Source organism: Echeneis naucrates, chromosome 3 (assembly GCF_900963305.1).
Source record: "Echeneis naucrates chromosome 3, fEcheNa1.1, whole genome shotgun sequence".
In the NCBI taxonomy this organism is placed as follows: domain Eukaryota; kingdom Metazoa; phylum Chordata; class Actinopteri; order Carangiformes; family Echeneidae; genus Echeneis; species Echeneis naucrates.
The window spans coordinates 21822404-21962082 of record NC_042513.1 but is presented as its reverse complement, the minus strand read 5'-3'; the positions used below and the strand labels follow the sequence as shown (position 1 = coordinate 21962082).

The following is a 139679-nucleotide window of genomic DNA, read 5'->3' as shown; positions in this document are numbered from 1 at the left end:
ACCAACGCCATTAGGCCTGCGATGACAATCGGCACCTTTGAGTAATCATAAAGTTACACATGATTGCATGTTTGGATTTTACTTCTACTTCCAACCAGTGATATAGAATAATAATCAATCTGTAAATTTCGTCTTCTGCTGCCGGCTTGCTGGGAGCAGATGGTGATTGATGGTGATTGATCCTGAACTTGCAATGTTATTTGTAGATTTGGTAAGTAAACTGTCTTCAATGCTAAATCTGGCTATCCAGCAATAGCAAAACTAAAAAAAAAAACAGCATAGGTGTGCTGGAGACCCTTTCTGCTATTTGGGCATAATTTGACTAAAAGTGCAAATAAAAAACATTTTTACGGATTCAGCATCCAAAGAAGTAGAAGTGAAAAACAAATCTGAAACAGATATTTAAAAAATTATTACTCCGTGGTGTTTTTGTATCCATCTGCAAATTTTATATTTATTGGGGTTGCTGTAAAACTGTGCTGTCTGTCCAGCTGATTAGTACGACTTTGCAAGGGAACAGCTTGTAGTTTCAAATGAATAATTCAAGTACATTTTAAAATCTCTAAAAATGGTCTCTCCATTAGAAATCCTCACCTTCACAGGTCTGTGGAGCTCCTTCCTTGTAAAACGCATGACTATGAGAGCCACTGATGCCAAACCATAAAATGCCCATTGAGCCAGGCTGAAGTAGTTAATGAGGGTGCCTAAGTCTGCTTGTAGCATGTAACAAAAAGCCAAGAAACCCTAAAAACAACAAGAGAAAGAAAACTGAGACATACAGAAATAAGAACACAGATAAGGTTATGTAATTTCCTTTCTAAGTAAAGAAGAATATCTCATAACATAGATATTTTATTCTCTGGAATTTGTCTGAACAAATAACTAACTGTTCCAAGGATAAATTACCAAGCAAGGAAATTAATGTTCAATAAGTGTGAAACCAAAATGAAGAACACTGAATGTACAACATCAAGTCATTAAATATGCAGGACTCACATTGAATAGGAGAGCTGGCATTGGGCTGTAGCGCTTTAGACTAATATATGATAAGATTTTCACCATGTGACCCTCTCTGCCAGATACATAGGCCAGTCTGTGAGAGGGCAAAGACAGAAATGTGTTTAGTGATGTTCTGTGTTCATCAGTTTTTTTTCCCCATTTCTACTTCTATCCTTTTGTTTTAAAACACCTAAATATTTTCATTTTCACCTTCATTGTTTGTTTATGTTTTAGCTTCAAATAAATCCAAATATCATTAAAGCAATCTGCGCTTTAACAGTCTGTACTTAATCTATAATCCAACAGTTGTTTCTTTTACCTTCCAGCAGTGAAGCAGCTTCCATTAGCAGAACCAAAAGTGGAGAAGACAACAAAGAGAGGGATAATCCAAGACATCGGGTAAAACACTCTGTTTCCAAAAGTCTAAGGATGCACAAACAAAAGACTTCAGACAAATGAACAGATTTGGAACTGTTTAAACTGAAATTCTTTGGAATAAACAGCAGATTTACACATATGTGAAACTATGACTGCCTCTAGCTGAGGCAGATCTCTTTAAAGTCTATTAACAAGTAATTTAAGACCAGACTGAGAAGTCAGTATGAACTCTGCAGCTATCCATGGCTCCAAACTTCGTGGCTACCATTGCTCCCATTTATGCTCCTTACCATGGCCACAGCTGGAGACAGCAGCAGCTCCGTGGTGGTCATAACGGTGAAGTAAGCGACATTGACCAACACATAGCACAGAGAAACCAATGGGATCCCAATGAGTATGGCCAGTGGCAAGTTCCTGAAAATAATTAAAAAGAACAATTGGAAATTTTCACAGGATTTATCCTCTGCTCTATATAGTCTTGTGAAGTTCACTGCATTGAGCTGTTTATTATTTTTTCTCGGACTTTGTGTATAATTACCTTCATATATTTTGAATGAATTAAAAACATATTATTACAATTCAAGTTCAAGACTAACTAGATGAAACACCAGTGAAAGGAGGTTCCCACCTGATGACCCCAAAGACATGTTGGCTTTCACTACTCACTGGCCAAGTTAGATATTATCTTTAGGGCATATAGGGTAGGGCGAAAGTTTGTTGTTAGGGAGTTAGTGACTGAGTCTGGTCCATTTTTTGTAGCACAAGTACTACTGACTGCTACTTAAAAACTGCAACCTTTCAAAGATGAATTATAGTTTGTCTCACCTGTGTGGGTCTCTCAGTTCCTCTGTGATAAAATTCAGCTGATTCCTGCAAAAACAATGTGTTTTAAAGATAAACATGCGTGTACTCTGAATGTGGCATCTTGATAATTAACGCTCTGCCAAGCTATAGTAAATAAATAAATAAAAAATATCTACAAACTCTCCTATGGAGAAAAAGTATCTGGCTGTACATGCTCTGACACATGTGGAAGGGATTACTGTAACCCCCAAGCAGATGTTTGGGTGGTATTTAACACAGATTTTGCCCTCTCATTAACCGTGTCTACATAAAGGCTTAGGACCTGACATTAGCACCCAGTGTTATCATAACAGAGCTAAAAATGAAAATGCATCAGTCAAATAAGATAAAGTAGAAAGGGGTGCGAACATGCCTCTCAAAACTGACCATTAACAGTACAAAGAAAATGTCAGTCAGGCAGCCATGGGGATAATACAGGGCGGCTAAACAAAAAGTCTCTGATGGTTTACAGCACAAGAGACTTAGGTATTATCATGGAAAAAGGCATTACACACCAAAGAAATGTTTCAATGGACAATCAGTGTTCAAGTTGGTTAAACTAACACAGACTTTTAAATATTTTACTGTGCAAACACAAAGTCAACAAGGATAAAGGAAACATCTTTTCAGGATACCTCACATGTATAAGACTCTGGAAAGCAACTGAGAGAACCATCAAATGCTACTAAATCTGAAAATGACTTGTGTATCTGGTCTGAGGGGGTTTACTGATACTGGCCTATTGTGGAGATAACAATAAAAATTGTCTGAGGATTTGAGCAGAATCACTGAAGGGCCAAGAGAGCAACTAAAAGGCAGCATTGTGTGTTGTATGTATTGTTGTGTCCATGGAAAACACAAAAGCCACTGCTACATGAAAAGAGTTTAGATAGCTTCTGAGTTGGGTTGCAGCTAATATCGAGTCAGCACAGCAGGAAAAGACAGCCCAGTTTGTTACCATTTGGAGGAGAGCGTTAAAATTAAGACTAGTATGACTGTTACCATCCGTCATAAGCCCAAAGCCCGTTATAAAATGCAAGACCGATTGATCCAGCTGACGACGATGCGCCCTCAAATGCATTTGAGAAAGTCTCCGTCTTTCCTGGAGAGGAAAACAACAATGCAGGAACATATTGCTCCAGGTAAATATTTAATCTAAGGGAAAACGTTCAAAGACTTTAACATCAGGACAACAAATCACCTTGAGCCAAGAGAACAATGCCGGCTGCCACTATGATGAGGATGATGAAGAGTTTGGCTGCAGTGAAGATGTTCTGCACATAGCGGGCCAATCTGACACTTAAACAGTTGACTGAGACGATAATAACTGAGAAAGAAAAAACAGGAATGTAATAATAAGCCTGACATCATTTTTTTCATTAAATCCCTGGCCACTGTCAAAGACGACCGTTATTTAGGAAAATGTCCTTGGCAATTCTTGCTTAACGTGGATGTTAAAATGTGCCACTTGTTCAAGGCAAACCTTGTAAACAAGCTTCAAAGCCTTTAAAGCCACATTTATTTGCCTCATGGTGCCCTGGTTATCATATTTTCTGTATATATCAACCAGGTGATTGAGAAACTTAGTTTTTGAGCTTATTGAGGAAAGAATTCTGCAGTTAGTCCAGTTTTCATACCAGAATAAAATAAATAAATCGACATATTGTACCATGACTTCTTGTTCTTCTTGTTGCTTACTGAGTTGCTGTGCTCACTCACAAGGATTAAAGTATAGCTTACTTATACCAGCCGCTGCCAGACTCTTGGTAACAATAGGAGGAGGAGGACAGCCAGGGTAGAAAGGAGCGGAGGCGTACTCTGCAAAGCTCAGTGTTATGATGGCAAAGGAGGATGGTTTCAAGACCATGACTGTGGTCCAGGAGTAGAGGTAGGCCACAATCGGACCAAAAGCCTCCATCAAATATGGATACTCTCCTCCTGATTTGGTGATCATGGTGCCGAGCTCAGCATAGCACAGAGCTCCTGTAAGACAGAAAGATGAAAAACATTTTCATTCATTTCATTTCTTCTTGTGGGAAGTTCAGGGAAAGTTAGGGAAGTTAGGGAAACTTTATTTTCCCCAAGGAGCGTTTGGCCAAGCAGCCTGAAAGTCAAAGCCAGTCATTTTTATATTCTAAATCCTTATTAATACCTTTATCCCCAAGCAAAATAATGCATTGCCAATAACAAACCACAGACCATATAAGACTAAAGCTTATTATGGTGAGAGTTTGTAGTGAATATCATTTAAGATTTCAATTTTAATTATTATTATTTCTCCTAGACCTTAGAAATCTATAGATTAATCAATTTCTTATGAAATGAAGTATGTCAAACAGAACGTGCAATTTCCTATTTTACATACTGATGTCATAATCTTTAACTAAGCTAGAATTTGAAAGCGTGTAACCAAATGGCTGGTTAATTTTTACCACATGAAAGCCACCTTAATGATCATGAATAGGAAAAAAGTTGGCATAAAAAGAATCTTGGCCAATTTACTGCAGCAAACATGCTTTACTGCTGTAACTTTATTGAGGCAATTTCTCTGCACAACACTTTAAATGATGTTTTGCAGCATGTGTCCAAAGACAGAACACCATCATAACATTGTCATAACACTAGCTGGTTCATTTTACTGATATGTTTAGCTTTTGATCACGCGTGTTAGAATTTGATTCTTTACTTTATAATACTGTGGAGTTTGATTTAGTTTCCAGCTGTTTATCTCAGAACAGGAATATCTTATGGAGCAATTTCATCTGTTTGTCTGTGTCATTTAATGTTGCTCATGAAGTCCTTCCTAACTTAGGACTTTGTTCACCCTTATATAAGGGGAAAACAATAAATTGAATAAATTGGAGCACGAAAATTGAAGGTGTACTCACCCAGAGCAGCTAACACGCCACAGGCAGTCCAGACGAGCAGGCAGGGTCCCACAGCTCCTGAGTAAAGAAGAACGCCCTTCGGAGAAATGAAGATGCCCGAGCCGATCATCGTCCCTATGATCAGACAGATCCCACTCAGGAGACCAACCTGAGCAAGCACACGTTAACAAAAAAGGTCACATCTGAAGTTTCTTCAATGCCATTTTCACCGCAGTTCAGCTTGCAAGTGTTTGCATGAAACTTTCAGAATTCTACCACTGAACCACCAATAAAAGTTTTTTCAACTAACACGACTTTGCAGAAATATTCATTAATCATAGTTTAATCATTATTTTAAACAGCAACATCAAGCAAACAAACTCTTTATCTGGTTTAATTTCAAAAGACTGAAATATTTGAACAGCTATTGGAGGGATTGACACGAAGACATTTATGGACCCAAGACCTTAAATCTTAACGAAGATTCATTCAGACTTGTTCTCTATCAATAGCAGCTCAACACTTGACATTGGTGGACGACTAAATTTGTGTAAAATTAACTAACAACCGACTTTTTTCACACGTCAACTTAAATTCATCTTCAGTGGAATGAAGGTGAAATTTGGAAATGTAAAATTTATCAGTTGCTCAGAAAAAATGACATAGTAATCCAATTTAATCCCGTGAAACCTTCTGAGTCCCCATAAATTCACTTTAATGCTTATGGAGCTTAGGGGGCTGGACGGCACCACGGCGTGGATCACTGCGGAGCTAATGTGTGGACAGAGTTGGAGTGGCACCGCCTGGTACTCCGACTCCGCCACCGTTGGGATCCTACTGTGTGAACATCTAATGAAGTGCACTCTCAGGAACACCCAAATGGGACAGATGGCTCTGACACACACACACACACACACACACACTCACATCTTTTTGAAGCACAGTAGCCTTCAAAGGCTGCTTATCTTTGTCATGAGGATCCAGACTCTGGGCAGTGCAGCGATTTTGCAAGTCACTCCTTCTCTTACAACTGCCTTTGTCCATTCTGGTGTTTGCTAGTGCAAAAAAAAAAAAAAAAAAAAAAGAAAAGAAAAAAGAAAGAGAGGAAAAACAACAAATATAAAAAAACTAACTTCTACAAGACATGATCCACAATGTTTAATAATTAACTTATCTTATGTAGTTTGCTATTCTTATCAATATGTCATGAGATAGCACACAAGGAAAAAAAGATAATCTTTACAGTCATCTTATCAAATTGACTTTATCAGTGTTAAATATGACACTGACATTCTGTCTTATTCACATCATTTCACCAAGTTGTGCTATGAAAAGCTGAATTATATTTGCCAATTACTCTGTCCATGCACTGATTGACACATTGTAACAAACTAAAATAAATATATGTATTTATTTTTGTTTGCTGCTTGAGCCTGTAAACACGCCACTTCCACCAGTCTTAGCTGTTATCCATACACAGGTAGCCAGCAAAAGTCACACATATTATAAACACCTTATATACAGCTGTGAAGGCAGGTTAGAGTTAAAAAAAAAAACATTTTAGAAATCAATCACAATGTCCAACAATCGCAATTTATCATTGACTGTTGTGGTATGAAGGAGCTTAAGTCCATTAAGATACTGCTCACAAAGTAAAATATAACATATTTGAAACATTTCATTGTTTTGTTTCTGAGACAAAGTTTTGAAACCAGTTCCTCCTCTCTGTGCTTACATAGCATAACTTCTTTCACAAAGGCTCTTTGATACGGATATATGACACCACTGGATGTGTGTGTGTGATTATGTTTGTGTGCTACATTCCCTCTTTGTCCTGCATCCCCTTCTCCCCCGTTTACCTCCACTACTTAGAAGCTGCTTTCTGTGCTGCTTTTTTTTTTCTGCCTATTTCCATATAATGATCAGACTACTCATGTCTTGATATCAGCATCAATTGTCTTGAAAACTGAAACTTCTGTTGTATTAATCCATGTTGGACTAATGATGATGATGGAGCTCAATTTTAGAAGAATATTTCCATTTGGTTTAGTTGAATTCCCCTAGATGTTGAATAACTTCAGTAACTTGGCTTTTAAAAGTCAAACATGGTGATGAAAATGCAGTGTAGTATGACAGAGATAAATTCGGTTTACTTCCTTACTCTACATTTACATTCAACAGTTCGATTAAAATTGAATGTCTATGCTTAGGACAACACCCTTAACTAGAAAAGAAGAACAGAAAAACAAAATAACATGAATTGTATTTTACCTTTCAAACTTACCACTGATTTCTGCAATGATGTCCTTTGGTGACTGCTGTTCCCTGGGATACTTTCTGAAAAACGTTCGAAGCCAGTCAAACAATTCGAATTGTCTCCCCTAACCCAGTTGTACCAAAAAAGTCTTGCCCACTCCTGGTAATCTGCTAAAATGGTGGCACATTTCCATATGAACTCATTAACCCAGAAGATAAGAATTTATGACCATTAGAATGAAGAATGTAGAATGAAGGTTTCAGACACATTTTATGGGGGCTTAGGGTCTGAAGTGTATTTAAAGCAACATACTCAGGCTTCTAAAACTGTGAGCTTTCATGACTGCAGATTAACCAATTTAGGTAAAATATTTCCTTCAAAAGTCCTGCTTTGTCAGGATACAAGAATTAGTGATGGTGGTATTAATTAATATCCACGTTGATATCTCTGTTGAACAGATATGTGAAAACCGCGTTAAAGTGTTGGATTAATGTCAATATGTACTTTATTCAAAAGAAAGACTGTAATTGTTTCAGTCCTGGTAGCTTTTTTTTCCACCTGGTTGAGTTCACAGAAAAGACTAAACACCTCTTAGTGGGTAAATGATAATTTTACAAGTCAACACTAACAATGAGTTAATTTCTTATTTTTTCATCTATTATGTGGTTTATCAAAAACATTTTCGAACAAATATAGCATAATTAGTCAGTCTGAGCTTATTCTTTGTTGAACACAACGGATAACACAGTTTAGATTCCCGGAGATTTCCACCATGATACTACATATACACACACACACACACACACACACACACACCTTACAAATACTAGTACTCAATACAGCATAAAAATCGGTAACATACAAGCATCACAAATTTGTACAATATCAAAACTGGGAACTGGGAAATTATCATAATAAATTATAAACCTAATACAATGTGACTATGGGGATTATAAAACAAATGAAAGAAACGCTCGAAACAAATCAAAATAAGTGATTGAAATAATTGTGCAACAGAGCAGAACAAACCCCCAGAATAAGAGAAAAACGGTTGGAGGACCTTACCATGTGGACTCTCTAAGTGTAGACCTTCGCTGTTCAACTCTGAAGTGTGGCATAACATCCTCCTCCAGCGATGGTGAGAGGCTTTTTTTTTTTTTTTCTAACAATAAAAAGTATCCGGCGTCTTTCAGGTGAGGTAAAGACTAACGATGCGCGTCGCCGCACGCGCTCCCCCTGTAAAATGGCCCAATTAAATTTCATGAATGAAATAAGAATAAAATCCATACCCCTGAGGTATGACTGACGCGTCTCAGAGTAGATGACACGTCCTATGACAGGTTTCTCTTTGTGTCTCTGTGTGCACGTGTGTGTGTGTGTGTGTATACACACGGGGGGCTGCAGCTGCAGGTCTACAAACGCCCCTGACTATATCTTCAGTTTGGTGAGTCGTAATTGGCATATCAAGGTTTTGGGGTCTATAGTTAAATTACACATATATAAAAAACGTTTTAAATATCTCCGTCCAACAATGGAGGCAATCTGGAGCAAGAGCAGAAAGGTCGCGGATTTTGGTTCCGCCAGGAGGGGTCTACAGCTGGATATAGTTTGGCCAGTGTGTCCGTAGATAGGTGCAGTCTATTCAAAATTTTAAACCGTACCAACCCCTGTCGAAAGCATTTTGAAGAAGAGTTCATCAATAAATTGCTGAATTCCAAGTTTGGGAACGAGTTAAAAAAAAAAAAAAAAAACTAAACTTTTAAACCAACTGTGTCGCAGTCAGGCACCGCACTTCAAATTACCGTAGATTTGCGAATGTGTGCTCTCTCGGAGACACGCTGGCAGTTTCCGAAAACTGAAAAGTTGCGCTTCACAATTTCTATATGATCATTACGGTAATCCCACTCGTAATACCGGAAATTTCCGAACCCGCTCCTTCGGTGTTAACCGTTAAGATGTCATTTCGTCATACGGGACACTTCCGGATGTCGGAGTGTTCTGGAAAAATGTCCGACAGCATTTACAGACAGGACACTTTCTGGACCGTTTATGGTTAAAATAGGCAAAAAGTTCAGGTGGACAGATGGCATTAGACTTTGTCCCACAGAAGAAACAGTGCCGAAGAGGAGAGCTGCGGGTCCTCCGGCTTGTAGGGGGCACACCGGCGGGATTTAACCCGGAAGTGCGTCACTTCCGCCTGCCCCAGCGCTGTCGGACGCTTTTAACTTTGACCGGATTCGAGAGTAAATTGAAGGAAACGCAGTGTGTTTGGGCATGAACACCACTCTGAAACACTGGAGGGAGGCGGCCACGCTCATCTTAGCCGCCGGTCACAAACTGCCACGGCCGCGGGCAGCCCCGGTGTCCGCCCCGGCGTCCGCCCCGGCGTCCGCCCCCGGCTCCGGCCACAGACCGCCCGGCCTGCCGCTCCGGTCCGCCTTTGACTACGACGTGCTGCTGCTGAAGCGGAGCGGAAAAAGCGGATTCATGCCCAATGCCTATGTGTTTCCGGGCGGGATGGTGGACGCCTCGGACTTCTCCAGCGAGTGGCTGGACGTTTTCCAGCCCGTCAGGGAGTCGCCTAATTTCGGCCTGAGACCCACCAAGCAAGCAGCGGAGACCAGACCTCCGATCTTCGCCACGGACCGGCTCAAACTGGGCTCCCCCGTCCCCGGAGAGGTGGCCTTTAGGATCTGCGCCCTGAGGGAGACCTTCGAGGAGTCCGGAGTCCTGCTGGTGGTGTCCAAGCCCGAACTGAACCGCCTGCTCAGAGACACGAAGGAACAACGGGACCCTGGTCCGGCGGTATGTTATGAAGCCGGATACCTGGACAAGTGGAGGACTCTGGTCAACCAGAACCCCTCCAACTTCATCCGGATGTGCAGAGAGCTGCAGGTGCTGCCCAACATCTGGGCTCTGCACGAGTGGGGCAACTGGCTGACCCCGACCGGCCGGTACGGAGCGGCCAGGTTCGATACCGCGTTCTTCATATGCTGCCTGCAGGACACCCCGCACACAGTCCAGGACCAGAAGGAGATAGTCCACGTTCAGGTGATGCAGGAATCATTTGGGTTGAATTTAATGTGCCTTTTTAAAGAAAAAGTGCACGAAGCAATAAGCCGTAGTAATGAAGTTGGAAAGGTTCACTGCTGCTGCTTAGGTTGTTTTGTTTTTGTGTGATGCAACCGGATGAGACAGATCAGACTGATTTTCTGTTTTAGTTTCTGTCTTTAAAATTAACATTAACATACAATCGTTTTCATAAATCACCAAAAAGAGTACAGTGTTGGGGGGAAAAAGAAAACTCTCCTGCTTCAAGAGGAGGAAATATTTCAGAAGTTATGATCTTAGCTGTGTTGATGTTGTGGCTCAGTGCCAAAACAATAGTGCAACATTATCACAATTTACAGCAGATGATTAGTTTTATTCAGTCAATGTTATGAAGTGTCACTTGCTCAATCAAAGACCTTTGCACAGTTATAAAACACTGTGTGTGTGTGTGTTTCAGTGGTCCACACCTTCAGAGATCCTGCAGAGCTACCAGGCCCAGGAGATGTGGATTGCCCCCCCGCAGTTCTACGAGCTCAGCCGAATGTGCCGCTTCCCAGCACTGAGGGACCTCCACAACTTTGCTAGCCAGCGTGCCACAGAGGGCTGCGAGCAGTGGCTGCCTGTTATTTGCCAAAAGGATGAACATTACTTATTGCTGCTTCCAGGTGCTGACCATTATCTGTTTCATCCATATTTGCTAGGGATCTCAAAGAGTTCCTTCAGAGACCCTCGGGGGTCTATAACAAAGAGAGAATCATTTATTTTCAATATATTTCCAGTGTGTAATTCAGTTACAGTTAAAATGTAGGACTCTTTTGCTCTTTTTCTTCACTTAATGGAATAAAACATTTAAAATTCTGTAGATATAAGAAAAATTGGAATAATATATAATGTGACTTTATACATTACCTCCTGTGAGGTGCTTTTATGAATGTTAACATTACTCAGCATTTGTTTTATGAGCTGGTCACTCTCCTTCGGCCTCATCATTCCCATCATCTCTTTCTGCTGTTTTTTAATGCTTCTCTCTCTGCAGGTGACAAACTTTACCCGTTGGACACCTCAGGAAAGACTCAAATTGATAAAATCGCGGACTCTCAGTCTGAGGATGATTCGGCTCTGCACCGCATGGTGATGTTGAATCCATATAATAGACCTCTACAGATCACCATCACTCCCAGGTACAATCATCTGCTGCCAGTAGTCGAGCCAGCCTCATCAAATTATTAAAAAAAGTCAGCTTGTCTACTATATACATTTTAATTTATGGATAAGATTTTCTGGGTAATTCCTCTGGTCCTCATCTGATTTATGACTATGGCTTGTTTGATTTTTCCTTCCATGGGGTTTCCCCCTTAAATCAGTTTTAATCTCTACCGCCCGATATCACAAAGAACAAATTTACTCAGACAGAAATTAAACTGAAAAAACACGAGGACCATAAAATGGATACTGAGCACAACCTGCACAACCTGGACTGAAAACGAACAACACAAAACACTAAATCCAAACACATGAGCCACATCAGTCGAGGAGAAGGAAAGGGGAGGACAGAGTGACAAGGAGGAAACTAGGATTCTTGGAGGACACAAAGGATCCTGATCCTACACAACTGGAATGAAGCACTGACAGCTGGAAGAAGGAGGCAGGTCCCAGGATGGCTGATCGTCCAGCACAGAGTGTGACTGGACAGAGAGGACACACCTGGACACTGATGTGCTTGAAGTAAAGTAAATCTGTAATTGACGTACTGTACACGGCACACTCTAGTCCAGTTTTAGTTTTCACCCATATTCTGGGCACAGTCACTTCCAGTTAAACTATGTTGTTGTTGTTTATTGTGTCAATAAACAATAACACCCCCTACTGGGTGGCACCTTCGGTGAAACGCTCAGATTCAAGTGTTTTACATGGAAATTAAAACTAAATGGTGTCTAGTCAGAATTTTTCGACACACTGGAGGACTTTAGAGGGCTTTAGAGACCATACCTGCAGCTAAAGTGTGCTTGTCTCTGTATGTGTGTGGTGGAGACTGCGGGTCTTCCACCACCTTCCTGGGTGCCTTCCCTGCTCACAGCAGTGTCCATTGTGAATTTAATTACTCTTAAGAAATTATCTCTGTTCAATGGGTTGCACCATGTGTCTGCAATTGATAAAGTATTTTTGTATTGTACACACAAATACATTTATTATTAATTTGATCTATTTACTGATGTCTCAAAATGATTTTAGACAAGTTGTGCTGCATGTTGCGGTTGTTTGTGATTTACATGTGAAAAGCACATCAGCATGAAATGAATGGAAACGGTCAACTAATGAGTCTAATGGGCACTTGATAGTCATCACATCAACCATCGCAAAGCAGGTTAGTAACCCTGTAAATTACGTTGTTTTTTGTTTTTTTTTTTTCAGTTCATTCCATTGTGGTTCTAATGAATGAAGGATTTGTGCTGATCTTCATTTTTTTAAAAGCTATTTGTCTTTGTGCAGATTTTATGTTATTTTAAGGGCTGCTGAGAGGGAGGCAGCAGCAGAAGTATCTCTATACTGTGTTGGTTGAATCAGGTTTCTAAAACAGATCATATCCATATTGCATTCTGGCCTGGTTGAAACAGCTTCTGAAACGATGAGACACTTTGACCTGTTTTGTTTGGCTGAATGTGAAAGCATGAGCTGTTGTCCCCCGTCCTTCTCTCTCTGTGTCGTGTGTGTGTGTGTGCGCGCGCGGGTCGTCAGTGTCAGCAAGGGTGAGTTCAAATAACACGGTTCAATCCTTTGTGCCGTTTGCGACGGAGAGTCCATTGAGGGTTTCCATGGCAACCCACAGCCTTGGAAACCCTCTAACTTCGTCCAGATGAGGTGATGATGCAGTGGTCTGTTTCTGCCAAGTGTGCAGCTTGCCTCTCAGTGAACCAGTCTGCTCGGTTTGTTTCCAGGCGACAGAATGAAGCAAATAAATAGCTCTCTCTCATGCATGAAAATGCCTGCAAACAACTCGTGACAAAAGGGATTTACTCACCTGTAAAGGCAAAATTTTATACTTATTGAAGCCCCTACTCTAAAACTTTAATGCTGTGGCTATTTTGAGTAGCTTACATAACAGATAGCGACAAAATCATTTCAGCATGCCAGAAACAGTCTGAAAGTTGCATTAAATTAGTACTTTTGCTTGAGCAAATGCGAGGGACAGATTTTAAAGGGCACTGTTTCAGTCTCCTCCCTTTCTTCCCCATGTTTAATTTATCACCCTTTATATTTTTGGCTCTCCACATGACAATGTAAGTCTGAGTCTGTTGTGAATTTCAAGAGGTCCATGACTCAGTGTTAGCAGAGTTCAGTGCCCCTGTGAAATGACGACAAGGACAAACAAGATGTCAGAGAGCTTGCGGTGAATCGTGACTGTAGCATGCCACTGATTTTCATGTATCACAGCCAAGAAATCCTCTCGGCTCAGTTTCCACTTCAATCAGTCAAGTTAATTTTTTTTTTTTTCCTCCACAATGTTCTACGAATGTTTTTCCACAGACTTCAAAACCTCAAAGGGCTGAGAGGAGAAAGATGGTGATGAATGAGGGATGGAACAGATAAAAGGACGTCTAAGTATTGTGGAGATTTAAAAAATCTGTCATGTGAAATGATTACAGGCTCAGTCTGTATCAGGATGTATCTCAGTATTTCACATGGCAGGTTTTTTTTTCCCCTCGATGATGCAGTTAGTCCTACAAGAAGTCAGGCCTCTGTGTCGACGAGGTGGGTAGCTGTATCTGCTGAGATTTCTGTGTACTTTCACAGCTTTCACGCTTTTTTTTTTTTCCTACATCCTGAGGTCACAGGTTTCGAATAATCCTTACAGATAGCTCCACAGTAAAATCTCAATACCATTTGCATTTGTTTTTGACAACTCACTCTGCGACATTTAAATGTATTGCTGTTTTTTTTCCCACACACATACTCTAAAAAGCCTTTTACCTCGGCCAAAGTGATGCGGTATGGAGTTGCACTGTTTACAGTAACATGCCATACAGCCCATCATTTATAGTATAATTGGAAACCATTATTTTTTATTTTTTAATTTGTCCTATTTTGGTGTTGAATTTAAAACCTATAAATAGAACTTTTCTTCAAATTAATATCAGTATCAAAATTTATTGGACTCAGTATCTTAAGTGTTTCTTGGAGTTCACTCGTCTGTCACCCCCACCTACTGGACCTATGTGTTTGTCCATGGTCCAGAACAATTACTGCCCCCACCCCTCCCAGCAGCCACATAGGCTTTGGCTCACTTAGGTGCTATTCCAGAAATACCTGCAAAGACTCTTACAACTATAAAACCATTAGGGAGTTAAAGTATCTGTTGGTCTCGTTTCCATTTTAAATCAACCACTATTTAAACCAAGGGTGGCTATGGGCAAGATTGTAATCCTCTTCTTAAAATACCTCAGTGCACATCTGATATTTGCAGTCAAACTGTGCTGAAACTATAAGCTCAAACTGAAAACAGATATGCCATAACGTTGTCCTTCATTTCTTGCGCAGTCATGAGCTAAACGCTCCTTTTGGCATATTGCAGCAACTATTTTGTAAAACTCCCTGGATGTCTTTTGAGAGTGTTTCAAAAATTTTATTATCATAAATATACTGGTACTTGTATGTCCATTATCTGTCACAGCAGAAGACTGTATGTTCAAACCCTCTGTTCACATGCTGTAATGTTTACATTCAACACTGTTTGGAAAAAAAAAAAAAAAAGAAGAAGAAAATCCTGTAAAGAAACATGAACAGGCTTCCAGTGAAAGAGTGCATTATTAAAAGACTGTGAAAGTCTCTTCGGTCCAAAGGCCCTCATGTAGCACTCAGTGAAGTCAGATGTTGGCCTGTGCAGATTTTCTGATGTATTAAAATTGTGCTAAGTGTGGAGAACAGTGCAGAGTTGTTCACATCCAGCCTGTGTGGTGTGAACAGCATAGGTTAACTGGTTTAACGAGACCCTACCTCTCTGACTAGATGCCCTAGATGTCTCCTTTGAACGCATCTGATGTTGCTGGATTGAAGTCATAAATTTAAAGCATCAATCTGCAGCACATCAGGGGAAATACTTAACAGTAGGCTACATTTATGCTTGAGCTTTTCCACTAATCCACTTGGATTACGTGTTGTTTATATCATCCTGATGGCCAGACACTGTCACGTAATTTTATGTCTTTTTATCTCTCCCTGCTGCTCCAAAAATCCCCGACCACTTGGCCCCTCACCAGACTTATTTTGCATCGCCCCCCTCTGCACTATATTGTTCTACATTTAATCTAGTGCAACTCTCAACTCCACCGAATACATTCACCAAAAAAAAAAAAAAAAATCCCAGACAGATTAATAACTTGTCCAAAGCTTGTTCGTTGTGATGTGGAGCTGCTGGCTCTGACCCCTCGGCGGGCGGGTGGGTGGTGGGGGGGGGGGGGTGGAGAGGAGAGTCTGGGGGCACACTGTTCATCGGGGTGACGCTTCAGGACATGTTGATGACCAAATATCCGAGAACCACGGCGACAGCAACGATGACTACGAACACAAACACGGCGCACGTCGACGCGAACCCGGCGCCGCTGCCGCCTCCGCCGTCCTCCTCCTTCGGCTCCTCCTCGCAGATGGAGATGACTCCCACGGAGGAGTTTCCCACGCTCATGCTGGACTTGAGCTCGGCTCCCGCCTCCTGCTTCGCCTCGACGGCCCACGGCGCCACCTGCACCTTCATCTCCATCTCCTCCATCATGGTGCTCACCTGGCAGATCTCGGACTGCAGGTCCCTGAGGTCCGCGGTGTCGATGTTGCTGTCCGCCTCGTACTTCATGTTCTGGACGCTCATGGCCCGGGCCGCCACGGTGGTGGTGCTGCCGGTCATCCCCGTCTGGATCAGGTGTCTCGTCGGCACCTTGAGGGGGAAATCCTGCCCTATCTCCAGAGACCTTTTCATGTCCACCTCCAGGATCTCCATGCTGCTGGAGAACAGCACCCATAGTCGCTCGTACTCGGCCCGGTCCTCCTTGCTGATGGTCTTGTCTTTGAGCAGAGAAGTCAGTTTAGTCCTGTTGGCCACGGCCAGCTCCTGGGCCTTTTTGCGGGTCCTCTTCAGCTCCTCCCGCAGGTTCTGTGAGTCTGAGGTGCTGCCCAGAGCGATGACCAAATGCCTGTAGCAGGCGGTCACTTTGTTCAAAGCGTCCAGCATTGTTTTGCACTCCTCTTTCCCCATGACCGCTTAAAAAAGCATCTAAGTCCAGCTGAAAACGACGATAATGGCCAGCTAAAAGAGGCTTGAGGGGGGAAAAGGCCAGCTGTCAAGTAACGGTGCTTTAGATGTTCTCCCTAGTTTAGTTTCCGCGGGATCACACCCCCAGCACTACAAATCCCCTCAACGCACTAGTCAGAGCAAATGTCTCTCTCTCCATGCTCTTCCCTGTCTGCAAGCAGCCACAGAGAGCGGCTTAGAAATTAATGCGTCCGTTATGGCTTTAGCCTGCCTTTGGGCTTCACTACTGGAGATCAAGCAGCGCCGGAGGACTCTCTCCTGCAGGACGGACGGAGGCAGATGGAGGTGAAGCAATCCGGACCTGCCACCCCCGCTTTTTTTTTTTTTTTTTTTTTTTTAATGAGATTGCGATTCAGCCACAGGTGTCAAAGCAGTTCTTGCAGTTAAAACGGCGCCTTTTCTATCACCAGCAGCCTTAAAAATAACTCCGTGGATGTATATAAATATATATATTTAAAAATTAAAAGAAAAAAAAAAATCTTCCCTCTGGTTTTCATTCAGAGTCAAACAGAGAAACCGGCTTTGGGGATCCGGATCCGGATGTCGGACCGGCCATCGTGATTCGGTTGTTAACGTCTGTGAGCGGAGCTGTCCACTTCAGCACCACACCGATGACGGTTAAATAGCGGAGAGCGCCTCCCGCGGTCACCGTTCGGCGTCAGGACGGAGAGGCTCCGCTCCCATTGGCCCGGTGGGACGGCAAATCCACCCCCGTCACCGCCTGCGACGTCTCCGGAACCACAAAGCCCGCTGCCATCTGCCGTTTGTCATCAGGATTCCTACATGTGTTGACAAGTGCAGCGATGGCTAAGTGAATTTTATAATCAGATCTGCGGGGTCAAGGAGCTAAGGTTCAAAACAAGGAACCGCTGCAGCCTCTTGTCTTTTCTATTGTGATGTGCCTGATTTTATTTTATTTTATTTTATTATTTTTTTGTTTTCTTTATAATTTTTGCGGGAAATCGGTCATAACTGTCTCCGGTGTGTACAACGCACATATTCACGTCTTCTCTGTTTGTGTAGCTGCATTAAGTTCAAGGCAATCAGACTCACTTGGCAGCTGTGGATGCCAGCTGTTGAACAATGTGTCCTTTACCTGGTTGAATCCTGGTGTGTTGAGAGGTGAGAGGCAGATGAGGCTGTCAGGTGCTCTTGTTGCATTAGTGAAGCGGATGGAGCCTAATGACTAATGGACTGGAGTGCAGAGGATGCCCAAGGAACTGTTTGTTTTGCGTAAATGGGCATCATGCAGACTTATTTCTTTCATTTCAACCATTCCTAGATTGAAAAAGAGCAGTTTCACCAACTCACTGAAACACTCTATAAATTTCCATTTTTTTTTTTTTTTTTTTTTTTTAAAGCTGATTTATGCGTCCGTGCTCTGTTTTGACCATAAATTCTACATATTTAAACCGCTGGTGAAGATGACAGTGATGGCTGAGTGTTAACAAATATCCGGGCTGAGTCAGATGTTTTGTCAAGATCTTGGCAAATTGATTTTCTTTCCTTTGAATATGTTTCCATGACAACCTCTCACCTCTTGGCAAGCACTCCTCAGTTATTTCTCTACAAGGTATTCAGTCACTGATGGTGCAGTAAATCATCAAGTCATTCTCAGCCTCTCTGGTGTCGGTATATTTAGTCTGTCAGATCAGCTGCTGTTAACAGAGAAATCAATGAAGCAGAACATGAATCATTACATTTTTTTGAGAGCTAATATCTAGTTTTATATTTAAAGTGAAGATCGCTCTTATGGAACCATAGGATTCAAATTTTATGTATCTTTCCGAAATATATATGTTTGTTTTTTTTTTTATTGAACCATGAGTTCACTCAGGGTTTCTAATGTTACATAGTCCACGTGTTTCCTCATTACAATCTTTATGAATGAAATATTTTCAAAACAATTAGTTTCTAAGCTCACCGTAATGTGAAAGTGCTGACGGCATTGAGGCACAATTGTTGGATTACTCTGTAAAACTGGCTCCGGTCTCTGTCTGTCTGTGGTCCTATAATAAGATTGCTGATAAGCTGGTCTGTGCAGATGAGTCTGATTGCTCTCAGAGTGAGTACATCATGGAAAACTCAATGTGATTTTTCTGCAGTTAGCTGTTACACAAAGCAGAGTAACAAGCTCTTGGAAAGGATCCAGATGTTATTATTCTCTTTACAATGGAGAAAATAAATAAAATTGAGCTGTCTATGGGTGATTTGAAATTCAAACTATGGTTTACCCAACCGCCTGGAGGTAAACACCTACTTTTCCTCAGTGCCAAAATACAAAGCAAAACATCAGATAAATTCCTTTGCAAGCACAGCAGGAACCATTTTTTTTCTTGGTGCTATTAGAACTGTATCAGAAGATCTCAGGTGTATTTCAAACGATGAATTATTCTGAATGATTTTAAAAGATTAATTAAAAATGTTTTTTTTTAAAAGCATTTTCTAGCATTATTCCGTCCCATTCAATCAATTCTGAAACCCAGAGAAATATCTGGTTTTAATCACAGTGATGGTGCTTTTCATTTGGTCACTATGTTGCGGCAGGTCATCATGGCACATATACCTCAAACTGGGATGATCCGCAGTACAACCTACACATCAGTGAGCCTTGACAGCCCACGACTCTGTCACCTTCCCTGGAACACTTTTTGTAGGTCCTGACCACTGCAGACATCCTACAGAGCTGCAGTTTTACAGACACTCTGACTCAACGGCCTCACCATCACGATTTGACCAAAGTCAAACTCATTCCTTTTGTTATACTTGCCCGTTTTTCCAACACAACTCTGAGAACAACATTTTCACTTGTTGCCTGACATTTCCCACCCACTGCCAAGTTCCACTGTAACAAGATAATCAACATTTCCAATTGACCTGTCAGTCATCTTTATATTACGGCTAATCAGTGGACACGTTCTTGTCTGAGGGATGTCATGACAACCCAAAAGCTTGGAATTAAAATAAAAGATGAGCAGTGAGAAGCCCTGGGATTCCAGAGGTTAAGATGAATAGGAATCTGAACGAGAGGAAAATAGCTTGGTATCTGGGTGAGGGTTGACAACTGATGCTATAAAATGATCTATAAACTATAATCCAGATTAGAAGGTTCCTAAATGTCCTTGGATTAGCAGTATGATGCCCATTAATGCTTCTTTTAATGGAGGCTATCGCCATCTCCCAGCCATTTCCATCATATGGAATCAATGGTTATGGGCAGGAAATGGAGCTCGCTTGCACTTGCCACTGTGAGATAGCGGTCAAAAGGGGTCAGACATAAAGATATTTTCCCCTCAAAACACAATAATGCCCTGAGCAAACACATTAGAGGAATCTTGAATAACCTCCTGATAATCCCGGTAAAAAGCTCCTGCACTGACTGCACTTTCCTCTAACATTAACGTATGCTTTCCAGATAAGGCACATACCAGGTTTGGACTAACGACAGTGATTGACTGCTACTAGCAAAGATACAGAAATGTATCTGTTCACAGTATTTAACAAAGGGCGTGGTGGATTTGTTCCAGAAATGTGTCCTCCCGAGTAAACCCGAGTAGTAAAAGGCTACTCCTAAAAATAAATGCTTTTAGTTTAAACACCCTTTGTTCTGATGTTTCATTATACTGGCAGCATACAAGTCTTTTCGCATGTTTTCTATTTTCTTGGCATTTGCTTGAGATGGTCACATGGAACATCATACCGGTTCAACAGATAATGAGACTTCACTGGTGTCAAACCAAACATGCATGTTTTTACTCCAGGACTTTCTTGTAGTGAACCATTTGTATGATAAACCACTGAGCTACTGTGTGGCCAAAATATCATCTCCTACAATCACCACTTATTGAACTAATCCATGTGAGGATCCACTGAGAAGGTGTCCAGACGGTATCAACATCTCTGGTGTCTGTGTAATCACACGCGATCGGAAAAAAAAAAAAAAAAAAACGTCTTGTCTTGTTACTAGTGCAGCAAAAAATCTGCTAAAAGCCCAAGATTACTTTGCTGGACTTCAGACTTCGATTCAGAGGCATGTTGCAGCTTGTTTTAAGTGGTTTGGGGCTGTTAACAGAGAGGCAGTGGGGTGAGGGAGCCCAGAGGTGGAGGCTGTTTGTGGAAGTATGAGGAAGATTCAGTCAGTTAGAAACAGAGACAGAGCACAAGGGAGAGAGCGAGAAACACAGAGAACCAGGGGAAGAGGAAGTCTCTCTTTGTTGAATTATTGATTTATCTCATCCACGCTGTGGTCTCTTACATAGCACAGCACACAGCAGGGGTGAACAGTGAGTCACGCCTCAACTCAACCAAGGTCCAGACTGAAGAGGATCTGCACCCAGCCTTCACTTCAGTTCACACACACACACACACACACACACACACACAAAATGCTTCCATCTCAACTTCATGTGAAAAGGAAAGCTAAGCTTACCATAAAAGCCTTTGTATTGATTGTGGAGAATGTGATGCAGCACTTAAGAAGGATGGTATGTGTGTCTGTGTGAGTGTATGAGAGCAAACTGAACCTCAGCCATTTTATTTCTGTCCAACAGATATGAAGTCAAAATCATTCATCTTGCACTTCTGTAACTCAGCATTTGTAGTACATGAATCTAAATTTGAGGAATCATATTTTACTAGTTCTGTTTGGAAATATTGTCGCTCTGAGGAACCAGAACATTTAAATAGATGAAGTTATAATCTATATTTAATTTAATTCACTTAAGACCGTTTTAATATCACAGTTATCATCAATCCCTGCATATTGCAATACTTCCTGACTCTCAGACATAGTCAGTGATCATTTAGCTGGAATTCAGATTTCAGATTGTTTGTATTTGACCAGTTTTCTGTTTCCGCTTCTCCTCAGTCAGTATTTGTAATGAATGGGCTGGGATTAAAGGAACGATGGCTTCTTTTTTTTTTTTTTTTTTTAAGTAGAGTGGAGTAAGCCTCTAGTGTGTTGCAGTATATAGTAAACTCTCCATGCTAGACGCCGGTGAGCCAAAAGGATCCCTGGCCCTCGTTGGGTGGAGGCTTAGCTCTAATCCTGTTACATCGAGGTAAACTCCAGAGAATCCACTGGCTGTTTGACAGAAATGAATATGGTTGGGGAATAACAGGCTAAGACCCATGCCATTCTCACTCTTCGCGCTTCCTGTCTCCCTCCACTTCACAGTCTCAAAAAAAAAACACATTAAAGCAAACAGCCTGGCAGCTTGTCATTGTGTGTGTGTGTGTGAAGGAGGTACTTGTTTGTCAGTTGGCTCCTCTTTGGCCTTAATGTATTCCATTGTAGCTGCCTCTTTCTGGACAAAACAGACTACAGTGAAAGGAGGGAATAGTGCTGAATGAAAACGTCCTTCACCAGCCTTTAAAAAAAAAAAAAAAACTCTTCATGTCTGTCACAACAATATACTATGAGAGTTATAGGGACATTTAGCAATCTTGAGCTGCCCTCTGTTACATTGTTGTAATGCTTATTATACTCTATCCAGACACGTTGTTAGATTCACCCTGAGAGCAACTATAACTGAGGGTAAAAGGTCTCAACCTTTGTCTGCTTTGCTCCGGCACGTTTAGAAAGCCAACAGATTGCCTTCCTTGGAAAATCCCCTCTAAAAGGCTTCTGGGTTGGATTTGTGGGTCGACAAGGCGAAGGTGGATGCGGTGGAGATAAGCTTTAGCAGGATAGACACCATTTCAATCATGGCCAGGATCTGTGTGGTCCTTGATGCCACTGTGGATCAGTGTCCAAAAGGTCCAAACTTAAGTACTCAGTGATTTTTTTCTGCCAGTTCAACAACTCTCAGTTTATGTTAATAGACCTGAAAGGGAATGCATACATTTCTCTTGGCTCTTCACAGAGTAAAGACAGATGGCTGAGTGCAGTCACCCCACTGCCTTAACAGAATTAAAGCCATGAGGTCATGTAATGTTTGAACTCAATGACATTGACAAGTGTATATTATGCAGATTCATAAATGCTGTATAATGCAATCTGTATTTGTATAAATAGAAGATGAAGATGACAACAATTAATCTTCATGCTCAAACTGATGGTTTTATTCCAGTTATCCTGATTCATCTGACACATTAATGGATTCACTTGCACCTACAATGAACAGCTTTTGTTCAGGAACTGTCAGAAATCATGTGTGCTATCTACTCACTATTGGAATTTCCTTTAACTCTGCACATACATCTTATGGCTCCATGCACTAATCATATTTGTCACCCAACTGCAACAATTCCCATCTCTTTTCATCTTCCTCCTCTCCATCTCTTCCTCTCTAAGGCAGATAAAACAATGCAAAATATCAGGGCCGTTTCTCCCGAGGTACCTCTCTATTTAAGAATGATTAAAGCCTTTTCCATTTTCTTTAATGAAACATTTCATTAAGTAATACGTCTCAAAACACTGCTCCTAATGGCTCAACGCTGCCCTGGCCTGGTTGACAGTTTGACATTTTATTCACCTTTAATCTGAATCTATCTGCTAATTTAATAATAAAGCTATAGCCAGGCAGCTTTAGTACAAAGGGGGAACGGGGAAACAGTTTTCCTGACGATAACAAAATCTGCCAAACAGCAACATCCTCAAAAGCTCACTAATTAACACACTGTATCAAGACTACAGGGTCCCTTGACCTTCTCCCACTCAAGATATAATCTCGCACTCAATGTAACACCACATTGTGTTGTTTTTACACTTCTCCTTGAGAATTAAAGAATTAAAGATCCAGTGTGTTCATTTGTTACATTTTTTGGTTTAAACTAAACTAACTGGATGCAGGTGGTGTTTTATGTTCACAGACGCAGTCATTGAAGTGATATCAACCTTCTTTCTTAACCTTTACCAAGAAAGCAAATAAGCAGATTTATCAAAACCTTGATCATTTTCCTTCAGCAGTGTTCATTTATCTTCTGCAAGTTATTCGTGTCCAGGGGCTGCTGGAGCCAATCCCAACTCACAGCACACAGAAAGACCCCAAGCCTGGGAATCGAACCCATGACCTTCTTGTTGTTGGGAAACAGCGCTAGCCGCCATGTTACCCCTTTGGTTATAATTTACTTTACTTATATGTATCAGCCAACTTTTAATTGCTTTCACTTTGACTATCCTGCATGAATCACATGAATGCCACACAATACACAATGTTCATTCACAATCATGTGAAGATTAAATGGATTTCTGAGGAGTTAATATCTGATGCTAAGCTGACACGTTCTTTAAACACCCACAACATCTAAATGCATCATTTATCTTTATCTGAGGATGCTCGGCGGTGGCTTTGCTTCCAGGCCAAACAAATGAAGCAGCTTCCATCACCAGATAGGTTTAAAAATGCAAACGCTGGTCACAGGTTGAATCATCGTGCTATAGACTTTCCATATTTTCACATTTCTTTGCTTGTGTTTTTCTTTCTCATTCTCCAAATCTATTTTCTCTCATCCCCTCTGATTTAGGCAAAGCCCTGCGTCTTTCTTACCATTTCTTTTTCATTCCTGCACCAACATGTACACAGACACACTCTGACAAGGGGGCCTGTTAGAGTCGCATCACATATTCGCTCCAAACCACTCTGCTCTCCACTCCACATTGCTTCAATTCATTTCACTCAAAAACCCAGCATGTCAACAAAGACTGGTGCGTGGAGGGGGGGGGTAATAATGCACATGGGAACCAAGGCCCCTTGGTCTGAGATTTTATTTGTTACATGAGCACTTGGCATTCATTATTTAATCGGATACAGGACTCCTGATTACATCAAGAGTTAAAATCAAGTAACCTGCGATACTATGTGATACTATTTCCAGCCTTTGCTGCCTATTCTGGTTCATCCAAACAGAAAATGTTTAGGGGGGTGTGGATGTCTTGGACCTGGCCTTTAGGAGCATACAGCAGAGTTTGCATGGTGGTTGCTCTGTTGGCAGTGAATCAGATGTTCATCTAGCTATAATGGAGAGAGAGAGAGAGAGAGAGAAGAGGATCTGGAAATGGAAAAGGCTTCAGTCCCCTGATTCAGCCTTTAAGCTGCTTTAGAGGATTTCTGGGTATTTTTTCCCTCCCTCCATCTAAAACAGATCGCTGATATTGGCTCTGAACCAGAAAAGGAGAGGGGAGAAGCCCTGAGCTTTCACTGCGCAGCTGCAGACACAGGGCATGGAAGGGTCAAGCTGCTTTGTCTTGGCCTTATAATCCACTCTTGGGAGACATGTGAGGGCAGAGACAGCCACTAGGAGGGTCCTGCTGCTCCCTGCTGGGGACATGCTGCTTGCTACAAGTGGGGATCTGCCTCAAAGTGACAACAAGAATCCATACTCTGGTCGAGCTTGGTATTGTGCTGAGTCAGACTGTGTTTGCCTTGTTTTTTGTTTTTTTCAGCTGTCGTGACATCATTCAGTGGGTCTCACTTGAAAGCCTCATGGAGAGGAAAATAGCAGCCTCTCTGCTTTACTAAATTTAGCACGCATGGATTTTTTGGGAAGTTCACAGTTATGCTTTTGAGAGAGACTGGGTTCAGGTCAGGCAAACCAAAGGACTGTTAAATATGCATTCACTTTCTTTACCTGACTCTCAAGGTTGTGGCAAGAACAAACTGATATGAAATTAACCCAATAACAATCATTACCTGCAAGTAATTAAAATCATTGTATTCTTCGTATTATTCATCGTAAAAGGAACGTTGTTGAAAAAGAAAATAGAACATAGAAAAATATATACAGAAACTTTAACATAGGGATAAATTTAACATTTTCTGTAGAAATTATTCTAAATGATTCATTCAATGATGTTGGGGACAGTTACGATGGATTTGTGACTTTTAGGATAAGTAGACATCCATTCACGTGTATACACAGTAGACTCCTGCCTGCATATAATCTACAAACCTCTGTAGATTTACAGATACAGTCCCATAACATTCCCACCAAAATGCACCAGTGAGCACCACAGGAAGTCATTCCTGTTATTGGTACCCACTGCACTATTTATATTTTAATATTTCCACTTAATCTTGCTTACTCATAAGCCCATCAATTTAAATTGATCTTTTATGTTGTACTTCAGCAATTATTTTATCTATATAATAAATCTTAAGTATGTACATATTTCTATTACAATGTTGGAGCACCTGAAACAAACCTGTGGACTGATGAAGTATTTCTGATTCTGATGTATGTAACTGCTCTTTTAGACAAATGCCATCTTTTCCTCTTCTTTGTCAATATCGACTCTCTAACAACGTTTTGGGCATGTATTGTTTTTAAGTAAGACAAATAGACAGAGAGGTGCCGTTTTTACCAATGTGGCTTCAGAAATTGTGATGTCAATCACACCGATTCAAAATTAGGTGCTGCATTAATTGCATTAATTATCAACTTTGACATCAAACTGCAGCCTTTCAATACAGAACAGTTCCCCGAAGACACCTGAGTGTCATTCACTGAATTTTTTGTCTTTGTGTGTGTGTGCGTGTTTGTGTCTGTGTCTGTAAAACTACAATAATCCACCAGGTGGAGCTGTTTAACCGAGTCGTGCTTCGTCGGCTAACGGAAGTTGCCGAAGACACCCGAAGCGGACCCCGGAAGCTCCTTCGTTACTGGAGGCTGACTGTTGGAGCGATGTGTTGCTGGCTCCGCTGCTGCGGGTACGGCTGCGTTGGAGCAGGACCTTGAGCCTAAAGGGGACATTACAATGTTTTACGAAGACGGCCCCAAGATAAAGGATTGGAAATATTAAGGTCAGTGCTTCGGCTGTCGCTCTGGAGGTTCCCGCTTTTTCCAGCCACCGCTCGCGCACACCGTTTAGCAGGCTGGCTAGCTGGCGTTAGCTTCCGTCGGCTGGTTAGCAAGCGCGCTCCGGCAGCCCGTCCAGCTGCGTGTGAAGTGTCCGGTTAGCCCCTCGGTTTCAGTCACGACCTTTACGGCCAGGCGGGGAGACCCGGGTCGGTGCTCACACAGCGGGGCCGGACAGAGAACAACAGCGGTTTCCACCGATGGCGGATGATGGATGAGGAGCTGGTGATTTACAGGCGGTGTGAGGATGGGCTCTAATCTCGGTCACACCTCGATAACTAATCTTTCTAGGTGCTTCAGTTTGTGATCCGTCCGTCTGGATTCAAGGTTAGACCGCTTTTGAACTTTATAATCTCAGTAATAAAATTGTCAGTATGATTTCCAGGCTTGTCACATTAGTCTGCCAGGATTTTGACGTTGACCGGTGTGATTGTTTGTTGGAACATAATATCTCAATGCTCCTTACATGTCAAGGGTTACTGTCGTAGTTAGGTGGTTAGCAAACACACACCTTCAACACCAAAGTGATCACAACAACAAACACTAATGTAAGGACTGATTCAGCACCTCCGGAGTTAAGTCAGTCACGGTCGGGTGTGTGTGTGTGGGGGGGGTCCATGATTACACCACAAACTATTGGCAGAAGTTGCATTGTCACCACATTACTATGAATAGAGGACATGATGGGTGTGTTTCTTTGGAGTGAAAAAGCACCAAAATCCTGATCACCACACAGTCATTCAGTCCTTCACCCAGCCAGAAACCAGGTGCATACAGTCTGTAACACCATCTGGTCAGTGCTGCTGTTCAACTGTGTAGTTTATGAGGGGGTCAAATATTTATTGTTTTTTGTGGTCACTGATGTTTCATTCAAGTGAAGTTTTATTTAGCAGAAATGTTTTTGTATGTTTTTCCTCAAGTGGCGCACCCACATATGTATTTCTTCCTTAATCCTGATCCAGGAGGTATACATCACAGCATGCTATTGTGAAGAGGAAACCTATTAGTAGGATTCACCTGACTTTGTGTTTGTTTCCACGTTGTTGATAGAGCAAAGAGAGAAGGCAGCTTTCCTTGTTTAACTTCTCATGCAAAAGCTGGAAAAGCAGCATTCCTGTTTTAACATTCTGCCAACAATGATCCTATTTGAAAAGTCATTTACAGTCCAATTAATGAATTAATGACATTACACTGAATTTCTTGAAAAATTTTTTTTTTTTTTTGGTCGTCTAAAAACACACATACAATCTTAAATGCTAAATTATGTTTTCTCAAGTCTCAGGCTCTCATTAGTGACCAGAAATGTGAAACAATTCAGGAATAGCAGAAATCAGAGTTTAATGTCTTGAGTGTGAGACAAATGCCTCTTTCATTTGGGAGCTGGAGGAGCTTTGCCTGTGGTATTTAATTTTTATTAAAGATTTTTATTTGGTTCAGGACATTGTGGTTGAATTCTTTTTGCAGGATATTAGAAGGTCTTACATGTGTCAAGATAAATCATAAAAGTAACGGACCATGTTTTTTTTCTGCTTGTAACATATTTTCCCACTAGCTTCCATCATGATTTATTAAGTTGTGTCAATATTCCAACCCACAGCTGGTTTTATTTATGATTCCTTCTGATTTCAGGAAGAATTAAACTCTGTTGGCTATGAACCTCAGTGACAAGTTGAAGATGTAATAGTTAAACATAAAACTCCTTGATAAATCAAAACCCAATTCTTTCAGTAGGTATTTTTTACCTATAGTGTCCTCTAAGTTTAATACATGCAAGCCCTTTGTATTACTTTGCATGTGCTTTCTCATGACCCAGCAGTGATTTATGCAGCATGACACTGAGGTGATGGCTGGTTGCTTATGTCAGAGAGTTGGGGGAGAGAGGGAGCAGTGTCTTCTGTGATGTGCCCTCTGACTGGGAAGGGCAGACAGCTGGACAAGCAGCTGGTGTGGCTTTAATGGACCTCCTTTTTATTGACCTTAGAGAAATCAATATGCCTTAAACTAGCCAAGGGCATTTTTTTTGTTTTGTTATGCTTAACAGAAAAGCATGATATGAATCACTGCTGATGTTAATCACAACTGTTTATAAGTCAAATGTACACTGGTGTATACATTGACAATTCCGCATGAAGCTTCTTGAAAATTCATTGTGCCATTTAGGTCACATTTCTCTTCACAGTACTAAAGTAACTCTTGCCATTTTATGTAATAGTCATGTTTCATCATAATAGTCATAAGGCAATGGGCTTTTGTACTTGTCAAAAAATGCTTGCTAGCCTTTTTCAGAATTTCTCCTCAGCGTCTACGGTTCCACTGGCATCAGCTTTGCAAATATTAAACGTCAACATTACTTCATCTTGACACATGTAAAACTGTCTGTGTGCTCATGCATGTGCCAGGAGCTATTTATCACACAACTCGAGTAGATTTTACTGATTGAGCTTGAACCTCTTGTCTCCAATATTTCCCATTGTCACTGTCATTACAACATGCTTTAACACTAGCCCTCCAGCATTGATTTTAAGATGTAGACAAATGTAAAACTTTCTCGTTTTTTTCTAAGGAAGTTGACTGTGCTCATTAATGCATACTATAATGCACATCTTGTGTCTAAGTTCATGTCAGAGTGTGTTCGGATATGTGACAGGATGTAACTGACTAATAAACCAATAGTCAAGTTGAACTATGGTATAATTTAAGCCATGCCACCAGCGCTGTATATGCAATGTAGCACTTTTAAATAAAAATGTTTGAATGGAATTAGATTTAGCCTTTTGGGGAAAATATACAGTCCAAGTACCTTTCAGCTCATCTGTAGTATTATAGAACTGTCCCAGTATTACGCATGTAATGAGAATTTTATTGGAAGAAAAGAAATATTTAGAGATATTTATTATAAAAATATTTATTATCAAATATTGTGAATCACATTTGCTATCTGCTATTTAGATGAACATATGTTGTAAATTAACTTTTATATTTGTTGAATGTTTGGTGCAAATTTAAACCAAATTCAGTCAAAAATAAGCAATTGATATTACTTACTATTTGAAAAAAAAAGAATTGCTCTTTGTATTTCTTGTAGGCTATTGTTACTCATCTCTATTTCACTTCATGTAAGTTCAAAGGCATTTTCCTGTCTCATATCATTTATGTTACCAATTTAAAGTCAGTATTATAGGTTGAAAAATACAAAAATGACATTTCTTTGGACAGTTTCCACTGATGTGACATCTACCACCACAATCATATTGTGGTTTTCTGCATGCTTCTCTGAGTTGACAATTGCATAACCAGACTCATATGTTTATTGAGCAGGGGACCTTTTTTGTAGAGTCCATTACTGTAAACCAGTTACCATGAAATCAAGATGCAGCAAGACATCTTCTCTGGTTTGGGGTTTCAGCTAAACAGTCCAGAACCAATCTCGACCCCTCTGGCATTTCAGTATTGTAAGCAATTTCAGTGACACTCACTGACATGGAAAGTCTTTAGATGTAAGCTGAGACAAACAGCAATGTGGTGTTTAGAAAGCAGTGTGTTCGGCTTGTCGTGCAAAGACTGACAGCTTTAACTGGCACCACCCATTCACTGGAGATGTCTCATTTGATTTAAATGCTGACCAAAACAAAGCAATTAGCTTCAAAGCACCACATCAGTCTACTAGAACACCACATCGAGAAATCCAATGGGAACCTCTATCACGGGTCAGCTTTGTTCCTTTCTAATGATTACGCAGTGTAACGCTGATAAAGTGTAAACTGAGTTCAACATGACTTTTCAACAACTCTTTTCTGTATAAGGTGACAGGAATAAAGATACGCCCATCCATTATCTATATGGCTTATACATCAGGGTCGTCAGGGTGCTGGAGCCAATTCAAGCCCACAATGGGCAAGGGCTACAGGTCAGCAGGCTATCGCAGGGCTAACATGCGTACAAAGACAAACCACTTGCACTCAAGCAATTACATTTTCACAAGTCATCTATTCACTTAAATGCTTGAAAAAAATGGACATCTTAAATTTGTAGATGTACTGAACTGTAGTAAAGTTGAATATCATTTTTGTAGTCTTGAAGGATAAATGTTTTGCATACATAAGCAAGGATGGCATTTAAAATACTCCTTCACTTTTCTTACATGAAAGAAAGATAAAATCACAGATTATTCAGTGTGTTGAGCCTTGTTTTATGGGTTTCCTTTCCCTCAGCATCACAGTAAAGCCCACCATCGGCAGGTAACTGGGTCTACAGGTTATTATTAGCCTGTATTCCTCCTACACATGTACCGCAGCTGCAGGATCAGTTTCCTAAAGAGACGGGGCGGTCATCGATTTATCTTGAAGCTGCAGACATCGTCTCTTGAGCCGGTCCTGAAGGTTCTCTTGTGACCTTGATATGAAACCTCCAATGACTCATGTTGCCTACAATAAAAGTTGCATGAGTCAAAGGGTGCTGAAAATATAAGATTTGTGTCCAAGGTTGAACCATCTTTGTTTGTCTTTGCTCCACTAGTTGTGGGGGAATGCAAGGAAGGCCATTTTCCGATGGATTTGTTCTGAAAAGTTTAGAATCCATCCTTGTTTTAATTTTATGTGATTTAATATTTGCAATCTTTTCTATCTCAGTTGCAAATTTTATTTCAGGCCATTTTACAATAATTCTGTGCTTTGTACAAAATGCTGCTTCTTATTTGCGTGTATTTATTTATTTATTTATTCATACATTGTTAAATTTGTGTACTTTTGGAGAAATGTTCTGCATGTACAGTAGGAGAGAGAAACCCTAAACTCAGTTTGTCAACTCCCCCTCCCTTCCCAATGGCAGGATGCAGTCTTCAAATCACCGACTGCGAGACATGGAGCAGCACCACCCGCTGCTGTCGGCAGGTCCAGATGTTGAGACAGGGAGCCTGGCAGCTGGAGTGATGGTTGGAAGTTCCCATGCGGGCCACACTGCGGGAAATCGCACACTGTGGTTCATCCAGGACAGTTGTGGTATGGTGTGTGCAACCATGACCTGGTTCCTGGTGCTGTATGCTGAATTTGTGGTGAACTTTGTCATGTTGCTGCCTGCCAAGAGCTTCTGGTACTCTCTACTGAATGGGGCCACCTTCAATTCTCTTGCTGTGCTTGCACTGGCCTCACATCTGCGCACCATGTTGACTGACCCGGTAAGGATCTTAAACAGAGTAAGACTGGGTAAACTTGAGGGCACAGCTCTTGTGTTTTCAAAACAATAACCTCAATAGAGTGAGAAGCTACTTTATTTATTGATATCTATTTTTGGACTTATTAGCAGCGCTTGTTGCAGCACAATAAGGATCCACAGAAAACTGGAAGTCAGTCACTAATGTAATCTGGACCACCAAGCTGAGGGACAAAAGTAAGAGGGCACACTGTGTAGAACAGTCAACAAAAACGCAATAATTTCATTTGGTAACCTGTTCACCGTATTTAAAAATTTCTCCCAATTATTCCCCTTAAAACTTCCAGAAGAAAGCCATTGGCCTTCTAAATAAGGGTCAGAAATATTTTTATACTTAACAACTCTAAGGTTTTTACTTGTGTGATAAGTCAAAAGTGTTATTCTGTGTTGTTACTGATAGTTTGTGACTTGTCTTGGTGCATTTAGTCAGTTCAAGCTACAGGCAGTTGTAGGTTGAATTCTGTTAGTGCTGCTGCTGCAAGATTTAGTCAGGGAAATTAGATGTCTGCCGACAGCTCCGCTGGTGCTTTGTAGCCCAACAGCCCAGCGTTGACAATTGTTCCATTTAACACCTCAAAATAGAACACACAAGGTTGTGTAGTAGTCTGTCAAACTAGGGTTTCAAGTGAACTTCTAAAGTCTTACGTTTAACTCTGTTTCATTTAAGAGGCAGTTTTGGCTATTTTGATTTTCTTAGGGAAGAGCAATGCTTTAGTTAAGACATATCATCTGCTGCATTGTGACAAGCTACAAAAAATACCAGTAGTGTCAGTGTGTTTTGCAATTATAGTTAAAATCAAACGTGTAGTCCTACTTCATTCCTAAAGGCCTGTGGTTATTGTTGAGAGTGTGTGTCTTTTGAGTGTCACAAACCTAGAAGAAATAAAGACTTGTTAAACTGCTACGCACACAAAGACGCAGCTTGACTTTTCTAAGCTGAGGGTGCAATGCATTATTTGTAACCGACGTTTGTCTTTGACGTTCTGTCTCAGGGTGCAGTTCCAAAGGGCAACGCAACCAAGGAGTACATGGAAAGCTTGCAGCTTAAGCCCGGTGAGGTCATCTACAAGTGCCCAAAGTGCTGCAGTATCAAGCCTGAGAGGGCACACCACTGCAGGTCTGTAAAACTGTCCAATTTTGCATAAAATTAAACTGTGAAATGTCATCCAACAGCTACAGCGTGTGTGAAAAAATAAATCCTCAAAGCTTTTAATATTCTTGTTTGAACCAGGGTGGTTTAGTAGATGACAGCATGATCAACATCTCTCTTGTCTGCAGTATTTGTAAAAGATGCATCCGGAAGATGGATCACCACTGTCCTTGGGTCAATAACTGTGTAGGAGAAAAGAATCAGAGATACTTTGTTCTTTTCACCGTAAGTACAGAGTCACCAAAGTCCAATTTAAAATAATTTCACTCACTTCTTTTCCATGATAAAATATCCAAGTGAGTTTCTTAGCAGAAATGTTTTGCACAGCACTCTTGGGTCTGCATGAAATAGCCATCTGTGACTCTCCTGACGACGTCAGCACTTTTTTCGTAGACTCATGTGCTGACTGCAACTTTTTTCCAGCAGAAACATAAAGCTGTACAAGATCACTTATGTGATTACATTTAGTTTGCCCACTTTTCAGGCTCCCAGACGTATAATAAGTCACCAATGGAAGAAAAACAAGCATCTATTACCTAAAACTAAAAGGCTGCAACAACACAGTATATGAAATCAAAACCCAGTGGCTTTTTTCTCCTTTGTCCTTTTTTCCTCTTTACAGATGTACATAGCCTTGATTTCTGCCCACGCCCTGGGCCTCAGTGGAATGCACTTCTTCACCTGTATTAAAGTCCAGTGGAACGGTGAGGCCAGTCTGTCTCGTGACATTTAGTTTGTGTTAACAGATAGTGAGTAGTGCTACAAACACAATTATTTTTAACTAAATGAAGCTGTTAAGAGATTTGAAGAGACAGTCAGAGCTGATTGTGGGGGTAGAAATAAATCGTTGTCTAGTTGTGTGAAGAGCTGCTCACCACAGGTCATTGGGGTGATGCAGCAAACTCACAGCAGAGCTGCTAATGATCTTTTCTCCTCCCCATTTTGGTCTCAATTGGGATGAACCAGAAAACAGAGATAATATTTCAATTTCTCGACATCAACTTCTTCTACCCTCTACAGGACATACTGACTAAATGCCCTGCTGAAAGAGTTTTTTTTCCCATTGATTTGTTCACCAAGATCTGAAGGAATTGTGACCAGGGTGCCAAGTAGCGTTAAGATCACTCACAGAGCTCATTCCTTTTTCTGTACGTAGGGCAGTTTTCCTGCTTTTCAGAATTGATCAGTTTTTGTTCGAACACATCACAGATGCTGTTCACATCTGGTCCTATGTTTGTGTCAGGTACAGGATTCCAGCATCAGTAAGAGAAAAATGGAGGATATACTCAGGATTATCAGCTCACTTTATTGAGCTCAAACTCAACATGGGACAACAATAGCCTTTCTTAGAAGTATGCAACCTGTGTACTTTTGAGAAACTGAAAGGGAAGGAATGTGAACCTTTGGAAAACGTCCTCTTGTTCTTGATGCACTGTTCATTTATCCAATGTTTCATGTAATATTCCAGTTCAGCAAAAATAAACCAAAACTTTCTTCCTCCCTTGACCAGAGTGCAGTGACTTTTCGCCAGGGGTGTCTGTGCTGCTGCTGATCTTTCTCTGTCTTGAGGCCATCCTCTTTCTCACGTTCACAGCTGTAATGTTTGGTACGCAGATCCACTCCATCTGCAATGATGAGACGGTGAGTAACCGCAACCCAGAAGCTTGGTTCCATTTGTGTTTGTGAGCCAAGATCAATCTATCTAACATGAGGGTTTCTAGGAAGGAATGGAAGAGAGAACCTCTGCCATAGTTAATGTTTTTGAGCTTGTTGAGAAATTTCTTTCAAATATTTATCAATATGATAAAAATTTGTATTTTTGGTCAGATTTGTCACTCAGATTTTTCAGATTTTAATCTACTTGTGTGTCTTACCTAGCTAATCATTCAAAGCATTCAGGTAGCTTAATGAAGAATCTTTCATTTACAGAGGGGTTTAAATATCTTGCAGGAGATCGAACGTCTTAAAAATGAGAAGCCCACATGGGAGCGTCGGATGAGATGGGATGGAATGAAAGCTGTTTTTGGGGGTCCTCCCTCGCTGCTATGGTGCAATCCATTCACGGGCCTGCGTCTGCGTCGCCTGTTGCTGTTAACCCAAGGTCGCCGTGGTGGATCTGAGTTTTCTGTCTGAGAACAGGGAAGACGGTTGCAGTTCACCAACGCTTGACCAACTCTAAAGCAAGATTTCTTGTATGATCACCTCGGCCGGGGATGATGCACCTCTGCTCCCTGAGCCTGTCTTTCATGTATGAGTGACGAGGAGACTGGCTGTTCCAGTGGGACCCCAGTGCATCAATCAACCACCAATGAAAGTTTGTATTGTCACTCTAAACGTAGACCCAATACCTTTGGTCTGCACGAGTATGCTGAACATCGGGAATATTGTTTTCAACATGAGCAGCTTTTTGGTTTGTTTGTGTTTTCAGGCAAAGCATGCAGTATGTAACTCAGATGAGTTGTTAATTCGTTGAGATCATCTTGGGTGCTGTTTAAACTCAATTTACGCACCTTCAATACACAACTTCAGCAGTTTGTTTTTTCGGTTACACACGTGAGATTCAAGATTGGCATTTAATTTTTTTTTTAAGGGAGCTCAGCAAATATATCTTTATCTAACCGCTGGACCCAGAGTCGTGAGTCTAAATGGGGAAATGCTTGAAACTGTTCTGCTGGATGAAGAGGTAATCGCAGTCAAGGACAAGAACTACTTACTACTTACATGGCAGTTGACAAAAAGTGTGTACGGAGCACAGTGGACATCAGAAATGGAACTGTGCTGCCTTGATTTGCATGCATGACGGTTCAATCAGCCAGCATCTCAGCCAGATAATGAGCATTTCACCATGTTTAAATGAATGAAAAGGCCACTGTGAACACAACTCTCATTCTTATTGAAGAGGACTGAGTGGCTTTTCCTTTCTGTTCATCTCTGTCGTGTTTTCCTGCCTTGGGCTGAAGTTGTTCCCTCTTTAGGTTACTCAAGCCAGTATGAAATTTTATTTCTTTTTGAAGAAAATTGCTGAATCTTCTTAAATTTTCATCACAGTAATCACTCCTCAATAATTGACCATGATGACTCAAGGGAGATTACTGCTTTTATGCTCCATCATCATTTGGGGAAAACATTTTTCTAATTGTCTATGTATGTATTCATAAATTTGCTGTTTCAACATTCCTACATACTGCTCCAGAGCTCATTCTTTACAACCAACCAGTGACCCACCACTGATAAGCCTCCCTGTGTTTTTATGAAGGCATTCAGGTTGAGCAACTAAAGCTGCTGAGAAGATGGAATGATATTAATTTTGAATTTTACTGGACATATTTTTTTTCTACATGGAAAACCAGTGGCTACTTCAGAGTCTAGGAGGAATCCATGTGCAAGACCAGTTGGATAAGAATTCATATCATTTAAACCCTGCAAAACAACCTTAGAAAAACCCCCTGACAGAGAACCAAGTCTCAGCCATAGTGGCTTTGCATGTTACTTGGCCACCGAGTGGTGCAACTTGGTATCTGCTTTGAAAGGAGAATTTAAAATACCAGTGCAACCTCCTCTGGCTCATTGTGAGCTCATTGTGATCTGCAGAACCAAGCTCTGTTGTGCAGCCAGCCTTTAGACTTACAAAGAAACTGCTTTGCTGAAAAGAGGCTGAGGTACTGCACTCATTATACAAGCTTTAATACTGAACAAAGTCTCGGGGAGCTCAGCAGATGCTTGTGAGGCCTTACCCTACTTCACTCCCAATATATCAGGCCTGTAATATCCAGTGGCAGCACAGTAGCAGATACCTTCCTGGTGTTATTAGAACACTTATCCATGCCTTTAAAATCATTCCGTCAAGTGAATTTATCTGAAAGACAATTGCCATATTTATGAAAGTGTTATCTCACTTTGTGACAATTATGTCTCTTTTTTTAATCTCCATTGGTAATGGGCCTGTTTGCACTGAAAGAATGGGCTTTTTGAATCTAGATATCAAGATTTAAAGTCAAGTCCTGACTGACAGGCTAGTATTGTCGAAGTGTCGTCAAATCTAGATTCTCAAAGTCTCATTTTTGTGGCGTGTTTGACAATATAATGCTGTTTGTTCTCATCTGTGGTTGTCAGGAGAAGGAACTCCACTGTTTACACTACACAATATTTGACACTCTGTGGTTATGATATTTTAAGACACATGCTGTCAATAGAATGTAAAACCTGTCTATTTTGGAATTAAGGGACACAGTGATGAAGGCTAACTGATATCAGGGGATTTTTATTAATGCTGGTCTCATATTTGTCATTTTATTCTGCTCAACTGCATCACCTCAGCAACAGTTTTCTGGTTAAGTGTTGGGGTTAAAATTACTCTCATTCTGACAATGACCTACATTCTCTTTATTTATGGTTGATTGTTGGTTCATTCAGCAAGTCTCTTATCCCAACATGCTCAATGTACCATTTAATGAATGAGTAGTGAAGTGAAAGTAAGTCAAATTTAGCCAAACACAGGGCATGTTCATAAAAATCAATGACATATGACATACGAATATGATTGTATTGTAAGGCAACAGGGACATTCATACAGTTTAGTTTTGCAGACGCACAAGTAGTAGGAGTTATTAAAAATAGTTGCAAGGCCTTGAATCTATCAAATATAAATTTAGAAGGTAAGTAATTATCAGAAACAAGACTTGAGATAATGTTGTATTAATATACTGCTAAACCTGATGAATTGCATTTGTAGGAAGTAGAAGTACATCAGAGCTAATTGTGGATTGACAAATATTCTGTGTTGGACGGTTAATAGATACTTGACGAAGATCAGTTGATGTCACGATAGAATTGTTCTGTTTCATAACCAAATTCAGATGCATATTGTCATGAACTGGGAATCTGTCACAGAGTATGTGGTTTTATGTTCAGCAATAGAATTGAACAATGATTTTTATTTTTATATTTTTTTTTCCCCATCTATGTCTGCAAATGTATTTCGAGCCTTTCTCCACTTTCTGCTGTATTATCAAGAAAAACAAAACAATCACTATTGGGAGGAAAGTGTATGATGTTCAAAACAGTAAACAAACATGACACTACTCTGTCAGAGAGGTTTTTCTCACACTAGTTAGGGATTTGTGCAGAAGTTCTAGGATAAAAAACATTTTGTGATGTATAATACTGATTCTAAACAGGAAGAATATTTATTTGGTCACAGATTGACCATTAACATTGTCATGAAAAGTTGAGAAAGATTTCTATTTACTACTCTTCCAATGTTTCAACACAACAGAAGTCCTTCAGCTTTATAAACAAAGTATAAAAATTACTATTAACAATATATAAATGGAATGTTTTACTCAAGTTTTTTTTAATGTGTCATTATCTTATAATGTCTTCTACCTTTAATGTCATTCTTTTGCATAATAAACTTGATTAAATTAAAGTAATTAATTATGTTTGATGGTTTGTACCACACAATTACTATTACTACTATATTATTTATGTTGACAGGGTTGTTGCTAACATGCTGCACAACTGCTCGAAGCCAGTCAGGAAAGATGTCAGTTTCATAAATCCTTATCATAAATGGTTTCACCCTTTTCCTTGAAATTGTGATAGCCCCAATTGGACATTAATTGAAATTGGTAAACTGGAGAAATTTGCAGCTATGGCATAGAGTAAAAAAAAAATTAGATTAAATGCGATGTGCGCAGAATCAGTGGGTTACCACCTTTTTTGGAAAAGTCTAATTGTCAGTCAAATGACAGGAGACAGCAGGAAATCAATCAGAAACTCATAAACGGGTAACAAATTTAACACTGACACATTATAGTAGTGTAGTATTTGTTGCTTGACTGATTCATGGATTTACTTTATTAACCACAAACTGGGATCGTCAGCAGCGAGTTAATGAGCATAAAAGACACACTGCAACACACAATAGAATACAAAAATATTTACACTGTACAATTCAGCTGTGTATATAAACCGGATAATAATAATTTAGAAACACAAACACACACACACACATACACCGTCCTACTGGAGGGGGGGGGCTGCTGCCAAACAGTGATGGTGTGTAATTATTATCCCCTAAGTTTGGGCTCGCAGGAAACTTGGTATCTTTTACACAAAAAAAAAAAAGTCAGGAGTTTCTTATATCAAACTTTTTTTTTTCAGTATCTGTCGTATATGTCTCAGTTTTGATCAGCATGAGGAGTCACTCGTCTCCTTATGTGAAGCTCTGCCTGACAGACCAAACTCAGAGCATAAACGCCCACGCCGTCCCCGCTCACAACGTCTGAATATGGCGGCAAGGAAGGCTGCTAGCGAACAGGCTACTGTGACCGAGAGCATCGTCAGCCGATGGCTGGTCGATTACTACGTCTTTCTGGCTTTAGAGTCGTTTAAAAATGACCACTATAAAAACTTTTGTGCCATAAGAAATGTCCTCAACGGTGAGTAGACAAGCACTTCCGTCCGGCAGCTTCTTCCCCGCCGAGCCGTTTGGTTGGTTTAGCTAGCTCGTTTGTTGGCGGATTGTTTTATTTATTTATTCATTTATTCGTGCTTCCTGTCGAGGTTTATGTTCACCGACAGCCAAACTCATGAAGGGAGAAGGACCCTGTATTGTTCAACAAACAATTGCTCCGTTTTTTAGTTAAGTTATCGAACTAAAGAAGTTTTTTGTCTGTTTGTTTTTGTTTTTTTTTTTAACTGGAATAACAACCAGATTAACATCCAACTCGATATTAAAAGACTCTGAAAATGTAAAATGTACTTAAAACCTTGCAGTATGTAGTTACAGTTGTTATATTGATATGTATGTTCATATTTTGAATCCAATATTTATTTTGCGCTTGCCTGATTGTTGTGATGCATTCAGGAGTACATGTTTCATGTAGGTTTTTCAAACACTTGAACATTCATAACTGTAAAATGTACTTTTTGCTAAATCCTGTGATTTGTAAAGCATTTTATGTGGATTACTAAATATTTTCACATAAACAGAGAATGGGCATGATAGACATTTTGTACATAATTCTTTTGTGAGAGCTTGTCTTATTGTCTTATTAATAAGATAAGATGAGAGGACTTTATTTCTTCCACGTATGAGAAAATTTCTTGTTACAGCAGCAACCATAGTTATAGAAGAAGATATAAGAATATATATAGTGGCAGTGGTAAAGATAAGGTGAGATGTACACATTTTTTTATTGCAGTGACAGAGAGGTCTCATAAAGTCAGATTCCTTTTGGGATGAATGGCCTGCCGTAGTGCTCCCTCTTGCACTGCGGATGTACATCTATTATTGAAGAAATTAAGTCCACACAGCGTAGGATTAGAATAGAGTGTTATTCAGTTATTTACTTATATATGTGTTTTGGTAAGAAATGATAGGTTTATTCACTGTCTTTTTACAGGTGTCTTGGCGAGGCCTTTGGAGTCAACCGATACCATGCCGGCCAAAATACAAGTACTGCAGTTCCTATCACGCATTATAGAGGGGGAACGACTGGGTACGATCAGTGTCAATGCAGTCACTTTGTCGCTTTGTGAACCATGTATATTTTTGGAAATTCAATTTGTGTAGCCTTTACAATCTATGCACATATTAAGATGAGATATAATCAATATTTGGCTTCCTATCAAAAAAATTATCTATTGCATTAAGCAATTCATAGCAAGCACAGATTTAATCCAACATACCACAATAATGTGACATTTTCCATTGTGTTAACAAAAAGGAGATGTCACTTCTGCATTCTGTTATCTTAAAAGTGTAAGTAAAATTGCAAAACCAATTCCAGCAGTTTTCTTTTGAATGTAAATTCAGTCCTACTAACACATAAGCTTGACACTCCAATGAATATTATTTTGTGTCTGCCTACAGATCTGTCATTTGATTATGATCCATCTATAACCCCTCTGGAGTCGGCTCTTCTCTTACTTCAGGAAATTAACCAGGAATGCAATATACCACAGCAGGACTTTGAAAATATATGCACTTCAGTTAAAGAGATGGTAAGGACTTTTTTTTTTTTTTTCCTCCCAAGCATTTTTTTAAGCACAGAGTCACATATTACCACCATTAACACAAAGATATACAAACAGTTATGTTTATGTGCTCTCCACTGCATGTGTGCTAACTTTCAAAATGCAGTTTTTAATTTAATGCAGCTTTGTTTAAAAAATTGTGTTGGGTTTTTTTTTTCTGCATTTAGATGGTGGGGATCTTAATTAAAAATAATGAATTTGAGAAGGCAAAGGAAGTGCTGAAGAAACACTTTCCCAAAACTATGGGAGGCAAAGTAAGTTCAGTAACACAAATGACTACATTGTCATCAACAGCTCTGTCAACCCTGACTCAAATCAACATTTAACTTCCGCTTTTATTGTTACTACATTCATATGTTTTTCACCCTCAGGTTAGTACCTGAGGGTAATGAACCTGCTGTCTAGTTGACCTTCCTCGCCTAGTGATGGTCAGGGTGTCTTATGATGAGGGTCCTGTAGTGAAATGAACAATAGTGAATAAGCTTCCATCCTTCATACTTTTTGTGGTAGCAAAAATAGATGAATGTTGTGTATGACCAGTTAGTACTGTGTTTGTATAGATGACACAGTTAGATTTTGTTGATTGATGTGCTATACAATGCTACCTTCAAACAGCAGATGAAGCAGCTGTTTTTAAATCATATGTTCAGTTATAGAGTGCAAATTATGAACAATACTTTGGACTAGGAAGTTGTTTTTTCTGTCTCAGAAAGCTGTATTTTTGAGTCTCATCAGCAAGCAGAGTAAAATGCACGAAGTTATTGAGCTAATGGACTTCCGCCAGTTCAAGGCAGAGATGTTGGCCTTTTGCCAGACGCTCTGCTCATTCAGTGTTCCTTTTCTGCACAAGGTATGTTAACTGTCATTTTGAAGGACAGATATAACAATTGTTGTTTATTGGTAAATGTCTTTTTATATTTATTTTATATTTTTGTTTTGTATATGTCTCTAAGGCGGCAAAACAGCTAATTGATAAAAGGCTTAGTGAACAAGATGCCAAAGCAACTGGAATTGATGAGCAAGATGAGCCGTGCCAATCCTCAGCGCCTCAAATGTCTACCCCATTGCTGCCATGGTAGATGTTTTCTCTCTCTTGGTTGACTTCCCTTCGTTTTATAGAAGCTTATCATTACTGTTAAGTTTTTAAATTCCCCACTGCATTATAGCTTACTTCCTTAATATAATGCAGAAGGCAACACTGTCTCTACCCATGTCATCAATGTGATGTAAATATATCCTGTTGAAGCACGTTCTTGTCTCTTTCTTATTTTCCAGTAAACGTACAACTATCCAGAGGACAAAGCTGGAGGAAGCCTACAAGGCTTTGGCAAGTTTTGGTATGAAAACGTTCGCACAGCTGGAGGAAGAATTGGAGAAAGAGGAGTGGGAAAGAACAGAAGACATTTCCCTCCGCCTGTCACCTATACCCAAGAAGGCCACCAATCAGGACAGAGGGTTCCAGAGAGACTCTGGCAGCCCAATAGAAGCTTCCCCAGCAGACCAAACAGCAAAAACACACACAACTCCTCAAACACCGGCAGGTTCACTCTCAAAGTTGTCATCAGCAATGAGGAAGACGCTCCTTTACACTGTAGCGCAGCTTGTGGTGGAGCCAGACAGCCAGCCGAGTTCACAGTGTTCAACAGCCTCACCAGAGGTAGAGACTAATGTCAGAACAGAAGACTTGCCCCAGTCGCTGTCTGAATCCATTGAAAAAAACCCACAGAGCTTACTAACAGACACAAAGATTACCAAACCCTCACGGAAGCTCCCCAGACGAGTAAACAGAAGGTTTACCAGGTAAATATATATATTAAAAAAAAAAAAAATGCACTAGTCATCTGAGCATAATGCAAACACCTGGGCGATGTGCATGAAAGTACAACCAGATATTTCATCATGGCAAAATAATTAAATACAGCCATCATAATAATACTAGTTCTGAAATAATTAGTATGATTAATTAATTTATATGTATATTTATTTATTTGTTTGTAAGTCATAAAAGGTGTACACAAACCAGACCTAACCAAAGCACAAGTACTGAATTACACAGCAACTTTTCAAAAGTCTATATCATCTGCATCACAATACTTTATTCTCATGATACTACAACAAATGTATATGTACTTTATGCCTATTGAATGGTAAATAATAATTTTGCACAGGCTTTGATGAGATGGGTTTTTAACACCTGTTCGTCTATAGTGCAGCTCATTAGTAGGTTGCTTGTTGTCCTGTCAGTGTATTGCTCTAAAAAAATATTTTGTTGTGCAGAGCTTCAGCTAGTAAGGCAGAATTGGCAACAGACAGTGATGAGGACACCACTAGTTCACGGGCCAAGAATGAAATTCATGTGAGAAAACGCCTTAACCAGTCCAGCAGTCCACACACATGCAGGTAAGTACATGTTCTTAAACCAAGCTTGAACTAAGAAGCTCAAACCATCAGTAGACTTGTTTGTTTAGGTTTCACGTCTGATGCTACTTAAAACTTAGAGTACTGAATTTGAGAAAATGTCAGTTTTAGCCAAAGCACCTCTTTTCTTCCATCCTTCTGGATAATGCTTGACTCAGCTCATCTTACCACGCAGTGTCAGTTTGTGATTGAAAGGTTGATAACATTTGTCAAACTTTTATACAGCAGTTCGGTTACTTCAGATGGGATTTGTGTTGTGGATACTTCATTGGACAGCTCATCCAACTTGTCATCATCTCATCCGGTCCCTCAGACAAGCTCCACTCCACAGAAAGGACCTGCTGAAGAAAAAGATCCCTCCATTTCAAAATGGTTGGTGAACTGCAGCTTTTGCTAAGAATGGACTGGCTCAGCTGTAGTGAATGGATTCAGTCAATACAAAAACTATAAAGGAATTGGCAAGCTTGTTTCTAGAGGATACTTTTTTATTTCTAATTAATGTGGTTTAGATATAAATTTGACGGTCTCCATATTTTGGCATCTTACAGTCAAATATAAAGTACATAATTTGATGACAGAACTTTAAAAATGTGATAATCAAAAAGGGATGAAGATATTTAAGAGATTTCATAACAAACAGGCCAAAATTACTTTCATTACAGTTAACTAACAGCATTAAAATGATTTAACACGTAGCTATGTTGTCTTTCATAGGTCGTAATAAATTTGCATTATGGCTCAGAGTGCCAAACAATAAAACAAACTTTGCTCTTGTATACAGGAAACAACTGTACAAAAATGCAAAGGAGGGTAAAGAAATCTGGAGCGATGAAGAGTCATATTTCAACTCCAAAGACAATAAAGGTGACATTTCGCATATATACTTATGTTCAAAGCTTGTTAAGAAAATTATTCATGTCTGGGATGTTTTGTTTTTTTTTTCCTACAGGAGACACCACCATTTCAGGTCACAGGAAGAGGGTAAGGATTTCTCATTTTCAAGATTTAAAGAGAAAAAACTAAAATGGTAATTGATGGGGAAAAAGTCTAAGATTGACTCGATCAACTTCACAGCAAAAATAACGTTGCTCTGTTTTGGACTCATGTTTATAGTAGCAAAATGTAAACCACGTCTTTCTGATCTTTTGCAGAAATGGACTGAGAGTGAGACACAGCAGTTAAGAGAAGGAGTCAAAAAATTTGGTGAGGGGAACTGGGGTAAAATAAAGGCATATTACAACTTCAATGGCCGAACAAACGTCAACCTAAAGGACAGATGGAGAACAATGATTAAGCTGAAAATGGTGTGAGAGGGTCAATATTTCAAATAACCAAACTTTAAATTCATTGGAGTTCAATATATTTTCAGCAAAGCAATTTTCAAGATTATGCATCTCTTAATGTTCATTGGATTGAGTTCAGTACACTTTCAGTGATCCAACTTGTCAAATGTCTTTCAAGTGTATTGGATTAGTGAGTTCAATATATTTTAAGCAATCCAACTTGTAACATTTTGCATCACTCAAAGTTTACCAGAATAGTGTGTTTTATACATTTTCAGTGATTCAGTTTATAAGTTGATGTCTTTCTTCAGATTTATTGGGTTAGTGAGTTCAATAAATTTTCCAGCAATTCAACTTGTCAGATGTTTCTTTCTTTCTTTTTTTTTTTTTTCCTAAAAAGTGAAATTGTGTCAAGTGTATTTCTACTGGTAACATGAGTTTTTATTGCAGCTGCCTCTGAAGTAGCAAGCAAACTAAAAATGAAATGGTACTTAGTACATACAAAGACATGGATTTATTTGAAAGTTGACATTTACAAAAGATAATCAGAAAAGAAAAATCCGGCATAATTTTGAGAAGATTTAACTTAGCTGAAGTGACTTTCTTCATACCCAGTGTTTATATCCTACCACCGCTCTGCGTGTGAATTTCGCTGATTGGTGCTGGGATAATAAAAAAATTGAATTTGACAGTCCTTTTAAACGATGCAGCTTTATGTTAATGTGTCTTCGTTCCTGATGAACTCTCCCACATCAGCTTGGTGGAACACCACAATGGACATGGGGTCCATTCGCCGGCACTCCTGCGTAGACTTGGCTGCCACTCCAAATCCCTGAAGAATCAACACAACTTTAACAAACTACAAGCGTTGAACTGTCTAAAACTACTTAACTAATGAACACCGGAGTTACAAGACTTACCAGAGGCATGTCAGCCATGGAGTAGACCACAACTCCCTGGTACTGCATTGTATTCTCAGTTATTCTCCCAAGTCCAGATTTCAGCACGTGATTTCCATAAAGGAAGGACTGCTCTGCTCCAGGTTTCACCCACACCTTGAACTGAAGGCATGATGGGGATGCAGCATGTCAATCATACATACTTACTAACAGCAGTGATTAAAAGATGACAAGACAGAATGGAACCAGGAAAAAATGTGCACAAACATTAGCTGCATGTTCCACATAAATCTTTGAAGACAGGTGCCCAGAGGAGCCCAACGGAGTAGGCATGGCTAAATTACAGCTTTCAGTAAAACGTGAACCAGCTCTTTATACTGAAGTCAGTGACATGGTGCTTCTGGGTTTAATTCAAAGTTAAACCTGGTTTACCTAATTAATCCCGTCTGCCTGTCTTATTGACCAAGTTCCAACAAACTATTACTATTTAAAAATAATATATATTTTAATGGAGAAAATGTTCTCATATGGTGGAAGAACAGGTGTATAAAATGATTCCTCCGCTGTTCTCACATTTCTCTCAAAGTTGCTATCTTCTCAGGAAAACTAACGCACGGGTTGACAAAATGAGTGTTTCTGGACTTGTGGACTGATTGTTGACGGCCAACTCTTCAGGATCTGATGAGCAATTTTATCTGCGTCATTTCATCGTTAGATGCAAACACAGCAGCCATGTCGCTCTTCATTTGGCATTAATTCAAACTGAGGGCGCACCCTCTTTCTCTGTTTTCTCCTGGCCCCTTTTGAGAGGACGAAAATGTGCAAATAAACAAATCCTGAATGGGATGCTCCAATGTCCACCTCACCTTTGCATAGGGAGCCAGAAAGTCCAAAGCTGTGATATGAAGCCGGAACTTGTTGGTCTTTGTGAACTTTCCAAAACACGTTCCCACCGATACGAGCTTGTCCCGGGAAACGTTTGTGGCCAATTTAAGAATTTTCTCACTGTGGAAAATGAAGAACACGGCATGATGCATGAACTACCAAATGTAACATTGTAAATATTGTGTAGTAATTAAGGCACCATCTATGCCCAGTTACACCAGATTACCTCATGTAGTACACACGATCATTGTGGAGCCTAAAGCAGTAGGTACCGTCAGGTCGGTCCACCAGTAGTTTTATGTTTTCGCCGATGCTGTTTTAGAGAAATCAGAGAAGTTACACACAAGCTAACAAGCAAGCATGCGATGCATTATTATTAAAACTAACTGGAGCTCAACAAGAGAAGCAACAACGTCTTCCCGCATTCACTCACTATTTTGACAGCTTTTCGAACATTATTTTCGTCTCTTCATCCGTTAGCGGCCTCATCTTGACAATTTAAAACAACTTTAGCAACGATTAGCTGCGTCTCCTGTACCCAGCACGAAAACGTGGGTCAACACGGAAGTCGTCATGCCATCAGAACGGAAGTCGAGTGACGTAATCGGCGAGCGCATTTCCTGGCTTTTTTTTTTTTACGTTCTTTAGCTTTCCAGTCGATCGTACGCTTCTATTCCGGCTAGCCGGCTGCCATCCGGTAGGTCCATCCTCTCTAAATTACAATTACTACCTGAAATATGTGTGTTATATCAGTGTTAAACAGCAAACGGCAGCAAAAGTGTGTTTCACGTTCCGTTTTTTGTTGAACATTGAAGCCCCTCTCTCGGAAACGAGCACGGTTAGCTTGGTTAGCTAGCTGTCAGTGGGGGAAAAAAAAAAACAAAAAAAAAAACACTGAGCTGCAGCCGTTAGCGCGCTGGCCAAACTAGCCGGCGGAGCTAACTCTGCTAGCGGCTGATAAGTGCCGAACACTGGTTCGAGTTGAATTATTCCCGTTGAAATCCGCTCGGAGGCGCCGGGTTGGGTGCGGAGGGAGCGGCGCCGTCTGTAGCCACACCGACCCGCTCCCGGCCGTAACTTGAGCGTTTGCCGCAGCGCTGCGAAGTTACATAACTGCCGTTTGTTTGTAAATACCGACCGCTTCCGTTCAAATCGGCGATCGGGGTGAAGAGTGAGTGATCCTTTTACGGGCTTCAGCTGTCGGTAAGGTCAGGACACAGCCCTGTGTGCTGCTCCTCTAATGCTCATTGACAGTTCAATGTCACAGTTCAGATTAGGAAGTCTACTTTGGCAGCCAGCTCGCAGTATTTGGCACATCCTAATGCCTGACAGCAAGGATTGGCTCCTCATGTGTTTTCATTAAAGCATTGGATTCCCTGATGATGTGTACTGAAATTATAAATGCAACTGCAACACTTCTGCAGCTTACACTGTGCAGCTGAGCTCAGAGCATGCCAACAGATGGATACACCCTTCAAACATGCAGTAAATGTGTCAGTTTAGGCCTGCGACATTACTCAGGCTGGAGTTATGAAGTAACAGCACAGATCTTAACTGTAGTTTCGCCGTATAATGCTTCAGGTTGCTTTATGTGCTGTTAATGGCCAAATCTTAGACCTCATCAAGGTATAAACAATCGTGTCCAAGGTCACAATCAAATACTCATTTGTTTACCTCAAGAGACAAGCGTTAAAAGGAAAAGTGAAACACACCAATCACTCTTAACTGCTCGACCAAACCTTAACCTTAAAAACCAGGATCCAGTACCCAAATACATAATGACCTGGTTCTCTATTTTGAGACCTGTACCATATCACAAAATACATAAATGTTTGCATTTATACAACAGCTTTCTTATCCGTTTTTTAAAAGAATCATTTAAAAACAGTCTCGGGGAAAAAAAACCTATGGCAAAACACTTTAAGTAAAAGTTTTTATCCATTAAGAGGAATGTATGTACGCAACTGTCCCTGACTAGAGAAATATTTTTGACGTAATTATGTGTGGGCCAATGCTGCCTAATAGAAAAAAACAAAACAAAAGTGTACATGTAGGTTATAACTGTGATTGTAATGGCTGATAATATGTCAGCCGTTTATTAATATGCTTTTGTTTGTTTGTTTGTTTGTTTGTTTTTTGGTATGTCTTGGCAAGACTGTGCTGCCCTGTACTGAGAGAACAGTTCGTGTGCCAACGGAGAACCCCACAGAAACCAGTGGCGTGTGACTGTCATCAGTTTCCTGTGTGTCTGTGGTTCTGGCTGCACTGAACAGGAAGACGGGCAGAGAGACGTCTGAACTGAGAGAGGAAACTGCTGTGGCTTCTTCGTCATCCTCAGAATGACTGAGTTCTGGGTTTGCTTCAGCTGCTGCATTGCAGAGCAGCCACAACCGGTAAGTACAAAATTCACATGGAAGACAACCTGGTTTACTCAGTTGTTTTTTGTGATGTGGACGCCTTTAAAAAAAAAAAAATTCCATGGGTTGTCTATTTAAACAGAGTTGGCCCAAAACAGCTTACATTTGCTCAAATAATAAAGAAATAAACGATATGTTAATGTTAATATTGTGGTTCTTTTTGCTTTACAAAATACAGACTACAGCCTCTTTTTCTGAACGATTCATTTTTTGAGTGACCGTGTTCTCCGCACACTTCTTAGATTCAATAAGGTTAATTATCGTGACAGTCAGCAATTAGTTGTCACGCCTTGTTGTAGGCAGCCTGTCTGGCTACTGTCAGATAAGATAAAGGTACATACAATGACCTCTGTCCTAATTTGTGCTCCACAGCACAGGTCAACTCTTTTTGTGTCTTGTTTAAAAAGTAAACATGAATAGTTTCTGTTTTAAAAATGTTTTTGCTTCTTTCTATGTTATAAAATACTAATGAATGATTTTTATTTTCAGAAACGGCGGCGGCGAATTGATCGCTCCATGATCGGAGAGCCAACAAACTTTGTTCACACCACGCATGTAGGCTCAGGGGACATGGGCCTCGGACTGGCATCAGTAGGTTTATGGTCTTCTCTTCAGAGTACTTCAGCCCACATGGAAGAGCAGTTACAAGTTTTCAGTCAACTAACTTTTCTACCTTAATGTCTCTAGGTGGACCTTGTTCAGGCCCAGATGAAATCTAAAGGGGGCTACGCTCACGGAGGATCTGAAGGTTCACAGTTGTAACAAGGTGAGAGTTGCTTTTTCATCCCTTTTGTGGAACTGATATTTCACCACAGTGTTTTCATTACCTAAAATGATCTCATCCCAGTTATGTTTTATTCGACCCATTGTGTTGTTAAAGGTTGTAAACACTGAAACAACCAGCAGTGAGGTTGGCTTGTGTGGCTTAAAAAGAAAACTTGTGGAATGCCCCAAAGCACATATTTATGCATTGCCATATATAGTCAAGTGTCATCGATGGAATTAATTCCTGCATGACAGAATTCATGTCCTTCTTCCTCTTGAATAGCTTTAATAACTTCCCATATTTAACCTACAGCTGTCAGTGAAATGAGTATGAAATGAAAGCTTTTTTAAATTAGTTAGTTTTTTTTTTTTTTTCCGTTTTGTTTCAACACTGGCCTTTAGCATGGCTTTCAACGCTGCTCCAGGTGATTGGTTAACCATTAAAAATGCACCATGTCATTGTTTTGACACTCCCACTGGATGTTGCCATGGTTGCATTCACCCATCAACTTTGGATCCTGTCACTCTACAATCCCCTGAACTCATTTAGTCCAACAATAATAAACACAAAAAATGACTTTTTTTGTATTATTTTCTCACCAAACTTTGATCAGTCAGGTTCAGATTTAGATTTGATGGTGAAATTGTGTGAATTGTGACACCTCTCAGTGGCATCTTAACATGTCTTCCCCTTCTTTCCTGCCCACAGCCCTACAGTCTTGTGGAAACTACTGTTGTTGATATGAGGAACCGTTTTCAAAAAGCAGTTCTGTCTGTAATGGACATAGGACCAAAAGATGAAACTACTGCTTTTCCATAATGTTGTATATATTTTTATTTTCCATTCCTTTTGTTTTTGTTTAGTTTTTTGTTTGTTTGTTTTTTTTTTTTTTTTATGAAAGCACTGCTATCCATTTGCTGCCATACTGTTGCACTGTTAAGATTAGATAAAAGGGTTTAGAAAGCTCATAAATCTCAGTCAGATGTATGCTTGTGTGTATGCATGAGGAAAATATTTTCAAAAATATTTGCTGTTGTAGCCCATTGGATGCCTGTATTTATTATCTGATTTCTAAACGGACCTCATGGTGGCTGGGCCACACTGGAGATTTGAAAAATTCAGTTTCCTTCTTTATTCTCAGAGGTTTATCAAAGGACAGGTAGCAGGTAGCAAAAAGGCAAAAAGCGATACGCTCAATGTTTTATTCTGAAAAATACTCATCATTCTCTGAGTTGCTTTCAGGGTTGGCGATTGCTGTTTTGTAATAAACTTGAAACGAGTAGAGTACACTGGACCATACATTGTACACTCACGCTTAAGAATTTTTGCATTGATTTCAACTTTTTTTTTTTATATATTCATTTAGATTGAACCATATAGAATTTTAATAAACTATGAACTTCCTAATCTGCCTTCTGAAGTCATGTTCATTATTTGTTTTAAAAGAGTGATTTGTAGCTTAGTGCTTTCAAAAAGATTCATATTTTTATATGCATCATTTTTTTTGGTGTTTTTTTTTTTTTGTTTTGTTTTTTTTTTTTTGCTTTTCAAGGGTGTACATCAAGAAGTAAACTTCAGTCACCCAACTAGCACTGCAAACACTGCCGCAAACGTGGGTCATCTTTGGAATTTACTTACAATTGTGCCGTCCTCCCTGTTGGTTCATTGTAGCTGCTGTTCCTTTTTTCGGGGAAGATTTGTCTTTCTCACTGTGTCTTGTGCCAGTTTCTCTCATCTCCCGTTTTGGCAGACCCCTCTAAGAGGCCTAAATAGCCACATGTTTTACGGAAAGCTCAAATATTTGTTCCCTGAAAGTGGATTAGGCTTCTCATAATGCATTCATCATAACATGACTCGCCTTTGCTGTGGTGTTTGCAGTTACATTGCTTCAGTGTTAAATGATGTTCTCATGTGATGTCACCCTTATTTTTGTCAAATCCACTTAACACGAAACATATGTGGACTTTCACTTAAGAGTTGAATACTTTGTGTAATTTCTTTTACACACCTTTTGCAAGCCGATTCTGATCATTTTTTGATACTTGTGTTAGGGATAAGTAAACGCAGCTTTTCATGCTTGCTTATGTTGATTGTCAGTTGTATTAGTGGTCAGGCTAAAGTTAGTGTTCTCTTTTCATCGAGTGCCTGGTACAGCCGTCATCCCCTCGTATCGTCATATGTAGTCCAAATTTCTGCACCAGGCTTCAGAGGTGTGGAGAAAACCAGCAGACCTTGATTTGTTAATACACACGAATGTTTGTCCTTCATGTACACTCAATGATTCAACAACAGAATGTGATGTATTATTAAGTCAAAGAAAAGTCTGTGTAGATTGATGTTAAATGAGTGCTATTGTTAACTATTCATGAATTAAATATTTGGTGTTGGTACCAGGCAAGAGAAAAAGTACCAGATTATTTTTCCCAGCCTTAAACAGTCACTGACAGATTTAACAATGTGGTTGATCAGGATGAAGTATTGTCACAGTTTCTGTTTAAATGTTCTCTGTAGTAAAATTGCTTTGTAACAAGAGCTCCACATATCTGCAGACCAAGTTTTGTTTTTGTTTTCCTGCTCTGGGTTTAAATGCTGTAGTACTCGATGTGCAGGTGCAGCCATAATGGGATTGCAGTATATTACATGACCAGCAGGCTGTGTTGGTGGACTGGTTGAATGTGACTTCAAGTTTTGTTTTTTTAAATTTTGGAATTTCTGTCACAGGAAATATTTTGATTTTTTTTTTTTATCATAATACTGTAAATACATAACATAAAAGGACTGGCTCTACGGTTTGTTTGTATTCAGGTTCACATATTTTGGGTTACTTTCCTGTATATCATTACAGGGAAGGTAAGGTTGAAACAGTGTTTAATTTGGATTTTTTATTTTTTTCCCCCTCTGAGGATCTGCCTGACATGTAGTTCCCACTTTGAGGGAAGTTCATCTATCTGCATTTTTCAGAGTAAATAATGAGAAATAAATGTTATCTGTTGATGTTTCACCAACTGTGTGCTCCATATTTTCACCTTTGGGCAGAATCCACTTAATTGAAAGTAGCAGCGCATAAATACGAGAACAATCCTCCCACAAAATCACACCTAAAGTAGAAAGTACAGCTTGTCATTGTCAATGCAGGAAAATATTTCTATTATTATTAAACTAGACAATACCATCCTGTCTGTTATTGTGCAAACGTTTTATTGTTGCACCTCTTGACATGGGTGGAGTCATGAGCAGATTATGAAGGAGGCATAGTTAAAGTTTGCCTGATATTGAGGCGTGCCCGTGTAACTGGGATGACATTGTGAAACTTGTCACCCCCCCTCTGAGGCCAGAGGGATCTGATCTCATGAGATCACATCCCAGGGAGCCTGGGATCGACACTTCAATATATTTGTGGCTGCATTTATTTATTATGTTGCATATTTTTTTATTGTTATACTCACTGACTAATTATCTACCTATCGGACAGATTTCGTGACCAGTGACACTTTATCTTATTACCTCTAATGCCACCGTTTGAAACATACATGCACATAAACACATCCAAACAGATGAGTGACTTTTAATTTTTTTTTTTTTTTTCATCTGTTAAAACTGAGCAAGTTCACACATAATATTACATATTACATATTCATGCCTTTGGAGATAATCGTCTTCACTGGCTTTTACATTTTGCTCATGCAGGATTCTATACAGAACAACTTATACATTATCACACATACAATACAAATTGCACTCAGTTTTCTTATTAACTGAAAATACAGTATGCAATTGTTAAAATCTTCAAAAAGCTATGAGAATAACACACTAACACGTATATATGGACAAAAATAACAAAACAAAATACATTTTTAACTCCAATCATAAATACAAAAAAAACTATCTGTGAAAGCAACTTCTACTGGCTCCAGGTTCTGTACTTTATTTTACTGCATGTTGGCTAAAACACTGAAATGAAACGATATCTGTTTACACTGAAGCCGTGATGTGAGCTTGGTGTCAGTTCAGGGTGTTGAAGGCAGTGAACCCAAGTGACGATGACAGAGGTGAAGCTTGGCTTGGAACAGGATCTTCATCAGCAAACTCAGCGGAGAGGAAGACCGGCCGACTGACTGACAGAGCAATATATCTGTCCACTCACCTTCTCCTGTTTCTGTCAGTCACTGGCCAGCTAAGCAGAGAAACAGCTGAAGAAAGCTTTGAGAGAAAGTAGGCGAACACAAACTGGTGCGCAGCTATGACATCTGTGACGGCTGGTTGGCGGTCCAATCAGAGAGTTCCTTGGTGTAGCTTGGACCAAAAAGGTCAGTGTAGCCCTCAGGGTGCGGAGATGACGGGAAAGCATCGCCAGCACCTGCACGGCAGAAGACAACCGAAAAAGTCACACATTCACCACATAGATAAAGATTTTGGCTGCTTTCTGGAGCAACTAAAACTAGATTTTTCTGTTGTCTGCATACCTATTCATTGCTGAACATATAGTTATAAGCTACTTCATGCATGTTTACGTTTACAGTAATTGTGCCCTACAGTGCCAGTGATCCCATAGTGTGTGTGCTCGCCATCTTCTCTGCTCCCCAGTTTGGTTCCAGAGGTCGGCATTGCCTAAATGGTCCACTAGCTACGGCAGAAGAAAACAGGGCAAACCACACGACGTTCAGCCAGAAAAGATTCACTGCATCTGGTCAGTGTGTCAGGAAGTTAAGGGTGCGGTACCTTAAACACGGCCTCATTTTGTTCCTGGTCCTCAGGTTTGGCCTCCCACATCCCTGCACACAAACAGCAACAGTCATCCTCTAACAGGGAAGACGCAGCACATTTTAGAATAAATCTCCACAATGACCACTCACCATATGCTTGTGTGTTGCTATATATGTCATTGGCAGGGGTTTCCACCCTCTGCGGTGTGTCTGAAGCAGTTCTTGTTGTTGTGGGTTGCCAAGTGTGCACAGTGCACGTGTTGTCATCTAAGCTTGTTTGTCTTTGTTTGGGCCTACTCAAACGTAGCCCTGGGGGAGGGGGGGGGGGGGGGGGGGGGACAGCACTGTGAAAATATTGTATCTAAAAATATGTTTGTCTTTGAAATGATAAATAGGAGGTACCTCTCCTGCGCCTGTGTGTCTGTGTGCTGGGCAGCATCCTGTACACTCTGTAGGCATTGCTGCCTCTCTTCCTGCTGTGCTCCTGCAGCTCACAGATGTCCGGCAGGGAATTCAAGGCGCAGCGGAAATTCGCTTTCCATGTCTTGGGATCTGGTTTGTCTTTGCCCGGACGGTACCGTCCTGAGGTGGACAAGAGCAGCCAAACGTCGTTATGAATTATACCTCCATCAAAAAACGACATTCTTCTCTCCAAGACCGAACGTCAGCAGTAGTTCATGAATTGAGATAGTAACTGGGTTAGATATGAATGCTGATAACGACACACAAAAAAAAGTTGGAGTTTGTTTAGTTATTGCATCAGATGAGTAAATATTTCAGGGCTGAATGATGACGTAAGTTAAAGTGTCTGTATTAGGTGGCAACGATTCTGAACGCCTAACGCTGGCTAGCTTGGTTTGAGTTTCAAGCCAATTTCACCTCTGACCACACCCAGCGTGACTGATGGCTGTGCTTGGCTGTGGTCAGAGGTGTCTTCTGTGGCATCTGTGGTTACACACAACTATATTCTTCACTGCAACAAAGTGAGAAGTCAATTCACTCGAGTTCAGAAAAAACAGGACATTATTGTAAATGTCAGAATATTTAATTCTTCTTTTTCCATTCCAACAAAAGGGCCTAAATTGGGGGCAAGCCTGAATTTTTCAGATAAGCATAACTTCTGCATGTAGCAGTCTGAAAGTAAAAACCGAAAGTCCACAGGAAAACGATTTCCTTGTCTAAAAACAAAAGAATCACTTGATGACACATATCGCTAATTGGTTTATAAAGCTTTATACGTAACTGCTAATAACTGTCTGTTCAAATGTATAACTGGTTTAAAAAAAGTTTCTGCGTGAGTTGAAGGTATATGATTGTAAATGAATACGATTATGTCATTCAGGGAAATTATGCATTAACTGTGTACACAAGTTTTGAATTTTCCCAAAAAGACACTAGCATAAAATCTTTTTTACAGCTACGCGATTGGCCGCTCATACGCTGTATGCTTTGGACCCCTTTCAACACTTTCATCAGCCTTCGCTGTCATAAATCATTAAAACAATCCATTAAAGATCAGCAGGCCGGGCCATTAGTTTAGGTTTGTGTCAAAGATGATTTGAATTCCTCAAACCTTCACTTTTAAATAATTCTGCTCACTATTCTTCTGTTTGTCATAATAATAATGATGATATTACTTTGAACTTGATGACTTTTGAGCTGTCCTGTTGAACTTTGACTGCAACATGATCTGCCTGCTACATTCAAAGCAACTGGACTGAAACTTTCCCATGTGATGTGATGCAGCTACAGTCACAAACCGTGACTTTCCCAAGATAGAAATATGTCATCGGTTATACGTGTGTGATTTTATGTGAATGTGCATTTGAGGGCGTGTGTGTGCGCGCACCCATGTAAACAGAAGCAACAGCATCAGGAGAACACACTGCTTACAAGCAATAATTAGATTCAAGATATCTTCATTACTGTCTTGATTTGTGCTTGATGGTGAGTTTTAATCTCGTGAACATTTATAAAACAGACATTTTGGCTACAACCGGGTCAGAAAGGTCCTACAAATGAGCTGAGTGTTTTTTTCCCACTGTTCTCAGCTTTCGTCCTTTTATGCTCAGTTTGGGATGAACTGCCATTACAGGGAGATGCATGTATTGGTTTTACACATAAATCTGTTTTCGTCTGCTAGCTATCCTCCCTGATAATGTTTAGATTTATTTGGCATCCACTGCGGATTTTATCCGGGTTTGTAGTTCTGAGGAATGCTGTAAATCCAGAAAGTCAATTACTGAACAGAACAACCACATCTGCTCTTCTTGTAGGAGGTGTGTGGTCGAGTTTCATTGAGGATGGTTGATGCTTGATTTATTTCCAAAATGGACATTTTGATTTTAGGTAACATCTATAAATCTTTTTTTTTTTTTTAAGTGTGTAAATTCAATAAATGATACACTTTTCTGACCATGATTATTCAACCAGTATTGTAATTAATTTAACAATGATCCAGTAAAACCTGTTTTAACTGACACCAGGTCTAAAGTATTTGTTTTCTTTTTGTAGTTTGACATGTCTCTCAAAGCATGAAAAGTATCAGGCAAAGATTTGTACATAAAGAGCAGCGGATGGAGCAGACAAGTCACAAACGTATACATGTGGGGCTCCTACCAGTGTATATCGCCCAGCTTCTGAAAAGTGTAGCATCTCGGTCGATACTCCAGCCATGACGAGCAGCATGTGTCCACGGGATTTGGAAGACTTGTGCTGACTGGAACAAAGTACAGGAAAATAGCATTCAGCTGGTTACATTACTGACTCGCTCTCGACAGGAAAAGTGTTTTGCACACAAAGGTATCTGTATGTGTGTTTGGGTTGAAGAGTGAGATGGAGACGTCTACCTGATCCAGCCAGCTGACTCCTGGATACTTTCCAGACTGAATCTGCTCCTCCAGCCACGGCCTCAGCCTCAGCCGGCCTGGTTCCTGCATGCTGAGGTCCAAGTGTCAGATTTGCACAGAGGTGTCTGCTATAGATTGGTAAGAAACAACAGTTTCGGTAGCAGCAACATAAGAATTATTATAAGCTCAAATTAAATCAAAGGTTACTCTGGGACCTTTGCTCCTCCCTTAGATTCTTCCAATCAAAGGCCTCACAGTTGGGACAATCCCTTAAGTGGTTCCTCCAGTTACAGGAAGCACCGTAAATACTATACTCCTCATAAGTGAGATAAAGAAAGTTCCCTCAGTGTGACTGAAGATATTCTCTCACACAGAGCGTCTTTGCACAGGTTTTTAATCGTAAGCTGAGTTTATAAAGCTGCACACACCAGTGAATCACAGTCATTAGAGCTGTGGTTTGTTGCATCTAATCCTGGCACATGCGCGTCACCCTGATGGAAAGCAGCATTAAAATATGTGATGATATCTTTCTTGGCTTTGTGCGAGCACTGAGGCGTTTTCACACAAAACCAGCAGATGGTAGCAGAGTTGATACTGCATGTGAGATGTCCACTGCGCCACATAAACCTCATCTCACGTAAGTCTTAGTGAAAGAACTATCATCTCTGTGAGCCTCCGTTAACAGAGCTAACTGTTTTTAATTGTTATATTAGAAAGAATTAAGATTGCTACTGATTAAGTTGTCTTTGTTTTGAACTTCTCACTTGGGATGACAGGCTCGTCTGCTGGGTGACAGTAGTGTGTCTTTCTGCGGAAGTACCTCAGCGGTTCCAGCGAAGAGCTATGAGGAAGTAATTTCAAAACTCAGAGCTGCATCATTGTTGCTTCAGACAGAGTTCAGCCAGTTTCAACACAACTTTTAAAGATTTGTAACCAATGAAAAGAAATTACAACATTTTGTTTCTGTAATGACTCCCCAGATCAGCTTAAGATAAGGAAGAGCTTTAATTAATCTTTCAGACAGGTTGTTAAAATTAACTTGAAAATCACAGAACGTCTTATGTCTTTTGAAAAACACATGTATTCATCATGATTTATGGAGACTTGAATCTGAAAGGCAAGGCCCATTTATTCACATTGCGTCATTTGAAATACAGAAACATGAATTGCCTCATTGTTTTGTCTTGTTAGGAAGCACACATTAAAAAAAGTCTGTTCTCACTTCATGCCATCTCAAAACTGTACACCATCCTGAAGTACTGATTTCTTCGACTCAACAGCAAAAAAGAGAAAGAACAGCATTCTTAGAAAAACGCAATAAGACAAGTCAGAAAGAGTTAACTCAGTTCAGTCGTATAATATTTACATCATCAGGAGCATTTGGATCTGCTTTAATTCAAAAGGGCCATAAAAAATGCCCATTTGTTACAAATTTGAAAATTATTATCCTTCTTTCACATTTTCACAAACATACCATTACTCTCTTCAGCCATGCTTCTTAAAAATAAAAAAAGAAAACTCATTATTAAATACTTTGATAGCCACTCTCTGTGATTACCATCGTAGGCGGGTCAGGAGAGATCAGAGAGCCAAAAGGGAAACCTTGGCCACCCTGCGCATTGCTCATGAACCCTGAAGTGACTGAAGGATTTTTTGTGGATGAATCCAGTGGCCCATTGTCCAAATGTTCCTCCTTCTCACCACATTTCTCGGGGTTAAGAGAATCAGGCTGTTCCACCAAACTTTGAAATGCCTGATAATCGTCAGTCACTTGGGGGAGTTCGAATGAGCCACCAGGCATACAGTTGTAGAAGGGATTATCATCACATACAACGGCCATGTCACGTTTTCCATGTAACTGACCCCTGACCCTTGAATCGAAGCTTTCAGTCCAAGGCTCAACTTCGGAGGCGGCGTCACCGGATGTTTTGCTGATGCCACTTGAGCAGGAGGACAAACTACACTCTTCTGCGCTCAACAATCGGCCAGAATCTGCGTTGCACGGCTGATATGACATGTTTGATGGCATTAGAGACGAAACTATCTGCGGCAGACAAGGTGGGACTTGTTGGTTGGGATTAGTCCCTGAGTCACCCTCACTAGCATGGTAATCAGAATCACAAACCAGAGAAACCTGTGTTCTGACTTCGGAGCTGTCTGCCGCAGTCTGGCGCGGGCAGTTGGGAATGAGAATGGAGTAGGTTTTATTGTCTAAGCCTGTTGATTGAGAACTCGTGTCATCATCAGCTCTTATACCACCAAAATTGTCAGGGATTGAGAACAAAGCTCTCTGATGGTTGGGTCCTGTGGGCAGGATGGCGGGAGGATGTGGTCCTGGGTTGATGTTGGGGAAAGCTTTAAGAAGGGCTTCCTGAACTCCGGCTTTGATATCAATGGATGCCGTGTTAGCATAACTGAGGGAAGAGGACTCAGTGCTATTTCCACTATTCTCTTGAGTGCTTCCACTGCTGCTGTCTGTGAGCAACTCCTTCATCCTGAACAGAGAAATGAGCCACATAAAATACTGATTTAATCACGCAGCGATCCTTAAGGAAATGAGTTGTGATGCTGGAGCACAATGCAGCCGCACTCACCATGGTTTGTTGTCATCTGGCACAAGACGCTCGACACAGGCAGGGGAGAAGATGGCTGACTCCGGCATCAACAGCTGAAACAGGAATGAACGCCATTAAAACAGCACTTCTGAGACATCTCGGTTAAATCTAATGGATTCAATGCCAACTATTTTTTTTACTTGTTTCCTTCATGTTTTTGAAAGGTTTAAAGCTGCAGTCCTTAAAGTGCACTGACTCATTAAACTCACTGAGCTGGCTTCCTGCTTTTGTCTGTTTGTTTGGTCTGCAGCCAAACAAGGCTGTGATGTTTTGATTGTAAGTAATGCAAATGCAATATAATTGCTTGCAATGAGCAACTTTCTCTCTCCTCTGAATTCCTCAGTAACAATGAAAACAAACAGCTAAAGAAGTAACTGAATAATGGTGCAGTGAATCTGTGAGTCTATTGCTGGAAAAAAAATTGTGTGATTACGTAAAATAAAAACTAAAAACTGGTCAGAATTCTTTGGTCCCATTTTATATCACTATGTCTCTCACCTGTTTGTTACAGTGAAGCATTGTATGAAGATTTGGATTTGGACCTTTGGAAATTATGTCCCACCATTGTGTCTTCAACCTAAGATCACATGTACACAAAAACAAAACAAAACAGTGAAATGACAAACGATGCACAGAAAATGAACGATGAACAGAGAGAAGAGGTTGTCAGTCTTTTATCTGTGTCACTTACTTTACATAACAGACGAATATACCGCTGCTGATTAGGACTGCAGCAATACTGAGGACGATGATGAGAGCCAAGAGTAAGATCTTAGAGGAAGCAACTGTGAATAAACGTTTGGTGTGAGCGAGAAAATCACTCAAGTTTTGTACAGAGGTCACAACACAGAGAGATAATTAACAGAGAATAATATAATGTAGTAATTTTTAAAGGAACTATAACTGATTCAGCAATAATGTCCATTAAAGACATTCTTTCCTTTTCTTGTTTAAAATGTGTTTTTTAAAAATAGCTTTGACACAAATGCAGCCTTTTGGCTGTGTAACTAGCACAGTGACAGCTGATTGATGATCTTTGATTATTTCAGAAAAGTCATAGTCGGTTGTGGTCCTTAAAATTACAAACTACATTTAAATTACAGTAAATAGTGTATCAAAAATATATGTTTTGTTATATTTTAATATTCTTATTCAGCTGACGCATACATATGTACACTGTACTGTAAAAGTAGATAGACTGTAGAGGTGATACTTACGGGTTGTGAACTCCATTTCCTCACTACTGTCGCTGTACCTGTTACTCTCAGAACAGAGCATTTTCACGCTGACCACATATGTTGTACTTGGCTCCAATTCTCGGCCGTCTATTGTATAGATACTCAGTTTTCCACGGAGAGATGGTGGGACAGCTTTAGTGTGCACCTATGGAAAAAAAAATGTAGAAATAAAAAAAAAAAATGAAATGCTTCCAATACGTCCACACCTCTGGGACAATGTCCTCGCAGTGCAGAATTTACTCCTACCATTGTTGTGTCTCCCTTTTTGTGGTACAACACATAAGTCTGGAACATCGGCTGGTAATATTCCACATTGTTTGTTTTCCATAGGACTTCAAAATTCCCATTGACTTCTTCTACTGACTTGAGCGTTGGGGCTTTGGGCTTAACTGCAGAGCAAAGTGAGAGAAGGTTATTTTATCTAATTTCTTTTTGTTTTGCTGGATCCTTCTGTGTCTTGCAACTGCAGATTTATAGTCAATTTCTAAAATAAATAAATGAAAAGAATGAACTTACTGCTCTGGTTGATGCCGATAAGTTTGGACTCCACGCTCTCTCCTTCTTTCCAAATAGTTGCTATATGATACTCCAAAATAACAATGATCATTTTGATTTTGCAACAACACTTTGTGCTTTCACACGTTTGGGGAATGCACCGCTCCATCCTGTGGGAACACAAGACATTATACAACATGCTTAGATTATACTGAACATTGACAGAGGCTCCTTCATCTTTTTATTTTAATATCGCCTATAAGATGGTGACTCAACTAAATTGTACGTGTTAGTGTAAAAACTCAGCTCAGGGATACGTTATTTTGTTTCAAAGACTGGGCTCTAACTGGAAACAACAACTCACCTTGTCTTATCGTCCTCCACCACCAAAGTCAAATTATATTCCGAGCAGTTTTGCGCTTCAAACTGGCAAAACATGTGGTCATCCAGGTCGTTGGTGCAGTCCAGGTTCAGGCTGGTTTCATTTCGATCTCCTACACCCAAACAACAATCACCTCAGATTTAGTGAGATCAAATTGTGAGCCATTAAACAAAAAATGTAAAACACGTCCACTTACCAAGCACAGCCGCCGCAGTTGCAACACTCCCAACAACGAGCAGAATAAGAAACATCTTTTCGACAGCTGACCTGAAAACAAACACAATTCAATTTGTTTTTAATTATCGTTATCTCTAACGCGACAATGGAAGCGTCCACGACTCCAGATTTTTAACCTGTTAAAACGGTGAAATGGTCGGGTTCCTTGGGAAAGAAGTTGTGAGCCGAGCTACGCCCAAGCTGTCGGAGCTGCCGGAGTTTGTTGCGTGAGCAGAATGTAATGCCAGATTCTTCCTGATCTGGGAAGCTGTTACTGGAAATACTGCGCCAGTAGATCGGGGGAAGTGCGTCTCAGTCCTGCCACTCCAGGGAAAACAGCAGGCAGCAAAAGTGTTTACATTAAAAACAAACAAACAGATAACAAAAAAATAAAAAAAATAAAAAATCTCCACACAATTTCAGTTCAGAGAATTCACCAAATTTTTTTTTTTTTTTTAAAGAGTGCTGTTTCAGTCTTTGGTTTGGTGGATGATGCGCATAAACGCACAATTGTGGCGCAGTCCTGAAGGTCAAGCTCTGTTAGTTTTCATGCTCTTCAGCTGTCGACCGGACAGATATGACTGCATATTTGCATTTGCATTCGCTTGTATGACTTTGTCCAACACGGAGTGACGCAAGAACACAGAAACTCAGAAATATTTGGAAAGCCATGAGCCGGATGTGGCAGGGGGGAAAAAAACAACATCTGGCTCTGACGTTTAGAGATGGAGAGATTAATCTAATCAATAAGTCCAGTGTGTGGATAGTGAAAGTATAAAATCCAGTGTGGAATAAGTTTCCTGAGTAAATGGACTTGGTGCTGACGTCACGCATTGTTTTCTGCTCAGTCATAGTTATACAGAATATAACTGATATGTGAACATCTTCTGTGGCTCAGAAACACGTTGCAGAACAGGTGCATTTCGCAAATGAACTTCATGTTCTGCCTTTTGTGCATCTAAAGAGGAAACTATATATGGATATTTTTCCGTTCTCGTATTACCTCCCTGCTCCAAGAGCTAAGCATGGGAATCTGCAGAAAGGAGGGCAATCACTGAAACGTTCAAGTCCAAAACCTTTCAGATAAGTGGGCCAAATCGAAAGATTTCCAAAATGAGTTTTATCCTTTTCATGATGCACTTAAGGCCTAATGACTAAATAATGTTCTGATGTCAGTGGCCTTGAGTGACACACATCGTACTTTTGGGTTTTAAAGTGAGCCCAAAGTAATTTATTAGTATTAATCTGAGATCTGAGCGGGCATAATGGCACCGATAGAATAAAGTACACTGGCTTCAAGATTACTTTAAAGGTTTTATAATTGCTATTTCTTGTTTCGTTTTGTTTTGTTTTGTTTTTTGTATTTAAATATAATTTTTTTTCCTACACTATATTGGTCATTTCATATTGCTCCTGATTTGAGTAGGATAACTTTCTAAAGTCTTACTTTGGAAGTCTCAGGCCGGATGTAGCAGGTGGTTTCCGGTCTGTTCGTGGCGGCTCAGCGGGAATGAAGATGTCTAACTCAGATTTTAATAAATCATCTAAAGCTTGGATCGCGCTGAGACGGCTTGACAAAAACGGTTAGTAGTTTTCTGTCATTTTCTTACTTTTTATTCATCTATTATTATTTTTTTTTTTTTTTACTTTACAATCAGTGATGAGGTTTTTTCAGCCACTGATAAGCCTGAGTCTCGTATCCAAGGCAACCAGCCCTCTCATCCAGCCCATTGATGAAAATGGGGGATGCTGTTCTCTCTCTCTTTTTTTTTTTTTCCTCACATTACGGTGTAAATCAAAGTTATTCTGAGTTTAGCGTTTTAGTCTTTACCACAGTGAATGAGCAGGTGCAGCTGATAAAGATCTCATCCATAAATAGAAATGAGGAACAGCTGCATTTGACTGTTGAGTGTTATGAGCTTATTTTCACACCTCTGAAGGCAAACCAAAGAGAGTATGGCGTGAACTACTGATGGTTTGCCAGTAAAATACTTCCGCTTCTTTACTAAAATGTTAAGGTTAATAATTAAAGCTCATATGTATGGATGTTTGTGTTAATAAGGCATTCATAATGTGTAAGAGAGTCAGTTCTGCACCTGTACATGCTGATAAAGGATAAAGCATTCATGGGTTCATGGTGGAAAATGTGAACTGTTAAGGGGCTGATAAAGTTTATTTTTGTTTTATAATAACCCATTAAAATGGCAGCTATATGCCTGACATGTCTAACAACATATAAAATACTGATTAATGATATTTACATTGGCTGGTCTTGCCACAAAATTCGCAGATCACAGGTCAGCCAGTTCCTTTCTTGGTGTATCTGCTCCGGAGGTTTAGAGTTTCCACATCTTAAGTTTCATATTGGACCGTGACTGGCCTCTAAACTACTTTAATAAATGAATCATTGTCATGATGTCTTACAGCACTTTTCCAAAGGCCATAAGGTCAAATGTTTAATCGTGTGTCATCCTGGCATTATATGTGTTGTAGATGGCAGAGTGGTGGCTCTTCGAGAAGTGTCCATTCCTCCAGCGGCTGATGTCAGCGTCACTACAAAGGTCTGAAAGTGGTCCTCCTGTTGTTTTACACAGAAACAGAATGTAATACGTTTAAATGTATAGACCTTGAACAAACAATGTACAAATGTAGAGGTAAATTTGCTGTTAACTCTAATATGCTCAGTCATTCAATTATTCGTGTTCAATCTTTAAAAAGAAAACAATGAGAACGTGTTTAAAAAGTGTTTGACTTTTTGCACTGTTTCTTTCACACATCATTTTATATTGTCTCTCTCTCCAGATCATCATTACCACCTTTGGGCTGAACTCTTCTGATATAATTTTCAAGGTTTAGTTACTAATTTCCCCCTCTGGCAACAGTGTCCTCAGAGAATACAGCTTTTGTTTTAAAATGAAACTACCACTATGACGTTAGAGTTGTCAGAAGCACAGTGATTTGAATACCTTTGGCTTTTATCTGTGTGCAGATAAGGAACCACCGTGGCTTTCTGATCACTGTGAACAGCTTACTCCCCGCCAACAACAAACACATGTGAGGATTATTACATTTGGATGTTTTGTTATATATCGATTGAATACATTTATTAGCACTAACTGATGCTAACTGGTAACATATATTTTTCACCGCAGGCCTTATGTCCTCGAGGTAGCAAAGACATTTCAGCATGGTAAGAATGACGTCAATAATGTCTATGAAAGGTTAGGGTTAGGGTTAGGGTTTCTTCAAGATCTAGAGAGGAGCCTGTTCTCTTGGCTTCAATAACAAGCCATTTAATCACACACTTTAGATACAAACAAAAACTATTCCAAAACTGCTATAGTACATATGACAGCTGCTTCAGAAATATAGTATTATCATTTCAGTTTTTTGTATATTATAATATAACCTGGGGAAAAGCCTTTTGACTGTGACCAACTCTTATTTTCATTGTCCCTAGTGTGTCCCAAGCCCAGAACCATTCCCATGACTATGATCAACAAGAGCATGAAGACCCGACTGCAAACTATTGACAGGAGGGTAGGGCGCAGAATAAGTAACTACCAGTGGTTTGGTAATGGCAGAGTTTACAGGATTGCTGGGAGGCAGTAAAATTTGTTTGTGTGAATAGATGTGAATAGAACAGTTAACACTTAAGACTTAACTATGAATAGTTACGTGTTTTGTAACAATCATGGTTGTGTTTGCCTGCTTTGTTATGAATACTATAATTTCTGCTCGACCCTTAAGTTAGTTTAAAGCCTTGTTATTACTTGTCAGAAGATGACTTCTACTGTTTTACTACAGATTCAGAGATTGGAGGAGCTTCTGCCTCAGATCAAACTGAGACGCACTGAAAAACTAAGCCAGGTATTTTGACTTTTAGACCTTCCCGAACAGAGGACACGATGCTAAGCAGAGCCGTGTTTACAGTACGATTGTAACCCTCGCTACTTACTCCTGATAGCATTCACTGTGGTTAAATGAATTGTATTGTTTGAATTACCGTAGTTAAATATATGTTTTCACAGATATATGTTTATGGTTCTATACATCCAGTTCCTCATGGCCTGTCTGTCTTATTTTAGGAGATTGAATGTCTCAACCAGAAGTTGAGGTTTCTTCAAAAAAGAATGCAGGTGAGACAGTTGAACATAATAAGAAATGGCAGAGCCATTATTTTAAGTGACTTCTTATTCCAGCCGTTTGTGTGGTATCTGCATCCATCAATCTAACTGTATTACGTTTTCATTTTGTCCTCCTGCTCTGTTACAGGTTGCTGACTCTCATAGTTGGAAGGGGGTGCTATCCAGGGCCCCCTTGTGGTAACCTGGTGGACAACATTTCCAGCTGTTTCTCTACTACATGAATTATTTACAGTAGACATGATCAACACTAGATCAGGGTGGATTATAATGTCACTGACAATTTGGTGTACGTTGTAATAAAGCGTATCTCACCCACTGATCAGCGTGTCTGAACTTCAAATATGTTGAACAGTGAACAGTAGTTGTCACAGAAAATGACAGAATCCATTCAAATTATGCAGTTAATAAGTCAATAAATAATTGACTGTGTATGGGTGGGGGAATTTCCTGTCAACGGTTTTACAGACATCTAATTTAGTATTGAGATCTGTGAAAAAAAATGCCTTTTGGGCTTTAGGGAATTTTCTGCTTCAATTTCACAAGTGGTCCCTGGTGTAAAATGGCAGCCAGGCCCAGAGGTCAAATAACACACCCATGGTATGTTCAAGATGAGCCATTTCTATTAAAATGACAGGAATTTTTCTTTTTTTCCCCCATTATTGTAAAAATCAATTATTAGACACAAAATGAGCACAAAGGGGGTGACTCAAAGGTGCAAAGGAGAAATGAAACTACACACTGCATTAGATTTTTAATACAGCATGTTACACAATCAAATACAACTGAAGATGGTATTATAAAAAGATTCATATAAATAAAGATTATATATATATCTCACAACAGATGGTGGAAAAGGATGCCCTAACCATTTCTGTTGGAAGCCATTAAAAAAAAAACAAATCTTTAAGAGTCACAACGATATTAAAGGGAAATTACTGGCAGGTAAAAAATGTATGCTCCCAATACATTACTATTCCTAATCCGACTTTCTCTTTGAAACACACATCCCTAATGTTTTTTAGAAAATAGAAATCATGAGTCCTTGCCAGCTGCTCAAACATCCAGCAGGTGGCGGTAGCTGCCGGAGACTCTCCGTCGGCCGGAAGCTCAAACAAAAGAAGAAGAAGTTCCGTCGCCTAGTGAAGAAGTAGATTCAGAAAATGAAGTCAAACTTACATTTAAGATTGTTTCTGTAGTCTGACTGGCAGTCATTGTTTTTTACATTTGCACTTTGGCATATTTGGTTATATCTTTATTAGACTATTATTATTACTATTATTATTATTATTGACACATTTAGCTTTCAAACCGCGCGCTCTGTGAGATGTTAGCCTGTTAGCATGTTAGCTCGGCTTCAGGCCCAGACCGGACAAAGATGAGCAAAAGGTGAATTTCTTCGGCTGGTCGCAGGCTAAATGTCTGTGAGACGGGCTCTGGTGGACTGTGCCGTGTTGTCTGTACAGGACAGCTGTTTGTTTTATCCCTGCTGCAAAGGCTGCTTCTCAAGGATTGATGTGGAGCAGCAGGACAGGACGAGGTAAGAGCACAAACATCCAGCCCGTCAAAAGTCTTCTGCTGTTCTGACTTTGGAAAATATCTACAAACTCAAAATCCAACGTAGTGAGAACTTCACCCATCTTTGACACTTTACCCCCCAAATATATCTTACAAATTAATAGATCAAAGCATGTATATAAGTCATTTTTTAAGAAAAAAAAAACAGTATGTAATGTTACATTACAGTTTAAAATGCCTTGTTTTTAGAACATTTATTGTTGAACTGAGCATTAATAAAGAAAAAAAAATACTATTTTTCTAAAAAACAAACACAAAAAAACCTTTACCCAGAGTCCATCCCATGTAAACTTGAAAATGATTAAATATTTGTGCTTTACTAACCTGAGATCAGATGTAGCTTAAAAGAAATAGATGAAAATCGTTGATGCACAATATGACACGTGGTCTGTCCACTACAGATGCAGATGTGCCAGATGTGGTTACAGCTGTGTACGGGAGCAGGTCGACTACAGGTATCGTCTGTCACTGACGGTGGCCCACCACACATGTATCTTTGGAGTAACAGTATTTGGGACCTGCCTCAACCCATTCTTTGGTATCCATGCAAGTGGATTACGGAGGTGAGCTGAGAATATTTTGAAATAACTACTTGTTCTGTTGACTGGTTAATTTAGTATTTTGATTTTGAAGCATGCACATCATTCTCTTTTTAGTTTTCTGATCAATTTTTTGTCAGCAAATTAAAGGTATCTTTAAATCACTCAGTTCAATCGTCAGATCCTGTTTGGATGTATCTGAATCACCACATTATTTAACTCTTATATTGGAGATTGTACACACACAGGTTTAGTTTTATTTATGACCTCATGAGATATCAACATATTAAGTTTTGGTCTAGTTTCTGTGTAGAGTGCTTCAAACATAGAATGATCTGGACCTGGTCTGCACAGAATATTTCTACTGAACTGTTGCTGCCAAGTTTGGTGATACAGCTATAAAGCAAAACGTATTTTAGCCCTTTTTAATGAGGGATTTTTCAAAAGCTCATCTTTTATCCTGCTATGTAAAAAGTTGAAGCTGCCACCCTGTGGCCTGACCCCAGATAAGCGGATGAAGATTGTGGTGTGACTTTTTGTTGTTTTTGTCAATTGGTAGATTGGTGGAGAACATGGATGGGCCGGTTGGAGCACCAACTAAAGCCACACTCTTGATGAAGGCTGTGAAAGACTGTTTCATTGGAAGACATTTCATTTTTGGTATAAAGGTACTAATGCTTTTGGGTATTACATATAATAGCTTGTGCAAGGCATATTTTAATACTAATGCTGATTTGAACCACAACTAAACTAAGTGTATTCGAGAAGACATTTCTAAGCTATTATAATTAAAGCTAGAAATAAATAGTTTAAGCCTTAACTGTGATTTGTGCGGCTGTGCATTCCAGTTTTACTCCAAAAACAGATAAATTCATTAGTGTTTGTGACATATTAACTGGAAAAAAAACTTTTCAATTTATCAAATAATTGTTTCTCCTCTTTACCTGTACAATATATGTGTTTGGTTCAATTTTATTTGTTCAATGCTGTTTGATTCAAAGCATCACAAATTTAGTTTGTACCCTGAAGGTAACTGGAACAGAAAGTGGGCTCTGGTTTGGAGGGTCGGGGACAAATGTCTCCAGCGGTAGACCCCAGTTTGTCGCCAGTCAGATGATTCTCCCCAAAGCCGCAGGCAACGGAGCCTTCACAGTAGTCAGCTATTATCAAATCCTTCTTCAGAGAGCTGCAGAGTACGAGCTGGGAATGATGGACCCCAGCAAAACCTGCAGACCCCCAGAAACAACCCTGCTGTTGGCTCCTCATCAATCCCAAGAAAGCACCTTCAGCTATACATTTTCTGCCTCACGTCTTCTTTCCCTGTCACTGCAAAGGTAAGGAGCTGCAGACCACTACTCAAATGAAATCAAATCAAATCAGATTTATTTGTATAGCGCCAAATCATAACAAAGTTACATCAAGGCACTTTACACATAGAGCAGGTCTAGACCAAACTCTTTATAAAATTAGCAAGCACTTGGCGACAGTGGCAAGGAAAAACTTTCTTTAAGAGGCAGAAACCTCGAGCAGAACCAGGCTCGGGGGGGGCGGCCATCTGCCTTGACTGCTTGGGTTGTGTGTGAGTGAGAGAGATAGATAGGCATTGGGGGGAGGGTATAGGCAGGAACATGTTGCTGCATGAAGTTCATGGAGTTGACCCTCTTCCCCCTCATTACTCTTATCCTCATAATAAAAAGTATTTGATGACCGGCAGAGACTTTGGGAGCCAGACAGAAATTAGTCATCAGTGGGTTTTGGTTTGACTAAAAAATTTGAAATGAAAGTAACAACAGCATATTTTCTTTTCTGTGTAGATAGTGGATGCAAAGTTGAGACTCTGAAATGGAAAAAAGAAACATTTAAAATGGGATGAGCTTGTCTCGCTGTGTACAGTCTAGCATGCTCAAAATTACACCATGCTTATGTTCTGGAAATTCTGAAACCCACTCTCTGTTCTTTTCTTCTGCAAAGATGCCAGGCTTTTTTATAATATTAATATATATATGATATATATATTTTATAAAGATGTGTGATTTTTTTTAAATATATATATATATTTATTTATTTATTTATTTTTCAGATTTATTGACATCTATTTTTCTTTTTTTATCCAGATCACAGCACGGAGACAGCATTCTTACTCCGACCCCTCCGTGGCAACAATCACTGGGGCTAGTTACTTCGTCAGCGGAGCAGGAGGAAGACTGTAGCTCCCAGGTCAGTGCAGATGAGAACAGCCTACAGGTAGCCAAAAATAAAACCCTGCATCATGTGCTGGGAGGCTTCAAGGAGAACCAAAAAGTCACAGAGGAACGAACGCTGTCAACCCTTTTTTCTCCAGATCATTGCTCTTACAGCACTCCATCATTTTCCAAAAATCAACACACATTTACTGGTGAAGCTGTTGCAAACAGTCCCATTCTTAATCCTTGGTTTAGTCCCTCCGAGTGTGGGCAAGAAATTGTTTCACCACTCGGCTATAAGGGGAAGTTATTTTCTACAAGTCAACTCACCAAAACATTTTCGTCAAGCTCCTTGGCTTGGGAGGATTTGCCTTTTTCTGAGAGTCTTTCAGAGTTTTTGTGTGAGAAAAACAAAGAATTTGACATTGTTGGTGAAACAAAGCCATGTCGAAATGTGCAAAATCAGAGCAAAACAGTAAAAAGCAATCAGGAAATTGGAACACAAGACAAAAACATGTCAACTGTATCAGCTGTTGTTTTTGAAAGCAACACCAAGATAACAGCGAGCCAATCACGACTGCTGTTGGATATCACTAATACCCCAGCATCGACCACTGAAGGTGAGAGGCATGATCTATCTGGTAGGGTATGCAGAAACTCGGTTGGATGCGTAAACAAGAGTAAAACCAGAAGCTTTTGTTTCCACCAACATCATCAGAAGGATGAAGAAACAATTTCTCTGTCTCCAGAGAACGAAGGAGAGCAGCTGGATACCTATGACTGTTCAGCAGACCTATTCAGTAGCTCACCTGTGAGTGATACGGACACAAAGACGCTCAACCTAAATGTGGAAGCTACCAGCATGACCACAGATTTTTCCCCACCACTTACCACTCCAGACAAACAGCACCTAACAAGTGAAAATGCTAATGGCCCACATGCAACACCAAACAAGCAGATACTGAAAATGAATAAATGCATGAATGGAGACAGTTTAATTCCATCAGGCACACAAAGTCTTGAATTCATGCCTCCTGCTCAGTCCACCCCAATTGTAAAAGTATGTGTTGTGTCGGATTCTCCTGTCTCCTCCTCAATGTTTGGTTGTGAATTGAGTTCACCACAGAGTCAAGATCTGTGCACTTTGTCCAGCGATCTGCCTGAGTTGAACAGTAAAAAGCCAGCGAAAATCATTCCTTCTGTGTGTAAACGGAAACGGCTGTCCCAATGTGGGACCGAGTCTACTAAAGAAAACTTGGTATGGAACACAACATCCAGCAGACACAACCACAAATTTACCCCAAAAAAGAGTTTCTGGAAACCAGACAAGCATAAAAATCAACCACTGGCTCAGCAGCACCTGAGGAGAAGGGTTATTAACCTAGGCTCTACAGTCAGGATTAACCACCAAGGGGACTCAAGTTTTTGTGATGTAACTGCTTGTGATTATGAAGACAATGAAGTAATTGTCCCTCCTACTCCTGCAAAAACAAGAAGAAAGCAAACCGAGAACAGCAGCAGCAGCAGCAGCCATGTCAGTTGTACTTGGAAAGCTGAACAGAGACTTGGAGTTAGTTGTAAAGAAAATGTTTTGGATCTTTATTCATCATCACAGACAGGTCTGGGACAAAAAGGGAGCTGTGACAGTGAGATTGTTGACGAGGGGTGTTTGAATGGATCAAACGGCTACCTCTCTGATAATGAAAACCAGACATGTGATTGGTCTAGAGATCTATTCTCCAACTCCATGTGAGGGGTTTGCAAGATGTACCAAGATGTGTTTCAGCTGTCCCTCTGCCCATTTTTATGAACGCACCATCTAGGTGATGAATTTATTTTTATTTTATTTTATTTTATTTTTTGGCCTTTTGAATGTATAAAATGAAAATATGAAAAATTAATTGTATGCACATTTTGCACAAATATTCACTTTGACTCAAAGATAAACTGACAATATTCTGGCGGGAAAAGTCATCATTCAAGGCTATGCTGACCTTATGTTCTCGTGAATGGAATATGTCAGAATCCCCTGAGTGAATTTCAATACATCTGCCGTAAAAGTCACTCTAGATAAACTGATTAGAATTTGCTGATCAGATGTCAAGGTTGACTCAATTTATCACAAATGTCTGATAGGGTAAAATAAAGTTGAAACATTGTTATATTAAAATGGTCTCTGTCATAATGCTCAGCTAAATTCTGGCAGTTATTTATTGCTGGAGTTTCTGATCATATTTCCTTCAAGTCTAGTCTGGTAAATCAGTAATTCAGATTTTTGCATTTCAGACCAGCAACCCACGTTGTGATTGACTTTATTGCTGTTTACAGCTGTTTGTACTCTTCCACCATCATTACTGGCATCATTGAATCATAATCTTGTGTGTGCTACAAGATCAGGGCTTTTTGGTGGTAAAATGGGGACCTACACACATTAGTCAGATGGTCATAATGTCGTTGCTGGTTGGTGTGCAGTGTGCATGTCCCCAAGGCCTGCAAGACGCTGTCTCACTGTTGAAAGCCGTGCAATCCAGATTGACTGACTGTGTTTCGTGGTACTTCTATTGGCTGTACTCCTTTTAGTTGACATACTGTCCTGTTGCTATTATGTGTACTTTTGCAGGGGTGTTCTAGGGCTCACTTTGTACAGTGCCATGCCAAAGCGCTAAGAATAGCAGCCACCAAATCTCTACAATGTTCTGTATATGTGGGTCAAAAAGAGACAGCAAGATGAGGATGATGTTACATGTGTAAAAATAGAAATGGGACGAAATGGAAACAGCTGGAGTCTTGTACTGTATGTGTTGCAGCGGTTGGCATTTATTCAGGGGGGTATGAAATGATATGTCTGTGTGAGACTGTGTGGTATGTTACAGCATCTTTTTTATTTAAAATACCATGTTTTCCCCATACCAATGGCTGTTGGAGTAATTCAAAGGCATGAAATTTATTTTATCTTCACACACACCGTATCGTTTTTTCATAATTTATTAACGTAATCTGGTTGTAAGTTTGGTTCATTTGCAGTCATTACATGATTATGAGAGATGCCAATACTTTCAGCCTTGACTTTGGATTTCCATGAAATTATGGACACGCATTGGTGATCTGAGGATGTGCTTTCATGACTGCTGACTTTTAGAGTGGACTGTTTTAACAGCTGCCGGATGGACTTGAAGCATCCACTTTAATGGAGATGTTCATAGTTTCTGTGGTCAGCGTGTCTGTTCAGTACTTTAATATACATATAACATTTAAGTATTTTCCTGGCAACTAGCTTTTATCCTCACAGTGCTTCCAGCATGGCTCCAAACCATTCTCCCGTTGTCTCTGCCAAAAACAATCAAAGGGGTACCCATTCCTAAAGTGATACAAGGAAAGCTGTGCAGAATAAATGGATAAAAAGAAAGAATAAAAGTCCTTCATGCAAGTAAATAACAAAGTAATGTTCCCTTGGCTTGTGTTGCTCTTAGGTTTCTGCTTGGAAAAGAGATTATGTTAATATGAACCCACCTTGTGCATGGAAAAGAATATTAGCTATATGGGTGCATTCAACAGCTCAACAGAAATGTCCCTGTGGTGGCTTTCTTAGTGTTACTAAGCCTTGCTGTGCAGTTATTGTGATGTTTTGTCTTGAAGAGTGGGATGTCTAGAACATATCACTTTGAGCATCAGTAAAAAATAACTCATAGTAAGTCAAATTTTCTACATTAGGTACTTGATGACTTTGTAGTTTTTTGCAACTAAATCTTTGAACTTCTTTTTTAAGAAACTATAACTGATTCAGCAATAATGTCCATTCAAGACATGCTGTCATTTCCTGTTCTTGTTTAAAATGTGTTTTTTTTTTTTTTTAAATAGCTTTGACACAACAGTTATTTAAGATTAGGTCTTTAATTTTTTAATTTTTTTGTTTCCAAAATTTGCACCTGTGCTTATGTGTTTGTGTGCGCATGTGGATGCCAAGGGAGACCATCTCTGCTTTTCATGCAACAAGTACAGTACGTGAGCTATGCCACCAAGCACTCCGTGAATGGAAACACTGGATCACTTCGTGTCCACCATGTGTGGCCTCTTGCACTCTGCTTCTGTATAAAACATTATAATTGAACTTGGATAGGTTTATTTAATTGGACCAAGCACTTAAAAAAAAAAAATAAAATAAAAATCCATTTAGTTAGCATGGTCAGTGGGTAGCCCAGTGCTTTACATACTTGTAGTTGGTACCAAAATGAGCTCTGTAATAAATAATTAGTAACACATAGTTGGTGCCATCTAAATGGTTCACTATGTGATGGTGTGTGTTGTAGTATTTGTATTGCATAGTTGCCAGGGAAGATGTACTACCAGCCTGTGGACTGTTGGGGGGCCGGCTGTAACATTAGACTACCCTGGGTAAAAGGCATGACAAGCACATGGTGCGGAGGGGTGGAGGAATGGCTTTGTATGGAGTTGTCAACAAAACGTCAGCCGGGAGGCGGCTCATGCTCTTTGACAGTGGAAAGGCTTACCTATCTAGAAATAAAGCAGATGGAAATGTTTCTAGATGCATCGTGCATTTCCTCGACAGCACATCCGCAGTAGCTTGTATTCGAGTTTTAACAATGAAGTAGGAAACTCTAGGGGAGATGTGAAGCAGGAATATTAAACCATTTCCTGCCTTAATTGCAGATCCAGTTTTATAATGTGTGTGTTCAAGAGTTTTCCCTTCAAGTTGCCAGTCTGTTTCGTTAAGTGAACTCTGAACTCTTCAAGGAAAAGAGCAAAAACTGGCAGCTGCCATAGAGAATTCACTATGTATTCCATGTACTGTTTCAGACTGGCGACTTTAAGACAGCGTGGCTCTATTTGATACACTTCTGTGGCCTGGTAGTGCTTCTGTGTGGGCTGGTCTCAGTCCCTTTCCATAACAAGACTCTGATGTTAGATGCCAGTGTTCCTTAAAAGCACCTGTCCTTTTGCATCATGGCACACTCCCAGTATGAAAAGCGTGTGATTGTTTTCCGAATGAGACAGTGTGCGTAGATAGTAGACTGCAGTTATATAGACCACGAGTGTTTTGCACTCCTCAGAATTGCCGGAGAACCCGTGAACAACTCTGCACGCTACATTTTTAGTGGAGTTTTGTTGCTCCTCTCCCAATTTAACATGGAGGTAAGGAATATTTATGTCTTTTAGATCTTTGAGCAATCTGATCTAAGACTATTAAACACTTCTATGACTTTTATCTGATAAATTAACCAAGTATAAACCAAGTGTTTAAAATTTGGATCTTTTTTTTTTATAGTGCTTCTTCATACTGTAATGTATTGACAACAATAATTAATGTATTGGCATTATGCAAGTATGTATTTATCATTTGCTGTGTGCATTGATTTAAAAGTCCCATATTGTTGACAGCTTTTTATATATTTTAAAGTAAGTATGTGCTATATAAATATTGTAAAAGTATCATTGGTCAAACAATGTGCTAAGAAGACTGCAGTTTAATCATTGCTGCCCCATTAGCCCCTGATGTTTCTCATTGTCAGGTCCAAACTAAACATGAAAAAAGTATTGCTAGATAAACACGTTTAAGAAAACTAGCAAGCTACAAGCCACCAGGCCATGGGCCAATATATGAACTTAGCCTTCCATGAATATTAATATTAGAGACCAAAAATTTTTTTTTTCTGGAATGACAGATCATTTTAGTTGGAATGAGTCTGTTTGGTAATTACTGACACTGCCAGTGAGTTTTACCACATGTCCTGTTCTTGCTAGAGCTCCAGAGAGATGCGGCAGGGAGGTACGATAGTGAGGTGAGTTTTGCTGCTTTAGACTACAAAATATGTTCTTAGAAATATCAAGACTTAAAACAAATATGGGACCTTTAAACTGACTGCAGCATAGGAGAGAAAACATCTTGTGTTTGCGCCCTCCTACTGTTTGTCTTTCAGTGACTTTCTCCTCTTTGCTCTTGTTACCAAAGCTGAAATAACTCTTTCTGACTGATCTCTGACTTACCTTTGTCCAGGTAATTAGCAGCTACACAGCATCACTGTTGAAGAGTCTGAACCTCCAAAGGGAACAAGCTCAGTTTTGTGACTGCGTACTCAGACAGAGACAGAGCCCAAGTCAACTTTATCCTGCACACAGGTGAGTGACATAAACTGTTTATTATTTTTGCGAAAAAAGACACCTCTATTTCTATTTTGAAGAAAAGATAGCCTAGTTTTTATTCAGCGTCTCACCTGTAGGGGCTCTTTGCTCCCACAGGTGTGTGCTGGCTGCTTCCAGTCCTGTGCTGGCATCTATCTTGTCTTCGACTGGGGCCCTGGTGGAACTGCAGGCACCGTGTCTCTCTGGATCTGTGCTGGCACTTGTTTTGGACTATATCTATACAGGGACATTGCCTTACATTTGCAGCCATCAAAATTATTGCAATCTGCTCGGTGCCGCCTGCCACCTGCAAATGGTTGAACTGCAGGAGGCTCTCAGGGCTTGGCAAAAGACTGAAGGGACTGATGGAGATAAAAGAAGTGCTGAGAATCAGCCTTATAGAGAAATCAGCACGAATAAAGCAAACTTCTGTACTCAGCATGCACCTACGATGTACTGCGGTGATTTTCAAAGATGCAAAGAAACAGACACTCAGCAAAGCTCGGCAAGCTCCCTGGAGAGAAACAATCATCAATCTTCTGCCGGTGTAGAAACGTGTGCTGAAGCTCGGATGCATTCGGTCAGAAGAGACTCCTGTATTAAAGGTATAGAAACACATCTGTGTGGTGCAAACAATATAGACAGTGGAAACATCAGTGGAGTGCATGGGATATCTGAAGAGTTGGATGAGTTTCATTTGCCTGGCAATACAATACCAGCGACTTGGCAGAAGAGGCCAGAACAGAATCTACTGAGAGCAGGTGTTGACAGGAAAAACTCCCGTCCATCCTGTTCTTCCTCCCCACATCCATGCTCTGGGACGGTGCCTGTCATCTGCCACAGCAGCAGGGCAGCCACCCTTCAGCTGGCAGAAGTGTCCTCGGTGCCTCCTTACCATCCGGTATCTCAGCTCTCGGTCATTTGCAGCAGATCAGCAGTCCCAACATCACAAATCAAGGATGTTGTTCAAGATGTTGCTACAAACCACAGAACTCAGGAGGAAGTACAGACTCAGGATAACAAAAACAATAAAAAACACACTGAGACGCAGATTTGGGGCCACCAGAATGTCTCAGACCAATTTATAATTCAGGATGTGTGCTCCAAATCCGGGACAGATCATTGTGACACGGTAGAACAGGATTATAACAGCAGCAGTCGAAATGATTTTATCCAACAGAATGATCAGCCTATGGACAACGGATCATCCCACATTACTGATCATAACGACCGACATGCTCATTGTGAATTATTTCAACAACAGAATCGTAAAGAGCATTCAGTGTCAGAGAATGTGGTCTGCAATGACTTCATCAGGGGATTTAATAAGCAAACTGAGCTCAGTTTTGATGATGTGCATTCCGTGCGTCAGTCAGTGGACCGCTGTACGCCAGCTGCAGCAGAGGCGCTTTCTTCGGACTCAAGAACTGTAGTTCCACTTCCTATGCAGGACTCTGGGAATGACTCTCCATGTGAGTACTTTCGTTCTGAGGGAGGTACCAAAGATGAGCACAGTTACTCCATTAGGTGCCTGTCAGGAATCAATAGTAGTGTCCGTAAACCTGAGACCAGTTGGGACCGAAACACACAAGATTCTGTCTTCAGTCAACATGAAAATGAGTTGGACAACAGCGACACAGTTATGAAAGATGAGAGACTCAGTGCTGATGTGAGTTTACCTATGTGTAGCACACAAGAACCAAGTTTGGGGAATATCACTAGAGGTCTTGCCTTTGAACGCTACACATCTCTAGAAATGGAAAGAATGACAGACAGTGAAATCACAGAGCCGCACTCAACTTTTACAATGCCTGTGGACAGCGGTCTGTCTGCGGGGCAGTTATACCACGGCCATCTTCATTATCACTGCCTACCCCAGGAGGACTCTGATCACAAACGCTCCCACCTCGGCCAAACTGATCATACAGAACAGTCCAGCAAAGACGAGGAGGAAGAAAACTTTTCCAGCCCAGCACACAGGAAGCACGTTGCCAAAAGGACACGAGACCAGGTTCTACTACTGGACATTAGCACCAAACCTGCTGAGTTGTTAACAACACACAAACATAAATCTGACAAGCAAAACAAAAGGGACACATCTGGGACTGGAGTCAGAAGTATTACCAAAAGGCAAAAGACTGAAGCGACATCTGCAGCAGCAGCTAGCAAGAGAACAAATCTAGCTGAATTAAAATTTTGTGACAAGTATTTTGACGAGATATCACACACAAGACTATCTGAGGTTGTGGACACTAATTTTGGAGAAGGAAAAGAGCACAGCAGGCTGAGAGCTGATTTGCGTGATGCCGGGGTCATGGAGGAGGTTTGTAATCCTAAAGAGGATGAGAACTGCAGCATTGCCCTGACAGCCTGTTCTTGTCTGGCATCCAGCTCATCTACCTTGTCTCTCTGCATAGCTCATAGCCTTTCAGTCAGCACGCCAACTAACGTTTCATCTCATCTGTCAACTCCTTTGCACCAGCCTTTCCAGTGTTCCCTGTGTGACCGTTCCTTCAGCCAGCGAGGCTCTCTGAATAGACATGTGCGGAGCCACCTTGGCGTACGGCCCTTCCCCTGTCCCTGCTGTCCTATGACCTTTTCACGACAGTACCGTGTCACAGAGCACATGCGCGTCCACCAGCGTTGCACCCTGGGGATCGACTTCCACAAGCCCCCTACTTCCTCCATCTGAGGCAAGGTGGAGAAAACAAAAAACGGTTTTGCCTTTTTACTTTAGTATGATTCAAATGTTTTCATTTGTTTTCAGTAGGTTAGAGAAATTATGATTTTCTTCCACATTTTGTGTATACACACAAAATGGAGGAAAATTAAGATATTTTTGAGGTTTGAATCTCGGATTCATTTCATGTCTGGGTGTTTATGTCATCTTGAGGCCAACAATGTAGTTAATACTGATAACACTGTAGAAAGTAAAAAAAATATATATATAGTAAATAAATTATTAATTAGTTTTTGAAAAATGTAATCAGTATTTTTATGTTAATGACTGAACACATGATCATTTTCTTATGTGAAATGGGCTACGATGAGATTTTTGTCTTATTTAGAATAGAATGTGGAGACCACAATTTTAGCTGTTTGCTACCTGACAAGTAACAAACGGCAATCCTAATGACTAGGTGACGAATGTAGTGAAACATTTACAATTTTAACAGCCCTTTGGGGTTAGTGAAGACCAAAATGAATGTTTAAAGTAGCAAAAACAATCTTGATGTGCATACTGTATGAAAGATGCATTTGATGACAGAGTATTAAAGAGACTTGTTACATTAAGCTGCAGCTCTACTCGGCTTCATTGATTATGGTCATTCTGAGCTTATTGTTTAGCTGTCCCGTGTTGTGTTCCCTCTCAGGGCTCTCATAACTCCATAAATACTTTGTTACACTAGTTGCTCAGCTCCGAGCACGCAATTGCTCATCAGTGTTCATCAGAGCTGAGCATTCAACAGCTAATGAGCCATGTCTGTCAGGTTTTTGTAGAGATGACAGAGAGAGCTAAGAGAAAATAAATTTTGACACACTGAGAGCTTATTCTCGTCGGTGACTATAGATAAAACAATATGTTTGCTGGGGTCCAAATAACTCAAAAGGCATTTCGATACCTGATATACTAATTGCTATTACTTTGCTGTAGTAGGACTGAAGCTCTCTGGGCATTTCAACCCCTGACCTTTGTAACCCCAGAGAAGGTGACTTACTGTTAGTGCCACCTTTAATCAGTCATGACCAAATACTTGGCAAACACTGAGTAAGAAAATTGCAAGAGGCTTGAAATTGTATCATTTTAAAACATCTACATGTAGAAATTCTTTAGAATATTTATTTGTCAGAATAGATGTAGTAGATGATGTACACCAAATTTCATGTGTGAAATGAGCAGTCTTTGTTATGGGTTTAGTTTTAATTTATTAAAAATAGGCCAAGATGCATGAAATTTAAAGATTAATACGTTTTAAACAGTACGGTATTGTTTAATCTTATCATGCTGAGAAAATGTTGATAGCATATTCTTTGACAGCTTTACATTCTGATCACCTTTAATCAGTAGACAGTATAACTAATCACAAACACTCCATCAACATTGTTTTCACTGAGAGCTTACAGTGGCATACCCCATAACAACAACATAAGTGACACATCAAATTACTACCTATGGTATTTGAGTATACGTCGTCGATCTTCTGCAGTTTGCAGCAACTTGGGAAACTTCCCTTTCATGTATTACATACCTGTTTAGACTTTGTAGGTTTTCAAACTGTGATCATAAACTTCCTTAAAACGCATTGATCGAATTTTAAAATCAGTTTAAATGCATTTCCATTCCTTTATTTATGCATGCGATTTTTGTCATTTGTTTATTGGAGTCCACATGATGTGTAATCTTGAAGACATTTGACATTTCCTTTATAATATTAATAGAGCCTGATGTACACCATAGGAAGGTATGACAAGATACAGTCCTTCTGCACTAAAAGTGAAAATGTGTCGTTAAATGTATTTTCTTACGATAGCGTTAAATAATAAAACCTACCAGAGATTCATTATAAAGTTTCTTCTTTAATCTTATTTTGTAAAAGAGATGGACTCTTTGAATATGGAGATGGATGAATATGTTTTTCCGTAGTTAGTAGTTGGATTTTATAGATATATTTATTCAATCAAAAACATTGCAATCCCTACAGAGAGACTTAAAAGCCATGTTTCACATGCTGTTCCGGCACAGTTGCTGCTGAAACATGAGCTGACATGGTAAATAAAAAATAAATGTGCCACCGATGCCCACGAACTGTGCATGTTCTGCCAAAAATTTCCAAACTTGTTCTCTGAGGATAGTTTGAAGGTGAAAAGGATCACATTAGGATAGAAAAAGCCTCAAGAGCATTTCACCCTGAGTGACATGTTTGTGGTTGGAGTTGTTCACATTGCATTTCATGTTTACATGTTACCACAGTTGTTTAAATACTAATCTCTTTATCTTATAAAAATCTATTTTATAATTGGTTTGGATGGCCAAATATTTATGCTTTAAAGCGCAATCAAGATGATTATGTTCGAAGTTTGTATTGCTCCTGGAATTATAAATCTTAATTAGTGGTTAATAATTTCTTGAATACTAATACTTAAGTAGGTAGTGAAACAGTTTCCTGATAAGAAGACTAAATACTATTTATGGGTTACACCAATGAATAAACTGGAGATTTGGGAATAGGAACATAATAGAGACCTGGAAGCAAGCTGATCAAATTGGAGTGACTGAGGATTGAAAGCAAAGTAAATAATGCCATGCTGCCTGAGTATAAACACTAGTCAAAGTGAAAATTTTCTCAATATTGGCCCACGACTGATCTATTAATGACAAAAATAAATTGAGAAAAGCAGCAACATCCTTTTCCCACTTAGAGCCTGCCTTTGGCTGATGACTGAACGCAGTTGTATGTTATTATATTGTTTCAAATAGCTCATCGGGAGACTAAGACCTTTGTACTGTGGTGCAGTAGAGTAAACATAACGTGGACTGCAGAGTAAGTATTGGTTAATCTTCTATACAGTGGTGGAGGTTTGATGCCATCATTCAGTTCACTCTATGGGCTAAAACATTTAAAAGAAGGAACTATGCTGATTACTTTGAAATTTGTGGTGTGATGTAGTTTTCTGTAACATGGATTTTAACATGGTGTCAGTTTGTGCTACCAAAGGTCATTAAAGCATGCATAGGTTAATAAAGCTCACTTATGATTCAGTGAATGTTACTCTCCTACAGGACTGGGGGGGCTTAACAAGGGAGATACATTTTCCCGAGGAGGACCAAATCAAAGCATTCATGAGGTCATCTGTCCCATCAAATCTCTGATGTTTGAACAAGAAGTTGCCTGAATATCAGTGCTGTTAGCAAATACTGATGGATCGTCTAGAATGACCACAACATGTTGATAACAGGTACATTTAAGAATCCCATATCACATTTTTCCCGCAGAGAAAAATACTATATCTGTATGCTTCCCATTCCCTCTCTCTGTTCAGCTTGTCCAACCGCAGGCCTCCAACTTGAGCTGGTCATTCAACTGGAGTCTCATTTGGTGCTACAGTCATCATTACGATGGCCTAAAGGGAAGTGAAAGGGGAACTCGCTTGAATGAAGTGTTGGTAAGTCACGTTGCAGCTTTTCTTTAAGCTTATACATGATGTTTCAGTGAGTGGGACCTGCAGCAGCTCCCAGTATCCTCTGTAATGTGTGTGGATGTTTTTACCTGGCTCTTTGTGGAACGTAGAGCAGCCCCAGCCAGAACTGACATTGTAATGAAAATAATTACACCAACTAAACTGTAGAATAAAAAGATTGCCTCCAAAGTCCATGCCATGGTCTGGGAAAACACACCAACATCAAACGTGTCATCGTAATATTTAGCAAAGCAATATATTCATATTTAGTGAACACATATCTATTCAGTGAAGTGCATTACACCTTTGGATAGAATTTTTTTCCAAACAGTGTATAGAGGCTAAAGTGTTTAACATTAAGTAGGTACATACTGATAAATATAAACTTAGTCATGTGAATAACAAGGAAAATAGTTTTTATTTTAATAGTTGATTTTGCCATCAAAGTTATAAAGGGGGACCATCAACAGGACAGCAAAATCAAATAAACCATAACAATAATTACCTCATAAGATGCTGTCCCTAATGGATCATCGTGCTCTGTCATATTGTCTTCAAGAAACTCAACGTGTCTGTAGTAGATGCCATGTATTAATCCAGGCAGGAGTTGCAAGATTGACCAAAACAGCCCCAGTATTGTCACAATACTCAGAGCCAGCGATATGGTGACCTACGCGTGGACACCAGCAGAGAGAGATGAAGGACAAACAGGCAGCAACTTACAAATCCTGGAAGTACTTCAGTGGCAAGAAAAAGTATATGAACTCTGAGCAACGTGGTTTTCATCAGACCTCACCCAATGTGAGCTGGGATTGGCTCCAGCACCCCCTGCAGCCCAGAAACAGATAAACAGTAGAGAATGAATGAATGAATCAATCAATCAATCAATCAATGTGCCTAACATTGATTGGACTGCAGACTTGCTCAGTCCTGTTCCAGGTATCCATGCATCCATTCATCTTCTACTGCCGATCTGTTTCTGAGTGGCGGGAGGATGCTGGAGCCAATCCCAGCTCACACTGGGCGAGTCCAGGTATCTACTCATCCAATATTCATCAGAGCCAGTCGCTGATGTAGATACAGTGACAGACAACCATTTACACACATTTAGCTGCAGGCAATTTTAGAACGACCGACCTCGTGCTGTAACAGGAAGACAGCATGCACAGGGAGAAACGTAGAAAAATCCCAGACCCTGGATTTGATCCCTGCTGCGGTGTGCTAACCACTGCACCACCGTGCCATCTTCTAAGTGAACTTTCGAGAATGTCATCAGCTGAGGTGTTGATGTAACGTTTCCAACTTATATAATCACAGTAATTTATATGTGATAAATTCAATTCTGTTTGTCTGTCATTGCAATTTTGATGAAGCGCTCACCTTTTTATATATTTATTCATAAATAACTAAATTCCGACTGGTTCATTACTTTTCCTTGCCACTGTACACAGATAAATTCAATAGCCCTGCAAAAAAAGTCGTTGACACCTACATAAATTACAGATTAATTATTATTATTTTTGGTATGTGTGGTTTCCAGGTCACAGTAGCAGAACTGCTTAGACCCAGACCATTTTTAAGTCTTTAAACATATTTGAAGACGGATTTTATTCAGCTGTCTTCTCTGCAGGGCCATGTATTTTTTTCCCAAAAAGAAACAGAGCTTACTGTTTTCTTGGTTGGATTGTGCTCTGTCAGAACATACAGAATCCCACACATGATGTACTGTGAAAGGAGGAGAAGAAGAACTGTCTTATTATCTTTTCCTTGTTTTTGGCCACATACTATGTATTATTATCTTCCACTCAGAGAATAAATTAAAATCCTGAAACCAATATGATCCGAGAAATATAAATCCTCTTGTTGAGCTACCCACCAGTATTCCCAGCAAGAATCCAGGTGGGATCATTGTTGTGAAATGCTCAGAAGTTGCTTGTTTCATCACAATGGAAATGATAAAAAAGGAAGTGCCCAAGATCAGCACAATAACCTGAGAGGAGATCAAAAACAAACATAACCTCTCGATTGCTTGTTTCTTTCTTTTCTCTAACAAAAGAAGCATCACTTGTCGTCATCTGAGAATAATGTTAAACAACAATTTGTGTTTGTGTGTGTGCATCTCACGCCGATAGTCTTTGGTTGCCCCTTAATGAAGCGGTGTAAAGGCTTGCTGCCCCCCACCGTGGTGCCTTGCACAGTTGCATTACTCCCCAACGGCTCAGTCGAATGAGAGGCCTCAGCAGACATCTTTAGACAAACACACAGAAACAAACTAAACACACTAAAAGATGAACACACTAAAAGGAGTCAGGTTTAGTTGGTAAACAACATTTTTGTGTGGTTGTTTTTGGCACAATTTAAGAAATTTTAAGACCTACCATTAATTTCTTTTTAACATTTCAACCATTAGTGCTTTTATTATAGTAAAAAGAAGTCTTCAAACTAAACACTGGACTTTCTTTATTTAGCTGTACTCAGCTGTTAACACTGTGCCACATAAAAACTAATACAAGGACAAATGTGCAGTAAAGGTTTCGTTACTGAAGAGTTATACTCATGAAAATATGAGCCGAACTGTCAAACATTTTATTAGAATCAGCTCTGGAAATGTATGCCAGCTGTGATTTCTATTTTTACTCCCCTAAATTCATTTGAAATTCATAGTGAAGTCTTATCCTCTTACACAATTTCTTGGTTCGAGCTGCATTTGTCTTTTTTTTTTTTTTTGTCCACATTAAGTATCCACAGGTTCCCCATTAAAAACAGTGAATCAACAGATCCCACCGCAGCCAATCGGTCGAGCCTCGTGAAACATGACGTCATTACAAAATAGTTTTAGAAATTTAAACTTGGTGTTATAATGTTTAAATGACTATTCACATATTTTTCTACACTTTGCATACATGTTTAAAAAAAAAAAAACCAAACACGCAGTTTACAGGTGGCATAATTTTACAGTCCGGATAAAACGAGGTTTTATCTGCTTGCAGATTAACAAACTCCAACAAATCCCGATGTTGGAATCAAAACACTTCGCTCCTTTTTGCCCCGTCAAGCGCATTAAACTGCTAATTCACTGTCAATCTGAGGCTGTTTACCAATTAAACTGAAAAGGTTATTCTTCAAAGTTATGCGAGACAAAAGAAGAGCCAGACCTCGTCCAGATGTGTAGTCGCTGCTGTCGCCTGCTGCAGTGGCTGATCACATCTGGAGCAGCGGACCACCGAGCAGCGCTGATCTGGATGTTGTGCTCCTTCAGATCAGCCGCTCAAACTGCTGATCGATTATTCTCTGGTGAGCTTCCTTTGCGGATCTTCGCGGATGTGGCAGGCAGAAGTGGAGGAATGGTAGGGATTTAAAACGGGTTTTCCGAGGGACTACTTCTTGCAGTTGCAGCGGAGTGATTTGTTGTGTGTTTAAAAAAAAAAAAAAAGTGGCGTGTCCAACAAGTAGCCTCACTCTGATCATAAATACTCCCAGCTGGTTGTTGTTAGTGTTGTTGAGTAGCATGCATTCTCTAAAGAGCTGTGTTGTTGTTGAACCCCCATTTACTTTGACCAGAAAGTGTATCTGTATAATTATGTTTGAGTGATTCTGGCTTGGAAAGGAAAGGCAGACTTTTGTTGACTTCAGCAGAAACACAGAGCAGAAACAGGAAGGATGAGCCCCTTCCCATCAGTGGAGGAGTGACCGCTTCACACATGGGGATTGAAGAAGGAGAAGGAATGTAGCTGTTGTAGAAAGAGAGGGAAGGAAAGGGAGATTGTGTTGCACAATGTGTGCTTTGTGTGTCCTCACCTTTGAAACAGATTTAAAGGAAAAAGGTCAGCGTGGAAATAAATGTGATCCAATGATGGTGACTGGACACAGAGGGAATGGAAAGAGTTCATTTTTTTAATTTGAAATATGAAACAGCGTGAGATTGAAGTGTTGCTTTTCTTTCCTCCCCCCTTGAAGATGCGCTGAGAAAGACACCAGAGGAGGAACTGAGCCACTGACAGCCAACAGTAGAAGAGACAAAAGGTGAATGGTGGCTGCAAAAACCTTTATGAGGAATGCAAATCAAAATAATGAGTGAAATAATTCATAGCAAACAAATTAAGTTTATTGAAAAGTTTGTCCATTGCACAGATTTATTCAAACTACTACTATTTTTTTTAACCAATTGATTACACTGCATACTGCTTAGCGTCCAAAACATCAGCTCTACACAGCACATCAACATTAAAGTCAACACAGACTGCATAATTAGTCAGGACCTGCAATCGAATCTTTCACGGAAAGAATTAGGTGATAATCATCAAAATGACGATTTACTCTAAAAAATGTGGGAAGAGCATTGTAAAACGTGTTTTTTACTTCAATATTTCATAAATGAGATCTTATAAATGTGTCTGCTGTAATTATAACACATAATGGAACTAAAAACAGGATTTTCAAAACTCAAAATGAGAAATCAGTGCTTTTGACTTTTGAACTAACTATTAAAATTGTGTCAAAGCAATGAAAGTTGTGAAGGATCAGTGAATAGTTATGACATCGGAAATTCATATAATTTTATGGTTTGTTTTGTTTTTTGTTTTTTTTCTTAAGCATAGTAGGTCCACACAAAGATCAGTTGACAAGAAAGTGGTCGTTACATCCACATTAATATGCAGTTTAACATTACAACATGCATCACGTGCCTTTACACTAACAACATGGCATCTTTCAGTTTCCAAAAAGTCAGTCGCTGCACGTCATCAGACATATCTATCCTTTGTACATACAGTATAGCAGACTTCAAGTCCAAATGAGTCACAGTCATCATCATCACCATTTTCAACAAATGACACATTAATATTAGACAAAAAATTTGGCTAAAATCTTTTGAATTACTTTGAGATTCTTTTTTTTTTTTTCCATATGATTAAAAATCAGAACATACCGATTTTTTTATTTATTTTTTTGTCCATCTTGAAGCTGCATTCAAGTTTCCTTCCAACTACCTACTTTTGATTTGACATATGTAGAGGAGGTTTGATAATGCTCTTCCTTATGTTTCAAAAAGTGCTGGCACCTTGTCTAACCTGCTGCACGGATGCTCCTGACAGTCCAGAGGCATCAAACGAAACAAAATCATGCAAGATGCGATCCACGTACTGCGGTTGATCTATTGCGTTAGTGGTCACATTTGCCAACTGCCGACCTGTAGTTTAATGGAGAGGGTTTTAAAAAGTTTGATGCATTTGAACCAGTAACAAAGTATTTCTTCTCTAAAAAGTTTTTTCTTAAAAAAAAAAAAAAAAATGGTTCATAGGGTTAAAAAGTTCATGTTATTCATTATTTACAGTGCGTTCCCTTTTTTTTTTTAAGTTGTGTTTAAAATCAAAAGACAGGTTTACATTTTCCATAAATACATACAATAGATGCATTTATAAAAGAAAAATCCTTACAGCATATAAATACAATGCATTAATTCCCCAGAACGGGGCAGATAAGTGCTCTACATAAAGGTACATTGATCTGTGCTCTGACAACTTTACAAAACTCAGAATATGAGATAATATCCTGTATGAGCTTATTCAGAAATTGCATTGATGAGCATTAATTGGTAAAACAACACACAGTGGGTGATGTATGAGTGCATCCTACATTCTAGCATATCAGTTCATTTTACTCATGCGTATAAAAAGACACACAACGTACACAGTCTGAGGTTAGTTGCATTGCTCTGCATTTAGCTTTGAGTACAGTGAGTCACCATACACCTGTTAGAGAAATGTGCCAGAGCCACGTCTTTCACAGCAGCGTGGTCAAACCGCCACACACACATTTAGGAACCTGAAAAGGAGCTGGGCACAGAAGAGGAATTGATGGTTTTTAATCTTTGCCTGCTCCTGATGGTTTTAGTTTAATGCAATGTGGCGAGTCCGCTGTGAAATGCTGCGTTGCACTGGATGTACTTGAGGTCTGAAAAATTCTAACAGGCCACCTACCTGGACCAGATAAAACTTTAACCGAGATTCACAGACTTTAAAAAGGTCATTAGAAAAGTTTTCAAATATAAAAATGAGTGACACACTAAGTGGCTGACTTGAGATTTGAAAGGCTGTGTGCTGTCCGCTCTGGCAGCTGGCAGTGTGGGTAATCTGGAAGGACCTTATTTGAAGACAGGCACATCTATGAAGTCTTTTTTTGTACATAAGATTGAAAAAACTGTGGAACCTGATTTGTCAGCACTGAATATTGGTGCATCCTCAACAACGCCTCATTGTTACAGCACAGATTTTGTGTGGCAGCTTTTTCTCTCTATCCAAATTTGAATGGACATCGTACTTGTACTCTCCAGTGTTGTCCCAGAGTTATCTATGCAATGCCTTTCCAGTTGTAACTGATGTTTGTGCTGTAATATTTGACTGTAGACTGTGTGTAGGAGAATAAGTCTGACACAACACTCAGGGTTTCCTGTGTTGTTGGGTTTGTTTGTTTTTTTTTTTTGAACTGCAGATGTGATGAGTGCAGGCGGGGTTTGCTCTTTTTCTTTTTTGTTTTCATCTCATACACATACCCTCTTTGGGTTTTTTATGGCGTGACTTCCCAGGACTGTTTACATTGTCACTTTTAAATGATGGAATATTAATTTCTTAAGGTGGAACTCATAAATTTACTGTCTCCTTTGAATTTTTATCTTTTGATCCTAGAAAGAGCCACAGACCTCAATCTGTTCATCGTGTATGTTTTCCAACACAGTTGATTATAAAACTCTGATTATAAAACACCCAGCATCTTCAGTGTGGGTTGCTGGATGATGAATGAACTTGACAGATCCCAAAACACTTTACCACAGCATTGCACCAACACCTGGACTGGATTTAGGGGGGTTTCCTCAGCTTGTCTCTAGGGGCTGTGGGTTTTCTTCATCATGGTTGCTGCCATCAGGAAGTTGTTTGCTCCAGTAGTTGCACTGGCCAAAAGAGTCAGAACAGGGAAAGTCTGCTTCCTCATTTTGAACCAGAACTGGGAAGACATGGTCCACCATGTCGCAAAGACGGCCAAACCTACGAGAACCACAGACATTCAAACATCTGTGTACACATGTGTGCAGCGACAAAGCAAAAGAAACAGGGAGCGTAGCTTACGAGGAGATATTGGTTTTGGCGTGCTCCTGTATCAGCTCCCCCTTCGGATTCACAGTAAAAATCCTGTTCAGAGGAACACCCACTTCCTTATATGAATACACATCCTGAAATCACACACACACACAAATGATTACATCAACAGTTCTCACAAAATTGATGTCAGGAGGCAAACAAAAAGGGTGGGGTTGATATCTTACTGTAGCTCTGTTGCCAAAAGCAGCGTAGAAAGGTTCAGTGTTTGGGTAAAAAAGGTGCTTGATGTCTGTCAGACACTCAATCTTAAACTTCTCCGGTTTCTTCTCAATCACCTCTCTGTGCAACACAACACGTAATGTCAAACTTGGTTGAATTATGCAAATTATATTTCAACGCTGAACTGATCATATGATACAAAGGCTAAAATAAAAAACATTAAAATAACAGAAATGCAACTACAATGGATATGTTTAGCAGCATAACACTCTGCCTTTCCTACCACATAACTGCATATATAATAAACAAACTATACAAGCTGTTCTACACAGCTGCTAAATACACATTCTCTGTCTTTCCATTAGTGGTTTCAAGGCTTTATGAGGTCTGATTACTCCATCATGGTATTTGTTAAACAGCGGTTTGTGGTGTAACCTGTGTAAGGCAGAAAACAGACTGCTGGGGCTGAGCAGCACTGGCCCCATCGGCAGCATGGTTCCCCTTTCGTTGACCCAGTGCAAGTAACCTCGTGTCATATCAGCCATGCCGATAGCCCTCGCCGAGCAGTACATGAATTTATATCCGTTCCTGTGACGGAGAAACTTTGTATTTAACCGTACACTCTTTACATGAGAAATGATGAGAATAGTTTTAGTTAAAAATGAGATAACCAATGAACTCAACTAATTAGGACACTAACTCGATAAAAACGCAAACATTAACACTGTGCTCTGTTATGACAGACTGCTATACAGCACTCACAGGCTGACTCTGTGGTAGAGTCGGGCGATGCCCTGGTGTGTCCAGTCTTTACCAAGTGTGGGGAGGATGTGACCCAGTGTGTCGGACCTAAAGCACCACACAAGAGAGCCGATGTGACCCAAACAGTGCAGATCTACTTCAAAGCTCACCTCTAGGTGAGCAGCCCATTTACGACACAGCACACAAGAGCCCCAAGTTAGTAGTGACATCTACTGGTGAGCTGCTGAAACTGGGCTGTTACCTGGTGATGGTTCCATCTATATCAGAGATGACTATCTTGTCATCCCAGCTCCAAAGGTAGATTGTGCCGTGGCAGCGACAGGTGCCCTGATACTGAGTGGTCACGCTGAACACAACATCGTTCGGGCCCTCCTTCAGCTGCAGGCTAGCCTGTAAACACGTAGCAGGGCATGCAGATGCAAGAGCAGACATCAAAACTGAAGCAAGAGAGTTTCCAACATTCTTCATTCAGTGATATACACAAGGAACTAATTAGATCAATAAACTAATATTATAATGAACTAAATAGCTGACTTGATTTCAGGTTTTTATCTGCAGGAATTTCACTATTAAACTATTATTAATTAAAACCAGACATAGGATACCATACCAGTTGTTCTGAGGAGAGCCGGAGAGTCTTCGTATAGCAGATGCTGCCAGAAGTCATTAGAGGCTCTGACTGGCAGGATCCTGACATCTGATTAGGTGATCTGTGATCCTCATCACTTGAGGAGGATTCATCCTTCATCCTGAAAAATCAAAGACAGTATATGGAATGAATGAGAATGGGAGTGTTTTTCAGAGACGTGGAAATTTCATGAGCTAAAAAAAACAACAACAAAAAACGTCACCTGTTCACTGAGGCCATAGTGAGTGAAGTATCTCCACAGTCTGCGCCTGCCTCTGTCACTGACTCCTGAAGTGAATAAAGTTCACAATGAGAAGCCAGTATCGACCCTCCCCCTGCTCATGAAGGATCATGGATATGTGTACAAAGTGTGCATACGTACTGATTTGGAATCACTGTTCCTGCTCCTCCACGAGAACCACCAGCGTCCTCCCTTCTTTGGCATCTTCTCCTTCATGATATTCTCCACTGAGGCCTGGAGACAACCATGTGCATACAACTCAAAACTGACATAAGAAAATTTTCAAAAATAAAGCAAAACCGAAAAAGACAAGAAAAACCCACAAACAAATGAACAGAGAGGACAAAACCTTTGCGATCTGGAATGAAATGTACAACGTAAAGAGCTCCTTTCAAATTAAAAGTCAGAACTCCAAATGACTTGACTTACATGTAAAAACATGATGACATGCAAACAATGAACAAAGGGCCTGCAGTAAACTCTGAAAGAAAAAGGCCCTTAAAGTCGGGACTCGACAGCAGCGGGACAAATATGCACAAGGACAAAGAGAGTCAGACAGACAGGCTGACAAAGGTGGGGAAAAAAAAAAAAAAAAGACAAAGACATGCTCTGACCGACACTCAAAGCAAAGCCAGAAAACATCATACAGGCTGAGGCGAGCTGGAGCCAAACAGACCGGGGAGGCAGTACGAGAAGAGGCCAAAAGCAGAAAACACATAACTCAAACACCAACACTTCGTACAGATAAACGTCAGAAGGATGGTGGCAGAAAGAAAATAAAAAGGGAGAAAATAAAAGGGAATAAGAACATGACATCATTAAAGTGTTAGAAGAGCAGTTGGATTTAAAGCAGTATTTTACTGTGGTACACTTCGTGTGTGTTCATCCGTAGCTGACATAGCAGACGTAACAGTAGGATCAGGTTTGGTAGCTAAGGTTAAGATAATAAATTAAATATTATACATTATGTAGAACAATAACCAAAATGGCTGAACGGTGATTATAAATTCCAGGGAGAAATGTGAACACACTTTGGAGCCTTTAGCTGAATTTTCATGAAATAATGAGACGATGCTGACGATAAATAACTGAACCAGAGTGAAACATTAAGTTGCTCCGGAGGGAACAGGGGTATGCTGCAACACTACAAAACACCAAACACAATCAAACAAATCTAACAATTATTCTGACAGAATCAAATGAGACTAATTTAATACCATAGTCTTACATTACTTAAGATTTCTTCCCCAACTCATTGTTGAACTATTGAAGAACCTTTTATAGAGTACTACAACGTGGAAATACTGCTGACAACGGAACAGTAAAGTCATACAAAAATTAGACAATGAATACCAACTTTTTATGTGTTAACAGATACAGCCATTAAATAACGCTCTAAAGACTTCTTCCTGACAGATGCATTGCTGCAGCTCTTACCTGCGGTAGAGGTTTCTGATAGACCTGCATGGCCAACATGACCGGAGCGGCTGTGCTCCAGTTGTAGTACCTGCATCAGATGGCAGAGAGCGCTGTAAACACTTCACACCTGACTAAAACAGGAAGTGTGTCTGTGCTGCTGAAACTATTTAGAAATATTTTAACAGTTTGTGAAACATGCCAACTGCTTTGTTGCCCTGAGTCTCATTTTGTCTCATGTCAGTATGGTAAATATTTTACTTGGAAGATTATTTAATCATTAAATTGTTCCCAGACTTGTGAATATTTCCCTTTACTTGGATAATTATTTCCTTTTAACACATTGAATGGAAAAGTACATACTTGTTTCCTATCTTGACCACCAAGTTCGGGTCATCAATAATAGAGGGGTTTTCAGAGAACTGCTGGTAGGAAACTGCCTTCTCCTCAAAATGCTCTGTATCATTAAACACATGAAGGACAGACAGGAATACACACAAGTTGACAAGCAAATTGTTAATATTTTTTTGGCATTTTTGGGAAGCAGATGTGGATATTAGACAAGTGTTTTTTTATTTGAAAAGTGGAGTTTAGCTGCACTGTAGTTTTACATGGTTCCATCTATCACTGATCTGGTTAAAATGTATGTATAGATATTAATCTTTTAAAAAATGCAACACGACTTAAAAGATGTAACATATGTAAGAGCTACATTCAATTTTCTTTATGCAGCATTTCAGCTAAAGCTGCCATTTGCCATCTGCCGTTTCTTTGCAGTTCTTTGCAGCACTCTGGCACATTACGTGTTATCTACATGTGTATTCATGGGTGCAAATCCTGGAGGGGGGGCCGGGGGGATGGGGGGACATGTCCCCCCCAATAAAAATACCCTAAATTATTCAAAAGTGAACAATTGTATTTTAAGACTTCACATTCTTCACATCTAAAAAATGATTGAAATGGTGGAACAAATAGTGTTTGACAAATATATTTCTGACTCCACTTTCCATCTCTGGTTTCCTCCACTACAATACAAATCGAGTTACATACGGGCTAACCCCCCAATCCTGATCTGCACCCCCGTGTGTATTGTTGCATCATCTGTCAACATCCCCGTCCTCATCCTTGAACCTACCCCTTGTTATTTCCCTGTTGTCAGTCAGTCCTCCACACAAAGAGATGGCGACATGAGGTAGGTCTGCTAATTGGTCAGACAAGCTGTCGACACCACTGTCAATCCCGCTGCTGCCCACTGACTGCGGGGATTGATTCACGCTCCGCACTCCCATCATCATCATGTCTGAGTCTCCTTTCATCGAGCTGCCGCTTCCATCACTGCGGAGAGACAGAAATATTTCTCATGCGAGTTAGACCACAAGATGGCGCTATATGCTGCTGAGGAGGTTGATCTGTACTCATCGAGAGCTGTGCATGACGTTACCTTTTAGGGAAGTACAGAGCAGCTACTTCTGGCTCCAGTTCTGTAATGTCATCCAGATATACACCATCAGCACCCAAGTGTTGGCTTCTCTTTTCTGAAAAAATAAATAAAAGTAAAAATAAAAAAATAAATCACACTTTTGTCAGTTGCTTTCTATTGAAGAAAACGCTGTGTATCGTTTACAGACAAGAGCAGCCGTACCTTTCTTCTTAGAGGGTGAATCAGTTCTTCTGATGGGACTGTTGCCGCCTTCATCCGGATGATCTGGGAGCATCCTGGGAGACACGGAGCAGGTTGGTACACTTTCCATCTCCACACAAGATGGCCCGACACCATCAACCTGTCTCCCTAAAGGTAAAGACACACCAGAGAATCCACTGATGCAGGAGAGCTAACTCATGGGTCAACAAGCTCTACTGGAGTTGGAGACGTCTGAGCTGTTTACAACCTACAAAGACTTCACATCATAGAATGAATACCTTGCCCTCTTGCAGGCATGTCCCCAGTTTTATGGGTTAATCCATCTCTGGCTTCACTTTTGCTTCCCACAGTGTCTTTGACCCCAACATGAGCAGTGCTCTCCCCTGGCTGAGGGGTATAGAGAGTGAGGGAAGGAGGTCCAGTGTCACTAATGGCCCTGAAGTGTGTGCTGGATGACACCGGGATGGACACTGAAATGGTGGGGTCCTGCTTCATGTGGGACGTAAGGAAGGATGGCTGTATGTGAGACAGAGAGACAAAAATCAAACTTTTCATGCAGTTTTTTTTTTGTTTTTTTTTGTCTTTCCCACTTATTTAATTATTTTCTTCTTTTTTTACAAAGCTCACTTAGAATCACAACACGTCACCTTTGTTTTAGTAGTTTCATTATGGAAGAAATTAAATCACAAAGTAGTCTTTAAAGATGCCGGAACAGGGATGTTACATTCGATCAAGCTTAAACTATAAGTGAAAAGTTTACAATCCAGATTTCTATGGTTGCTGCCGTGCGTGTTTTTGTTACCTGGGCTGCCTGTGGGAGCTCCCCCCAAGTCCACAATATTTCAGGGTTGTCTTTATTCTGACTTAGCTCGGAGTCGCTCTTTGGTGTTGATGACCGTGAATCATCAAGGCCGCTGGGAGAAAGACAGACATTTGACTTAGATCAGTTTGTACTCAGGTTTGTGACTGATAAAAAAAAAATAATAATCTGGAATGAAATAAAGCACAACTTCTAATATTACTCAGTGTTTTGTATCTGTTTCCTGAAAAATTTGCTTTTCCCTCACATGCATTCATTTATCACCAGCATTCAGAAGGGGTAGAACTGAAAGTGATACCTAGCAAGTGCAGAGAAGTGAGAGCTCTGCTGAGGACAAGAGATGGACAGACCACATGGTGGAGCGATGGAGAGGCTGTCCTTAATCACATTACTAAAGGAAGACAGAAAGACAGGAAAAAAAAGGACAGAGAGGCTGGGAATTTGGATTATTTTCTTACAGTGAGGACAGAAAATTAAAATGCATAGAACAATGTGAAGAGATAAGTCAGAAGTAATTGGAAGTGAAGAAGTGTTTGAAGCACAGCTAAAAATATTTGGATTAGCAAGTGTGGGTGTGTGTGTTTGGTGTCCAAATATTACCTCTTTGAATGGATCCACTCAGCGCTGGGGTGTGTGTTCTTGGTAGCCGCAGACCCCTGATCACCATATTTAGGTCTGATCACAAACATATGCACAATGAGATCAGTCACGTGCACACACACAATAATGACAGCTTGTGTATGCACCATAATTAACAATTTACACAGCGTCTGTGCAAATCCAAATTAAGCCATGATCTGTGGATAATTTACAATTTAAAAAATGTCCCTGAACAACATGAATGACCTGTTTTATAACTTCTTCAGTCTTTTTGAAAGAAAACACAAGTCAAAAAGCAGCATTAATTATTTTCTGATCAAGTACAGTATGAAGCACGACAAAAGGCCAACACATTTCTCTTGCATGCCTTTAAGGCTCTGGGGAATTTTTCCATACTGCCATGTGGCAAGCCTCCTAAAAATGCTTGGAACCCCTGCAGTAAGGAAGGCATGGCGAGCCATTATATCAGAGCGACAGAGTGCACTGTGGGAACAGGACAAATCCCTGGAGTGCGTCCAGCCCACAGTGCAGCCTTTCAATGGGCTTCACACAGATAAACACAAGCGTGCAAACACATGTTTCTCAAGCTGAAATGGTTTTACTGAAGGGAGACAGAAGCAGCGTAAAATTGAAGTAACAGTCATTTGTGATTTTAATGCCGTTTTCTCTTTGAGTCATGGCTTTCTGCCAACGCACAATTTCTACCAAACTGATGGTTTTTTGTTTCGTTTTGGAAAGAGTGTTCCCTGATCCCTTTTTACCAGCGTTATTTTTTGCTTAAATTACACAGAAAAATACTTCAATTACATTTAAATTGAGACTTTTTTTTCCTTGAAGCTTTCAGAGACACAGCTGATTTGCTGACATTTTAACTTTTGCCAGTCACTCTCTGGACACTGTGAGTTATCTGACCTCTTAATTAAAATTAAATCACATACTAAATATAAGTCCTGGACCCGAGGACGGTGCTGGATGATTCTGGGGGGCATGACCAAAGTGATTACAACTCATCCTCCAAGGACATGACTGTTAGTAAAATGTCATTGCATTTCATTTTGTAGTTGCTGCGACATTTCAGTCTGGATTACACGCCTGGATGCTGCTGCTCATGGAGACACAACGCTGGCAAAGATAAAAATGGACATTTTCCAATGTGAGCATTAACAGAGTGTCCTCAGTCTACAGGGTGTTTTTGTATTCCCAGTCTCCTGATCTGGGTGGAGCAAATGCACAGCACCTCCGTATTTGTTTAGACAACTAGAACAACCACTTTCACACTCATTTATGCATGAACACACACACACACACACAATCTCTCCACTTAAAACAGTTCAGCTTCACAAACAACATTGTGATTGCTGACAAACATTGTTTACCACAGGACTGAAGCAAAGTGACATTTAATGTCGTCTCCCTCCCTAAGTCCCCCTGTGAGAGACAAGAAAATGACCGAGCGATAAAGTCCCTTCAAACGCCTCTGACACAGAGAGCCATAAAAAGACATCATCTTTCGGCCCAGAAATGCAGGAAATATTTTTTGGACTTGCCACAAGTGAAAGCCTCAAACACACAACCGCACACTGTCTCATGTACACACCTGCTGTCGTCACCTTCTCTCTCCTCATCCGAGCTCAAATCAATAGTAAACATGTCCTCATCCTCTGAAAATTCTTCCCCGCTCTCCTCCCTCCTTCCTCCGCCTCCCTCTGTCCGGGCCTTCCTCCTCCTCTTCCTCCTCTTCTTGCTCACTGTCCCATCATTTTGCTGGGGTCCCAAATTCTGGACAGGAAGTGAGTTGCAGGTGATGGTGTCTATTTGATGGCAGACAGAAACATGAAACAGTTGTTTTAAAAAAAAAAAAAAAAAAAAGGACATGCACATTGTCACAAATGTATTTCTTTTCTTTGGCCTACCATGGTGACGAGAACTTCCCCGGCCTAGCTGGGACTCCATTAACTCTTCCCCTGTTGACACGATGGGCGATGTTGCCAGGTAGGATGGAACGACTTCCTGTCGACATGACAAAAATCATGACGACGGCCCAACTCAAATTAGTTCATGAAAAATATCAACACTAATTATATATTTAATTAAGCAACAACAGTTATTTCGCCTCAGAAATACCAGGTGTGCAGGATTACGATTAGCAAAATTACATAGATTTACTCATCAGGGTTTCACTATAGTGACTATGCCGGGGGGGAGAAAGCGAGACACACAGAGAGATCAGTAAGTCAGATAAAGAGATGATCCGAACAGCTGACACATGCTTTGCAGCGCACGTGTCTTAACTCAGTCCAACACAGCCCAACTCATCTGAAGCAACAGTGCCAGGTCACAGCTCATCTGCTCTGAGCTCCCGTTGGACACTTTCACGCCAAAAACACTTTTTTTTTTGGTGTTGTTGTCTAAATTCATTTGAATGTTTTTGTGTCTCTTTCAGAGCTATAAATGTTATTTCTCTGCACGGGATTCTCCACACACACACATAATGACACAATGTTTTAACTTAGACTGCCAAAAGTACTAAAGAAAACAGATTTCTACGAAATGAAGTTTGAACATAATTACAATATTTTCTTGTTTAAACCACGTTCTTTTTGAAAATCTCGATTTTTTTAGCCTGGAGATGAATTTTTGCTGGAACATTAGGTTAGTGTTTCACGTAAAAGGTTGGTTTGGCAGCAGACAAGCCCCAACATATACTTAAATTTAACTGTACATCTTGAAGCAGCGAGTAAAAAGGAGGGGCTGGGCCCAAAAAGGCTTAATGTCAAACTAATCTTTAAAAATGTGCTTGATTCTTTCACATTCACATGGGTGAGGTGATAATGTAGAAACAAAGACACTATCTCTGGTCAACTCCTCTCTCATTGCGTCTGTGTCTGTCTGAGGTCTGTCTTCCAGCCTGTGTGGACTGCACACAGCTCAGTGACAGCCGGTCTCTGAGAGCAGGTGAATGTGTGAGCAGCTGGGTAGAAGGTGAATTTGGCGGCGCTATGGATCGACATAGGTCCCAAACAGTGTAACAGACATGGTCAAACGTAATTCTATTTGAGTTTAAGTGGCATTGCAAGCCTTTATTTACCCATCATATTCATACTGAACCCATTCTACCACACACAAACACGTCCCATGAATCCCTGCTTGTCACCTGCTTCCGTCCCAGTCCTATGCTATTTGTGCAGCACATACTGTGCTTCCAGATTTGCTTCCTTTCTGTTGGTGTATTTCCAGGAAAATGAAGTCATCCTGGCCAGCAGGATGCTCTTTGTGACTGTCGGATAAGCAGATCGTTCACAGTCATCCATCTTCCTGTCAAGGTGAACATGTAGATCTGTCTTCCAGATCTACATGTTCAGATGTCCAGATATGCACATCTTAGTTCCCTAACTTGGTTCCTTCTTCCTCCTTCTGTCCCACATGTTCCTTAAACTGTGCTCTCCTTATCTACCTCTTTGACTGCTTTGCCTTGCTTGGAGTTGAATGGAGTTGTTGTAATGAGTTTGACTTATTTATCTGGTTTACGCAGTGCCTCAGTGCCTTTGTTAAAAAAAATAATAATAATAAAATAAAAAATACATGGCTGCCTGTTGTTTATTCTTAATAGTGCATCTGTTTTGTCTTGGAAATGTTGTTAATGAATCCTATTGGTGCCAGGGCACATTTGAACAAGCCTCCGGGCTTGTGTGGGCATGAAAACAAACAATCAAGCAACTGAAATACGTGAATAAGTGTGTATGGATAAAAGGTAAATGAGTGGTGAAACCAGTTTGAATACTACAATAGAATGGGCCGAGAACTAAATCAGCCAAAATGAAACGAGAACTTCAAATATGTTCCATCCTTTACTTGCATGTGTTTGCTGTTTCTGCCCAGTAACTCTGTCACTCAGTACTTACCAGCATGTTCTCTGTCTCTTTGACAAAGAAGGCCTCTCCATTCTCTCCCAACTTCATGTGCAAACTCACAGGCTCTCCGTTGATCTCAATGTCCACCTGCACGACAGAAGCACAGTCTTCCAATTACTTTATTTATATTCTCCTTTTTTATTGTTTTTGTATGTATATATATTTCAGTGTTCAGCACAGTCGGTGGGTCTGTGTCATTTTATCCATCCTTGATTCTGAGGTTTCAAATGTAACAGGATCTTCCTGTTTCCTCAAGTAAAAGGTCACTCCTGATTACAACTCTCACGTTAGCTGTACACACAAATGCAGACAGTATAAGGATAAAAAAGGCAGAGGGAGGCAGTGCTCTGATCTCACCACTTTCTCACGGGACCGCAGAACACCCATCTTGCCGAAGCGGACGTGGAAGGGGGAACACTGCAGGGAGCCATCGGGCTGTCGGACAACGATGACATCTATACATCCAGACAGCGTGGCAGGGTTGAGACCCCTGTACAGCTCCTTGACCTGCACAAACACCTGGCCCGCCAACTGACCGACATAGTTCATGGTCTGTAACTGTAAACAGAGAGAAAAGAATGACGGTGACAGCTCTTAAATAAGATTTTATTTACATTTCAGGCCATTAATTTTCCGACGCAGCAGGGCTATTATGCCACTGCGTCCTGCCACATTGATCTGTTAAGTCCAGTTACTGCCAACAAGCCAGTCACTTCTGCAGTGTTGGATGTTCGGCTGCTGAAACACAAAAAAGGTTACATTCCTGTCTCATTCTCGTGGTGTTGCTGAGTGTGAGTTATGTTTGTGTGTGTGTGGGTGCGTGGATATGAAATCAATCTGCTGTTTGAGAGTTTCCTTTTTTTGCCTCTGTGTTTATATATATTAAAAAAAAAAATCATACTGAAAACGAAAAAAGTGCCTTTTCCTCTCTGCGGTGCTAATATACTCCATCAGGGATGAGATTAATTGTGTGGTGTATTGTCTTTCTGATCCACTGGCTCTAAAATCTCCCTGTTTAGCATGCTGAACACAACCAGGGAGAGTGAAAGGATCCACTGGGCCGAAAGGTGAGCGAGAGGAAAAAGAGAAGGCACATTCAGATTCCAAGAGAGCTCAGTATAATTTGTACATTGTTGTTAGATAAACTTATATGTTGTGCTTTGATAAAAATACAGATATAGAAAAGATAACATAAAAGATTATGTCTCAGCTTTGTGTCTGTGCCAAGTTTCTGTTGTATTCTGTTCTGTGTGTAGTTAAACTATGCACTACAGCTGTCCTTCATGGGAGTAACCACAGTTATGACAGAAGGTGCACGCTAAAAATAATATAAACATTATCAAAAGTGTTAATCCACTTTTTGCCAGTTTGAGTGAATAATTTTATGAGAAGCCAATTCAAAGGGAGAGAGAAAGAAAGAGAGCACCGTTTTTTTCTGTTTAACAAAGTGACCCTGGAAATCGACACCGTCCTTCTGCTCATGCTGACTCAGATACTTAGGTCTTCTATCTCTCCTTCTATCTGTCAACAACACAGATGACATTACAGTGTACCTGTAAACAAATATATAATATGAAGAGTGTAATACTGAGCTTGATTTGTTAACATGCAGGCCTGCTAATGAACTGCCATTACGCTGTGAACATGTACTTTGTGTGCACATAAGGGCCACGTGGCATACACATCACTCCTGTCCTGGCAGGCCTGCTGCACCATCACAGCACACCAGAACACTTTCACAAAACCAACAAATACACTAAAGACTAAGCTTTATGGCACTTCTATTCTAATCACACCAGACTGCAATAATGAGCCAAAAATAGAACGGACAAAATTAAAAAACTCAACAAGACACATATTCCTCTGCTATGTAAATATTTCTATCTGTCCGCCTCCATTATGTGAGTGAACAGAGACTAAAATCTCAGTGAATTCATGATAAAGAACTGTGACTGAGAATGTTTAACAATGATTACATAATTATTTGACCACTTGGTTTAACTCTTGCTCCCTCCCTTTGGGTACAACACAGACTTGATATCAGTGTCAACACAGGCCACGTGCAGTTAGACAGGGCCTTATTCACAGACAGAGACACACACACACACACACACACACACACACCAACTACATAGCCTTCTGGCACTGTGTGGCCAATCACAGTGCCCCCACCTTATGTAATAACCAATCACGAGAATGCTCAGGGTCATTCAGAAGACCTGCTGCATTATTACTCTGCTGAAACTACAAAATCTCAAAAGGAACCTGGTGAATAAATGCTGAGGAAAGTGGACAACATCAACACTGTGGCTTCAGTCAGAGTGTGTATCATTTAGATCCCACAGAGGCGTCTTTGTCAGAAGTTAGTGCAGAAATTCAGCCTCCCCCCTGACACCACCATGACACACAGATGATGATGTGAGAGGGATTATCCAACTAAATCAATTTAATGTGACCACAGCAGCAGTCTTACACTCCAGTATTAGACTACAACTAAACAGCAGGCAGACTTTTATTCACAGCTTTTTCCCTTTTGATTATTCCATTTTATTTTCTATTTATAGCCCACGTCCACCCTGATGACCTTCTGCCACTGCTCCTCTGAGACAGCAACACCGGTTTGATATTTGTTGCACGTCGTGGTGAAACTGGTGGGAAGGATGATGAAGGAAAACAACAAACAAACAGCAAGATGTGGATGAAAATGAGCTCTGTGTTAGTGTGTGTGTGTGCGTGTGCGTGTGCGTGTGTGTATGTGTGGCCTGTAAGGCGACATGTAAACATCTGCACACGGGGTGAGGCTCTGCAGACTGCAGACCTCAACACACACACACACACACACACACACACACACACACACACACACACACACACACACACACACACACACACACACACACACACACACACACACACACACACACACACACTTCAATCTTTGTGTGTATCACATTCCGTCCTCACTTACATTATTTATTGCCGTCGCTTTTCGCTCGGGGAAATATCCGCCATTCAAAAAGTCCAAATGTCCTCCGCGGTTCTATTCCCGTTGACTGTCCGTGCTCAGATCACATGCTGTCGCCTCCGAACCGTCCGGTCTCTCCTCTCTTTCGAACCGACCTCAGCTCGTCCGCCCCGGAGCCGCTTCGCTATTTCTACCGCAGTCAAAACATTCCTCCCTCCTCAGCCGCCGTACGAACGCACACACACAGACAGCCGATTGGCCGAGCCGGGGGTGACGTCACACAACGTTGACAGAATATCCCTCTCTGTAGATCGTCGTTGGTGTTGTTATACTTAATTTACCATTAATGTTTTTGGGTGCTCATCCTCCTCAGCTGCGACATTTACTGCGTACTGATGTCTTATTTAAAATGTGCCATTTATGTTACTACGGAAATATAAATATTTTATTTTATTATTTTATCCCTTGTGCACCTAAATCAGGAGTAGAAGCTCATTTAAAAGCTACACTTAATTTTGTATAATGTTTAAAGATAAATGCCTGCTCTTCAGCTCACCATGTTTTTATCTGCCATGTTGGTTAAAGCAACACATTTCTTTTTATGTTTATGGTTGAAAATTGCATTAGGTATCATTTGATATTTTTCCAAGATGTAAAATCAAACATCATGTCAACGGTACCTGGACTACACACTATGAACTGTACCGGGCAGAGAGGGAAGAAACCGTGAACAGGGTTTTGTTTGTGCTCTGAAGAAATACAAGATTAGTCTGCAGCAGAGATAAGAATAGCAAGTGAAATTCAATAAGTTCAAAGGCATCTGTATTTGTGCAATGTGCAGACTGTGTCTTACTCAAAACGCATTATGGTGAATATGCAGCAGCAGCCAGGAGCCAGTTGCTTTGGGCTAAGACAGCGACCAGAAGGAGGAAGAACCAGCTCACTCAGAAGATACAAATCTTATTTTAGGTCTCACATTGCAAACAAAAAATAAATAGGGAGGTCAGACAATGAGCTCAGCTAATTGGTGTCCGTCATCCCCATTAATAATTAAATTAAAAGTGTCTTCATTACACTGGCAGCTTTATATGACACATGTACCTTCACTGTCCTGTACATGGAGTGTGTTTCTGGGATTGCACGACATGTTATGTGCCCTTTGAACAAATAGAGGATATGATTTGATAAGAAAAAATCTATTTCTAAGAGACAGGAGTCAACCAAACAGCAGCAGAGCAGCAGAGGTGGGCGGTAAATGCAGAACAATCAGTCAAAGCAGAACGTGTATGATAAGCGGTCAGATTTAGGAATACATGGACGTGCTTGGATAAACATGCAAAAACACACAGAAACTCACAGACATTTAATAGCTGTGACAACTCCTCAGTCCTCAGTATTTTGTTTAAGTATGTCCAACATTTATTTCTCCTGAAATGTTCTCAAGTTCAAATCCAAATGATATTTACAATCACTAATGTCTGAGTTCATGATGTTGTTATGATTCATGAGCCACAAAGCAAACAGCAGAGTTAGTTATAAGCACTGCTGCTACACAAGTAGCACCGAGTTATTTGCTCTAAACCTGGACGTCAAACAAGATGATGAGAAAATGGTCATCAAATTCAAACTTTTTTGTGTTGTGTTCTTCTTGACTTCTGTAGTCAAGATTATTGTGAGGTTACATAAGGTGCTGTTCCCTGAATTGGGTCTCCTGGCTTTTTGTTGTTGTTCAGTGATTCTAGGAAACAATCACCAAGTTACACACGCATAAAACTCAAAGAGAGGTAATACAATACAGATATACACACAAGCATACACACGCACACAAAGACACAATGAAAATTTACAGTGTCTCCACGTGGGCTTTGAAAGAAGAGTAGGTAGAACATTTCTCACTGTTGTGTTTGTGTGTATTTGTGTGCATGAAACCAGACAAGATGTCCTGACCAGTTTGTGTTCATATGCTCTCACTGCGTAGCTGTGCTGCACATGACCATGTGACTTTGACATAGTTGTAGATGGGGACATACTCAGACACACACACACACACACACACACACACACTATCAACACCAGCCAGCCGTAGCGGGAACAAGGAAACACGTGTTGGGCTTTTTCTGAGAACTGAGTCATTGAAAGGGAGCAACAAGCAGCCAACCAGGGGGAGAGAGGGAGGGGAGAGGGAATATGTGGTGAGGAGAGTAGGCCAGAAAGAGAATCTGCAGAATGCTAATGTTTGTGTGAAAGTGGATGCCTGACCGAGACAACAAGTGGTGGAAGTGAGAACTGGTGTCCTGCTGGGAGGAATGCTCATTAAAAACTGAGAGGCCACCAAGTTTATTAACTCTCCTTCATCTGTTCGTATTTACTGCCCATCCACCCGTGCTATTTCTGCAATACTGCATCATCTGGACAATAATATCCTGTCTGTGATGTAAATGCTTTGTGTTTTAGGCACAACTTCCAGGGCCGAAAGTATATTTCAGTGTGCGGAAAAAGAAACTGTAATCACTGACAGACTTCATTTGACTTCATTCGAACAGATGCCCGCGTGCTAATCTGCTTTATTTGTTTATAAGGTTGGTTTTATCTGTACTGTACCTACTGTGTGTGCCTGCGTTAGCGTGTGTGTGTGTGTGTGTGTGGGTGGGTGCTGGTCGATATCTTCCCTACTGCTGCAGCTATGGCCCAGCAGTGTTACCTCATGTGGGACACGTGAAAGAGCCAGAGAGAGGGGCAGGAAGGAGGCTGTTTGCTGAGACAGTGCTAGCCTAATGTGAATGTATTCATTTCATCACCTCAGAGACAAGGGTGTCTCAAGGGGGCTGGGCTGCATGAACCAATCAGAACGCTGCCTGAGCCACGCATTACAAATGCACTATTGAACCCCCCCCTAACCCCCCCCCCCCCCCCCCAATGCTTTATGGCTTTAGAAAAATCTGATTTGGTTTCCAGGGCTGGACATGGCCGGTCAACACTGTTTTATCTCTGCCACCAATCCTGTTTTGACCTGAACAACATGTTCTGACATATACTGGACCAAACAGCAGGCAGATTTTCGTTCATTTCAGTATCCTAAATTGATCCTAAATTGGCATCTCTTCCCTTCTGTCCACCTCTCATCCTACCTAAAGAAAAAACTCTTACTGTTAGTGTCCTTCACTCGCTGACTGGCTGCCAAGGTTTATTAGGATTATGAATGTGACATAATTTTGTCTAGACAGCACACAGACAGTGTGTTTAGTAACACAAGCGGCTGTTGTGAAGTTCATTTGATCTAAAGATCTAAAGAAAGAAAAGAAAAATCTTTTGGGTTTTGAAATTTTAGCTCTAAATTAATAAAAGCTGTGACAAAGCTCAGAAGTTAACTTTTACAAAGTTTAATCTCACTAAATGTGGGAAGTAAATAGTATTTTCCTGCAAAAACACTTCAAACATAATCCTATAATTCTTCTAAAACTCTGATTAGCTTTTAAACAAACATACTCACATCTTGACAAAGACCAACAATAACCACAGGAACTAAATAATGTCAACAATTCATTTCCGTTAATGATGAACTTGCTGATAAGTTCTGAAGGAGGAGCGAGAACTACCCACTGAATGTGCTCACGGGCCCCAGCATGGAGATGCCATTATATAATACCCTCTAACGGTGGTGTCTTATGACTTTATGTGGGCTTGTGGTGGTGCGTGGAGATATGAGCCGTTGAGCCAGCACATGGTTTTACTGCACACAGAGAAAAAAAGAACTTTGTCCACACGTGCAGCGTCCACATACTGCTGTACAACAGACTCTTTGGATGACGATGACAGATTGTGTTTTATAGTTTAAACTTGGTGTAGCCTTGTTCTTTGTTAACTGGACTTGATGAATGCACCAGCCACTCCATGAGGGAGATTCCTTCTGGGTCAAAGTCTTAGACTGTTACCTCTCGCAGGCTGGATCTTCCTCTCTTTTGTGCCGGTTCTGACCGCCAATCAAAAGTCTGTTTTTCCTGAAATCCGATAAAAGCTGTAATGTGAAACTACCACAAACGGCTGTGAGTTCACGCGAGCAGTCTGTCTCTGCATCACTCTGTTTCCACTGACCTGTGTGCTGTGTGAGATTTTGAGCTTTAAAAGATTCAGCACTTTGGACTGAAGTAACATCAACTTGACTTTTGTGGCTCAGTTGTTGTTGTTTTTTTTAACATTTCTCTCAGCACTACATGAAGTTGCTGTGTTTGTCTAACAGAAAACAGATTATGGCTGATAGAGTATGTTATTTTAATTTTACTTTGGAATGGTGCAGGAGAGCTACCTGGGTGATCCTGCTAGTCACATATGCTTGTCTCAAAGATTAAGCCATACAGGTCTATTTACATATTGCTGGAGCAGTGAAACTGTCAGAAACTCATTCAATCAGTCGTCATTTATGAGTACTTACTATCATGACATTATAGAGAGTGTGTAGCAAAATATCCCTATATTTACTTCTGTTTACTGGCAAAAAGAATAATAATAATGATAATAATAACTTACTTATTTCAGTGCAAAGTATTAGACAGGCATATTTTCTTTCACTCCACCTTAATGCAACTTTACAATGTATGCTTGCATTATTTTTTTTGTTACCAGGGACCAGCTGTCATGGGGGCTGTCATCCTCAGCGTGGCTGTGGAAATTCTGCTCCCGGTCCTCCATGAATGCTCCATGTTTCATGATTCACGGTCCTGAGCTACTGCACAAACTTGACAGTGCTTTGTTGTGGTGGGTCACAGAGCATGTCGAATCCTTGTGAGAAGTTGGAGCAGAAATTCTGTTTAAAAAGGCAAAGTGGAACTTGAAAAAATAGGTGCTGTTCTCTGAGATCTTCAGGATCAAAAATCTGTCTGGTAGTTGCTTTTTAACGCGGTTGACAATATTCATAAACACTCGGACAGATGCTACTTATTCAGATGGGACGTCCTCCGGATGCTGCTAAAGGTCTTCTGGACGGGTCAGGGAGAGTCCTGGCTGTCTTAAATCTTTGGAACTGTTAGTAGCTGGTGCTTGTTTGACTAAATTTATCAACAAGCATGTTCTGGGAATGGAGTACTTGGAGGAAATCTGAGAGGGTCCAGAGTCACTGGACTCTCCTGTAGCTTCAGGTCTGACAGCACAAGGCCCATCTGACGGCACACACACACATTCTCACATGAAGCCAAGTAAATATATACACACATTATAGATTTGTGCTAATTGATAACAAACTGTAACATTATCAATCCCACAACAGTGAAGTCTTCCTGTCTGTTTTTTCTTTCCAAATACTTTATAACTTTATACTACCATATTGGCATTTTGTTTGCCAATGAAGTTTGTGTTATGTGAGTAATTTCCTCTTCCTCTAAAGGCTACTATCATTATTTGCCATGAAGTCCCGATTGCCTTTCATTTAACAAACACACACACAGAAACACCACAAAGCTTCCAGGTGCAGATGAGGAGCATCTAAGAGTAGTGGCATGGGCCAATCATCGAAGGGTAAGATTTGTTACTTGACTCTTTGCACTTGCAATGTTTCAGCTCACAAATTCAGCAGTGCAGGACACAGGATACAGCTCTGCCACACAGGGAACAACATCCTTTTTATGCATCGCAGTCTAATTCAGTCAGGCAGCAAATTTGTTTTACGTTAATATCTTTACAAAAGTTTAAATGTTATACATTAAATATTAAAGACGGTCTTTCAAAGTCAATTGATGGACGTTATGTTGGTATGATTAATCGAAAAAGTGAAAAATTTTTTAAATTCTGTATACACACACACCACATTTACAAAGACTGACTTTGTTTTTAAAGTAGACATATGAAGACTTACACACTGAGGAAATGTGAAATGTCTGTACATTTATACATGTCATACAAAACTGTACATTGTAAATTGCTGCCCATACACAGTGGAGTTGTGTCTCTGCACAACAGCAAAATAAATCATCTTCTATAAAGCCTAAATCACAAAACAATGCTCTACATCCTAACGCCACCACAATTACGTTTTCTTGTGTACACTGAAAATAAGTACTTTTTTTTTTACACAATACAAATCAGACAAAATATGTAAAAACAATATCCTACATGTAAAACACATGCAAATAAAACACTGACTGAAAATATCCCCTTTTACAAACGTTTGCTGCCAAAATTGGCTACCATGGTCCACAAATAATGGTGTTGAACATTTCAAAAGCTTTTCATGTTCCTGCAAGGAAGTTTCCGTTTATCCAACATCAGGATATTGTGAGGAGAACTACAAAGCAGCTACAATACGCAAACACATACAGTATGAAAAAAAAACAACACAAAAGTAGTACCTGTAGTTATGGAGTTCACTGAGTTTTCTTCAAATGGAACAAAAATGAATTCCAGATCTGCTTACACACTTTTGCTTCCATTATACTCTAAATCCAGATACTGTTGGTCCTTCTAGTTTTTCAATCCCTATAATATCCTCTACAATCTGATACCAGGCATTTCTTATAAATGAACCAAATTCATTTTAAAAGTACTACTTAAATCTTTCATGAACCATTTACATTTACAATTTGGAAACGTAAACAACACGTGGGTTTTACTGAGAAGCCTGCTTTTTTTCCTCATCGTGTGTCGCGACGCTCAGCTCAAGGCAAACCGCAGCTACATCCTATTTCTGTGTCCGTATGTCAAATGTTTCATATTCACACATTAGTCTTCTCACGTCACATGCTCATATCTGTTTTGTTTTGTTTTGGGTTTTTTTTGCATATCCTGCACCGTCCATTCAGAATTTAACTGAGCGAATTCAGTAAAACACTGCAGTACATTTTTCTCTCTGGCCAACAAAGTGACTGTTCATGGCCCGCTGTATCACCCGTTCCTATCATATATGTTTTCCGGTCAAGAAGAAGAGCGGCCGGTCCTCCTTGGCATTGGCGGTCTGGAATTCGTCGCTGAGTCTGAACCTCCATTCCTCCTCCAGCTCCAGCCGGCCCACCGTCTGCCTCAACGAGCTACGATCTGCACCGATGACACACAGAGTCGCACCTACAGGGAGGCAGACAGGAGGGAGAGGGAGACTTTAGTTACAATCTGGAAATCTAACTGACTTCAGCACTTCAGGCTTAATTGTCCTTTTATTTTTATTAGTTCCCAGAGATTCTCTTGGCACAAACATCAGGAATCTCAGTTATAATCGTTTATGTTTTTCTTTGTTTCATGTAGCCAACTAAAAGAAACTAAAATTAAAAAAATCATGATTTTTTTTCCTCTTGCCTTTCCTTTGTGCTGCAAAGCTATTAAACAAATGTTGCTCTGTCAAACGTGGCACAGCTGTCGGAGGGACAGACCTCTGTCTTGGTGATATTGTTCAATAATTATGCTGCTGAGGCAAAATCATTTTTTGTTGAATTTATTTTACTTTATTTCATAGATAGTAGAAATACAATCATTATATATGTGAGGAGAGAGAAGGAGGGAATATATAACCAGCAGTGTGGCATAATTGTGGGTTTGCATTTTAACCACCCAGCCAAAGGACACCAGGACACTGATGTCATGTTTTGTTTTCTTTTGTTTATACTAAAATGCTAAATGCAGCATCTTAGGCATTCAGATCCAGTAAGAAGCCTACTCATGGCAGAACTTGTATTTCTAAGGACATTATTTTGACATGTGCGACATATCATACATTTTTTTTGCATTTCCTCTGCCCTTTGTACCTTTGAGGAAGCTGAACTTCTTGAGGAACCCAGGAGTCACAAAGGAGTCAGCGAAACAGAGGAGAAGTCCGCTGAACAGCAGCCCAGACGTACTGATGTTGACTGAATGAGGTCTGGAGCTCACAAAACACACTGTCACCTCCAGGGAGCAAGAGATGATGATGATTAATGATCTACTACAGAGAGGCTGTGACTTGTCTCATTGTTTGAAACTATGTCCATAAACGTGTGTGTGCGTGCGTACCTCAGGTCCCAGGTTCAGGTAACAGTCCACAGACAGTACAGGGTGTGTGTAGTTCTTCGTGCTGAGTGGAAACAGCTTCTGGCTGGTGTGTTGGAGGTATTTTTCCAGGAGGAGCTGAGCTGGTGTGGCCAAGAATAGGTGCTTGCTGTCAGGGGCACAGATGTACTGTGAAGGTCCGACTGATGTAGGAACATCTGTCATCTGGGGAAAAAAAAATATCTCGTTGATTAACATTAGTATGTGTATCTTAAAGGATGTATAAATGGACACTGAATTTACCTTGGTTTTGATGATGAACGTCCTGTAACCTCCGATGGCAATCTGCTTCTTCATGACGCTGAAGGTGTTAAACCTGCAGACTAGTATGCCGGCACTGTGCAGCCTCAGCGTGAAGTCCACGTCATGACAGGTGAAGCGATTTTGGTCGTACTGAATATTCTGACTCCGGTCCACATTGAGGAGCAGGAAGTCATGAAGGTGACCTCTGGAGAACGGTTCCATTTGTCTATTACCTGGTGACACAAACGCAAATGAACTGGTGAGCTTACTTCTGTTTCTATATTCTTCTTTATTCCAAGAACTATCTTTCATGTTTGACAGCTACTAACAAACAATTACAGTCAAGAATCACGTTTTAAAATTACTTCAAGCGTGTGATCTAAAAAATGTATTTTGGACAGTTTAACCTCTGACCTGTGTGTCCACGACTGCTCCATTTCCTGATCCCACACAGCCCATAATGGGCAAGGTCTGGGCAAGCCTCCATGTGCTGCAAGACCTGCTTCAGTGACACAGCGTGCTCCGCTGGCCCGCTGAAAACAACCAGCAAAGTGCAGCCATCTTAATAACAGCCCATATTCCTACTCCTCATGTCAGCAACATCGACTTTGTATTTCGTAATTACTGGAGAAAAGCACGTCTGTATGTACTTGCGGGCGTCGAGGTCCACGGCGTTCCACATAACACAGGAGTCATCAGCCAGGATGATGAAGGGCCAAACGTCACCCGCAGGTCCCCCTCCCTCCAACCGACGACTGCGCTCCAGCTCCAAGTTGTGATACGAAAGCTCTTTAATCAGGAAGTGAGCCGCACCTGCAAAACAATCATCGTCATCCACCATCATTAAAGCTCTGAAATCACCCGTGCGTATTGAAATTTCATTATATCTTGGGAGATTGCTCTTCATGATTGATGATTAGTGGTGGTAACAAACCTATTCCGGCTCCATTGAAGACTGTGGGCAGCACCAGCATGATGTGGTTGGGCCAATACTTTTTATAGACAGCCATCTCATACTCTTTGACCACCAAAATATGAAGGTGTGACGCTCCATCCATGGCATGGTACAGATTGAACAGACCGTGCTCGTGACGCCCAGTGGTTGGAGTGAAAATTGGACTCTTAATGCAGTCTGGGCTCTTAAAAGGTGAAAAAAAAAAAGGTGAAATAAACTAATTCCAAAGAGTGACATGACTTTGTCTTTGACTGTATTCGAGGTAAATAATTTCAACTAAGAGATCCTCAGGTAGGAATCAGTAGGTAAACATTTTTATAAAAACAAATTGAATTTCACTGAGACCAAATTGTGACCTGTAGCACCACCTTGTGGAACAGTCTAGATGTTGCACTGTGCTCAAATCACTGCTATGAAGCAATCGTGTGGAAAGTGGAAAATACACTTCAACACAAGAGATTACATCTTTAATTACTGATTTTACGTCTATTGCATTTAACAGCGGCTGGAAAAAACTGCTAGCTGAGACTGACTTACCCAGTCCGAAGTGAGAGGCAGCCGCATGCTCTCCAGCTGGCCTCCTGGTTGGCTGAAGCTGAAGTAGTGCTCCTTAGACTTTGGGATGATGAAGTAGAGCTGGATCTCTTCTCCGAGCAGCAGATGGGTGAATGTGAAGGCATGCAGTGTTGACTCGTACATCTAAAGTGTTATCGGAGAGCACTGTTACGATTATATTTCAAAAGCAGCTTGGGGGTCAGTGCTTGTATCGGTTGTTCTGACCTGGTATCTGGGGTTGAAGCCCAAATACTGATGACACTGTTCACAGTGATGATAGGTGTTGTAGGCTGCATATTTAGAAAGCTTGATCCTTGATGTCCGCCGACGTAGGTACACCTCCTCCTGACGCACTGGGTGTCCTTGGAAAGACAAAAGGAAATGCAACAGGTAATATCTGGGGAGAAGGCTGATTGTTGTCGCTGTGTGTTCATACAGTGACTTTTGTGTCCACGCTGTTTTCTGATTATGGTTACCTTCAGTGCTGGGTCTATAACTAGGACAATATACAGCACTGATATCATCATATTTTGGGTCATGGATGGTGTAGTCGAAGGGTATTGTCCTCATAATATCTGGGTTGGGCCACGGAGCATTGGGGGGATGGTACTGGACGCCCTCAGCCTGGGGACCTAAATAAACAAAACATTTATATGTCCATGAATTAGAATCTATTTTGGACACATCAGGACAAAATGCGAGATACAATAAGATCTACATGGGAGCATTCAGAGCGAAACACGGAAACACAAAAAAGGGTTGAGGAAACAAAATGATTATGAGCATTGTGTTGACAAAGTATGGCCTCCATTATTTGTGATAGATATTAGCTACTGCTGCAAATATACTGACTGTAGTTGATGTCTTCCTCATCATAGATATCCACCTCCATTAGCCTGATCAGCATCCGAGAAAGAATACCCAGGAAGTGCAGGTACGCACCCGTCTTACCCACCTGACCAGGGAAAAAACAGCGAGAAGAGAGTGTTAGTGCACAGTATAATACGGGTTTAAGTAAAACAAAGAATTAAAGACAGGAAGTACCTGTGGCGGTCCGCTGAGCAGCAACCTGCGAGGATGAAAGTTGTCACTTCGTCCTTCAGTGCGATTGCTGCTGTCCATGTGGTAGGACCGGGGGACCGTCCACTGACGGTAATACAGCGACTGTTCTGTGCACGTCATCATCTTACTCAGCAAAGGCCTGCACACAAAGACATTGTACATGATTGAATTTCTTCTGAGCACCTATTTGATTGTGAAACAGGAAACGCTTTAAAGTCAGAATTCACTTTGTCCATGTTACCTGAAGCTGCTGGCCCATGTGACAGACATGTGTGGGAGGAACGAGGTACATCGTGGAAGCCCGCTGCTGTCACTGGCTGTGATGATGTCATAAAGGGCTCGAGGGAGGAGCACGGATGGCGGGCGACTCACTCCTCGGGCCCAGGAACAGCTCAGGTGAGGAGAGGAGGCGCGGGGGGACAAAGAGCCAGAGGAGTTGGATTTTGAGTGTTGGTTACGAGGCGGGGCAGGGGGAGGCGGCTGAGGTTGAAGGTTGGGAGTTTGCTGGTGCTGGGGGAGCGTTTGAGTGTGAGTTTGGGAGCTGGTTTGAGACAACGGCTGATTTTGACTCTGAGTTTGGGATTGTGGCTGCAGCTGGGAGATTGGCGAGGCCTGGGGATGAGTCTGAACCTGAGGTTGGGATGTAGACTGAGGGTAAGGAAAAGAGTGAGTGGAGGTTTGGGACTGGCATTGAGTCTGTGATTGTGAGGGCGATTGAATGGCGTCCACTGTAGCTCTTTGGACATTTGGAGAGGTGGTGCTTTGGGCAGGGAAAGGATCTACTACAGCTCCACCATCAGGGCACGACTGGAGTTGGTGGCTGGATGACAGAGGGGAGTCTCCTGGAAATGAAGAATTATCAGAAAAACCTCAAATCAGTCACCTAATCAGGTGAGATCTCCCGTCCAACAGTGAATCTAACATCCCACACATTTGAAAATCTAAAAGAGAATAATTCCTGTTTGTATGGCTCTCGTCTCACCGTTCTCCTGCCCCTCCTCCTCCTCGTTGTCAGTGCTGCTGAGTTTTTCAGCATCACTCTCCAGGAGGTCACTTCCTGGGCCGGGGTTGTGTGGAGGTCGTGACTCTGCCCTCACTAGATAAGCCGCCAGTCCAAGCTCTTGTTCAAGTGTGGTGCGCTGAAGGTAAGAGCAGCTTATCACCCGGAGATCGCAGTACTTCAGTGACCTGTAGGCACAAGTAATTTATAACACATCACAGCTTCATTGGCTGCAGAAGAAACATGCTGCAGCACATCAAACCTATTTTTTCCTGTAACTCTTGGAACAAAGATTCAAAGTTTAAGGTCTGAAGGAGATAAGATCAGAGCTCAGTGTGTGTACCTGGGCAGTGATTCTCCCAGGGGAGCAGCTCCTGACAGGATCAGGATGCAGGGAAGGGCCTCCAGCTCCAGGTAGGAACAAGGAACCCAGTTAGAATCCTGAATCTTTAACCATGTCTGCACAAACAGAAGCACAGTCGGTCAGTGTCTTTCATTTCACTGCTTTGCACCCTTGTCTAACCAAAAAAGGATTTATTCGATATTTCATGAAAATAAGATCAACACTTCCACCTTAATCTGATCAGTGAAGGTTTGTCCAATATTCAGAGCTTGGTTGGGATTTCCAAGTATGATTTCAAAACTTTCCTCCAGGCCCAGTTGCCTCCGTACTCTGGAGAGCCGTCGGTGGGCCCACGTGGCCAGAGCCAAAGAGGGGATCCTCAGCAGGACCATGTGACCATGGCGAGCTGGACACTGCTGGGCTGCAGTGAGCAGGGACTGTACAATCTCCAGCGTCTCCACAGACGTGTGCTTGTGAAGATTGTGGGAGCTACTGATTCTGCCGGATGCAGCCATCAGAGCGACGCAGTAGTGCTGGATCAGGACTGTGGTCCGGATTACGGCACTGTGCAGTTTAGGGAACCTAGGACAAAGAAAGACACTTGAATTCAACCTGTCTTTTAACTGTAGGGTGTGCGAGTATCGTACGTTTGTGAGCTACCTTTCTTCCAGCGCAGATGCCATGCTTTCGAAGGAGGAATCGTAACGCATCAAAGGAAGACTGCTTCCTGAACGAGTGGACTCTAAAAGCTCTGATACACCAAAGTACCGCGTCCTCTCATGATACAGGTCCACATCCTACGGACACAGATACACCAGGTTGTGCTTATACGCACATTAACTTGATTTGAAGTGCAAACTCTTAATCAATAATCTGTGTCAGTACATGCTACAGCACTAAAAGCAGAGTGGACGCTTACATTACTGAATGCCGACGGCCAGTGGATCTCATTGTAGGGGCTGATGCGGGTGTACTGTGTCTGAAGAGCAAAGGGGAAGGAGGTGACGTGGAGGATCAAGATGTTTGGAGCATCTCTGACCTGTCGGGAATTTAACAGCTGGTCCACCAGACCCACATTACTGTCTGAGCTGTAGGATGCACTGAAGACAAAAACATACAGAAACTGAGTTAACACGTGATTGCTTTGCTTTGAAGAAGGTCGCATTAACCAAATATTTTTCTGTTTCCTTCGTAACATACCTGCTAATGTCCCAGTGGGCGTGGTCGTGGACCAGGATGTAGAGTGTGTAGGAGTTACTGTGAGCTTCCTGAATGAGGCTGTCAATTCGTGCCTGAGCGCTCTGGTCCATCTTGACCACATATCGCTCAGCATCACGTTGAAACACACACTCCTGGTCTAAACTACCGAGCTCCTGAAGGACACCTGAAATACAGAGAGAGAGAGATCCAGGTCCATTTTGTAAGCACTCTGATCTTTTAGAGATTGGAATTCAGATTGGATTCGTGAACATAGTTCCTGACAAATAGCCCCTATGTGACTAACCAGAGCTCCAGAGGTGGAGCACAGTCTGTTGGAAAGTGACTTCGGAGGGGGGGACCAGGATGAGGAAGCTGACCCTGTCAAAGGAGCCCAGGTCCAGGTTCTGTGTGCTGGAGTCTGCTATGGCACAAACATGGGACAGCAGCTTTCGAGCCACCGCCAGCTGGATGGGACGGACCTCACGCCACTCTACAGAGTATTCTGCAGAGACAGAGACAAATCCACATCGTGCTCTGTCAGGAGTTTTTGGACATTATGACTGTCCTGGTCTCAATTAAGGGCATCGGTTTGCAGAAGGAGATGAAAAATATGATGGATTACAGTTGATGTGACTGTTGAAACGGGTGCATAAAAACAGAGTATACCGTTCAGCTGTGTGTGTCTTACCTGAACAGGTGTCTTTGGGACTTGAAGCTCTCTCTTTAGAGCTGGGTGACTCTTTTGAGGCTTTTGGACTGGGCGTGTTCTTGAGACTTTTGTCTTCGCTTGATTCCTGACTGCTGGATAGAGGCGACGGCTCGTTGCTGTCCACGGTGGCTCTATCCAGGACGGAATCCATATCACCATCTGAGAAACAGAAAGCCACACAGCATGTTGGTAAATCATGACTAAAACACTGAATACTGTACGCTCAAACGTAATTCAAACGGTAAACTGTCAACCACACCTTGTCCGAGTGAGTTGCAGAAGTGGATGAGATCCTGAGCAACACCAGTGGAGAGCTGCCGGTTAATTTCTTTAAGGCCATCGTTGGGGGAATACATACTCTCTGCCAAGGCACGACATTGATGTTTGCCTGCATTGCATACAAAAATCAAATCAAATCTGATTCTGATTCTTTATGTTTAACATTTCGGACTTTACAACATTCATAAAAGCACCTAGAAACACAGCTCCCACCTGTGACTACCACACACGACTGCGTTTCTTGTCCCGGTGCAGTGACAATAATCACCACATAGTTGGTGTTTTCAAGTCGTCCTTCAATCAACCTGCCGAACGTCTGTTGGAGGCCTTGAGCCAAAGACCTGATCTGCTCCCCTAAAACTATCACGCCCTCTCCACAGGATGACGCAGCGAGCTGGGCGAGCCAAGGAAGCTGGCTGGAGGTTAGAGGCTGCTGGCTGGGGTTGGGCAAACAGAGATATTGGGGGAGGCCGGACAGGGTGGAGGGGTTCTGGAGAAAAAAAGAGGTTGACCTATTTGTTAATTCTTTCCGTGTATATGTATTTCTTTAAAATCTTTCATCGGCAGCACGGCAACACTGTCAATGTAAACACTTTGTTGTGTTAATACACTTCAGGTGACTGGAACCAGACAAATGCTCAATGAAAAAAGCTCGGCCTCATATAATTCTGGATCCCATTGATGCTCAGATGCTCCGTCTCACCTCGATGCCATAATGCCTCCCTTGGCTGGCAGGAGTTTGAGGCTGTTGGTATTGTCGAATCTCACTGAGGTGAGATTCCCTCCATGATCTCATAAATATCTGCTCCAGGTCCTCAATCAGGGGAACTTGGTCAGGGCCTTGGGAGACCAAAAAAAAAAAAAAGTTCACACTTTTTATTCAAAAGACTTTACAGTGGTGTAATACTTTTTATGTTTCAGTGATAACAGCATAAACTAAATCATGAAACATCTCCAATTATCCATACAGTTGTTCATATGTTACTGATTTGTTAACTGCCTGCCTCCTTGTGGCCTTTATGAGTCAAAGCAATGACACCCTGAAGAATTAATCACCTGCCTCACAGCAGAGGTCCTACTAATCTCTGAATTACAGCCTTTACTCTGCAGGAGGGTTTCAAACTCACCTAGCTGAACAAGGTAGTAAACTGTGAGTAAAATCTGCATCTCAGTGGAAAGTGGCTGTATGGGCGACGGTCCATAATGCTGGTAGACTCTGGGGAGTGTCTGGGAGCTCAGGTAACAACTCTGCAGCAGAGAACTGACAAGCACTTCACTGACATTTCCTGTCAGCTGAGGGAGAAGGCCATGACCTGTGTCAATAAGAGGTAGACAGATAAAACTGGTGAACATATGGCAGCAATGAGCACCACATGAACTGGATGGTAGTTCGTAGCTCAGGTGTTAGATTTGGTCATGAGGCCTTTCATTCAGGTGAGCCCCTCCTTCTCCTTTCTGCAGGTTGGTATGTTGATATGGACATGATGCTAAAACTGTTCCCAATGTATGGGAGTGCAAAAAACCCATCTGACTGTAAGAAAGAATGCCATTCTGAAATAAATGATTGGCAACTAACAAAGAATAATAATAATAAAAACCCAGTTAATTCATTAACAGCACAAAAATATTACACCGCATCAAACTAAAATAGAAACCAGATGTTGAATGGGAACAAGTGGCGGGAAAATTCAGCTCTATCTATTCCCATGACAGACAGGAATAATGGTAAGGATGGGAACATATGATAGGAGGACAAAGAGCAGACAAAGTGGAAAACGGGTGAGAAGTGAAGAGCCGACAGGTCACACATACAAAGAAAAAACAATAATAAGTTAAGGATGACAGTACATACACTGCATTGGATTTGGTTAAAGAAAGGAGCGAGCTGAAAGGGGACCCAAACCGGTGAACAGGATGGACACGAGGAGATGAGGGGAGGGCAAGAAGGCTGAGAAACAGCCCTGGGCATCGGCTGACCTCTAACCTGTGAGGTGACGGGAGCTAAAAGCGGCCATCTGTCAGGTGGTTTACTGAAAACCCAACCTGTCCACCTGCTTGAGAAAGTCCAGAACTGACAGCTGGGTGGAAATTTATAAGAACGCCACCAGCTCGTAAATAACAGCTCTGATAAGCAATAAAGTTAACAGCACGGAAATACGGCTGCCACTGCATGAACTCTACTGTGTGCATGCATTTGACAGAAAAGCAGAAGAGGGAAATTTTACTATGCTAAATCACAAAAATTGGTCAACTAACCCTTGAAGATGACAGGCTGCAGCCTGCAGGTGTGTAGCAGCTCATCAGGCACAGTTACCGACAGGCCTGGGGGAGAGAGGGGGGTTGAGGATCCCTGTGATGAACTCAACGAGGCAGCAGTCTCTGGACACATCGGGGAAGGAGGGCGCAGAAGTAAAGAAAAAAAAAAATCGGGAAATACTCATCAAGCCATATTGAGCATTAAATAAATCCCATTCTGTCGTGTATCTCCCCTCATCATTTACCGTAAGCAAGCTTTTACCTGGTTTGGCTCCACTTGTTACAGCAGACGACATGGAGAAGGCCGATGATGACGGCGGTGTCTTCACTGCGCTCTCTGACACACTGTTGGCAGATGACTCAGGAGACCAGCCCTTGTGTCTCTTTTTTGGGGGTCCAGCATTTGCATGTGGCACTGCAATTAAAAAAATATACATAACACAATGGCTTTGTATGTTTTCAATGTAGAAACTGAGACACGTTTTAGCTCTTCGTTGCTCATCACTCTAAACGCAATTTGATTACTTGGGTTCTTCTTTTCTTGCTTTTTTGGTATCATATTTTTCTAATTTGCTTCCTAATAGATGGATAGATGTACTTTATTGATCCCAAGCCGGGAAATTCTTCTGTTACAGCAGCCAATAATCAGCATTGTGAAAAAAAACTGTGGAAAATATTTATAGACAGCACTATACTCTATGAAAATATAGTAGTAAAACAAACTCTCCATATATATAAAAAAATAGATTATTAAATAAAGAAAAACAAAACAAACTCTGAAGGTTCAGTGTGACATAGAACGAGACCAGGCTGACGGACGACTATCCAGAGGAGAGTTCACAGTTTTCTCTGTCTGACAGAGGTGAATTATTGGACTGTGTTCTGGTTTGTGGCAGGAAAGATTTAGTGTCCCTGTTGCTACAACAGCGAAGCTGTAAAAGTCTGTTGGAGTTGGTTTCTGCTGTATGCCCAGTGTGTGTGTGTGTGTGTGTGTGCGCGTGTGTGTGGAGAGGCTGTTCAGATTTATCCGTGATGGACGGCAGTTTGATCAATGCCTTCCTCTCCAGCACACTGTCGAGAGCGTCCCATTTGCAGCCAATCCCAGAGCCAGCCTCTAACAGGAAGTCATCTGGGTCGAAGAACTCACAAATTGTGGGTTACTGTTAATACAGTAATGTAAATCATCAAGTTAAGTCGTACATTAGCCTGTCTCTTCCCCTTCCTCTGCAGTGTCTGTTGAAATGCAGTAACAGGGGAGACATATAAAAGGTCCACTTGTTAAGAGGGCCATGAAAAAAAAAACAACACAACATTGACAGGAAGGAAGCTTTTCATTCAGTGAGAAAGCAGGAAAAAAGACTGAGACGGAGCGAATTTTACAACCCTGGTTTATAGAGGTGAGAGAGTGAGGGAGAGGGAGGGAGACAGACAGAGAGACAGACAGAAGAGAAAAGAAGGAGGGAGACATTTAGTGCTCTAAGTGTTGGCAAAGGAAAGTAGGTAAAACAAAGACAACCCCCAACACACAATGCAGCTGGCTGGCTTCTGTATAGCAGGGGTGTTATAACACACACACACACACACACGTATCACTAACAGCTTAACCCCATCAGGACTAGTCATGACAAGGTCGGCTCTTATAACAGGAGAAGTGCCAGAAAGGTACCAGAATGCATGCACACAAACACACAAACACACAACAGATACAAACTCACTGTGTTTACACAAAGACAGGAAAGGAGATAAAAGTGAAACCAAGCAGGAAATCATTAGATGCCCATGCAACAAATACAGAAACTACAATAATCTGGGAATCTTAAAACCCCTTCACGGGATTTTCTTGGTCATATTCAGTGAAATGAGCCATAACTCCACCGACAAACAAAGTGTCACATGTATATTTATTTCTTGAGGATAGATGTATTGTGGAGTTACGGTCACGTGTGATACCTGTCCCTGACGGTCTCCCGGGGCCTGACTGGTTCAGAGGTGGCTGGGTGAGGGAGGGGACAGCACAGCTGCCATTTGTCAGTGAGTGTGGCAGAGGAACATCAGCTATTTGAGGCAGGCCGCTGGAGTCCACATGTGATCCTGCTGCATTTCGTGAGAGAAAAGAAACTGCTTTCGTGACATTAATTACTGAGACTTCATAATATCAACATGACTTCAGGCTTTTCTATCTGCTGTTGTTAGTTTTGCAGAAGCTCTTTGTCAGTCTGTTACCTGGGTAGCTGACCGGTGTGTGTGATGTCAGGTTTGGAGGCTGGTCATCAGATGCGACTTGGCCTTCTGAGAGACTCGACCCCAGTTGTCTTATCCTGCCATCTGAAACACACAAACTCAGTATTTTGTTATTCAGAAAGACTCTCTGAAAGAAACTCGTCTTCGCAGGGCCAAGGTCGTAGTTGTGTGTGTTTCATATGTAAGAGTGACTGAGCAGCATAGTACAAATTTAAGGCTGATTATGGGATGGATCAGGGATAGGTGGCTTGTCACCTTCTAGACTTTCTCCTTCACAAGCAACAGAAATAAAGGATTCAACATCAGACGGAAACTTTTAGTTTTAGATTAGGTTCTTTAACACGGGCCTTTTCACCAGGTGGTGTCCTTTACAGGTTACCTCCAGGCTGTGGCCTCACCTTTCACCTTTTCTTTGAGCCTGTCAGACCTATACTCGTAGTTTCTAGATCACCACAGGTCAGATTCTTTTTAGACTTCTTTAGGAGAACAACGTTAAATTACAATATGTGACTCTTCCTGGCATGCATCGCTATGAAGCGTTTTCTTTAGTTGATAAACTCACCTGTATAATTATCTAAGGAATGTTTTCAACACCATCACCTGGCAGCCAAATAATAATAAATTACTGCTCCTGGCCACAGAAAGGCAACGCTTAAAACGCATATTTATGTCTTTTCTGTACAGCACTACTTCCTCAGGGCAGACTGGAAGCTTCAGTGACGAGACAGTCTGACTGGTTATCACGCTAAATACAGAGGAGATAAATACATGGAAGTAAGAGATACAGAGGCAAAAAAAGAGGCTTGTTTCATGCCAACTCAGCTCTTAGAAAAAAGTTTGATGCTGACCTTGCAGTAATTTTTATAAACTGATAAGTAAAACATTGGCTGATTTTGGCCACAACAACAAAAAATGTAAATAGATTATTTTAATGTACAAATGATTATTAAGGTAATAGCTAAACTAGTTGATAAATTGATATAAAAACAGTCATTACTGTCCTCCCCTCCACTGCTGAGCCATCACTTCTCACAAATCCGGTTAAAAACAAGCCCTAACGCACTGATAACACGATTCATCATTACCTCGCCCTCTTTCAACATGTTTGTTGGTGCAACTCCAGCCATAATGATTGATCACTGTTGCATGCCAAGTTTGAGTATCCAGGTAAAGAATCAGATGGGCCTCTTGGCTGCTTCCATGTACGCAATCCACATTAGTGTTTATGTATGTTTTGCTTACTGTATGTTGCAATCGGTTTAAAATCTGTTTTTAAAAAAAAAAAAAAAAAAAAAAAAAACAGCAACAAGAAAACAACCCATATGAGGAATCACCTGCCGAGTACAACACACGCCTCCGTGTCTTACCGTGACCCCTCCAGCAGATGGGCGCTCCTTTGACCAGCACGCCCTGGTTGTTTCGGTACAGATGGTACCTCAAGTGCTTCTGTTTCTTGGGCTGGGTGCTGAGCTTCAGGTTAATGTGGTTGGAAAACTCTGTGAAGTAACGAAAGCCTTTCTCTCCACAGCCCATACAGTTCCCCAAGAAGCCTGATGGGAGCACACACACACGGGGGAAATGTGAGTAGGAGAGAATATATCTGATGTCTTTCTGCAGTATCACACATTCAACTGGCTGGATAATGTGGCTAATGATTTGCAGCAAAACAACGGCGTTTCCTTTGGCCCTGGAAATATTTCCCCCCATATGTCATACTGGCTCACCCAGCAGTGCATTGCGACCTCGCTCGTCCGGCAAGAAGCGGCAGTCCACTGCACACACCAAGAGCGTGTCAGGGAGGGAGGGGGACTTAATCCCGACCAACATGAACCCAGAAGGAACATCCAAGGGATCTGATGCCAGCGAGGACAGACGCAGATCCCTGCCTGCCTGACAGAAGCCTGTGAGGAAAACAATGAGATACCATGTGCAGACAGTTGATGCTCATTATCTTTTGTCATTAAGCCATCTAAAACAGCGCATTACATTTTCTCCTCCAACTACGTGTGGCTGCATACAAATATAAAGGCGCATCCCACAGAAACAACTCAAAATACACAACCAACCACACTCATCATATCTCTCTGTCCAGTGCGCCTTCAATGTAAAGCACATGCAGAAAGGAAGTGAACGCACACATTGTTACTATGCTCTGTCATGGCAGATATTATTTTTTGATGAGAACGTGTGTGAGTGTACAAACCATCCGTGGTGCAGCATCCCTCAGGTGGGGGTTTCATTTGGTAAGGTATTGGGGGGCTGTTTGACTCCGAGCCATCCTCGTCATCCTCGTCATCGTTCTCTGTGCGTCCTGTCGAGTATCAGTGACGATCATATGAGAAAAAGTGTGGCTCTTTAGGTTATTCAAGATTGCCGGGATATTTTCAGGAAATGTCTACACTGTTTTGCAGGATTTAATATCCACGCCGCCTACCGTTGTGTGCCAATGGCTGCTCTGTTTCAAGGTATAGCTGCGAGAAGACAGGTCGGGGTACAACAGTGTTCGACCTCAGTGACGCCTCAATAGAGTTATGGAGAACCTCCTCGAAGCGCGTCGTCCGTAGCTGACCAGCATAGGAGTTCCCCATTGATGTCCTGGAAGATTCATAAGACACATACAAGCTGACGAGACTTCGCTTTGGTTTACAGTAACCATTTATCAAACTCCAATGTGTGTTAGCACTTTAACTTCAGATGCTTGCAGTTTGCTTTCTATATGGTTTGCTTATAACTAGTGTCAGTTGGAAACTGAATATATTTCAGTGAAATCTGTGAAGAGTAATAGAAAAAAATTCTCCAGTGATTTTGTATGTGAGAAAAGACAAAACACTGAAAGCCTGTTGGATACATTTTTTGAATTCCTCTGACAGTCAAAATGAATGTTATTAATATCAAATCCAGGCAACAAACAGACAAATGCAGTCCCAGACTTACTCACATTATAAATATGTCCCGAGACAAACACTGAAATCTAAACACACATCTATTTACACAGTCTCACACTCACACACACACACACACACACACACACACACACTCACACACGCACACATTAACAGTGGTTACAAGTGGATGGCAGCTGTCCAGACAGCGTCCCATAAAATCCGCTTCACTGACAGAGTCAGGACACCCTGACCTAGACTCCACTCCCTCTCTCTGTTTTTGTACTTTCTCCCTCTCTCCGTCTCTCTGCATTTCTCCCCAGTTAGTCGCTCCTTCACGATAAAACAGATGAGTCTCCCCACAGAAACAGCGATTCTAGCAGGCGGCTTTTCTGAGTTTGTTGAAAATATTGTATTATTGGGGTTTGTTGTTTTTTTATTCTTGCTTTTTTTTAGAATAAAAAAAATGTTGCTACAATAAACTCAAAATGACTGCTTTGTTACCTGTCATACAGTACACCTCGTATACTGCAGAGAAATAAATGCATCTCACTGCTGCCGTGTGTATTTTCAGAAGGACGCTCACTGCTTGAACAGGGACAAAACACTGGATGATGTGTAATAACCGCTGGCCAAGGTTTGGCAGACGGACGGCAGATTTCTGTGATGTACAGGAAACAAACTGGGTCACTGAGGAAGAAAATGACAAGGTTGGATTGTTTATGCTGCCTAACCCCCTTCGAATGTCCATATGCTAGTTACTAAAGACACACACACACACACACACACACACACACACAAAAGGCTGACATGAGGGACATAAAACCTGGTTGCATGAGATTCATTGTTGAGTCTGAAACCAACAGGTTAACATAATGGAACGACTGGCCTGTCAGATTACGGACGCACACGTTGGTTGACAGACCCAAGAAAATATTGGTCAAATCAAAACTGTTCTGACTAATAATTCAGTGTTCGATATAGCAGCTCTACAAATCCAAATAATTTATTAATTCAATGCCTTTCAAAGTTTGTCATTCTGCAAGATAAAAATATGGTCGAGGAAAAATGTGCCTAATATCTGCTCAGTCAACGTCCTTTTTGGCTCTATATTTGTATAGCTGCTGAGTTGTTCTTTACTTATAACACGTGACTCACACGATACATGTGGGTCGGTCAGCTGACCTCTGGGGTCGACCAGGATGCTCCACTCATGTTTTCTTGGCCTAATTTAATCCTGTGATCCAGCAACCAGGGAGACAATCATAATGGCAACATGCTCTGGAACTGAAATTATCACATTTTTTCGTCAGTAAAGTTTCAGAAACGGTCTCTCTTTCTCTCGCTCGCTCTCTCTCTCTCTCTCTCTCTCACACACACACACACACCTCAGCAGCCACACTTTCATATGTAAAGAAGCAGTGCAGACTTTTAAAGCTTTGCACCGCTTCGCAGAGAGACACAGGGTGGAAGACAAAAAGGCCTGTCATAACACAGTCAGCGCTGAGAGGAAGTAATCACACCTTCTACCAAAGAGCAGACTGATCTTTTACAACCAGAGGGAGACAGGGAGGGAAACAGGGAGGAGATGAAAGCAGAGAGGTGTATTCCACCTTTTACTGAATACTACTGACAAAATGCTGTGGCTCTTAATCTGCAGTGCAGCACATGAGCTCTTGTAACTGGTTACTATTGTTCAGCGTTAAGTAGGTAAGAGTCAATGTGACTTTCTTTTGAGTTACCTACATGGTCTCATATGATTATTGTGTAAACAGCTTTTCTACGGTTCATTGTTGTATAACAAAGAGAGAATTTTCTGCATGCACTGATACAGGGGACAGCAGATGCAGGTATTTGTGTCTACTATAATGACAGGCAACATGTTTTGTTTTTTTTTTTCTTTAATGTAAAGGCTGCGGGGAGACGGATGAAGGATCCTGCTGTGGTTTTCATTGTTCAGTCAAAATGCTCATCTTTGTATTTCATCTCTAGCTGCAAATTAGGCTGAAGTGATTTTTAAGGAAGGACTGTCTAACAAAACGAGAGCTGCAGCACGTGAAAGAAAACATGAAGCAGAGATGACAGAAATGGGCTCTTCAGTCAAACTTTTCAGGAAGCTTTATTGATCTTTTCTCCTCCCTTTTACCCCCCCCCCCCCTTCCTCTTTCCCTAACACGGACGTGGGAGATCCTTTCATCTCCCTCCTCCTCTTCTTCTCCTTCTGTCTTCCACCCCAGGGAGAGAGACACTATTGTGGTGTTTTATGACCCCTTGGACCCCCCCCCCCCCCCCCCCCCCCCCCACCGCCACCACCACCACCACTACCACCCCCACCGCCACCACCACCACCACCACCACCTCCACCGCCGCCACCACCACCCTCAACACGCTCAAACAACCTTGCACTCTCAAACCCTAAAGTCAGGATGCCTTTAAGATCTGCCCCAATCACAGATGATGTTACCAATCCAAAAAAATAAGTAAATAAATAAATAATTTTTCAGGTGCTTCTTGTATTTTTATTTTTCAGGCGTCCCCTTATTCATGGCCAAATTGCTGATACAACATTAATCACTCATTATAGTTGATCGGCAGAAACAAACTAAGAAAGTAATTCGTCATTGTTAACCTTCAATGAATCAATGGACAGAGTGAGAGAAAAAGATTTGTTGCAATCTCACTGAATGTGACAAATATATTCACACACTCCAGAATAAATTATGTCCTGTCAAGCTTCTTGTTAATATATGCAAACGCACATATAAGCTCTTTGCTTTCAGGGCATGGACATATTAGTTTGAGGGATGTCTCATGACCACGAGGTCAGAGGTGAGCACAGATAACAATGTTTAAGTTAGACTTTGATGTGGCCTATACTTCTGATACACACAAACACATATGCAGATGTGCACACACACACACGAACCCACACACATGCTCTCCCATGAGCTCTGGCTCAGCGCACACAAAGGGCTTGTCTTGAGGGGTGAGAGGTCATCCTGGGAGAGGTCAGATAAGAACCCCAGGCTCTTTCTCTGTTGGCCAGGCTCACATACCAGCCAAACTCACACACACACACACACACACACACACACACACACACACACACACACACACACACAAACAAATGCAGCATCCCTGCTATTCTTCTTTTCTGTTCAGTCTGACAAACAGGGTTGGAGTATCCAACCTCCACTCTGGCACCTTCAGCAGCAGATCAAATTACACAAACACATGCACGTACACAGACACACACATGCAGCATGCAAGGGTTCGCACACAGACAGACAGACACAGACAGTTAGGAGAGAGAGAGAGATAAAGCAGAGGAATGTCGAGCAGTGTCAGCTGGTCAGTGCAGCATCTCTTTCCTGAACAGTAGAATTAAAAGAGAAAACCCTTCTGCTTTTCAGATGCTCTACGACCGATGACCCACAACCAAACCCATATGCAAAGTGATGTCAGTTGTGTATACACACACACACACACACACACCCCTCAGATGGGCTCATCACTGACCACTGACCCACAGAAAATGCTCTCATTCATGGTTTGCTCAACAGACTTTGGGTCAATAGTTGGCCAGCCAACCGGCCAACTGCTCCCTCAGACAGCCGTTCAGCTATACATGCACAAATTCACCCTCATGAACCAACAACAGTGTTTCTTCTTTTGTGCCTCACAACGCCAGTTTGCTGAGTATGTCATAAACAACGCAGTCCAACATACATGTTGTCTTCAAGTCAGTGACTGTGTGTCTACATACTGCACAGTACAACTAGCTGCTTGAGCTTCTGTAATGAAATATTTGGAAGGCACAACAACTCCCTGAAATATTGTTTGTCTTCTTGTTGCTTTGCTATCTTGCTCCGTGTCCTTGAGCAGGTTTTTCTGCCCTCTCTGCTCCTCTCTATCTTGCACGACTCCTGCTGAACTTGTGTTGTCTGCGGGCATGTGAGGGCCGGCTGAAAGGCCACCTTCACTGAGGTTTTTAACATTTTTGCTGCAGGGCTTCACAAACTAAAGCAGGGTTTGGCACATCGTACAAATGCACACAAACTCTATCCCCTGCACACAATCCTGCTTTACTTTATAGCCGTAAACACCGGATCAAATGCATGTTTATGAAACAATATTAACTTCATTTACTCATTTTTTTGGACATCAATGTATCTGTTGAAACTGTTAAAAAACAGCTGATGAACGACAGAATGATGAATCATTTAGTGCCAAGTTCAGTTACTAAAGAAGTTTCCTAATAAATTAACTAAAAGTTGGTGGAAGCCACAATGTTTTTGTAGGATGTAAAAATCTATTTGAATTAAGTCTGAAGATGAGGTCGGGTTAGTGAAATATTTAAATAACACAAAACACCAGACTAAGACCAAAGCTGCAGACTTAGCGAAGCAAATTCATAATTACAGCAAATGTGCATCCATGAGAAGAACGAAAAAGGAGTAAATACAAACAGTGTGCAGCTTACATTTCTGCCATTTATGACCAAGAAACACAACGACTAAGTTTAAAAAACAAACCAAAACAGCTGACTGGCGTTTAAACGCACGTTTTCCAGCAGAACAGTCCAACCGTGAAGCTGAGAGCCGCATCTGTCCCCCCTGTCCTCCCTGTCCCCTCTGTCCCCTCTGTCCCCTGCTCAGGGGTGTTTCACCTCGGACTGCATCAGCAAGCAAGCCAACACACAAACAAACAGCAGCAGCAGCAGCAGAGGACACTGAAGGTCACTTTTCCATCATCCTTCCTGGGATCGTCCTGCAGGACTCACCTCTACAATCCAGCGGGACGAGCCGCCGGTCACTGCTGCTCATTCACAGCCTGGAAGTTGGTCCAACTGTGTGTCTCCACCATGTCCCCGGCACGAGACCTGCAGGGACTGAGAGGGGCGCGTGTCATCATCCCCGAGCCTCCGCGAGGAAAGTCCCGCCCCCTTCCGTCCATATTAGTGACCCGAGTGGCTTCTTCTTCCCCTTTAACCGTGTGTGTGTGTGTGTGTGTGTGTGTGTGTGTGTGTTCACATGTAGTTTAGATTTATGAATAATAACAACAAAAACAACTACAATAATAACAACAATAGCGACGATGATGATAATTATTATTATAACAACTAAAATAAGATTAGACATAATAAAAGCACTGATCATCTAACAGGCCCAACTTCTGCAGTGTGAGGTTTTTAATCCACACAGGTTTGTGTCACTGACAGCTGCAGCTCCGAGTTGTGTTGTTGCTTCAGATTCAGCCAACATTAGCACACACGTCTGTTGGGGACAAGCAGTCACATGTGACCACTTTTTGTATACATAGACACACAGAACAAGAAACACTGTGACAATGTGATATTTGGGAGGAGGGACAGAGTGATGGAGCTGATAACTGAGTTTTAATGGAGCCATCAAACAGCCACCCAAAGGAGATCTGGAGTTTCAAAAACAGAAGTTGCTTGTTGTTATTTATGGTGACTGTTTGCTCTTTTGAGATCTTTAATGACAATGAATTTGGGTTTTGTATTTAAAAAAAAAAAAAAAAAGAAAAAAGTGTCACAAGTGCACACACTGTATTTAACTATCTACAACTTTGTACTGAAATAAGATAGCTAAGATGTGATGAATAAAGAAAACATACCAGACGTCTCTCTTGCATTTAGTATGACATCTGTTCCATTAGGATGTAACTGCGTCCAGTCAGTGTAAGGAAGAGTGGAAAGTGTGACAACAGCTTCCAGATAGAAAAAACTAAAAAACTACATAAAAAACAAAAGAAAAAAATCACGACGCATCTTGGCTGAGAACAAAAAGTGAACTGAAATAATTAGACACCTACAGTTAGAGACTTTGGTCATTTTTAGATATTTGTCTCCCTCTACAGGGATAAAACGAGACTTACAGGAAAAGACGAAAAGAAGAGGCCAGATCTCTAAATCAAATATATTTTTATCCTTATATGTTGCTATATGTTGAGTTATTGAATCTTTTTTTATAGTAAATTTTGTGATTGCTTTAGTTCATTGTAAATAAATTTAAGTCATTTTATGATTTTCATTACTTATATGTTACTTATATGATTTTCATTACTTATATGTTACTTATATGTTCATTACTTATATGTTATATTACTTACACGTTACTTATATGTTATATGCTTTGGGACAGTCACCACTATCTGGTAACTCCAGATAACCATTATATTTCATCTGCATGCAAACAAACAAACAAAATTCCTTCACCATGTAAATACTCTCTTTGTTTCCATCAACATGAGCAAAGTTATGAAAGTAAATGAAAGACATCCTACAGACAATCCATGTTCATTCCCAGAGCTAAACTGTAGTAAGGAGGAGACCATTTCAGACAGCCGATCAGTGATTTGTTAGATATAAGAAGAGGAAACATTCACTCTGCTGAGCATTTAATGGCACAAATGTAATATTTTGGATCTTGATATTTAGCTCATGAAATGAACTGACATAATCACTGGGTTTAATGTCTGTGAATGTAATTGTTGTAACTTCAGGGGCTGCACGAGGAATCTGCCCGTTTTCTTACTTTTGTCTCTCAGATGTAGTAACAGCTTGCTCTCTGGTTTCATAGCTCAGGCTTCGCTTTGCTGCTTAGTCGATTACTGCAAGCAATGTGAATGAAACATAAATGAAATTAAATGTGAATAAAACATAAATAAGTTGCAAATGTTGACATCAATTGTATTGAAAACCTTTGCACATTTGTAGTGAGTTTAAAAGTTAAAGTTGAAAGGAAAGAATATTTATTTTATTAGTGCTAAATGTCATATTTCACACCATGAAAACACGCATGAGTAAAACAGAGTAAGTTAAAATAAGTGGAAAACAACAGATGCTTTTTCTTGACGGATTTATTTACAGGCCCACACAGTAGATTTTCTCTAATTTGACCGCTATGCAAGAAAATGATAACAAAGGCAAAACTAAATCACTTTTATTATTATTAAAAAACTTTTATAACATTCAGTTATAACTTAATATTTAACAGATTAGCAAAATTTGAGACCAAATTAGATGCCGGCATCTAAATCAAATCTAACAGCAAATTAAATGGTGAATTTATCCGTTAAAACTCTGTAATTTTATTTACCATAAATTTGTTCGTTTATTGGTTATTTTGACTTTTACGGCTAATGTCTGAAAGAGATAAAATCATTGCAATCCAGACAATGCAGAGGATATTTATAAAAGGCATGACTGCGGCCCTCCCTCCTAATTACAGCTTACATTTTGTCACTGGGAGTCTCATACTTCATCCTTTGCACTGCCCCAACTGGGCAGTGCCAATCTGTACAGTGGCATAGCCATGCCACGCCAACACAACATCCCCTGATGGGAGAACAGGTGTTGGACAGGGTCCAGTGGAGCAGTGCGGAGCGGCCTGCCATGATATATCAGATGAATCGGCCAGCACTGACTCCTCTGGCCCGAGGGAGGGGGACCCAGCCATTTATAATGTGTGTGTGTGTGTGTGTGTGTGTGAGAGCAGAGGTTCTGTGAGGCCAGCAGCAGTACAACAATGAGCTCCAACAAAACTGATTGGGACCCAAAAACCCAACAGGGAAGTGAGCTAATCTGGCAAATCCTTGAACAAGAACAGTATGTTAGCTCGAAGCAAAGTTTAGTTTGGCAATCTTTTTTTTTTTTTTTTCTTTTAGCTTCTACACATTTTTATATTTTGGATCTTTTAAGAATTAATAATCTCATGAAGGCATAAAAAAGTAAAAAAAAAAAAAAACAAACAAACTATAAAAAAATTTTTTACAAAATGAGAACTGCTTTAAAGCAGGTAAATATAATCTTTTAGTCTTTGCTCACGCAGGTCTGGTTGGGTGCGTTTTTGAGATCTGTTTCTGAAGTCCCTTTACTGTTAATTTTACAGCCAAAATGACACTAGATATGATGATTTGCTAAGTCGCTGTGGAGCCATATTGGTCTAGGCAAGGCATGTAGTTCCTGTTAATGGGTTGAATATAATATTTTATGTCCCGTTGCTATAGCCACGGTGCTTAACTTGTGATGTAAAAATAGTCAGGCCCATTCATTTTAGTATAAATACTTCACTTCGCTTCAAGACACAGACTGAGCTGTATGTAAAACATGTCTATTTGAATGTGCCCCGGCAGAGGGAAAAGGTATTGCTATTTCACACATAATGACGGCCCAGGTCGTTTGGCTGAGAATAATGGTGGTTTCGCTGTAAAGCATATCACTCTCATTAGATTTTTACACACTGGTCGTGCCTAACTGGAGATGCACTTGTCTGGACACACACACACACACACACACGCACACATATATCCATCTCCAAAGCCATTAAATCCTTTTGAAAAGAGGCCTCATTTGAGAGAAGCAATAAAATTTTTAATCATTTTATTACCAAAAGAGTATTTAACAAGTGGGTAATGAAACGCCAAAGGCAGGTTAGCTGAGTTTAACCTTCAGAGAGGAAGCGATGTATCACATGCTACCCCGAGGCATGGTGGGACAGAAATGTCATCCTCCATTATCCACCATACCTGAAGTGTGGCGTTGCGCGGCTGGCAGGCGGGCGTCTCGCTATGCAAGGCAAGGCTGACGGGAAATTAGGGGAAATTCAATTAATGGACGTTTTTTACGCACCAGGGAGAGGGCACAGCTGCACACACGCACAACTTAATGCGTGATGCACATGCAACGCAACAAATGCAACACACTTGTGAACGCACACGTGCCCACCTCGTGTCCTACACATCTCACACTGTGAGGGGCTGAGGAGGGGGCCGAAGAGCAGGATGGACACGATGGACATTTTGTTTTTGTTTGTTTGTTGTGTTTTGATACCTCTGCTCTTAACTTTCTGTCTGTCTGTAGAGTTGGTTCTCGTCCCATCTCTCTCTCTCTCCCTCCCTCCCTGTGGTGATAGCATAGCGGAGTCGCTCCACTGCTTTCCCTCAGCAGGTCAGTTAAGGAGAAAATGAGGTGGAGGGGGACGCTCTCAGTCTGTCACCGTAAAAGAACCATACCTACCTACCTACCTGCCTGCCAACTGCTCATAATATACCGTTACCTGCCCTACGCTCTAACTACAAGTGTGGCTGTGTGTGCATGTACATTTGTATGAATGTGTGCATGTGGGTGACAGTCCGGCAAAAAAAGGAGCGCTTGCATCACACAGTTTGTGTACCTGTTAGAGGAAAAATGTGTATTTCTAGAAAAGCAATCCCACGTCCTTAGGGGAGGGGAAATATACCGGCCGCCTCTGGTGGTCCCGATCCAGGCCCATTCATTACATTTTGCAATTTCTTTGACACTCAAGAATAATTTATGGCTGATAACAAAAATACTCTATTTTCAATAACAAGCTTCCACAATACTTTGAGCAACTGGTCCCCCAAAGTTAATTGAAAAGTGTCCTGGCTCTCATTTGCATTAGAAACACATTTAAAGGTGAAAAATTATAAATAAATATGCAGCCACCTGTGAAATATGGCTTTTGGCCTGCTGGTCATTTATAACTTTGCGTTTAATTACGTGACAGGCTGGAGTTGTGCAGCTGTAATGAGAGACTGGAGTGATGGAGAGGAGTGTGAGAGGGACTCAGGGCTATAGGTCATTTAGTGTATGAACAGACAAACGTGCAGTTTCACACACGCTCTTACACAAACACACATATGAGTTGACCACATGGAGATATGTAAATGGAGAGACAAAAAACTGAAACACACACAATCCCATCTTAAATTCTAAAGGTTATGTACCATCGTACGTTATATCTTTTGACGTCTTCTACACTTTGACCTTTGATACGGAGTAATTTTTCCAGTGTCACTGTGTTCACTTAGCTTCACTTCCTGCCTCTTTTTGAATCTCTTTGGCTGCACATACAGATTTCAAGAATTGAAACTTTCTGCTGGTCATGGTTTTATTTTATTTTCCTGTGAATGTGGATTATTTGGCCAAATTAACTACACATTATCATTTATCTTGTTTTATGTGTCTCATTATTTAGTCATTCATAGTTTTAAACATCTTAGTATCATAAACACAGTAAGGTACAAAAAACAGACAACTGGGAACAACAGGGAACAAAGAGAGAAAACTAATATATATATATAAAGAAAATGTTGCTGCTGAAGTAATTGCTCTTCCTAATATTATTATTTGCATTATTTTTATTCTTCCAAAATTTGCTGCATTTTGAATGGAATATGTTCCAGCCCCTTCAAGAAAACTTCAGACATTATTCAGATATTCTGGGTGTGTGCTATTTGCAGACAGCTTTACATTTTAGACAGACAACCAGACACTTTAAATAGCCGACATATTGGCAGTTCAAGTGTCACATGAAGGCAGGCTATGACAAAAGTTAGGCAGAGAGACAGACAGAGAGACAGACAGACAGACAGACAGGTAAGCACTACAGAACATCAGAAAGGTAGACAAAAGACCGGGTGGTGGATATGCTGCATGTGGCACTTCTGTCTCAGTCTCCCCTCCTCCCTCCCTCCCTCTCCTTTATGCATAAAGAAAACAGCTTGCATTGCCCTGCAGGTACTACCAGAGCGCAGTGCTGCCACGCACCGCATTCACTTTCACCTTCACTCCTTCTCTGCGGTCACTTCCCGGTAGATCTTGTGTCGCAGCAGCGGCACTTCCTGGGGTGTTCTTTCTTTCTCTCTCCTCATCTAATTTTTTTTTTTTTTTTAGCCCTGTTTCTCCATCTCCGAATAGCAGAAGGGAGGGAGAAAGGGAGGGACGGAGGCATAAGCATGCCCTGGCCCAGCCCAGTAAGTCCTATTATAAGCAGAAGAAGGCGATATTTCACCATTTCACCCCCCAGAAATATTACAAGATAGACAAGCAAGCTGGGGCTAATCCCTGGGATGAAATTAGCAGCAGAGGGGTTAGAGGCAGGCTGGAGGGATGATAGAAAGTGGGGTTGAGGTGGGTAGCTGAGCCCAGCTAGAGGCAACTCGTCCACAGGGATAATTACAAGATGCTCCCGGGGTCTGTCTGTCGGATGTGCCGGGCTGGCCTTCATTTTTGATGGCTCTATTTTCAACAAGGGGGACTGGTTCTCACCCTTGTTCTGTGTGTGTGTGTGTGTGTGTTGCCCTTTCTTTCTGTGTCTTGGGTGCTTCAGATACATAGTAAAAGCTATTAAAATTGAAATTGTTCTAGGGGTAGTGAGCGGATGGGGGAGAGAGGCGACACACTCAACCCCCATGACAGACTGTTTAATAATGGGTGGTGTGTGTGTGTGTGTGTGTGTGTGTGTGTGTGTCAGTGGGGGAAGTAAGCCCACGACCCAACTGGCGGGTCTGGTGTGAATATTTCTTCTTATTCCAAATGACACCTGTACTGTTTTAAGAATATGTCATCCTCAGAGCTGACCAAGTTTCATTTATATAATATTAAAATGATGAACTTTAACTCTTTAACATATAAATGTTATTAAACTTAATTTTTTTTAGGGGCCACACTGACAAACTCATTCTGGTGAGGACTCCCAATAGATTTTGTTAGGTGCATCTTAGTGATTCTTCTTAGTGCTTAATTTTACCTCTTTTGCCCGCAGCAAACGCAACAATTAGAAATAACACAAATAGAGTCTGAATTACAGCAGAGGCAGTGAGACATTACAGGTAGAAGTGAATAAGTCTCTGGTCAGTGGTAGGAGGGGAGCAGCAGCAAGCCAGAAAGCTTTGACCAGCGCACTGACCTCTCTCTGGGGAAACAATGACTTTGAGAATGTTGGAACACACAAATACGCACACACGCACACACACACGCGAAATAAAGAATGGAATGAGCAAACTCATTCATCACTTTAACAAATATAACAGGCCATTGTAGACGCTTGCAAAATAGAAGACAAAAGCTAAAGCAGTTGCACTTTGAGCAATGGCTGCATTCATTCAGCCACGTAGTGTGAGGAACACACTCATACACACATGTGCATACACACACACATACACATGCAGTTTAGCCATAATTTTAAAATGATTAAAACAAACTTTTAATTTTCAAATAGACTGGATCAGAGTGAGGATTCCTGTGAGAACGTAACAAGAGCCTGTGTGAAGCGTTTTCACCAGGAAGCTTAAGGTTAGCTGCTATATTCCTGTAAAATCATCATCATCAGCATATTTTCTGTAAAATGTTCTTTAGACATTTGGACAGACACTACAACCAGAACGCCGTGCACTGCCTAACATGTCTTATCTGTGTATACTTCTTTGAAGATTATATTAGTGGAATTTTTTGTGTGTTTGTGTCAGTGTGTCAGGTGTTGCAGCTTCTTGAATGTGCTGCTGAGTCGATAAAATATTTGTCTCTTCTGAAACCAGCAAGTGGGACATTTAGACTGAAGTTGCTACGGGTGTTCCTGTTGGGACATGTAGATGGAGCTCTATACCAGGAAATGGCTGCGGACTTTGATGGAATGTGGACCAGAGCGCTGAATAAATGTGTGTGAGGGAAGGAGAGAAAGTGAGAGGGAGAAAAAGAAAAATAGAGCAAGAAAGACGGCGTGTGTGTGTGTGTGTGTGTGTGTGTGTGTGTGTGTGTGTTGAGAGAGAAATAGAGAGAGTGAGGGGTATACAGTACCTGATGCTACAGAATAGTCTAATGACCGTCCTTCTTTGTCTTTGAGCTGGCAGACAGAGTCATCCAGCACATTCACCACCAGAAATAGCTACAGAACAGCCACGCATAAAGTGAAGTTACAAACAAAACAAAAAACAAAAAAAAAAAGCACAATAGATCATCAAGACAAAGGCGGGGCCAAGATTACATTTTCCTTTTGATAATGATAACCTCTCACATAATTCACAAAGTAATCCAAATGCTCGGTGTGGCTCCGGTTAGTTTAGGAATGTATTGTTTCCTCCTAAACTTCTACTATTGTGACACTATAATGGGCCTCAAAGCAAAAAGGAAAATGTGCATTTACCTGCTGTCAATTCAGCAGTAAAATTAAAATGTCGGGTTCACATCAGGATTTTATTTTAATATATTTTAGTGACTTCTTTTATGGAAACATCCTCATCATGCAATATTCATGTTTAACTCCCCAAATAATTAGGGAGCAATAACACAGTAGTGAAATATAGAAAAACATTGACTTCTGAATTGTTCCAACAAAAAAAAAAAAAAAAAATTATAGCCAGGGCAGGTATTTGATAGTCAGCACATCTAACAGTGTGACTGGTAAATCCAGTCAAGGTCAGATGAATAATTGGTCTGGTGGTATCAAGCAGCTGTGTCACATTTTGTTACATGTAATTATCTTGTAATTACGCTGCAATTATAGCAAAAAGAATTTGTTCAAATAATAGTTTCAAGTGAGTTGTCGTGTTAAAATAGCATGCATATTATTTTTGACAAACATTTAATTTCTCAGAAGAAATGACACATTACACATCCACAACAAGCTTATCACATGCCAGCCACCATTTCTAAAAATCTAATAAACATGAAAAAAATTCATATCAAATTTCAAATAATTTGATGACTTCTGATTTCTGTGCTTCATTGAGTGACGAGGATGTCACATTACACTCCCTGCTGAATGAAGACGTTTGAGGGTAGAATCTGTTTATCATTGTGTAGGTGGCAATGAGATTCATTTGACTCCAGTCTAAAAACAGAATTACAGATGTGACCAAATAACATCCGGCAAAACTGCCATCTTATCAATGACCTGCATGCTGCAGAAGTGTGCCTAAAATAAAATAATAAAATGTATTTAACAACAAAAACTCAATAATAATTTAAAAGTAACAACAACAACAACAACAGAAAAGAAAGATGAGGGGATACTGATTTTCTGTCATTGCTGTATTTTTTTTTTTTTGCTTCATTTAAATATGTGTTTAAAAAAAATCATGCAAATCATTGGGAGTGTTATTCTAAAAAACAAGTATATCTGGTTTATATATTTTAGCTGACGCTGTCTCTGGTGAATTTTATTCAAATCACATGATTAAATGTCTATCTGATAATCCATGGACAGATCGTATGAAAAAATATTCCAACGCTGGGCTGAAGCTCAATCAAACTGACCCCCATTTGGTTTGAATAAAATATACATATGCAGAAATTATAGATGTCAGATATTTTGTCTTTTAAGTACTTAAAAATTGGTAATTAAAAATTGCAGACCATTTTTGGACCATATGCTGTTTTACTGCCGACAGCACAGTTAAAATTTAAAAGGAATGCAGACGATCACATACGTCCTACCCTGAACTGAAAATAAAAAAGGTGCCGTCGACAATGACTCAGCCTTTCTGTCGTGATGCTTTCTATCCTTATTTAATTGGACTTTTCTGAGATTTATCTGTGCTGTACCAATTTAGATGTGCTAAAAGACAAACTCTGTTTTCCTATAATTTCTGTGATTAAAAGTATTCAAAAAAATGTAACAAAGGTTAATTCTTGTTCAAATTATTACATGATACCAATTCAGACTTCTTTAATATCTTTGTTATACTTAATGCACTGATAACATCACAGGAAAAAAAAAACATGTGCATTTGAAGTTTTCATTTTCTAACTTACGTCATTTGCTGCATCTAGTGGGTGTCCAGTGCCTTGCTCAAGGACACTCCATCAGGGGAAATGCTTGGAATCATGAAGGACGTCCATGACTCCAACTATCCATCCATTACCCTTAGAGCTTATCGGTCAGGGTGGCAGAGGGGCTGGAGTCCAGCCGAGCCGGCTCTGGACGAGGGGTTGACCCCGGACAGGTCACCAGTCTACAGGGTCGACATTTAGAGACATACAGACAGAAAAAAACCGTTCACACCGA

General features: G+C 40.8%; 14 protein-coding genes across 17 annotated transcripts in view; 6 read left to right on the top strand and 8 right to left on the bottom strand.

Annotated features, from left to right (window-relative positions):
• Window positions 1-8496, bottom strand: part of slc7a9 (solute carrier family 7 member 9) — an 8880-nt gene extending 384 nt beyond the window's left edge. The window contains exons 1-13 of the mRNA XM_029498774.1: window positions 8410-8496; window positions 7372-7424; window positions 6015-6142; window positions 5109-5256; window positions 3961-4203; window positions 3422-3547; window positions 3223-3322; window positions 2203-2247; window positions 1668-1791; window positions 1319-1422; window positions 997-1093; window positions 595-744; window positions 1-35 (exon numbers count right to left, since the gene is read on the bottom strand). The exon at window positions 1-35 is cut by the window's left edge and continues 140 nt beyond it. Of these exons, the coding sequence (XP_029354634.1) occupies window positions 1-35; window positions 595-744; window positions 997-1093; window positions 1319-1422; window positions 1668-1791; window positions 2203-2247; window positions 3223-3322; window positions 3422-3547; window positions 3961-4203; window positions 5109-5256; window positions 6015-6131 (1289 nt within the window). The 5' untranslated portion in view covers window positions 6132-6142; window positions 7372-7424; window positions 8410-8496. The remainder of the gene's footprint in view (window positions 36-594; window positions 745-996; window positions 1094-1318; window positions 1423-1667; window positions 1792-2202; window positions 2248-3222; window positions 3323-3421; window positions 3548-3960; window positions 4204-5108; window positions 5257-6014; window positions 6143-7371; window positions 7425-8409) is intronic.
• An 812-nt stretch (window positions 8497-9308) lies between these two features.
• On the top strand, window positions 9309-12596 carry nudt19 (nudix (nucleoside diphosphate linked moiety X)-type motif 19). Its single transcript, XM_029498584.1, has 3 exons — window positions 9309-10395; window positions 10853-11060; window positions 11432-12596. The coding sequence occupies exons 1-3, from the start codon at window positions 9619-9621 to the stop codon at window positions 11623-11625; spliced, it is 1179 nt and encodes a 392-aa protein (XP_029354444.1). The 5' UTR covers window positions 9309-9618; the 3' UTR covers window positions 11626-12596.
• A 3299-nt stretch (window positions 12597-15895) lies between these two features.
• LOC115041521 (regulator of G-protein signaling 9-binding protein) lies at window positions 15896-16636 on the bottom strand. The gene has a single exon (XM_029499013.1). It carries the CDS (start codon window positions 16634-16636, stop codon window positions 15896-15898), a length of 741 nt encoding a protein of 246 aa, XP_029354873.1.
• Window positions 16637-26303: 9667 nt separating this feature from the next.
• zdhhc7 (zDHHC palmitoyltransferase 7) lies at window positions 26304-38267 on the top strand. The gene is made up of 7 exons (XM_029498978.1): window positions 26304-26436; window positions 31319-31664; window positions 32692-32816; window positions 32978-33074; window positions 33472-33553; window positions 34360-34490; window positions 34800-38267. The coding sequence occupies exons 2-7, from the start codon at window positions 31320-31322 to the stop codon at window positions 34980-34982; spliced, it is 963 nt and encodes a 320-aa protein (XP_029354838.1). The 5' UTR covers window positions 26304-26436; window position 31319; the 3' UTR covers window positions 34983-38267.
• Window positions 38268-39141: 874 nt separating this feature from the next.
• On the top strand, window positions 39142-44942 carry terfa (telomeric repeat binding factor a). The gene is made up of 12 exons (XM_029498573.1): window positions 39142-39292; window positions 40259-40354; window positions 40729-40859; window positions 41060-41146; window positions 41602-41742; window positions 41846-41967; window positions 42168-42692; window positions 43170-43292; window positions 43536-43682; window positions 44092-44174; window positions 44260-44291; window positions 44462-44942. The coding sequence occupies exons 1-12, from the start codon at window positions 39142-39144 to the stop codon at window positions 44618-44620; spliced, it is 1797 nt and encodes a 598-aa protein (XP_029354433.1). The 3' UTR covers window positions 44621-44942.
• nip7 (NIP7 nucleolar pre-rRNA processing protein) lies at window positions 44923-47559 on the bottom strand. Of its 2 annotated transcripts, XM_029498269.1 has the most exons (5): window positions 46811-47532; window positions 46604-46690; window positions 46359-46497; window positions 45514-45654; window positions 44923-45425 (listed from the first exon to the last, which is right to left on the bottom strand). In XM_029498269.1, the coding sequence occupies exons 1-5, from the start codon at window positions 46864-46866 to the stop codon at window positions 45306-45308; spliced, it is 543 nt and encodes a 180-aa protein (XP_029354129.1). In that variant the 5' UTR covers window positions 46867-47532; the 3' UTR covers window positions 44923-45305. The 2 variants fall into 2 exon arrangements, with proteins under 2 accessions (XP_029354129.1, XP_029354130.1); XM_029498270.1 differs by lacking the exon at window positions 45514-45654 and having other exon boundaries at window positions 46811-47559.
• Window positions 47010-50972, top strand: cdc42se2 (CDC42 small effector 2). Its single transcript, XM_029498271.1, has 5 exons — window positions 47010-47074; window positions 48532-48770; window positions 49284-49385; window positions 49482-49560; window positions 50269-50972. Exons 2-4 carry the CDS (start codon window positions 48717-48719, stop codon window positions 49554-49556), a joined length of 231 nt encoding a protein of 76 aa, XP_029354131.1. The 5' UTR covers window positions 47010-47074; window positions 48532-48716; the 3' UTR covers window positions 49557-49560; window positions 50269-50972.
• A 2105-nt stretch (window positions 50973-53077) lies between these two features.
• Window positions 53078-57287, bottom strand: LOC115041011 (interferon regulatory factor 1-like). Its single transcript, XM_029498247.1, has 7 exons — window positions 57113-57287; window positions 56883-56982; window positions 54666-54845; window positions 54414-54572; window positions 54280-54332; window positions 54094-54184; window positions 53078-53917 (listed from the first exon to the last, which is right to left on the bottom strand). The coding sequence occupies exons 1-7, from the start codon at window positions 57200-57202 to the stop codon at window positions 53799-53801; spliced, it is 792 nt and encodes a 263-aa protein (XP_029354107.1). The 5' UTR covers window positions 57203-57287; the 3' UTR covers window positions 53078-53798.
• An 811-nt stretch (window positions 57288-58098) lies between these two features.
• Window positions 58099-62618, bottom strand: LOC115040995 (uncharacterized). Its single transcript, XM_029498219.1, has 10 exons — window positions 62196-62618; window positions 62039-62109; window positions 61825-61954; window positions 61482-61630; window positions 61212-61354; window positions 60945-61110; window positions 60419-60512; window positions 60226-60304; window positions 59707-59780; window positions 58099-59607 (listed from the first exon to the last, which is right to left on the bottom strand). Exons 2-10 carry the CDS (start codon window positions 62091-62093, stop codon window positions 58638-58640), a joined length of 1860 nt encoding a protein of 619 aa, XP_029354079.1. The 5' UTR covers window positions 62094-62109; window positions 62196-62618; the 3' UTR covers window positions 58099-58637.
• Window positions 62619-67345: 4727 nt separating this feature from the next.
• ddias (DNA damage-induced apoptosis suppressor) lies at window positions 67346-74321 on the top strand. Of its 2 annotated transcripts, none has more exons than XM_029498279.1 (5): window positions 67346-67743; window positions 68183-68344; window positions 68880-68988; window positions 69503-69654; window positions 70435-74321. In XM_029498279.1, the coding sequence occupies exons 1-5, from the start codon at window positions 67622-67624 to the stop codon at window positions 72254-72256; spliced, it is 2367 nt and encodes a 788-aa protein (XP_029354139.1). In that variant the 5' UTR covers window positions 67346-67621; the 3' UTR covers window positions 72257-74321. The 2 variants fall into 2 exon arrangements, with proteins under 2 accessions (XP_029354139.1, XP_029354138.1); XM_029498278.1 differs by having other exon boundaries at window positions 69350-69654.
• A 114-nt stretch (window positions 74322-74435) lies between these two features.
• LOC115041594 (uncharacterized) lies at window positions 74436-81205 on the top strand. Its single transcript, XM_029499153.1, has 3 exons — window positions 74436-76301; window positions 76517-76638; window positions 76759-81205. The coding sequence occupies exon 3, from the start codon at window positions 76955-76957 to the stop codon at window positions 79331-79333; it is 2379 nt and encodes a 792-aa protein (XP_029355013.1). The 5' UTR covers window positions 74436-76301; window positions 76517-76638; window positions 76759-76954; the 3' UTR covers window positions 79334-81205.
• LOC115041595 (uncharacterized) lies at window positions 80522-86392 on the bottom strand. Its single transcript, XM_029499154.1, has 7 exons — window positions 85977-86392; window positions 84946-85068; window positions 84698-84811; window positions 84490-84546; window positions 83327-83491; window positions 82911-83024; window positions 80522-82764 (listed from the first exon to the last, which is right to left on the bottom strand). The coding sequence occupies exons 2-7, from the start codon at window positions 85066-85068 to the stop codon at window positions 82717-82719; spliced, it is 621 nt and encodes a 206-aa protein (XP_029355014.1). The 5' UTR covers window positions 85977-86392; the 3' UTR covers window positions 80522-82716.
• A 1017-nt stretch (window positions 86393-87409) lies between these two features.
• lpin1a (lipin 1a) lies at window positions 87410-103323 on the bottom strand. Of its 2 annotated transcripts, XM_029499150.1 has the most exons (23): window positions 103123-103323; window positions 100512-100712; window positions 100146-100241; window positions 98157-98253; window positions 97841-98054; window positions 96244-96318; window positions 95942-96034; window positions 95626-95737; window positions 95102-95339; window positions 94824-94970; window positions 94623-94716; window positions 94317-94516; window positions 93545-93638; window positions 93203-93272; window positions 91907-91999; window positions 91748-91812; window positions 91507-91645; window positions 91138-91286; window positions 90897-90983; window positions 90570-90722; window positions 90140-90254; window positions 89943-90046; window positions 87410-89861 (listed from the first exon to the last, which is right to left on the bottom strand). In XM_029499150.1, the coding sequence occupies exons 2-23, from the start codon at window positions 100701-100703 to the stop codon at window positions 89690-89692; spliced, it is 2799 nt and encodes a 932-aa protein (XP_029355010.1). In that variant the 5' UTR covers window positions 100704-100712; window positions 103123-103323; the 3' UTR covers window positions 87410-89689. The 2 variants fall into 2 exon arrangements, with proteins under 2 accessions (XP_029355010.1, XP_029355012.1); XM_029499152.1 differs by lacking the exon at window positions 95942-96034.
• A 5702-nt stretch (window positions 103324-109025) lies between these two features.
• On the bottom strand, window positions 109026-129440 carry greb1 (growth regulating estrogen receptor binding 1). Its single transcript, XM_029497886.1, has 34 exons — window positions 129410-129440; window positions 124398-124558; window positions 124167-124274; window positions 123688-123864; window positions 123331-123513; window positions 121946-122047; window positions 121673-121816; window positions 119985-120137; window positions 119723-119845; window positions 118594-118779; window positions 118170-118306; window positions 117680-117956; window positions 117447-117575; window positions 117167-117346; window positions 116783-116980; window positions 116479-116662; window positions 116198-116378; window positions 115939-116075; window positions 115509-115860; window positions 115279-115394; window positions 114918-115123; window positions 114177-114777; window positions 113918-114074; window positions 113726-113828; window positions 113350-113505; window positions 113099-113235; window positions 112856-113017; window positions 112298-112502; window positions 112014-112176; window positions 111778-111896; window positions 111364-111596; window positions 111085-111285; window positions 110841-110979; window positions 109026-110166 (listed from the first exon to the last, which is right to left on the bottom strand). Exons 2-34 carry the CDS (start codon window positions 124549-124551, stop codon window positions 110003-110005), a joined length of 5967 nt encoding a protein of 1988 aa, XP_029353746.1. The 5' UTR covers window positions 124552-124558; window positions 129410-129440; the 3' UTR covers window positions 109026-110002.
• Window positions 129441-139679: the final 10239 nt, after the last annotated feature.

Bases quoted from the DNA above. Each gene is read 5' to 3' on its own strand.
- LOC115041594 (XM_029499153.1), top strand. From the start codon at position 76,955: ATGGTTGAACTGCAGGAGGCTCTCAGGGCTTGGCAAAAGACTGAAGGG.
- zdhhc7 (XM_029498978.1), top strand. From the start codon at position 31,320: ATGCAGTCTTCAAATCACCGACTGCGAGACATGGAGCAGCACCACCCG. The intron at 32,817-32,977 runs GTCTGTAAAACT...TCTTGTCTGCAG, and splicing joins GAGAGGGCACACCACTGCAG to TATTTGTAAAAGATGCATCC. The intron at 33,075-33,471 runs GTAAGTACAGAG...TCCTCTTTACAG, and splicing joins GATACTTTGTTCTTTTCACC to ATGTACATAGCCTTGATTTC.
- terfa (XM_029498573.1), top strand. From the start codon at position 39,142: ATGGCGGCAAGGAAGGCTGCTAGCGAACAGGCTACTGTGACCGAGAGC. The intron at 41,968-42,167 runs GTAGATGTTTTC...CTTATTTTCCAG, and splicing joins TCTACCCCATTGCTGCCATG to TAAACGTACAACTATCCAGA. The intron at 43,293-43,535 runs GTAAGTACATGT...ACTTTTATACAG, and splicing joins AGCAGTCCACACACATGCAG to CAGTTCGGTTACTTCAGATG.
- ddias (XM_029498278.1), top strand. From the start codon at position 67,622: ATGTCTGTGAGACGGGCTCTGGTGGACTGTGCCGTGTTGTCTGTACAG. The intron at 68,345-68,879 runs GTGAGCTGAGAA...GTCAATTGGTAG, and splicing joins CATGCAAGTGGATTACGGAG to ATTGGTGGAGAACATGGATG. The intron at 68,989-69,349 runs GTACTAATGCTT...TGTACCCTGAAG, and splicing joins ATTTCATTTTTGGTATAAAG to GTAACTGGAACAGAAAGTGG.
- LOC115041595 (XM_029499154.1), bottom strand. From the start codon at position 85,068: ATGTCTGCTGAGGCCTCTCATTCGACTGAGCCGTTGGGGAGTAATGCA. The intron at 84,812-84,945 runs GTGAGATGCACA...ATCTCCTCTCAG, and splicing joins GGCAACCAAAGACTATCGGC to GTTATTGTGCTGATCTTGGG. The intron at 82,765-82,910 runs GTAAAAACATCC...ACTTCCCTTTAG, and splicing joins TACGTTCCACAAAGAGCCAG to GCCATCGTAATGATGACTGT.
- greb1 (XM_029497886.1), bottom strand. From the start codon at position 124,551: ATGGGGAACTCCTATGCTGGTCAGCTACGGACGACGCGCTTCGAGGAG. The intron at 117,957-118,169 runs GTGAGACGGAGC...TTTTTTCTCCAG, and splicing joins GGAGGCATTATGGCATCGAG to AACCCCTCCACCCTGTCCGG. The intron at 111,597-111,777 runs GTCAGAGGTTAA...TTGTGTCACCAG, and splicing joins GAGCAGTCGTGGACACACAG to GTAATAGACAAATGGAACCG.
- LOC115040995 (XM_029498219.1), bottom strand. From the start codon at position 62,093: ATGTTTCTTATTCTGCTCGTTGTTGGGAGTGTTGCAACTGCGGCGGCT. The intron at 61,111-61,211 runs GTAGGAGTAAAT...TTTTTTCCATAG, and splicing joins AAAAGGGAGACACAACAATG to GTGCACACTAAAGCTGTCCC. The intron at 59,608-59,706 runs GTGAGTGCGGCT...TTCTCTGTTCAG, and splicing joins CCAGATGACAACAAACCATG to GATGAAGGAGTTGCTCACAG.
- nudt19 (XM_029498584.1), top strand. From the start codon at position 9,619: ATGAACACCACTCTGAAACACTGGAGGGAGGCGGCCACGCTCATCTTA. The intron at 10,396-10,852 runs GTGATGCAGGAA...TGTGTGTTTCAG, and splicing joins AGGAGATAGTCCACGTTCAG to TGGTCCACACCTTCAGAGAT. The intron at 11,061-11,431 runs GTGCTGACCATT...CTCTCTCTGCAG, and splicing joins TTACTTATTGCTGCTTCCAG to GTGACAAACTTTACCCGTTG.
- LOC115041521 (XM_029499013.1), bottom strand. From the start codon at position 16,636: ATGGGGAAAGAGGAGTGCAAAACAATGCTGGACGCTTTGAACAAAGTG.
- cdc42se2 (XM_029498271.1), top strand. From the start codon at position 48,717: ATGACTGAGTTCTGGGTTTGCTTCAGCTGCTGCATTGCAGAGCAGCCA. The intron at 48,771-49,283 runs GTAAGTACAAAA...TTTTATTTTCAG, and splicing joins TTGCAGAGCAGCCACAACCG to AAACGGCGGCGGCGAATTGA. The intron at 49,386-49,481 runs GTAGGTTTATGG...TAATGTCTCTAG, and splicing joins TGGGCCTCGGACTGGCATCA to GTGGACCTTGTTCAGGCCCA.
- nip7 (XM_029498269.1), bottom strand. From the start codon at position 46,866: ATGAGGCCGCTAACGGATGAAGAGACGAAAATAATGTTCGAAAAGCTG. The intron at 46,691-46,810 runs GTGAGTGAATGC...TCTCTAAAACAG, and splicing joins TTCGAAAAGCTGTCAAAATA to CATCGGCGAAAACATAAAAC. The intron at 45,655-46,358 runs GTGAGGTGGACA...TCATGCCTTCAG, and splicing joins TTCTGGCTCCCTATGCAAAG to TTCAAGGTGTGGGTGAAACC.
- LOC115041011 (XM_029498247.1), bottom strand. From the start codon at position 57,202: ATGCAGGAACCAGGCCGGCTGAGGCTGAGGCCGTGGCTGGAGGAGCAG. The intron at 56,983-57,112 runs GTAGACGTCTCC...ACTTTGTTCCAG, and splicing joins GAGTCAGCTGGCTGGATCAG to TCAGCACAAGTCTTCCAAAT. The intron at 54,333-54,413 runs GTGAGTGGTCAT...GTTTGTGTGCAG, and splicing joins TAGCAACACACAAGCATATG to GGATGTGGGAGGCCAAACCT.
- lpin1a (XM_029499150.1), bottom strand. From the start codon at position 100,703: ATGAACTATGTCGGTCAGTTGGCGGGCCAGGTGTTTGTGCAGGTCAAG. The intron at 90,723-90,896 runs GTGAGTGCTGTA...TCTCCGTCACAG, and splicing joins CTCTACCACAGAGTCAGCCT to GAACGGATATAAATTCATGT. The intron at 90,047-90,139 runs GTAAGATATCAA...GTGTGATTTCAG, and splicing joins CTTTTGGCAACAGAGCTACA to GATGTGTATTCATATAAGGA.